This window comes from Thalassophryne amazonica, chromosome 16 (genome assembly GCF_902500255.1).
Source record: "Thalassophryne amazonica chromosome 16, fThaAma1.1, whole genome shotgun sequence".
NCBI classification, from domain to species: domain Eukaryota; kingdom Metazoa; phylum Chordata; class Actinopteri; order Batrachoidiformes; family Batrachoididae; genus Thalassophryne; species Thalassophryne amazonica.
In genome coordinates this window covers 34890826-35004792 of record NC_047118.1, presented here as the reverse complement: position 1 = coordinate 35004792, position 113967 = coordinate 34890826, and the positions used below count along the sequence as shown (strand labels likewise).

The window sequence follows — 113967 nt, the reverse complement described above, 5'->3', positions numbered from 1 at the left end:
TAGAAGGGGAATAGAAAATACCCGGCCGGCACACAGCCCTCACACAATAGCAAACACATTTTGGCTGTTTGGGTGGATGTTTAAAAGGATATTAGACATGACAGATCGAGACAGATTCCTGTTTTTATTAGCAGCTCGATGGCAGCAGATGAATGATGTGTCCCCTCATGCAGCAGTGTTTGCTCCATAACTCTACATTTAAAGTGAAAAAACAAACCGTTCTGTTTTAAGGTGTGTCTTGAGCAATTCATTACTGAAACAAGACTGTGGATACATTGAATGTATACACAAATGTGTGTGTGTGTGTGTGTACATCTATGCTCATAAAAGATTTATTTTCCTTGAATTTTGTTCAGATTTGTTAACAATCTGTGATAGCGAGGTCATCACATTTGCTGAGATGATCGATCCACTGGCAGGTGTTAAACAGCATGATTATTGTACGAATATGCTTTAAACTGGTCACTGGTCTCTAAAATGTGCAGTTTTATCAGTCAAGACAATACTACAGATGTCACACATTTTGAGGACACGTAGTAATTGGCATGCTGAGTACAGGAACGTCCACCAGAGCTGTCTCCAATATAATTTCCAACCTGCAGATCACATGCCAACATTGGACCACCACATCCACTTTATTCACCTAATAAAGATCTTTTTTCAGGATCAACTGAATATATTTGAATTTGATATGCACCAGCCAGATGGATGGAATTTCTTGGCAAAAATGAAGTCCTTATTAACATGAATTTTAATAAGTCTGTGAACAAATTTCTTGCAAAAGATGTCTGTGTGTTGCATTTAAATTTTTGTTGAGTATAGTTTTTGTTCTGTTTTTAGGGCTTAGACCTGACAACTTTCTCATAAATGAGGATTTCCTGTCGCTGTATAAAAAGTCGTACAAAGCTGCTGCAATCTGTTACGTTTTTAGATGTTGTTGTGTGCTGGCAGGACTCTTATGGGCTTAGCCGTGTGTGCAGTCTGTGCAGGTCTTTTTCCTGTCAGAATTAAAGCAGTTTGCCAACACCTCTTTGAAGCTGCATCTAATTACTGTCTGTATCAAAAATTAGATGGACATAATTCCTGGACAGATTTGATGCATTCTCACATTACAGCACTGCTCTGTGATAACATCTGCTGTTGTTCTCCCTCAGTGTGTCTTTGTTGACTGTTCTCTCTCCCCCGCTGTGCTCTGGCTAACTAAAAATGAATTATACAACAAAGCTGCTGTCATTTTTGTCTGGGCCCTTCCTTCTGTCCCCGTGTATCTTTTGGTCTCGCTACAGATAAGTCAATATTGTGCAAAGAAGCTGACATCCGTCAATGTTAGTCACACTGTCCTCAGCGAAGGATGCCCAATCCCAAGACACCTAAAATCCAGACTACACAACTAGGTGTCCATAAGGTCACATGTGTCTTATTATCACTGATTTACCAAATTAGGGATTTGTTGCACTTTACATATTGGTGCAAAGTTTTGCCCTGCTACAGAATACATCATGACACCTGTCTTGATGTTCTGACCCCTTGACCCTGGATTTGTGGTTCTGGCATGTGTGTGTGTCTATGTTTGTGTTGGCATGGAGTTCAGCCATGTGTTTGTGTGCCAATCCTCTTATGTGTCCATTTGTTGAGAGCAGTCGGGTGTGATGTGGTGCCGAACAGGGTTTAAGAGCATCCTGCTGGGTTGCACCTTTGGCCTCATGGATTCAGGCGCCATCACCACCAGGATTACCCACAATGCCTGGTGAATCCTTCAAATCAATCTGTAGGTGTGTATAATTAAAGATGTGGACACACAGATGGGAAAGAGAGGTTGAAAAAGTGATGCAAAAAGGACTAAAGAATGAAACAGAAAAAGTGGATCCACTTATTTTCTAGTTTTGTGTCAGGGAGAAGAAAGATGACAAATGAGGTCAAACGGACACGCCTTCACAAGTGTTCAAATGCTAAACAATCCTCCCAAATCCTACATGATTTTGTTCTGAAGCAGTGTATATAATACTTATCAAGTCTTTAGGTCCGATTCATTAGTTATTAACACAGAGAGTACATATTAACAATGTGTCGGCAAGTAGTTAGTCAGTAACAACATAAAACACATAATACTTTTTTATGCAAAACTTTGGATTTTGGTACAAGTTTTACAGCAGGTGCCCTTTGCAGTTCCTCCTGTTCCTAACTGGCCTCCCTGCTAAGTACTAAACAGGAACTACTTTGCTTAACCTCTGAGATGTGACAGGTGTGCACAGAGCACCATGGACGCTAACCTCTTAGCTGTCTGTAATAAAATATAATAATGTCTAAGCTGTATCTTGTTTCTGTATTTCATACTGACAATTGTAAATTTGTTTGGTTTATCTTGTTTTTGTCTGTTTTGTGGTTATTAAATATGTAAATATAATTTTTCACAAATTTATAAGTCTTTTCATTTTAATTCCATCATCACACTGTTTCATTTTCTCTTTTTGATGTTTTTTCTTCTTGTAGTGATTCAGTGATTTCTTTCTTTTTTGTTTTTGCAGTGGAAAGCAAATAATGCTAGACAGTCTGCCATGTTTCTCCGTAAGCTATAATACAACCCCAATTCCAATGACGCTGGGATGTTGAGTGAAATGTAAATAAAAACAGAATACAATGATTTGCAAATCCTCTTCAACCTATATTCAATTGAATACACCACAAACACAAAATATAACTGATAGACTTTTTTGTTTTTGTGCAAATATTTGCTCATTTTGAAATGGATGCCTGCAACACATTTCAAAAAAGCTGGGACAGTGGCAACAAAAGACTGGGAAAGATGATGAATGCTCAAAGAACACCTGTTTGGAACATTCCACAGGTGAACAGGTTAATTGGAAACAGGTGAGTGTCATGATTGGGTATAAAAGCAGCATCCCCAAAAGGCTCAGCCATTCACAAGCAAAGAGGATCGAGGATCACCACTTTGTGAACAACTGCGTGAAAAAATAGTCCAAAAGTTTAAGAACAATGTTTCTCAATGTTCAATTGCAAGGAATGTAGGGATTCCATCATCTACAGTCCATAATACAATCAGAAAATTCTGAGAATTTGGAGAACTTTCTACACGTAAGTGGCAAGGCTGAAAACCAACACTGAATACCAGTGACCTTCGATCCCTCAGGCGGCACTGCATTAAAAAAAGGACATCATTGTGTAAAGGATCTTACCACGTGGGCTCAGGAACACTTCAGAAAACCACTGAAAAACACAGTTCATCGCTACATCTACAAATGCAAGTTGAAACTCTAGCATGCAAAGTGAAAACCATACATCAACAACATCCAGAAACGCCGCCGCCTTCTCTGGGCTCGAGCTCATTTGAAATGGACAGACACAAAGTGGAAAAGTGTGCTGTGGTATGATGAGTCCACATTTCAAATTGTTTTTAGAAATCATGGACGTTGTGTCCTCTGGACAAAAGAGGAAAAAACCATCCAGATTGTTACCAGTGCAAAGTTCAAAAACCAGCATCTGTGATGGTATGGGGGTGTGTTAGTGCCCATGGCATGGGCAACTTACACATCTGTGATGGCACCATCAATGCTGAAAGGTACATCCAGGTTTTGGAGCAACACATGCTGCCATCCAAGCAACATCTTTTTCAGAGATATCCCTGCTTATTTCAGCAAGACAATGCCAAGACACATTCTGCAAATGTTTCAACAGCGTGGCTTTGTTGTAAAAGAGTGCAGGTGCTAGACCCGTCGCCCATTGAAAATGTGTGGCGCAATATGAAGTGCAAAATATGACAATGGAGACCCCGGACTGTTGAACAACTGAAATCGTACATCAAGCAAGAATGTGAAAGAATTCCACCTACAAAGCTTCAACAATTAGTGTCCTCAGTTCCCAAATGCTTATTGAGTGTTGTTAGAAGCAGTGGTGGGCACACTTCCGATAACATAATTATCGAAGATAATGTTTTCATTATCGGATTATCTTTTAAGATAAATTTAAGAACCATCATCGGACTAATTATCTTCCGATGAATTACCTTCTGATAACTTTTAGACCGATAATGTACTAAACTAAGCTGAACAGTGAAAAACATTTTCAAAACTGTTACAGCAGTCGAGACCTACCTGTTAAAAGTTTCCTAATAGGCATGTTGTTTTACTCTCTGTAACCAGAAACCATTCTATCATCTGTAAGCAAAAAAAGAACTGGTGACCAAAAAAAGTCATTTCCTTTAACACTATACTAACATAATCGCAATATCACTAAGTCATCCAGAGGCATACATGTTTAACTTATGGTTCAAATTTTAACCACTCATTTTAGACAAGTTATTTAAAATTATTGTCATGTCTGAAGTTTATAAAGTGAAAATATCAGATATATGTTTTCGTTTTAAAGTAATGTGCTAATTTTTAAGGTTTTGTGAGCACATGCTGTGCCAGGCAGCAATGCATTATGGGTAGCATAAGGTAATCTCAGACGTTCATGACAGGACAAATGCATTTCAGACCCTCTGTTGAGGGTCCACAGATAACAGCATTAAACTCTAGTGCCTAAAACTCTCGTGAATATATTCTCTGGGTTTATAGACGTTAGTGTATTTGCGTTTGTTAAATTCCACGCATCTTAAATGTAGCAGACACAGATTATCTGGAATTTTGTTTGACATTTTTTCAAGGCCGCTACTGCCATCTACTGGCCAGGAGTGTTCATGGCAGTATTAAACGTCTGGGTACCTAGCTGCTCTCAAAGTGTTGATATTGTCCATTGTCCAGGCGCTTTTTGTGTGCATATATTTGTTAACTTTGTATTCTAAAACTACGGTTAGAAGTAATTCCGACTCCTTATCGGTCCACACGAACGAGGTTGGCGCCATGTTTTTAGTTTTTGTGGAAGTGACGACAAGAATAAGGCTCCTGATTGGATAGAATTTTAATCAGTACCGCCACCCAAAGGTTTGGCAGACTAATTACAACACATTTATACGGTTTGATGTGGATGGATTTTTTTTTTAAACGACGTAGTGTGGATGAAGTTTTTTCCCCAAACTGAAAGGGTAAGATATTCGGTTTTACAAATACCCGACAACGTGTGTACATGGCCTTATGTCTGTGAAAGGCACTATATAAATAAATTTACTTACTTACTGATATTGAGTGCACATTTTACAACATCATAAAAGTTTTAAAACATGCAACTGCGATGACACTTCCAGGGCTCTGTAAAAATCCCCGTTTTTACAAATAAAAATGGAATATTTTGCAAAAGCACATTTATCTTTAAACCAACACATGACACATCACATTAATGTGTTGGTTTACATAATGGATTACTGAACCAATCACTGTTTAGCACTTTTACCCAGAATGCTTTGCGGTCGTTGTTTGTTACAAAACCTCAGAATTAGTGCCTTATTCAACATTAAAAGATATATGTTATATTTTAACTTTGTACAAATGACAGAATTGACATTAATGGAGTTATTCTCTCAGTATTTTCAAAAAACCATAAGTTAGTATGACTGACCGGAGTTTTAAAATTGATAGGGAGTGGGATTTATGGCTGCTTTTGGTGTGCCTCCGGTGGGAGCGTTGTTGAAAATAAGAACTTCCAGCAGGGGCAGAATGTTGAAAGAGAAATGATTATGATTAGTAAATAGTTGACTTTGTGGGTGCTTTCAGGATTTGTCTGTGCTGTTTTCTACAAGGGGCAGTATGTTCAAATATTCTTGGTTATTCTTTAGGTCTTTAACTGCTTTTGATGCTTTCAAAAGCAATCATGTTAAAAATCAATTTCAGCTCTTTAGTAACTGCAAATGTCCCATACACAACACCGGAATTTATCGATTATCTGTAACTTCCGATACATTTTTGGGTGGTTTATCTTTATCAAAGATAACTTTTGAGTTATCTGTTATTGGTTAATTTTTTGGTTATCTGTGCCCACCACTGGTTAGAAGGAAAGGTGATGTAACACAGTGGTAAACATACCACTGTCCCAGCTTTTTTGAAACGAGTTGTAGGCATCCATTTAAAATGAGCAAATATTTGCATAAAAACAATAAAGTTTATCAGCTTGAACATTAAATATCTTGTTTATGCTTTCTCAAGATATCATAAGGATGATATCTTTGTAGCTCTTTTGGTCATTTTTTTTAAATAATGTTTTTGTGTGTGTGTGTGTGTGTGTGTGTGTGTGTGTGTGTGTGTGTGTGTGTGTGTGTGTGTGTGTGTGTGTGTGTGTGTGTGTGTGTGTGTGTGTGTGTGTGTGTGTGTGTGTGTGATTCCAAGAAATTTAAACTCATAGTAACTGTGTATGGAACAGGGTGTGGTTTTTTCGATGGGGGGGTATTGTTACATTTAGCTGCAGACATTTTTTTTTTTAACTCAAGCAAGTTGATTGTGGTTGTTAATATTTTGTCAGACAAACAAGCACGTATGTTCATGGTCAGACTTATGATTTTAAATAAATTAATTGAGGTTCATGAAGAAAAAACAGCAGTTAAAATCCAATCAAATATTTCTTTGACTTTGGTTTTTACAGTTCTATGAACACCTTGTGTTTTATGTGTCCAAAATAAAGTAAAATCAATCCAATTTGTTCAACGTTAACGTGCAAATGTAAAAATAAACATGCTGTTAATGTTGCACTCATTAAATAGTGCTTTTTTCAGAGTGGCCCCATTATTAGCCGTCATTTTAAACTGAAGCTGATTAATGAATACAACATTTAAGGTATTTTTAAAATACTATTTATTTATTTATTTTTACTTTAAACCGCTGTTTTTGTAAAATATTTTGCAGTGGTTGTCTTGCTACCTGTCACCACCAGATTCAACTTAAGTTTTAGTTTGTAGAAATGTTAGAGCAACTCTGGTACCGCATTTAAGGTTTTATTTTCCCAAATAAATGAAACTAAATAATAAATAAGAATACCAGTTAAAAAAAACCCCAAATAAAACCAAAAGAACACACAGAGTGTAAGAAAAAAGAAGTCAGCAGCAGTAAGCCTCTAGAGGTCTCTCTGAGCTAACACATCCTTTTTGTGTGTGTGTGTGTGTGTGTGTGTGTGTGTGTGTGTGTGTGTGTGTGTGTGTGTGTGTGTGTGTGTGTGTGTGTGTGTGTGTGTGTGTGTGTGTGTGTGTGTGTGTGTGTGTGTGTGTGTGTGTGTGTGTGTGTGTGTAGGAAAATACAGCAAGGCTTGCTTTGTACTGTTGTGTTGGTGAAAGTGGTTGGTGCAGGGAGCAAACTGCTGAATAAACACATCATTCATCACCACTTTGCTGCACGATATGGCAGCTGATAACCATCTCAGACCTGATGCTTTTTCCACTGTATGGACTAAACCATTGTGCCAATGTGACTTGCCCAATTCAATTAATTGGATTTTTTTTAATGTATTATTATTCATATCACTTGTAAACATGTATATAAGCATGGAAGCCCCATTTATTTATAGTAAAGTTGAATGTAGTTAAGTGGGAACACATTGTGATTCACTATCATGCAATAACTGCAATGGGTGCATGTGCGTGTGCACGTGGATTCATGTGCACACACATGCATTTCAGCTGTTTTGCTGTCAGGAGGCTAACACTAGTCCACATGGGGGATGCACTCGTATTCATGTGCACACACATGCATTTCAGCTTAATTTGTGTCCAAAGTGTAACATTAGTCCATGTAAGTGTCTATGTGTATTGATGTGCACACTACACACACATGCATTTCAGCTGTTTTTGTATCAGGATTGTAACTTGTCCATGCAGTAAATTGCCACACACAGAACATGTTCCAATTCTGATATAAAAACAGCTCAGTTGTTTCACTGATACTATATGACACAGACTGCTGATGTAGCTGTGTGTAGATGTACAGCCACCAGATATTTCAGCTGAAAAATAAATTATAGAGTTTGTTAAAATGAAGTTTTTTTGAAAACAATATTTCAGTTGTTATGACCCAGGCCTCTAGTCTGCCTGATCCATCCCCTGCATACGTCTTCTGTGACATCATCACAGGCAAAATTCATTGCAGCTGGTCATGATTTATGGTCTGTACTCATATGTTTCAATTTTTTTCTATTTCAATTTATTTTCATTTATATAGCGCCAAATCACAACAGAGTTGCCTCAAGGCACTTCACACAAGTAAGGTCTAACCTTACTAACCGCCAGAGCAGCAGTGGTAAGGAAAAACTTCCACTGAGGAAGAAACCTCAAGCAGACCAGACTCAAAGGGGTGACCCTCTGCTTGGGCCATGCTACAAACAAAAATTACAGAACAATTCACAAAACGAATATACAGGAAATGCTGTTGGTGCACAGGACAGGAGGCTCTCCAGCACAAATACCACACCCATCTCTGGATTTAGCTGCACCTTAAACAGAGAGAAAAAACAGAATCAGGCATCAGAAAGACAAGAAATACAGTATAATTTGTCAGCATTAGACAACAAGAAAAAACAGGAAATACTAAGGTGATCTTCAGCCACTAGCCCTAAGCTTCACTAAAAGACCCAGAATTTAGGTAAAGTTGAGGCCGCGGCACGCTCCATTTCCTAATAAAATGAATTAAAAGAGTAAAAAGTGTAGAACTATACTATGCCAGTATGCTAGCCATACAAAAGAGAAAATAAGTGCATCTTAAGTCTGGACTTGAAAGTCTTCACAGAATCTGACTCAAGGGCGTAGGTTTGGTCTCAGCTTTGGTAGGGACAATACCACCCCCCCGCCCCCCTGCCCACCACCATCACCCCCTAACCCACTCATACCATTAGACGCACAAGTACAGCATAATACATAACATATGACGACATAATGCTGAATAATTTAACACTTTATTTACAATATTAAGTGTGTAGGCAAACAAACAAATAGCTTAAATAACAAAATTGCACCCAAAATCACGAATCTATTCTATAGGCCTACACCTGAGAGAACAAGACAACAAAAAAATACTTGTGGAGCTAACAAAAAAAAAAGTTTTTGCAACCAAGATGTATAATCTATTCTCTTCATCAATAATGCAGTTGTAGGTATCTGGCAACCTAATTTGCCAACAAAAAAAAGGGCTTTACAATGATATATAGGGTGTATTACGGTAAACGTAAGCCTGTGATGTCATAACGCAGAGGAAAAACACGGAAGTTTCACACTAGTGCGCCGCTGATTCTCATTACCGTAAGTTCTCATGTAAGCCCTCACGCTGAAAAATTTCAACACTGACAGCAAGCCAAGAACCCGTGCTTTCCAACAGTATGCTATATGTTGCATATATTACGGTAAAGTGCGTTCGGTGACTTTTGAAACGAGGGAAAAGTATGAAAAAGAGCGCAAAAGTGACAGAAAAGTACAGACAGCAAACATAAATGTAGTAATTTTTGAGGAAAAGGCAGGGTGTTAGTGTCATTTGTGAAGGTGTGCGTGCGTGTTTGTGTGGGTGTGCAGTTTATTTAAAGTGTGGCGCACAGCATTGTTCGCAACCCCTCCCCCCCGCCCTTCTTGTTTTTCTGCACCGGAGCAGTGTTGCCAGATATGAAATATGAAACTATCGTACCAAAACGTCAAAACTATCGTATTTTGGGAGAAATTATCGTACACAAACAAAACGCATACAACGTAGGTATTTTAGCGTTTTTTTTTAATTTACAAAGAATTTTACGTCACATTTTTAAACAGTAATTATAGTAATGGGGAAACTATGGCACAAAAAGAACGCAAATGCACTACCAGACTAGAAAGATTTTTTTTTTCTGTGAAGGGACACAAACGTGTTAATTACCAGACTAGAAAGAGTCGAATTCAACCTCGAGGTCGCTGTCGTCATCCGATGCCACCTGTGCAGATTTTGTTGAACACAGAAAAAAATGTTGACACCTCCATAAGGAACTTTTTTTTTTTATTCTTCTTGTATATCTCTTTGCGCTTGTGTTTTGTTCGTTTGTTATTGCATTTGTTGAAATAAAGTTTCGAGAAAAAAAAAGATGTTGGTTGGGGAATCTTCCTGTCACGGCACAGATTGGATGGGAACTCATTACTTTGTATGGAGAGGGGGCGGGCTTTCAAATGACTGTCCCGGTCGCCCAAAGCCAGCATTTGATGCCGCCCAGGGGCGTAGGTTTGCATATGGACCATAGGGACAAGTCACAACCAATATTTTGGGATGGCAAAATAGTCCCTACCAATATTTAGCATTTTTGTTTATATAACAAAATCATTCACTATTTTTTTGCGAACTCGATACTATAATTTTAGTCGTCACGTTTTGTGTTTTCGACGTTGCCAGAGTGACAGTGTTACCCATGTTGCAATTTCATTGGCTCACGTTCTTCTCACATGGACGTAAACAAAGCGCATCTCGTGGCAGGCAGTGCTTCATTTGTAAAGTGGGAGGTCCCGGAGCGCAGAGGATGGGTGGCTCCGGTGCAGTGTTGCCAGATGTACGATAATTATCGTATTTGTACGATAGTTTTGCCCTCTGTACGATGTACGATCAATAATGGGAAAAAACCCAAATATGTACGATAATTTCAGTTGGTTGCCCAAACACGCATCTCTCTCTGACAACCAAGAATCATTTTGCAGGCGTTGCACTCAGGCGGCATCAAAGACACAACACACACACTGTGTGACACAGGGCTGCTGCAGGCTTTGGGCTGCCGGGACAGTCATTTGAAAGCCCGCCCCCTCCCCATACAAAGTAATGAGTTCCATCCAATCTCTGCAGGACAGGACAGGAAGATTCCCCAACCAACATCTTTTTTTTTTTTTCGAAACTGTATTTCAACAAATGCAATAACAAACGAACAAAACACAAGAGCAAAGAGATATACAAGAAAAATAAAAAAAAGTTCAAGTTCCTTATGGAGGTGTCAAGTGGCATCGGATGACGACAGCGACCTCGAGGTTGAATTCGACTCTTTCTAGTCTGGTAATTAACACATGTTTGTGTTACTTCACAGTCTGGTAGTGCATTTGCTTGTGCATTTGCGTTCTTTTTGTGCCAGAGTTTCCCCATTAATATAATTACTGTTTAAAAATGTGACATAAAATTCTTTGTAAATTTAAAAAAAAAACGCTAAAATAGCTACGTTGTATGCGTTTTGTTTGTGTACGATAATTTCTCCCAAAATACGATAATTTTGAGGTTTTGGTACGATAGTTTCATATTTCATATCTGGCAACACTGCTCCGGTGCAGAAAAACAAGAAGGGCGGGGGGGAGGGGTTGCGAACAATGCTGTGCGCCACACTTTAAATAAACTGCACACCCACACAAACACGCACGCACACCTTCACAAATGACACTAACATCCTGCCTTTTCCTCAAAAAATACTACATTTATGTTTGCTGTCTGTCTATGTACTTTTCTGTCACTTTTGCGCTCTTTTTCATACTTTTCCCTCGTTTCAAAAGTCACCGAACGCACTTTACTGTAATATATGCAACATATAGCACACTGTTGGAAAGCACGGGTTCTTGGCTTGCTGTCAGTGTTGAAATTTTTCAGAGTGAGGGCTTACATGAGAACTTACGGTAATGAGAATCAGCGGCGCACTAGTGTGAAACTTCCGTGTTTTTCCTCTGCGTTATGACATCACAGGCTTACGTTTACCGTAATACACCATATATATCATTGGAAATCCCTTTTTTTTTGGCAAATTAGGTTGCCAGATACCTACAACTGCATTATTGATGAAGAGAATAGATTATACATCTTGTTTGCAAAAACTTTTTTTTTTTTTTTTGTTAGCTCCACAAGTATTTTTTTTGTTGTCTTGTTCTCTCAGGTGTAGGCCTATAGAATAGATTCGTGATTTTGGGTGCAATTTTGTTATTTAAGCTATTTGTTTGTTTGCCTACACACTTAATATTGTAAATAAAGTGTTAAATTATTCAGCATTATGTCGTCATATGTTATGTATTATGCTGTACTTGTGCGTCTAATGGTATGAGTGGGTTAGGGGGTGATGGTGGTGAGCAGGGGGGCCGGGTGGGGTGTGTGGTATTGTCCCTACCAAAGCTGAGACCAAACCTACGCCCTTGATGCCGCCTGAGTGCAACACCTGCAAAATGATTCTTGGGTGTCAGAGAGAGATGCATGTTTGGGCAACCAACTGAAATTATCGTACATATTGGATTTTTTCCCATTATTGATCGTACATTTTTTGATCGTACATCGTACAGAGGGCAAAACTATCGTACAAATACGATAATTATCGTACATCTGGCAACACTGCACTGGAGCCACCCATCCTCTGCGCTCTGGGACCTCCCACTTTACAAATTAAGCACTGCCTGCCACGAGATGCGCTTTGTTTACGTCCATGTGAGAAGAACGTGAGCTAATGAAATTGCAACATGGGTAACCCTGTCACTCTGACACGTCAAAAACACAAAACGTGACGACTAAAATTATAGTATCGAGTTCGCAAAAAAATAGTGAATGATTTTGTTATATAAAAAAAAATTCTAAATATTGGTAGGGACTATTTTGCCATCCCAAAATATTGGTTGTGACTTGTCCCTATGGTCCATATGCAAACCTACGCCCCTGATCTGACTGTTTTATTGATGCAGGGAGATCATCGCACAGAACAGGGGCACGATAAGAGAATGCTCTATGACCTGCAGACTTTTTATTCACCCTTGGACACAAAGTAGTCCTGCACCCTGAGAATGCAAAGCCTGGACCGTTACATAAGGTTTAATTAGGCCAGCTAGGTAGGGAGGTGCCAGTCCATGAACAATTTTATAGGCTAGTAGCAGAACCTTAAAATCTGATCTCACTGGGACAGGAAGCCAGTGAAGAAATGCCAAAATGAGTGTAATGTGGTCGAACTGTCTGCTTTGTGTCAAAACTCTGGCTGCAGCATTTTGAACCAGCTGGAGAGCCTTAATGCTGGACTGTGGTAAACCGGAAAATAGAACATTGCAGTAGTCCAATCTTGAAGAAATAAACGCATAGATGGGCTGATGCTGAGACCCTGATCTATGCGTTTGGATGGGACAGGATGGGACAAATCTTCGCTATATTTCGCAGGTGGAAGAAAGCAGTCCTCTTAATATTTCTAATGTGGAGGTCAAAGTGTTGTGTGGGCCGCCAGAAGAGGAGGTACTGCTGGCCCACCACCAGAGGGCGCCTTGCCTGAAGTGCGGGCTTCAGGCAGGAGAGGGCGCTGCCACCAAGGACACAGCCGGGGGTGACAGCTGTCACTCATTATCTCTTGACAGCTGTCACCCATCTACACTTCATCATACTACTCCATAAAACCCGGACGTCATCTCCACCTCGTTGCTGAGATATCATCGACCTGTAAAGGTAAACTCTCAGCCGTTCTGTTCGGTACCAAACGCACTTATAGTTGTGCTCTGAGTGTTTGCAGGAGTTTCTGTAGCTACTTTCAGCTGGGCGCTCTTCACCCCTCACGCCAAAACGGATAAGTAGCTCTCAGGCTCTGCACAAATGTGTTACTGTGTTTGAGGTGGAGGTGGAATCCCCACCATTGTTGTTACTGGGTGTACACACACCCACATCTTATTGTTTCTGCTCCTCGCCAGCAGTACCAGATCCGACATTCGGAGACGGTGGCCACCTGGGGACTCGGGACTTGGCGGCTCCAGGTATTCTCCGGGTTCGGTGGCGGAGGAAATCGTGTGGTTCCGGTTCTTCTCAGGACAGACGTCTTCTATCCTCGAGCCTGCCCACACGTCACCTTTGTGGATTGACTGTTTGCAAAATTCTGTATTCCTCTGTATTGTAGTTGTGCTCATTCACAACAGTAAAGCGTTCATATTCGACTCTTTCATTGTCCGTTCATTTACGCCCCCTGTTGTGGGTCCGTGTCACTACACTTTCCCAACACAAAGGACACATTCAAGTATGTGTTCCATCTGCTAGCAGGAAACCATTATTTGATGTGATTCAAGAACAGAGAGTTTGGTGACAGCATCTCACTCAGCTTCCTAGACCGTACCATCAAAACGATGAAAATTGACGCGATACCACACAATGACAAATTCAAGTTTTATGTGATAACTGATTTACCACTTTAACAGATTTTAAAGATTTTTGCCACTGGAAATGAAGTGTAAGCATTAAGTTCTATCAGGAGACTCACAAAGCAGTGTCTTTCAGATTCAACAAATTGTATCCAGCTGCACACCTTAATCCTAAGCAGATGTTACTAATTATCATCACCTCAGTACAATGCAGGCTTGTCCTTTAAAAGCTCACTGGCTTCCTCGCCTCTCCTGTTTTGCGGTGTGCCGCTTGACGCTCCCTCCACCACCCCACTGCCACCAGGCTGTCTCCTTCATTGGCAGGATCCGAGATAGCCTCTGCTCATCCCACTGTTGAGCTGGGGACTGAGGCCAAAACTAATTCAGTACTCTGTAGCTATGTAATACCTATGTAATAAACTTTTCTTCTCCAACCCACAAAGTCTCCTGGTAGAATTTAAAACACACATTGATTTGAAAAATTTCCTTTGCATTTTAGAATTGAGCCAAAACAACTGAGAAAAAAACCTGTAACAACTGTAGCTGTAGGGTGGGCATTGTTTAGCTAATCAGCTAATGGCAAATTAGTGAAGCTAACTTTCCTGTTAACAAATTAGATTTTTGGCAAACATTTAAAACAACTGCAAACTAGTTAGCTTCCACTAAATTTACTTTGATAACTTTAAGTCAGCTCACATTTTTTGATTCAGGTTTAGCAGTCAAAAACATCTGTAGACATTAAATCCTAAAACACTAAAAGTTTACGCACTATTACAATTAACAATATTGATGGCGCGCAAAGGCAGCAAGCATCACCTCAAAGAGATGGTGGAGCAAGAGGTCAAGACAGAATAAATGCATTAATTAGATTATTAAAAAAATTTCCATGAACTCTTTATTCCTTAATATGTCTTATTCTTTTAATACTTTCTGTACTGTGAATGAGCCGAATGTTGAATGTAAGCTCCAGTTTAATTTCATTTGTTCACTGAATTATTCATGTTCACCTTAATCATCATTTGATCTGCCCATCTTTTGTGGGAACCTCCATGTTTAAGCAATAACATATTAAAATTTCAGCTCTTTAGGTCTGTTTTTCAGATTTTAGAGCCAAAAAAAAAGAATAAATGAAGTATATCTGTGAACTGTATTACATGAATTTTAATAAACATGACACAGTAACTTATTGAGCATGCAATTTTTTAAGGAATGCCAACAAGAGGCATTTGTTCATAGTTAATGCCTATTATTGCATTAACTGTTAAGTAACATTCATTGCTGTATTAAGTAATGTTTAATAGTAAATAATAAACTATCAAATAATACAGTAGCTAATGTGAATGCCATTAAATTATTACAGGGCATATGATTTAGCTTTTAATTAATGTTTATGCTAATTACTGACTTATGCTGTCAGTATTTTTTTAATTAAGTACAAATTAATAGTTTGGTTATTGTGAGCACTGTTAATAAATTATTAATAAACATGTTATTTAACCATTAATTAACTGTTAGTTAATGTATAATTAATATACCTCACTGGAAAGTGTTACCCATACACTAAAATTAGTAATCAGCCGTGTCTTGAGCTAAATGTTTCAACAGTTTCCAGTTTAACTTTATCACAGTTAACTTTTTAATTAGCAGATTTGCGGTTACTGAGGTTAACTTATAGGTTAGCTGTGCCCACCACTAGTAACAATACAAACACTACTAGAGACTTTGAAATAACCTTTGATTAAGAATTCCAACAGAATCAGTAAATGTAATTTAAGCCTTTAAAAATGTAATTAATATAGATATAAGCTGTCAGCATGGAAACATCATACTACTTAATTACAACTGCTGCAACAACATTCTGACACTATTCTTAATTAATGCGGCTTCAAACTATCAGTCAGTTTCGTGTTTTTGTCAAATCACGTCACGCTGAGGATTAGCAGCTATACAAATGTTCTTCGGTGATGCTGCAGCTGGATGGAAAAGGAGGCCATGATCCAGAAAGCATCACTCCGCTCCCATCTGTGCCTCCACATCTCACATTCTGTGCTTGTGAGATGTGTGTGTATCCCCATGGATACAATCACACTGATCACAGTTACATCTCATCAGGTGGCATTGTTTCAACACTCACTCACTCACGCTCTCCCTCATATACATGTGTTATTGATGTAGGAATTATCCTGTGGTAGTACAGTCTGTGCACTGTCACATGTAACATCTTGTATTCTCCTCGTGTCAACAACAGCCCAACTTGTGTGGGCTTTGTTTGAATATGATTAGGGTGGTTTGCATTTGAGTTTTGCAGTGATAATTCTTGTTCCAAATCAAAGAGGACAGCTGCCATGCTGCAAGCTCAAAGGGATCGATATGTAAGAGGATTTGAAAGTAACGCTGCTTTCTGGGGCCGAGGTCCAGCAGTTAATTCTGCAGTGACTACAATGACAACACTACGAAACTCAGTGGAGCTCATCTCCTCAGCCAGACATCCACCTCTTCGTGGCTTCTCACACTCAATAGGCTGTATGTGCCAACTTCTTCCAATGCAGTATTCAAGACTTTCTCAGATGCAAGTGGAGTGTGTGTGTGTGTGTGTGTGGGGGGGGGGGGGTTCCAGCAAGACTGGGGTGTCTCCGATTCTACTTTGCAATTTCACGGCATGTAATTGGAGTGCAAAGTAAGGAGCAGGGCTGAAAGAAATTGTATTAATTCTCTTAATCATGATGGCTTTTGGGAATAATAGGAAATTAACCAATCAGCGTGTCACCTGTCATTACATTTAAGAGTAGTGTGCACTTGAACCTGGGACATCGTTTAACTCAGAGGTTTTCTGGCAAGGAAAAGAATCTGCTCAAAAAGTATCTACATGCGTGAATGTATTTATGAGAGCAGGTAGCTCAGTGGGAGAAGGAACTGGGCTACCAATATGTAGATGTGGGTTTGATTCCTGGGCATGCTACCTGTCTGTGTTCTTGGACAAGACACTTCATCTGGTTTTTCCACTGCATTCAGCTGTAAATGTGTACCAGCCTTGGCTGGGGACATTATCTGTGTTGGAGTGGCGTCCAGTCCAGGGAAGACACACGTCTGCTTTGCTTCAAAGTATTTTGGTATAAGCATAGGCACCAAAGGGCATTGGGACCTACACTCTTATTATTATTATTATTATTATTATTATTATTATTATTATTATTCATGGATTGGTTTTGGGCACAATATGAATTAAACCAATCAGTGTCATCTAACACTACCTTTAACAGTGGTGTGCAAATGAACCGTGAGCATTGCTTAAGTGAGAGGTTTTCTGGCAGGGAAATGACTCTGTGCAAAAAGTGTCATAGTGCATGACAGGATCATTTACAGGAGAAGCCACCAAAGCTCCCTGAGATGAAGCAATGGAATTCCTCCATCCACACAATTGCCTTCATCCAGTCAGGTAGAGATGGACCCCCCAGCTGCACCTGGACCATGCCATGGCCAGGTGCATCTCTTTTTGTCCCTTTACTTTTCAACTTTTGTTTTCAGTTCAGTTTTGTTGTTATTTGTTGCTCAAATGCAGTGATTCTCCAAGTGTTGGAACTAGTCCCCTGGTGGGCCATGAGGGCATTGCAGGTAGGTCATGAAAGGTCATTAAAGATAAATTTTAAGTTTTTTTATTTTTAGTTTTGTAACAAAATTTTAAATTACCTAAAATATGAGTAATGAGAAGAGTGAAAATAAAAGAAGAAGAAGAAGAAGAAGAAGAAGCTATAAAACAAAGCCATAGAATTTAAATGTGTTATTCTCCATATATCTGAATCAGTTTAACTTCATGTATATTTACAAAATACTTCATCTTAATCTTGTGTTGATTAAAATTGCGATTAAAGGTTTGGGTGGGCCTTAGATGATTTTCAGATTTCAAAGCGGGCCCTGGCATTCTTAAGTTTAGGAATGGCGACACCCATGCGTACCAGCAGTGTACCTGGTGGTCTGTGGCACAATCAGTTTCTGCTGCTAATAAATGCCCATCTCATTTTAAGACCAGCAAGCGCAGCCATGTTGGAAACTAGCAATCAAACTATCATAGCACTGTGCGCTGCTTTGTCATGAGTGTAAGATAGGGCCCTTTGTGTTCATGAAAAGATGGCGTTGTGAGAGGGGTTTCCCCTGTGTGCCAGAGTTTACACTGGATACACACAAAACAACAAAGCACCAGTATCAGCACTGAGACTCACTGCCTCTCTGCCAGCCAGACAACTGTGACAGCTCCAATTAATTTAACAAATAACAACCTGCTTACTGAAGCTGTTTCTGACTCAATTTGTGCATCTTTGAACACATTCTGCCACAGCAGTGGAACCAATTTCAACATTTTCTATTTTGCTAAATAAGAAATTTGTTGTGTCAAGTTTGTTGACTGCATGTAGACTTGTAAATATCCATTTAAAAGTCACAGTTTTCTCTGTCAGTTCAGCTTTTATTCCTTTGCTCCATCAAAGCTTTTCATTTCCAAGTTGACCAAAAGCATCCTGGCAGCCTTTCTGCCCATTTCCTTTCTGACGGGTCAGTGTGGGCCGCGTTTGGAGGCTGTGCTGTTGATTCCATGCTGCGTCTGGCACTGATGAGGTCATGACAGTGTGGACAGCTTTGACCGTATGTTACATAAAAACCGTGTGGGTGTAGTTATCCTCAACTCTGCACAAGGGCTACTCACCTGTCAGCAACACAAGAAACAGTCAAGTCCATAAGCATTTGGACAGTGATACAGTTTTAGTCATTTTGCCTCTGTACACCACCACAATGGAACTGAAACAAAACAATCATGATGCGCTTGTAGTGATGTTTACCTTTAAATCAATTAAATCAATTAAAATATCATATTAACTAGCATGACAACTTCTGTATGTATCGTCCCTCCATTTTCAGAGCGCATAGGTATTAACAATGCTGTTAATGCACTCTGAAAATGCAAATTATTGCTTTAATTAATTGCCAAGTTATCACTTTTACGCCAACGTTTCTTTACACAAGCCAGAAGATGGATACATGAACATTTCTAAGTCACTGAATATGTCTTTGACTTTATTACAAACAAGTGAGGGAAGCCAAAAGGACACCCATGACACGTCTGAAGGAGTTAAACCCATCTCTAATAGCAGATTTTTGATCCTCAGTTGTCTATGATTTCAGCAAAATAAAACAAACAAACAAACCAAAACCAGATACCCAATGGGGACCTGAGATCAAATGGAATCTGTGGTAAAAGTAGCATTGCACAAAAACAGTTGGGAAAGTGTAAAGCTTATTTAAAAGATTAGCAATGTTGGGATAAATGATGATCCAAAAAAGTGGATAATCAGATTTTAACATAGAACTCTCCCATTGAGCCAATGAACATTGTTTCCTGAACAGGGTTTGAAGGTGGTTTTTAGATGACTGCATGATGTTAAAGAAAATAAGCCTCATCTATGTCGCAAAAGTTTGGGGTAACTCCTCCAGGGGGCTACCCAGGTAACACACAACATAAATGCAACGTTGCTGCAGCGTTGTCAGCAAAGTTGTGTTGCAACGTTGTAGCAACGTGAATTTGTAGACTCCCCACAACATTGCTGACAATGTTGTAGCAACATTGTGCGGAGTCTACAAATTCACGTTGCTACAACGTTGCAACACAACTTTGCTGACAACGCTGCAGCAACATTGTGCGGAGTCTACAAATTCACGTTGCTACAATGTCAATGAAACTTCTGTGCAACGTTCCGGCAATGTCAAATTGTTAGCTGGGTAAATCCAAGATGGCTGCCGTGAAATCAATATTTGGCTTATTTTTGACTGTATAAATATAGTTTTTTTTATTATTATTATTATTTAGGAAATTCATTCAAGACAATAAAATAATAATTTTTTTTTTATTTTTTTTTTTACCAAAATCCAACATGGCCAACACAACAACAAAGAGCTCTCATATCTTGGCCTTTATTATAGCTATTTGTGTAATCTTGGTATCTAAATGTAGATTTTTGGGGTCATGGAATACAATTAAAACCACCGATTAAATCAATTATTCAATTATTTCAATCATAGAATATTCTCCATGGTCGACGTAATCTAAAATGTGAAAGAAGTGGAAAATCAGGTGTAATATGAAATATCAGGATATCTGAGCAGAAGCCTCCTGAGCTTCTTCTTCAGTATGAAGTCTATGAAAAGACGAGGAGGAAGAAGAAGAAGAAGAAGAAGAATGACATTTTTTTTTAGATTTAAAAAGACAAATTTCAGCTTTTTGGTGTGTGTGTGGAGTGTGAGACAAATGCACACACTGTTGCATGCACAAGAAAAATTTGTATTATAGAAATTGTATATAATCAGGTGTAATCGGCAATAATTGGTTACACAGCAAAATCACCAGTGTAAAATTAACACTGACTGCTAAATTAACACTGCCAGTGTTGATATTTTCCTCACTGACCCAGTGTGGACCCATATACGTAGACGCTGTCAGTGTTAATTTAACACTGGTGATTTTGCTGTGTACAATCATATGCAATCAGTTATAAAATATATAATAGTAAGAACTAGGATTACATGTGAATTTTGGCAATGACTTTTAAAAAATTGACCCTGATTTCCAAATTTATGAAATCAGAATGGAAATTATGGCCAAAAATCAGTAATGGAGGATGGCGCCACAGGTGTCTGAATCTGTGATTGAAGAAACTGCTACATCACTAGTAACACAGCTTTGTTGTGGGGTGGAATAAAGGATTTCTTGAAAACAAAACATGAAATTTCAGTGTTGACCAGAAGCCACAGCAGATTTGTCTGGTTTCTTGCATGAAAATCCTGTTGTGAAATTGTGACTGGTGGAGCAACAGACAAAAGCTGCATGATTCACAGTTTCTCCAAACACAATTGTCTATAACTCCTTCTGAGCTGTCACGGATGTTTTGGTGGCTTCCCTCACCAGTCTCCTTCTTGCATAGTCAGTATTTGACTACTACTAACTACTTTGTTCAGACAAATTTACTTCACAGTAACATACTGTTTGTATTGCTTAACGATTAATGCCATTAAAATCCAAGTGACTTGGAAATGTTCATGCTCCCATCACCAGATTTGTCAAAAGAAAACCAGCTGTAAAAGTGATGATTTGCTGTCCAAAAAAAAGGAAAGCTACTTTGACCAAATATTTATGGCCCCTGAAAAAGGAGGAGCTATCCATACAAATGGCTGTGGGTCCTTAAAATGGAACATATTTTTTCTTTGTTGTTCTTCTTCTTTGTCTTTCGGCTGTTCCCGTTAGGGGTTGCCACAGCAGAGCTCACCCTGTCCTCTGTATCTTCCTCTGTCACACCAACCACCTCCATGTCCTCCCTCAGCACATCTATAAACCTCCTCTTTGGCCTTCCTCTTCTCCTTGCCTGGTGGCTCCATCCTCAGCATCCTTCTCCCTATATACCCTGGGTCCATCCTCTGCACATGTCAAAACTATCTCAAACTCGCCTCTCTGACTTTGTCTCCAAACCGTCCCACCTGAGCTGACCCTCTGATATGTTCATTCCTAATCTTGTCCATTCTTGCCACTCCCAAAGAGAATTAAAGTTGAAATCACCTTTTCAAACACTGGGTGAAACCATGTCGCTGTCTCTGGTGCTGAAAGACGCTCCGCGCAAACATTTGCATTTATGTTTTCACCTGAACGGTTTTGTGCGCCCATGACATGATGAGTTTAAATTAGATACACAACCAAATGCATGCCGAAAATTTAATGTTTCAATTCATTAATTCATTCATTCATCAACTCCTCGTGGGAGGAGGAGGGGTGAACGGGTTCACAAATATCGCGTTGCTGCAGTTTGAAACCACATTAAAAGGGAGTGAAGGTGGAAGAGCAGCGAGCGTGCGGACGGAACACGTTAAGGATCCGTGACAGCGGGCACGCGCGTCCGCGGTACATCAGCGCACGTTACATGGCTGCTTTCTCCGTGTGTCCTCTGACATTGTGTCCTCTGGAGCCGAGAAGCTTCACATTCCTCGGCTGTGAGCAGTAAGAACTTGGGCTGAGTGTCGGATGGACGTTGTGTTTGCAGGCCTCCAGTCGATCAGCTGGACAGCATCAAAGCGCACGAACCGTTTGCGGAATGTCGGAGATGGTCCGATCGCAGAGGACACAAGTGACTCAAACGTAATGGACCTGTTTGACATGTGTGCGTCTCCGAGCGCTTCGACGTGACAGCGGACTGTCTGTGCGTCAGGACGCCGCGTCTGTGCAGATCTTTGGTTGCGAACAGGAGCGCAGCCGGATGCCGCAGTCCTGTTGGATCCAAAGAGATTAGTGAAGGGTGGAGAGACTGTTTAGAGAGGGGAAGTCCTCCTCAGCAGCAGCAGCAGCAGGAGCGGCGGTGATCATCAGGCCATGGATGACTCTGGGATAATAAGGCGCCGGAGGCTGCAGGTGAACCAGCACTAAAGACAAACTTCACTTAGGGCTTCATACACTCAATCTAAAGTTTATAACACGCGCGCGTGCACACACACTCACAGCTGAATTAACATTTATAAATTTTGGGTGTAAACACTTTTGCTAAAAAAAAAAAGTACAGTACAGTAATTCCATAATTTGCAGTGTATTTCATGCATAATTCCACCCATCTATTTTTGATTTGCTCTTGTCTTTTTGAAACTAAGATTTAGATCACATTTCATCATTGCAGTTTAACTTACGTATGCACCAGCATTTAAACATTTCTTATAGCCAACAATTATTAATATTATTACTAATATATCTGTTGAGTATTTTCTTGATTATTCAATTAGTTGTTCGGTTCATAAAAATCAGAAAATGGTGAAAAATGGGTTGAGACAACTTGTCTCAACTCAGAATTATTCATTATACTGTGAATGTTTATTAAAGAAAATAATATATAATAATAATAATAATAATAATAATATATACTGTAAACCAAAAATGTCAACAATGAAGAAGCTGAAATCAGTGAATTAGGCCTTTAAAAAAAGTCTCAAAATGATTAATCAATTATGAAAATAGATGGCAGTTAATTTAGTGCACTCTAAAAAATGAACTGTTGTCTCAACAACAAAAATTGATGCAACAATTTGCATAGAATTTTTGTAAGTTACTTCAACTTATTTATTTCAACTTTCAACTGAGTTCATGCCACAAGAATTCTCTAGTTAAGTTGAAATAACTTTAGTTAAGTTGAATTAACTAAAGAAAATCTTACCAAACTGTTACATCACTTTTTCTCATTGAAACATCGGTTCATTTTTTTAAGAGTGCAATCAGTCATTTGATTAATGTTTGAAGCTCTTGCGTGAATGATGACCTGACTTATGACCTTGGCCAAAAAGGTGACCTGGTTTGTTTAGTTTGATTTGTCTCACAAAAATATGATTTAATTTTAGTTAAACTTGCTGCAAGTACCTTGGAGTTAAGGAAGAAATAATAGGGTCTCGAGGAAGATGGAAGGACCACAATATTTTTTATGAATATATTTGCAATATTTTGAAGTGATTTCCATTTTATTTGTGCTGTACATTGGAGAAACAGTGCTCCCATGGACACCAGCTTGGTTAAAAGTTAGTCTTGTCAGTAAATTAATGTAGGTCATCAGGTGTTTTGAAATGAGTTTGTGGCAAAAAAGAAGCATTTAGAAAACTTTTCTTTTCTTACGGGTTTCTGAACTACTCTTTTCTGTCCCTGTCCCTTTAAATGGAAAGAAGCTGCTGCTCAGCACACCCCCTGCTGCTCTCGCACAAATCCATTATGTTCTCACACAATGTGTGTCTTTCAAAGAGGAAAGAGGACTCCAGAATTGGACCACAATGAGATGAATCAAGCCCAGGTCCCATTTTAAAATTCTGTAGGATTTTGAGGGGGTTTAATGTGAAAATCCAACAATATTTAACTATAAAATGTCCATAAACTCTTTTGCACAATACCACTCCTTAGGGATAAATAAGCAGGTTTTTTTGTACCCTGGCAGAGGCATTAAAGTTCTAATGCCATGTGCATGTCATAGGTTTTGAGCCTTTATTTCATAACTGGTTCATCTAGCCTATTTGAGGTCACACTGCTTGAAAAATAATGAACTGTCACTCATGCATACTGATAGTGACATGTTCAAATTACAGTGCTCATCATGTGTGAAGCAGCCTGTGTATCCAGGGGTCATCCAGCACCTCCCGTCATCTTTGTGCGTGTGAGTGAAGTGAGCAGAGACGAGGCTGCAGACGAGCAAAGCTGGCTCCTTTAGGCCTTCCTCTCTGTCAGTTTGTCTTTATTATGAGAGCTTATAGCTGCTCAAAAGAAGGATTTTGTGCAAATGCTATGAATTGCACCTCAGAAAAGCTCAAATTGGCAAAATGACCCCTATTACTGTGAAAAGGATCAGTAGAACTGAGAGGAAGATGAAGAGAGTGAGAGAATAAAGGAATGGAGGGAGGATTAGCAGTGAGGTACGCTGGTGGTTTCATGTCTCGTCATCCTCAGCGCTCAGCTTACTGCTGCTGTGACGTGCTGTATGACTTGAGCTGCGAGGAAATTAATCATCACACAGTCAGACTCACAAAGTCGTGCCATTGTAATGGTACAGACAGTCTGGGAGAATATTTTATCTCGAAATATTAATGCACGTGTTCTACGAAGAATGTGAGCACATCTGCATTATAATTAGCAGTGTCTGCAAAATTCTATATTGCTGTGGACGGCACTTGGCCCCGCTGCCTTTTCACTCCCTCGGGTGTCATTGTCTATTTCTCTCAAAGGAACAGGTTCAGTTGAGAGTGTGGATTTCCGATTTAAACTCCTCAGAAACATTCAACACAGTGATGGTATAAAAGGTTTTTCCAAAACGTTGTACTAATTGAAGCAACTGTCTAATTCACAATCAAAATGGTGACTGAAACATTTGCTTCAGAAATGATTCCCATTTCACACTATCAAAACAGTAAGGGAAAGATTGGGCCCCCCAAAAAAAACAAAAACAAAACACAGGCAGTGACCAACAGGAGTAGAAAGAAAATAGAATATTTACTGTAGTACCAGATGAGTTTAGAACACGAAACACACTGAGTCCAAACATGGGGAACAGTACAAATGATCAAAAACACAGGAGGAGAATTGTCAAGGAAAGAAGTGCAAAGACAGAACTAACTACTATCAACAGGAGCAGAATAACCCAAAAAAACTGAAGGCAGAACAGTGACAAACTTATACAGTGACATGTAGCAAGCTGACAATGGACATTGTGATGAAAACCAGCTGACAGGACTACGAGGTCTGTTAGAAGAGTATCCGACCTTTTTATTTTTTTCAAAAACCATATGGATTTGAATCATGTGTGATTGCATCAGACAAGCTTGAACCTTCGTGCGCATGCGTGAGTTTTTTACGCCTGTCGGTTGCGTCATTCGCCTGTGAGCAGGCTTTGTGTGAGCACTGGTCCACCCCTCTTGTCGTTTTTTTATTGCAAATAAATGTCTGAACGATTTGGAGCTTTGCTGCATCAATTTTTTTCCAGAAACTGTGAGAGACCTCCAGGTGGACACCGTTCGGAAAATTAATATGGCTTTCAGGGATGATTTTATGGGGATTATACAGATTAAGGAGTGTTATTGTTGTGTGGGCCGCCAGAAGAGGAGGTACTGCTGGCCCACCACCAGAGGGCGCCCTGCCTGAAGTGCGGGCTTCAGGCACAAGAGGGCGCTGCCGCCTCAGGAACAAGCCGTGGTGACAGCTGTCACCCATCATCCGTGACAGCTGTCACTAATCAACCAACCCACATCTGGAATAAAAGCAGGAAGACACCTCCACCACACTGCCCAGATATCATCTTCATCTAGAGGTAATATCCTCAGCCTTTGTGGTAATATTGAAAATCTGTTTATTGTGAGTGTTTGCAGGAGTACCGGTCCTTTTGTGGAGGCTGTGCAATACTGCACTCTTTTTCCTCTGAGGACGCGCTGCAAGTATTGAGTGAGAGGTGGAGGTGGAATTCCCACCAGGATTGTTGCTGGGTGTTCTCACACCCACATTTGACTGTCTTTGCTTTCTGCCAGCAGTACCAGATCCGACACGCTGAGACGGTGGCCACCTGGGGACTTTGCGATTTGGCGGCTCCAGTATTCCTCAGGTTCGGTGGTAGTGGAAATCGTGTGGTTCCGGTTCGTTTCCAGACGGGCGTCTCCTATCGTCGAGCCTGCCCACACGACACCTTTATTGATTGACTTTTGCACATTCTGTAATCTGCTGTGTTTGGTTGTGTCATTCACAACAGTAAAGTGTTATAATTTGACTCCTTCCATTGTCCGTTCATTTACACCCCCTGTTGTGGGTCCGTGTCACTACACTTTCCCAACAGTTACTGCCGCTTTAAGGACGGCCCACAACTGCTGAGAGCGCGGTGCGCTCGCAGCACTGATCGACATGCTCAGACCCCGCTGAAACAACCAGATCATTTCCAACGTGAAGGCTTTGTTGATCCGGGACCTCGTCTGACTTTCACAAAAAGACAGAAGTCGTGGACATCAGCACTTTTTCCACCACATTCCACTGTTACAGAAGTTTTTTTCATGGAAAGAAAAGCGGAAGGACGCGCCACGGAGCCATTCATTACGTGGGACAAAACCACCTCTGTGTTGGTCTCACAGGACAGCTTTCAGGTGGATTTCAGATGGATTCCGGTTGCTTTTCAGTCGTGTGATTATCCGATTGTGATTGTGCATGAGCTGGACCTGCCCCAACATGTCCCGGAAGGCTTCGTCACGGCGTTGCTTTGCGCCATGCGGCTCCACCACAACGCGCGGAACTCCTCGGCACGTCTGTCTTAATGTGCTGAAAAAGTGCTGATGTCCACGTCTTTTCACAATTCCTGTGCTAGACAGATGACATACCGGATCAAGACAGCGTCCAGTTTAGAAATGAACGGCACATTCCACTGTTATAGGAGTTTTTGTCATAGAAAGAGGAGCGGAATTACAAATTTTCCGAACGGTGTCCACCTGGATGTCTCTCACAGTTTCTGGAAAAAAATTGATGCAGCAAAGCTCCAAATTATTCAGACATTTATTCGCAATAAAAAAACGACGAGAGGGGTGGACCAGTGCTCACACAAAGCCTGCTCACAGGCGAATGATGCAACCGACAGGCGTGAAAAAACTCACGCATGCGCACGAAGGTTCAAGCTTGTCTGATGCAATCACACGTGATTCAAATCCATATGGTTTTTGAAAAAAATAAAAAGGTCAGATACTTTTCTAACAGACCTCGTACACCCCCAAACACACACAGGGACCGACAGAGACAGAGTGAAACATCAAACCACAAAGAACCCTGGGGGGAGTAGCACCTAAAACATACCATAAATGATTATGAAACTAAAGGGGAACCAAAAATTGTCAAAGAACAAAACCAAGGAACAAGGCTGAAAACTAAAGAAAGGCTTAAGTTTGAAATAAAAGAAAAAACAAAGTAACAAACATGACCTCAGATGAAGTCATGACCTCCATAGTGAGGTCATTTTGTACCTGGCAGGTGTCCTGATGGGAGTTATGGGTTGTCAAAAATTTTGTGTACCTTGCAAAGTAATATATCTGCTCTCACTCATCTTCAACTGCAATCATCCAGGATTGGGTCACGGCTCTTCAACCGCTTATCCAAGTTTGGGTCGTGGGTGGCTGGAGCCTATCCCAGCAGTCATAGCGCGTGAGGAGGGGTACACACTGGGCAGGACATCAGTCTGTCGCAGGGCCACATATAGACAAACAAACACATTCACACCTACAAACAATTTAAAATTTCCAATCCACCGAACCTGCATGTCTTTGGATGTGGGAGGAAGGAACCTTCACAAACACAGGGAGAACATGCAAACTCAACACTGAAAGACCACAGGTGGGAATCAAACCCGTGACCTTCTTGCTGTGAAGCACCAGTGCTAACCACTAAGCTGCTGTGCTGCTCTATATATCCAATAATGAGCAAATACATCTTTTTGCATTCACTGACTACATGGCCTAATTAACATGCAAATACTGCCACTGTTGCTATGGTGATCACTCACTTAACGGGATCTACCCATGTGCCAAGTTTGGTAAGTTTGGGCCAAGCAGCCTTGGTGATACAGTGACATATGTTCATACAGGCGTTCAGTGCTGTTGAGTGCCTGAGTGCCCCTTGAGGTGTTTTTGTGTTGCCAGTATTTTTTTTAATTGAATTTCAGTAATGCTGCAATTAATTTTAAATTTGATAAAAGACCCTATAAAATAATTTGCTTTCGATTAACTTTTAATAATCTTGAGGTAAATATGTAGTTTAAATATGTGGTTCACTGCATGCTGTCTCTCTCACCTTCACACGGTGCGGAGCTTCCCTCAGACTGAGATTTTATGCTCACTGAACAGACCTCAGTGACACTGACACGCTGAAAGACTGCAGCAAAAAAAACCTTTATCTACCTTGATGCTATTTTTATTTTTGAATAAACATCACTGATCTGAATATGAGAGTGTTGCAGCATTCGTGTTTAATTCATGATTTCACTAGAAACCCAGTCATTATTACATCTGACAAGAATGTAATATTATAATCTGCGTTTATTTATTTATTTGTCTGTCTGTTAACAGAATTACGTCAAAACTACTGCAAGGATTTTGATGAAATTTTCATCACAGACACATATTAGGCCATGGAAGACTGCATTAGATTGTGGAGATGATCTGGATTTTGGATCAAGATTTCACTTTATATAGACTTTGAAGGATTACGTCAAAACTACATCATGGATTCTCACCAAATTTGCACCACAGATAGATATTAGGGCATTGAAGACTCCACTGAATTTTGGAGGTGATCCAGATCTGGATCTGAATTGTGGATCAAGATTTCACTTTATATAGCCTTTGAAGGATTACATCAATACTACATCAAGACTACATCACTGATTATCACCAAATTTGCACCACAGATAGCTATTAGGGCCTGGAAGACTCTACTGAATTTTGGAGATAATCCAGATCTGGATCCAGATCTGGATCAAGATTTCACTTTATATAGCCTTTGAAGGATTACGTCAATATTACATCAAGACTACGTACATCACTGATTATCACCAAATTTGCACCACAGATAGATATTAGGGCCTGGACGACTCCACTGAATTTTGGAAGTGATCCAGTTCTGGATCCGAATTCTGGATCAAGATTTCTCTTTATATAGCCTTTGAAGGATTACATCAATACTACATCACTGATTATCACCAAATTTGCACCACAGATAGTTATTAGGGCCTGGAAGACTCCACTGAATTTTGGAGATGATCTGGATTGGTGGATGTCAGAAATCTCAGATTGCTCTTGTTAAACTTTATTTCCATGTTGCCCCAGTGGAAAGTCATGGTTTGATGCCTCGTCCCCTCCACCACGTGTGACCATGTCTGATCGCAGCTGCTGCAGTCCATTTGTCTTTGCATTGTGTTCAAAAAATGATCATGCTGTGCAGACCTGTAACCCGGCTAATGCCATTAGGGCATGTGCAAGTGCACGGAAGATGTCTTCAAGGACACAGCAGTGAGACTTTTTTTGGGAAAGATGTTTTGCATATGTTTGGAATGAACAGAATTGGCTGACCCTATGAGTTTTTGTCATAATTTACTGCCTGTCTCAAATCATTTTGTTCCCCAGCCTTTTAGATGTCAAACTAAATGGATGGACTGGTGGACTGACAGAGAGATGGATGAAAGGATGATGGCTGACTCATTTGTCTGCACACTAGCTGAGTGATTTCATGGCTGCGTTACTGATTTGTGCAGAAAATAACTTACCGTGAGTGCTTTGTTGTTGTTGTTGATCTCCACTGAAATGTCGCTGTCACAACATGAGGGAATTATTAGTTTATTTTTATTTTTTCCCCACTGAAGCAAGAAGACAAAGTAAATATTTTCCATTATCATTATGGCTCGAAATAACTTGAATTTCCTAACTTTTCCTAACTTTTTCCTAACTACTGATTCTATACACAATTTTCTCTGTCAGAAATGAAAAGGCTTTTTTTCTTCTCTTACATTAATTAAAGTGGCTCTTTTGTGCAAAGCCAGTTTCTATGTACATTTTACAGTTACATATGGCTTAGATTCTATGTTAAACTTTCTGAAGTCCCACAGTTGTACAATCGTGTGTGTTGAAATTCTCCTGCTCGAAGTTCAGTTTTGCCCTCAAACATCACAGTCCATATTTTGGTTCCTGTGACACATGTCTATAAGGTACCAGGTTGTGTGGATACATCACACCCACATGGTCTGTGAGAGAGATGGTCTCATTGTGATGGGAGAGTGGGTGTGACAAGCAGCATCTGTTTTGCTTTTAAAGCAACAGACACGTAAAGACCTTATTTCTGAAAGAACATGTTTAATTTTACACTTGTGTACAGTATTAACCCATGAAATGTTTCTTTTTTTGGTCCTGTATTGAAGAGCATTGTTCTCATTTGTATAAAATTAGGTGGTATTTTGAGGGTCAGCCATGTACAAAAGGGATTTTCTTTCAAGAAAATTGGTTAAAAGTCAAGGTCACAGGCCAAGGTCAACATTTTGGCCCAGGACATTTCCTGTAGAACAGCTCTTTTAAGGTATTACTTATTATTATGATGTCATAAATTATCTTTCTATTGGTCATATGACCTTTGATCTCAGGTAGCCTTGAAAGGCCACTTTCTTTTAGAATGGCAACTTACAGTACAGATGGCTATTAATAAACACTAATATGAAGTCGTACCACCTTTCTATTGGTCACATGACCTTTGATCTCAGGTAACCTGACCTTTTTATGTTGACTTTGAAATATCAAAGTTAAGGTCATAACTATTTAAGTCAAACAGTTTGGAACAGCTATAGATTAAACTTGGTGGAAGACTTGTGTTAATTCCGAATAAAATGATTTTGTTTTGGACAAAACTGACCAAATGTCAAGACTACACAGAAGCAGATATTACAGTAATGCTGATGATAATTTGCATGAATCTGTGTCAATATGTAAGTAGCAGTTGCTGCACACTCTAAATGTTCCTTCTTGTTTAAAAAAAAACGATTACCTCAGTGTTTTTTAGGTATTTCTGGCTGCAAACTTTAATATATCTACATTGCATTTATGAAAAGGTGTGTAAAATAGCTCCTTTAAAAAAAAGCTACGGCAACAATAGCATTAATTTAAATGTGAACGCAAACATTTGGACGTATGTATAAGCAAGGTTGGGTAGGATTATTTTGAAATGTAATCCAAAAGTAATCAGATTACAAGTAATCCAAATGTATGTACATACATGCATGTAATCCACATGTATTCTTTCAAAGTAATCCTACCCAACCTTGTGTATAAGCTCCCACATGCGTGTGCTGCAGTTAAAACGTGTTTACATTAGTGCTGCAGCTGAGCAATGAATGTCATTTGCAATGGTGTCAAAGAGAACATTATGACTGTAACAGACAAATGATCTTCATATTTCAGCACAACTACAAACAGGAAACAAGTCAAGTCAAATCAGGGATAAATGTTTGTATATGACAGATATTCTAAGATGTGGCACACTCACCCTGCAGATAAAATTCAGTTTTTTTTATACATCTTCATGCTGTCTCCCCCCCCACCCCCTTGTCAACAGTATCCTGTCATTGCCTTAAGTGGATTGGACAGTGTTTTATAAACTCGAACTTGCCCCAGTGGATAAAGCTGGATTAAAACAGAGCATCATTTCCTGTGATAAAGCAGAACTGTAATCAGCAGGCACGTCCACGGCCATTGCTTGCCAAAAGGCAAGGCAGGCAACTGCTTGGGGCTCCAGGCCACAAAGGGGCCCTGATGCTTGGCAAATTTTAAACCAGCCACAACCACCTATCACTTAGACAGTGCTGGGCACAGTTCAGATAATCTGATAGCAGATAATTATCGAAGCTAATGTTTTTGCTTTTCAGATAAGTTTTAAAACCATCATCGGACCAATTATCTTCCGATAAATTTAGTTTTCAGTCCGATAACATTTTCTTTGCTGGTAAAGTTTAACGGTCTAAAACATTAGTAAACCCTAAAATCAAACATTTTAGTCCGTTTGTTGTGTGTTTGTAGCCACTGAGCAGAGTGGCTGGCTGTTGCTTGCTGATGATGTCATCATTAAGTGCAAAATGTGATTGGCCAGTCGTCGCAGGGAGCATTGTGGGTAGTGTAGTTCATGTTCACTTTGGACGTTACAGTGACTTGTCCACTTGACACAAATACAAAACAAAGTAATTTTAACATTATTTAATTTAATTTCTTTGTGGCTGTAATTTGATCGCCAAGACTCAGTGGGGGAGAGGAGCTCTCATGGCGCAGTATGTACAAAGGGAGGGACTTTTGTTCATGTTTAGACACTGTTTTGGATTTTAAAAAAGGACGCTTTATGTTGATTATGTTGTGTGGGCCGCCTGAAGAGGAGGTACTGCTGGCCCACCACCAGAGGGCGCCCTACCTGAAGTGCGGGCTTCAGGCACGAGAGGGCGCCGCTGCCACGGACACAGCCGGGGGTGACAGCTGTCACTCATTATCTCTTGACAGCTGTCACCCATCTACTCTACATCATCTCACTCCATAAAGACCGGACATCATCTCCTGTGAAGGTAATATCCTCAGCCAGAAACTAACTGTGTCCTAGTCTGAATTCATTTTGCAGCTGCTTTCCTGTGGAGTGCCTTATCAGTGAGGTTGGCGTAATCCGCGACGGCTTCGCTTCACACCCCAACCAGATAAGTGTTTGACAGGAGCTGCACGAGTGTGTGTTAGAGGTGGAGGTGACCTTCCACCTTCTGACTGTTTTTGTTACTGGGTGTGCACACACCCACGTCTCATTGTTTGTGCTCCTCGCCAGCAGTACCAGATCCGACAGTCGGGGACGGTGATCACCTGGGAATGCAGTTCTAAGCTATCAGCTTTCAGGCTCCTCTCCTCTGGAACCAGCTCCCAATTCAGATCAGAGAGACAGACACCCTCTCTACTTTTAAGATTAGGCTTAAAACTTTCCTTTTTGCTAAAGCTTATAGTTAGGGGTGGATCAGGTGACCCTGAACCATCCCTTAGTTATGCTGCTATAGACTTAGACTGCTGGGGGGTTCCCATGATGCACTGTTTCTTTCTCTTTTTGCTCTGTATGCACCACTCTGTATTTAATCATTAGTGATTGATCTCTGCTCCCCTCCACAGCATGTCTTTTTCCTGGTTCTCTCCCTCAGCCCCAACCAGTCCCAGCAGAAGACTGCCCCTCCCTGAGCCTGGTTCTGCTGGAGGTTTCTTCCTGTTAAAAGGGAGTTTTTCCTTCCCACTGTAGCCAAGTGCTTGCTCACAGGGGGTCGTTTTGACCGTTGGGGTTTTACATAATTATTGTATGGCCTTGCCTTACAATATAAAGCGCCTTGGGGCAACTGTTTGTTGTGATTTGGCGCAATATAAAAAAAATTGATTGATTGATTGATTGATTGGTTATCCTGTGGTGTTCTGCCTTATCTGTGGGATTGGCGTTTGGTGTGACAGCGACGGCTTCGCCTCACACCCCAAACCAGATAAGTGGTTTAAACAGGAGCTGCACGAGTGTGTGATTGGAGGTGGAGGTGCTCCCTCCTAACTGAGTGCAGACTGTGGATTACTGAGTGTGCGGATTCACACTCATTCATCTTGTCTTTGCTGTCTGCCAGCAGTACCAGGGTCGACAGCCGAAGACAGAGGCCACCTGGGGACTCGACACTTGGCGGCTCCGGTGTTCTTCAGACCGTTGGTGGTGGAAGCCGTGTGGGACGCGGCTCCTCTCTCGTCGGGGGTCTTCTATCTTCGAGCCTCCCCACACGTCACCTGGTGTTAATTGACTTTACAAATTTTGTGTGTTTAGTTGTGTGTTGTCACAACATTAAATTGTTACTTTTTGGCTTATTCATTGTCCGTTCTTTTGCGCCCCCTGTTGTGGGTCCATGCTACGACACCTTCCCAACATCTCTGACCTTTTTCTACAAATTAGCAGCAGGAAAATGAGGCTTGTGTGGAAAATTTTGGTCTGTGCTATCTGACGGTAATTATGAAGAAATATCACATGCAAGTGACATCAGACATCTTTAATAGATTTTTTGTCATTGTTAATAAAGGGCATGTCACTTGAGGATTTAATAAATAAGTCATTGCACAGCTCTTACAACACTGACGATTAGTCACAGTTTGGAGTCTCAGCTTTTCTTGTTTAAAGTGCTTAAGCTCAGGCCACATAATATCACAAAAAACAGGTTCTTATTAGGTTTTATTATAGGATGATACAAGCTTATTTTTTCATATACAGTGTAAATAAGCTTGTCAGCATCATGTGAGCATTAGAATGTGCAACAATTTTATATTATATGTAGTAATATCCAAAATAAGTGATAAATGAAAAATTAAAAAAATGCTACACGTATCAAAAATAATGTGGTTGCCCACATTTGTTACCTTTCTTCCTTTGCAGTGTCAGGCATGGCACTGGGTGGACACAAATGCAAACTCTCACAGCGAATGCAGTTAGAATTTGGTTTAATAGGAAAAGCAAGCAGGGATTCGGTACAGCAGCGAAGCAAAGGTACAGACAAGCGGGAGACTGAGGCTGGAAAGTGAATAACATTCAACAATCTGGCGAGGGACTGTATAACTGCGAGGGCTTAAATAATGGCAGGCTAATCAGGACTTGAAATGAGGAACAGGTGTGAGGAAGGTTCTGGAAGGGGCCGGACCGCAAAAGACAAGGGCAGGTGCAAGAGGGTGCAGTGAGACAAAAAGCAACGCAAACTGGAGCAAGATAAATAAGTGACAGAAAAACCAATGGTGAAAAACATGACATGCCCAAAGACCTACAATAAGTGATGTGAACAAAACAAAGGGAGCAACCAAGGAAATAACATGACCAGCCTAAAAAGAAACATAAGCAAATAAAAGACTATGACCCAAAACCAAAACAGAACTGATACTGACTAAAGAATAAATACAGAACAAACCCAGTGATCAGAATTACCCAAGACGAGATGAACAAAACCAAACTTAAGACTTAAGTGACCTGAGTGAAAACAAAGGTCATTCAATAAATGAAGACAACATGACACAACAAACTACTAAGACAGAACTACACACATGGCTAAAGTATCAATGTAAGTACAATGAAGGACAACACAATACAAACCCAATTCTAATGAAGTTGGGACATTGTGTAAAGTGTAAATAAAACAGAATACAATGTTTTGCAAATCCTCTTTAACCTATATTCAATTGAATACGAGGTCTGTGAGAAAACTATCCGACCTTTTTATTTTTTTCAAAAACTATATGGATTTGAATCATGTGCGCTTGCATCAGACAAGCTTGAACCTTCGTGTACATGCCCCTGTCGGTTGCATCATTCGCCTGTGGGCAGGCTTTGAGTGAGCACTGGTCCACCCCCCTCATCAGATTTTTATTGTTTAGGAATGGCGGAGCGACTGCCGCTTTGTTCCATGAAAATTTTTTTCAGAAACTCTGCCAGACAGCCAGATGGAAACCATTTGGAAGATTCAGATGGCTTTCGGTGAAGATTCTATCAGTATCACGTGGATTAAGGACTATTAAAACTGGATTAAAAACAGCCCACGGCGGCGGAGGGAGCACCGCGCCCTGAGCGGCCATCGACAGGCTGGAACGAGCAGATCATTTCCAAATTTAAGGCTCTGTTGATGCAGGACATCGTGTGACTAGCAGAGAAGTTTCAGAAGAGGTAGGGATCAGCACTTTATCGGCACATTCCACTGTTAAAGGAGATTTTGTAATGAAAGACGTGCGGACGGATTCGCGCGACGCAGCCGCTCATGGCGTGGGACAAACAACACCTCCTTGTTGGAAACCATTCGTAAGATTCAGATGGCTTTCGGTGGCTTTTCAGTCGAGTGAGTATCCGAGAAATTGTTTAACAGCTGGGCATGTTCCAACTTGTCCTGTGAGACTTCCAACACGGAGGTGTTGTTTGTCCCGCACCATGAGCAGCTGCGTCGTGACGCGCGAATCCGTCCGCACGTCTTTGCATTGTCTTGCTGAAATAAGCAGGGACATCCCTGAAAAAGACGTTGCTTGGATGGCAGCATGTGTTGCTCCAAAACCTGGATGTACCTTTCAGCATTGATGGTGCCATCACAGATGTGTAAGTTGTCCATGCCATGGGCACTAATACACCCCCATACCATCACAGATGCTGGCTTTTGAACTTTGTGCTGGTAACAATCTGGTTGGTCTTTTTCCTGTTTTGTCCGGAGGACATGACGTCCATGATTTCCAAAAACAATTTGAAATGTGGACTCATCAGACCACAGCACACTTTTCCATGTTGCGTCTGTCCATTTTAAATGAGCTTGGGCCCAGAGAAGGCGATGGTGTTTCTGGATGTTGTTGATGTATGGCATTCACTTTGCATGGTAGAGTTTTAACTTGCACTTGTAGATGTAGCGATGAACTGTGTTAACTGACAATGGTTTTCTGAAGTGTTCCTGAGCCCACGCAATAAGATCCTTTACAGAATAATGACAGTTTTAACACAGTGCCGCCTGAGGGATTGAAGGTAACAGGCATTCAATGTTGGTTTTCAACCTTGCCGCTTACGTGTAGAAAGTTCTCCCAATTCTCTGAATCTTCTGATTATATTATGGACTGTAGATGATGGAATCCCTAAGTTCCTTGCAATTGAACTTTGAGAAACATTGTTCTTAAACTGTTGGACTATTTTTTCACGCAGTTGTTCACAAAGTGGTGATCCTCGCCCCATCTCTGCTTGTGAACGGCTGAACCTTTTGGGGATACTTCTTTTATGCCATTATGTGCCATTATTACGGTAAACAAGTAATAATTGTGGATTAATTGCTGTATCTTGTCTGTGGTATTTGGAGTGTGGACGCAATTTCGTTGTTGTTGCACTCGTGTAATGACAATGACAATGAATCAAATCTCAATCTCTCTCAATCTCAATGTTTTATACCCAATCATGAGTGTCCTCAGTTCCCAAATGCTTATTGAGTGTTATTAGAAGGAAAGGTGATGTATACCCAAATGAGCAAATATTTGCACAAAAACAAAAAAACTATCAGTTTGAACATTATATATCTTGTCTTTGTGGTGTATTCAGTTGAATATAGGTTGAAGAGGATTTGCAAATCATTGTATTCTGTTTTTATTTGCATTTCGCGCAATGTCCCGACTTCATTGGAATTGGGGTTGTAAATTATAAACAGACAATGCAATAACTAACTAAAGGAACATAATTGTTGTGTGGGCCGCTGAAGAGGAGGTACTGCTGGCCCACCACCACCAGAGGGCGCCCTGCCTGGAGTGCGGGCTCCAGGCACCAGAGGGCGCTGCCGCCTCACAGGAGCAGCCAAGGTGACAGCTGTCACCTATCAACCGAGACAGCTGACATCCATCAGCAGAGGGGTATATCAGCTGGACAGCATCTCCACCTCATTGCCGAGATATCGCTCTACCAAGGAGGTAACGTATCCAGTCCAACAAATTGTCTTCTGACTATTGAATACTTTTGCCTTTGCACAGAAAGAGAGAAGAACAGCAGGAGACTGTATTTTGGGATAAGTACTCGCATTCCTGCACTACAGTGTTGTTGGTGATTAGAGGTGGAGGTGGTGTTTCCACCCTACGTGTTGCTGGGTGCAGCTGCACCCACATCTGACTGTTTCTGTTCCTCGCCAGCAGTACCGGATCCGACGAGCGGAGGCAGTGGCCACCTGGGAGTTCGGGACTTGGCGGCTCCAGTATTCCCGGGGTTCGGTGGCGGAGGAAATCGGGTGGTTCCGGTTCGACTCGGACAGACGTCTCCTATCGTCGAGCCTGCCCACACGACACCATTGGAATTGGTTATAACCACAATTGTAATCTGTTGTGTTTGTTGTGCGTATTCACAACAGTAAAGCTTTGTTATTTGACTTTCTCCATTGTCCGTTCATTTGCGCCCCCCTGTTGTGGGTCCGTGTTCCTACACTTTCACAACAATAATCTGATTACAACATACAGAAGGTAAATGAAACAAAACCAGAAACTACAAACTCACTAACAGAAAAAAATAACTGAATGATGAACAGAAACAAAACCAATGATAACATGAGCATGACCAGAATAAATACAGAAGCAAGGAAGCATATAACAGTACAAGTTATGACAGGACCCCCCCCCCCAAATGGCAGAATCATGACATGTAGGAGTATTAAACAAAAATTAAGTGTATTGTGTAATTTTATTCTATGTTACATTTTTAAAAAATAATGTATTACCACAGAGTCAGTCTCAGTGGGGTACCTATTATGACTGGACTAATGGCCCCAGAGCAGAGAACAATAATGGTGTTTGGTAAAAGCTGATTTTATTTTGCACAGAAGGTATTGGAATGGTTAGTACATCTAACAGAGGGCGCCCGTACAGCAAAATTATCCAGGTGGAAGCAGGCAAGGGTGATAGTTAAAGACATACATGAGAGACTGGTACACAGGAAGACAGTCCATCCAGCAACCATGTCCATGAGGGAAGCAGCAACTGAGTAATCCAGTTAAGAGTCAGAGGGTCAATATATGGCTAGCAATAGTACCACTATGATATATCAGGAAATGGCAGGCTAAATTCAGGTAACACATAGAGGTAGTGAGGTCAGCATCTGTGGGTCAAACACAAGGAAGGCACACAAGAGAGTAGACATGGGAGCAAGACAACCTGGTGCTGCGGTGGAGGTCTGTGGACAACATAAAATTTTTATGTATAGTGTCTGATTCTATTAACAAGGAAGTAGGAGTGCTTGTGAAACTGGAAGCCATAATGATAGTAAGTAAAGACAATGGAAATAAGAGCACAAGCAATCAGTTCACTAGGGGAGCACACTGCAAACCCGAACAAGTTAGCAGAACTCAAAATTACTGAGGCAATCAATTGCCACAAAGTTTTTGAGTTCATAAATTAAAAAGTCAGTTGTTCCCATAACTTAAGAGTTTCAATTATATGCTACTTGTTCCTCATGATTATAATTAAATTAAAGTGTTCATTAAATCCCTTCAGCTGCTCCCTTGTTTTTCCATTCGTTGTCAACACAGCAGATCTGCATGTTGATTTGGCACACAAGTTTTACACCGGATATTCTTCCTGTCAAAACTACACATTACATGGAAAAATGGGGCAGGGGTGGAGTTTGAACTGGGAGCCTTCTGTGCCAATACCAAGTACACTAACTACCCGGTCACCACCCCTGCTAAAGTATTCATTAAGTCAACCAGTCAAATAGGCCTGAACATATAACCGCACTATACGAGTGAATATGAAACAGAACCAGAATTTTTGCTGTGTGTGTGTGTGTGTGTGTGTGTGTGTGTGTGTGTGTGTGTGTGTGTGTGTGTGTGTGTGTGTGTGTGTGTGTGTGTGTGTGTGTGTGTGTGTGTGTGTGTGTGTGTGTGTGTGTGTGTGTGTGCATGAAACATGTTTTTAATGCCGTTGTGCTTACTGGACTGAATTCCCGTAGTGGTGACTGGCAGGTGTGTTTGAATACTTAAACCACTCTGCCATCAAGTATTCTCTCTTTGTGCCTCTTGATAACGTTATCTTCTCTCAGCCTCTGTACCCTCTGGATCAATTCGTCTGATCAATGAAGGACATGTGAGGAGAGATCAAATGGTTGACTGTTTAGCTGTCATTCTAATGTCAGCTTTGCCTTTTGTGGACATCTAAACACACGTGACGGCCAGCTCGTGGATAGTTGATTATCCTGCAGTGAGGAAAGAACAGCCTCTCGGGTACTTTATTGTTTTGTTTTATTGTGACGCTCTTCTGCTCAGTCTGACCTTGCAGTGTTGAAAAGCCACAATACGACTCATACTATGTGTTTAAAAGGAGATTAGCAGCAGTTGTTCCACTCCACACTCACACAAAATCATTATCTGAAGGTTAATCTAATAATTACATTGACTGTGGTTGCCAGGAGCTGGATGTGATGTTAACAGCACGTGAACAACCTGAAGGTGTTTCTCAGAGGATTAGGTGTGAAGCAGCTCAGGCATTAACTACATTTGCAAGTACATACATACCGTTAAACAGCTCACACTGCACACACTCATTATCATCTCAGCACATGCAGCTTGAAGCCAGAAGGCTCAACAATAACTCTCTCTCTGTCTCTCTCTCTGTGTCTCTGCTCCACCCTTACTGCTTCTCATTTGTCCCTCTGTATCTCAGCAGGCAGGGCTTTAAAATCAAGGATGTGCTGGCATAAGATTTGGCAACACTCATGTTGTTTTCACTCTGTGCTGCAAGTGTCTGCTGCTGTTTCAACCCAGTGTTCTCCATCCATCTGGACTCAGCAGGTGGGGATGGTGCAAGGATGAAGAGAGTGAGAGAGAAAGAGAGAAAACAGTGGTAGAAAGCTTTGAAAGCTACAAACTAGAAACAGTTACATATATTACCATCAAAGCAAACCAGGATACACTTATGTTATAGTTTTACCTTGTTAAAGCTACAATGTGTAGGATTTAGTGTCCTCTAGTGGTGGGGTAACAGAATGCAGATCACCATTTCTCTTCATGTTTTTTTCCTTCTTTTGTGATGGAGATTCATACTCTTTTGCCTTTTTTCATTAATTCATCCATTCATTTTCAACACCCACTTACTCCAGTTAAGGGTCACTGGGTTGCTGGAGCACCACAACAATCACTGGGCAACAGGTGCAGTACACCCTGGACAGGACGCCAGTCTAACATGGGGCCATTGCCTTTCTGTGATAAACAATATGTTTGATCCTCTATTTCACACAAAATGAGGGTTTTCAAGCTCATTAGCCTGTGCTAACAGATCTTCTACCTCCAGCTGAGTGAAGAAAAAGTCCAGAGTAGGGCAGAAGAAACGCTACAAGAACCTCCTGAAGCACAACTGGACCTCCTAAAGCTGCTCCATCAACTGGAAGACCTGGAAAGAAAAAGCGAAGGACTGAGCTAGCTGGCGAGCAATGATCCACACGAGAGTGGTAGTGTTTGAAAAAATGCTTACAGACAACACAGAGGAGAAAGAGAAAGGAAAGAGAGCAAGATTCAAGCTTCTTATAGCAACCACGTGCAGTGTTCGCCAGAAACAGTGCACATGAAGACTGCGCCTGTTCAGTCATTTCTGTGTCCACCACCCCATCCAGGAATTGATCAAGAGACCATCTTCCTCAGCACCAAGGATTGCAATGAGCATGTACTAGCAACCAGCAATGTCTAGGGGAGCAACCACCAATTCCTCTGGTTTGTCTTCAGTGTTCCAGTTACACTGCAAAATACAAAAGACAGAGTAATTTTGTCCCTTTTGAGCTTCTGTATCAGCATGGCCATGCAACATGGCAGCCATGATGAGGGGGCCCACTCCCATGTAAACCTTATATTCAGTTGATGAAAACACATCAGTTAACTGTTGCAGGTATTTATTCACTAATGAACAGATTGTTACGCTGTATTCCATTTCTCCTAGGAAACACCCCTAAATCCTACACACTATGGCTTTAATGTTAAAGGAGCCATTGTAGACAAGCAGCAGTGACCTCTTAGTTTCCAATAGGAACCTGTGATTACCAATAAAACTTCTCAAACAACTTGATAGACCTGTCTGCCTTTCTTTTATTGTGCATGTGCTCAAAATATGAGGTTCACAAGTTGTCACTTGTGTCTGTCAGAACCTATAAACGGTAAATGGACTGCATTTATATTGTGCTTTTTCATGTGCATCAGGCACTCAGAGCGCTTTACAATAATGCCTCGCATTCACGCTGATGTGAGGGTGCTGCCATAGTACTCACTACACACCAGGAGCAACAAGGGGATTAAGGACCTTTCCCAAGGGCCCTTAGTGATTTTCCAGTCAGACTGGGATTTGAACTGAGGATCCTCTGGTCTCAAGCCCAACGCTTAACCACTAGACCATCACCTCCCCGAAGAAGCTAAAATTTCAGAGCTGAATATGCAGTATGTTTTAAGGGGTTACTTACGTAAATTAAAGTTTGTAGTCAAAACTACCCTATAGACACAAAGGTGATACCTGCATTTCCAACTTTTTGAAGCCAAAGTGGGCATGCTTCCATCTTTCTCGTACATCTAGTGTTGATGACATGCAGACTGCAGGCTAAAGTAATGGGCATGCCTCACACCACTAGCAGGAGTTCAAATATGGACTTCTGTGATTTAAGTCACAGAAATCTAAAATCAGTTACTTCCATCCTCATTTTTGCTTATATTGGATGTGTGTGTGTGTGTGGGGGGGGGGGGGGGGGGGGGTTGCATGCGCAGACTTAGAATTATGGGACTTTGATGGCACTTCCCATGAAATCTCAACCACATTTAAATATAAAAGTTGGATAAACTTTGATTTTACTCAAAATGACCCACTATCTTTTGCAGCAGTGGCTCCCAACCCCTTTTTCTTTGGAGCCCCCTACTTATCAAGGCTAGTAAGTGTGGGGCTTGGACCTCAGGTTGGGAACCAGGGCTTTACAGTATGTTTATCACCAGACACTAATAAAACCCCACCAAGTGAATCAAAGGCAGATATATATGCCCATGCTGCCCATAAATGTAAAATATAACACAATGCTAAAATACCAGTGGCGGTGCCAGGAAATTTTTGTTGGGGGGGCTGAGGGGGAGCTGGGGTAAACGTTGGAGAGCTCTACAAAATGTCATTGAAATGAACACTATATAGTAAATTGCTTTATAAATACCAAGGTATATGTTTTAGTCACCCGTGCTCCTCTAAAATGTGGTATCAATGCACACACACATCATTTAGAATGAGTGCAAGTTCAGTAAACTTGCACATAGGTATAAATAAAGATAAGTGAAGTTTTAAGCGTGGCTGTAATAAATATTTAGGAAACCTAAAATTTTGGAGTATGGAGTTAAATTTGTCTCATTAATACTTACAAATGCACAGAGGGTGATTTACAAATATCCTTTGATTTGTACACGTGCTTTGTGATCCACAACCACAAATTTCTGATTTGTAACTTGTGTGTGGGTTTTTACAAATAAATGTTTATTTGCAAAACTGAAAATTCTGTGAAGGGTGATTCAGCATTGGTGGATCACCGAATACACACATTCATCACTTTGCTCAGTTACGCAATATTGAGACATTCTCAGCATAAAACTGCAGTTGAGATCCACAAATATGTCACTATTCACATCATTGGCAGAATTATTGGGGGGGCTGAGGGGGAGCTTGGCTCATTATTGGGTGGGCTTAAGCCCCCAAGCCCCCCCCCCTGGCGCCGCCACTGTAAAATACCCTCGGCCATATGAGCATAATAACATGAAACAGAATATGAACTTCTGACCTCTTAAAATAGGCCAAGGTTAGCCACCTTTGAACTTCTGCAAGGTCTGTGTCTCAATGTAAATTTGAAGACCTTGGCCGTAATACAACCGGACTTATGCTGAGCACAGACAGACTGGTGGACAGACAGATGGATGCAAAGCCTTTGCAATACCCGATGGTGAAAATTTTGGCCTCGGGTAAAAATCAGATTGAGAATAGCTATTCACTTTCAAAGAAATTGGTCTACACTTACTAGAAATACTCTAAAACATTCATCATTCATTTCATTGTCTTTATGACTCATCCAACATCACATTTGAATGTTCATGTGCCTGATCTCTTCTTCTTGTCTCTCTCGCTTTCTCTCTCTCCCCTGTTCTCTCTATTTCTTTGTGTTCCTTCCAGAAGGATTTGCCATTGCCTCGCAAGAACAGCAGGTGAGCACCATATTCCATCATTCCCCATTCCTCTTTTATGTCTTTTTTTCTCTCCCTCTTGTTCTTTCTTCTACATAACATCTTTGTTAAAAACATGCACAAGTACACACACACACACACACACACACACACACACACACACACACACACACACACACACACACACACACACACACACACACACACACACACACACACACACACACACACACACAGAAGCTGCAGGATTCTCCTTCATTCCTCCATGAGGGCTTTTGTCCTGAGCTCACAGATCAGATTAGGAGGCTTTCTGGGATTTGCACGTTGTGCATGTTTGAAAGCTCTGAGGATCCTTCAGTGGTGCTTTTGGTTTTGAGTGCTTCTGTGAATGATGAGGCGGCTGGAAAGGATGCTGGTAGTCTGTCTGAGACTGATTAATGTTGGCTGGGAGCTTTGGATGCTCTCCATGGTGCTGAAAGTGTCTCTTCTCTTCTCTTCTCTTCTCTTCTCTTCTCTTCTCTTCTCTTCTCTTCTCTTGCCTGTTCCTCCTCCACTTCTTATTCTGTACTGTTTTTTGCTTCATTTTTTCTGTCTTTCACTCACTTCTTGTTTTCATGTCTGTTATCAGTATGCTAACAATTCAACAGTGACTCCCGTTCATCAGTTCCTCACTTGTTCAGCTTGTCCTCCCTGATTTATAGTATTTCTGAATTCTACCATATAGCATACCTATGAACCACCAGAGGGGGCGCACTATTATTTTTGCCTTATTTTACTGAGATTTGCAGTCAGCTGTATTTCCGGTTGCATTGTAATTAGTCAGTCAGGTCTGGGAGCATGCTCCGGCGCTGTGCTTCACCACATCCATGAGACCACAGAACTGCCTTGGGTCCTGGATGACAACCACCCAGGCACACAGCCAGCCCATTCCCTTATATCTAAAATAACCATCTATCTGCCAAACCCAGGTGAAACCTGGGTCCCCTTTTGCCTTCTCCAGCTTCCTCAACACTCAGGTACCTGTCCTCTGGATCATCCACAGAGAAACATGCCACATGGCCAAAATGTTGAAGCTGGCGCCTCCTCACAATGCAAGTGGTGCACTTCATCTGAGTCTCCCTCAGTAACCACTCATTTGACACAAAGTCATTCCAGAGGTACACAAAGACCCTCCAAAGAGACCTTGTCCCAAAGACATGTCTTTAGGCCACTGGTTAGCATCCAAGTCTCACAACCGTACAACAAGACGGGCAGCACCAACAAAACTATCAGAAATGCCAAAAGCCTCTGTCCAGTGACCTCATGACTCCATAAGTAGGGAGGGGTGTTATTTCAAAAAAATTGGAAATCTATCAATGTTTGCATGGAATATGGAAATATACATGGAATAAACCATAGCAGGATAAATTTTGGGTCATTTGGTTCCAAAAACCCATATGGATGGAGCCAGTGAAGATATCGGGTTCAAAAATCACCAAAAATATAGACGAAAATGTCATATCTTGAGAACTGCTGCACCTAGAGACTTGAAATTTGGCTCCAAATGTTGCTTGGCCCCAAGTTTATATTCAGCTTCTATAGTAACAATAAGCCTATCTGGTGTTGTTTAAGAGTAATTGACAAAAAACCTAATTTCAGTACATATCTTACGATCAACTGTAACAAAAAAATCGATGTAATTTTTATTTTAGGAACATCAGTTGTGTATAATCATCACATGTAAAGAATGACATGGCCACAATGAACTAATTATAAGCAAAAGAGTGGTTTTCTATGTCAACAGCACATATATGACACATGCGTTACTTGAAATTTTCAAACGCTCCGTCCATATGGGTTTTTGGAACCAAATGACCCAAAATTTATCCTATTATGGTTTATTCCAGGTATATGTCCATATTCCATGCAAACATTTATAGATTTCCAATTTTTTTGAAATAACACTCCTCCCTACCATAAGCTTTCCCCAGGCATCTCTCAGTCTCAAAAGCTGTGGGCCCAGAGATGAGTATGTCACTGCCAACATAAGTGAATGTCTCTCCAAGATCAACACTTTCACCACATATACAGATACACTTCTAATGGCTGAATTCAGGAAGTCATTCCAAGCCTAGATGTTAGTCCAGCACAATCGTAAACCCAGACACTGTGATACTTGCAACTGGTGCAGTGTTGATAACATGAGTGCAAAAAAAAAAAAAAAAAAAAAAATCAAATAAGTGTAAACCAGACTGGACAAACTAAGTAATAAATAAATGTTACAACACAACCACACCCTGCTGATTTTACATCTTTTCAAGCAGTACACAACTCCCATGGAGAATGTCCTGCTGTCCGACATTGTTTCGGGCTTCACAGGGCTTCATATGCTTTGATACTGCAAATTTGCACAAATGCCACATGACGGTCATCAAACAAGTGATAGCCATCATCACGTGTTTAATTTTAATTTTTCATTTGTCTAACTGCAGTCAGTAATCAGGTAAGCATAGCATAGCATAGAATTACTAACTGTTAGCCATCCCTTTGAGCTGCATTAGGAACCTTAAACTATGGTGACCCAATGTGGCTTCGTCTCCAATTCCCAAAGACCTGTGTAGAAATAAGACAGAATTGCAAAGGCAGTGCAAAGTGAAACTATTAACTATGTGAGAGCGATCAAAACTGTGGCTGACTGTGAAAAAATTAATTTACACTGAATGTTGGTGATGCAGTGCATTCTCTGTCAGTTTTTGCCTATATGCAGTAGGCAGAATTGCCAAAACACTAAACTCCATTTTCATATAAAACTGCCAACTGTCCAAACAAATTTATCAAGTCAGTCACACAGCTGGCAAAATGTATACACTATTCATGTGGTTAGATACAATTTGCAAATCTGAATCACTCACTTTACAAAACTCTAAATACATTCTCATTCATCAAACACATGTAGAAGTGGCATCGCTAACACACCACCACTCAAAAATCATCACACTTGTTGCGAATGATGTGATGGAAGCCACATAAGCCTGTTCTGTGTGTGCAGGTTGTTTAAGGTAGACAATGAATCAAAACAACAGGAGGACATGGAGGAAGAGTCAAAGGAGAGACTGGGACATAACTGGCCTATGGGCTTTTGTTGATGTAGTTGGCCACTATGGTTGTAATGTGACCCTGTGTGCTGCCATAAGCAGTCGTAGGGTTCTCGGCATGCTACCTTCTTGAGGCACTTCTCAGTGCTCTTTAGAATGTCTTGCCCATGCAATAAGCAACAGATTCATGAACAAGCTACACTTTCTGTCTGTGTCGCACTTTGAGATGTCAGTTTTCACTGTGTTGTCCTGATATGTGAGTGGTTCAGCATCAACGAGCATTCTACCAACAGTTGCTAGACCCTGTGGGTTTTAGCTTCATTTTTTTACCCTCCCATGCCAGGGACTGTGAGATTGAGCTCAGTGTGGGTAAAGCAAGCCAGATTACTTTGATGACCAGTGACGTTTGGGGAGGGGGGAGGGGGTGGCTGGCCAGCAGGTGGTGCTATGCAGTGAAATAAAGCCTCACTCCCCAATGTACTTTGTAAAAAACTTTAGAGTGCAATGTATTCTTTTTTTTTTTTTTTTTTTTTTTAAACCAAAGTAGTGCAGAATATAGTGCTGGTTCCTTTTGTAGTACATTCATTTTTACTGGGGGCAAGTGCTGAATCCAGCAAGTTACACATATTTTCTTTTAGAAAACTGTACTACAAACAATAAACACTTTTTATGACGATAAGTGTGCTGAACATTGTGTTTTCGATGGGGTGGCACAGTTAAAACTGTTTCAAGGCAATTGGTAGATTTTGCCAGGAGTGTCGGCAGTTTGTGAATGCCGTTTGAAAATGTGGTTTTGTATTTGGCCAACCCTATTCACACGGCGGCCACGTTCACAACTCTCATTTCACTATTCGCACAGCAAGACTCTGGTAGCACTTGGAACTACTTGTATAAACAAACATACTGCATTCAAGATGTCATAACTCCTTTAATATTTGTCCGATTTTGATCTTTTTTTTTTTTTTTGAAGCCAAAGATGTCTTCTGTACAGTACACTAATCAATTTCATCATACATACAACAAAAAGTGTGTGGCAAAGCATCAAAGCGAAAAAAAATGTCTCATACTTCTTGCCGGGTGAATAGTGGAATGAGAGTTATTCGTACCGCTGCCGAAAAATTTGCTGTGTCAGCACCTTCATAGTTCCCGACTTCGCCACCAGGGTCTTGCTGTGCGAATAGTGGAATGAGAGTTATTCGCACAGCCGCCGTGCAAATAGCCATTTGCTTTGTATTTATAGTTTTGAGGAAAAAGTGGCGACAGCTTCAACAAATGTGTTTAGGAAATTGTTAAAACCTGTAAAAAAAAGGCTTAAAGCTTGTTAAAGGACCTCTAAAGTTGCCTCATTCTTTTATGTCAGCTACACTGAGTGTGTGTGTGTGTGTGTGTGTGTGTGTGTGTGTGTGTGTGTGTGTGTGTGTGTGTGTGTGTGTGTGTGTGTGTGTGTGTGTGTGTGTGTGTGTGTGTGTGTGTGTGTGTGTGTGCATTATGGGGAAGTAGTTCTGCTCCACCCTCTTGAAAACAAAACCCCACAACTATGAGGTTTTCTCCTGTCAGTCTCACTTTTGTCTTTAAGTGTTTCACCCGAATTCTCACTTTTACCATCATGCACCTCTCCCGTGAGACAGCTCCCCGTTGGACTTGTTCAGTCTTATCCTCCTTACCATCATCCCACATCTCTCATCCATTATAGATGAGTTCAGCGGCGCTGGCTTCACATTTAATCTGCCGAGTGCACCCATTTAGGAGTGTGAGCGCGGCTTTGTGCATGCAGCAGCATCATCAGTGATGCTTTTCTGATCTTTGCTTACAACCGACATGTGTGCAACTCTTACATAACACACTCACAGATCCACATGACCTTTGCCCCCATTCCTTCACTCTGTGCTGAGGTTAATACACTTTCCTTCACATTCTTCTTCACTGTGTCCACAGTCTGTAGTAGAAGCTCTTAATGCTCCATCAGCTTCTTTTGGCGTGCAGACATGGAGAAACACACAAACGCGCACCAAATGGTCACAACTTACCACTTCATTATACTCTGTACTCTTGCCTCTTAGCCTTGAGAAAAAGACTCACAATTCCCTGCTGCCTTTTTGTTGTTGCTCTTTAAAAAGCAAACCAGCTCTGCCTCCCTCCCTCCCTCCCTCTCTCTCTCTCTCTCTCTCTCTCTCTGTGTCCTTCTGTGTGTGCACACTGCCGCCCAGACACCACAGAGGAGCTAAAGGTTGTGCGAGCTCCGCTTTGCATTAAGATGACATTTTCCCAGAGACCTGCAGCTTTCTGAGTCCTCATCGCTCCGTGTTGCTACTGCTGCTGCTCAGAGTTGCATCCAGATACTCAACAGGCAAAATGTTCCGACGTACTAAAAGGTACGAGAGATGGAGAGCAGTGACGAATGAGGTGTGCCAAGCTGGAGTTGTGGTCGATTTTGTTTTTCTTGGATTCTTGTCTTTGTTTTCAGTGTCTCGGATGTTCTGTTCGTCTTCTGTTTTAGATCTATACGTATACATTACAAAGCTCGCTATGGGTCATGTGAGGTCATGGATCCAGCTTGGTTTTCGATTTCTCCTGAGTGGCTTAGGGGTTTTTCTCAAAGACTGATTTACAGCAGGCAGTAATCGTCACCTTTAAGAGTGATGTCATGCAAAAGAAACTTCTGATTGCTGATGTTCTTATGAATATACAAATGGTTATAAATGGTGTGCACGTCATTTTAACCTAGTGGCTGATGCCTCAAAGCAACTGATTTCAGTGATCTGCTTCATAATCATTGTGAGGTTGACCGTGTCTTTTAAAATCCAGGTCTAACAGGCAGTTGACTTTCTTATGTAATAGTTCAAAAAGAACAAACTGTGCAGTTGTTTTGTGATCAGTCATATAAATACATAATTCATTCATTCATTTTCTATATCTGCTTATTCCAATTAAATGTCACTGCGGTGTTGGGGCCTATCACAGTGGTTATTGGGTGAGTGCTGCGACATGTTTCATGTGAGATGATATGAAATGTTAAGCTTGATATTTTGTGTATATTTGTGGGAATATGAACCACATTTTGGTTAGGGTTAGGAACAGGGTTCTTAGGATTTGGGTGAAAATAACAATAAGTTAAGGGCGTCTCACCACATTCCTCACAAAAATATATATGAATGTGTTTGAATTTTTGTGTATTTCTTTTTTTGTAAGTTCTGTGAATTTTGTGTTTTTAAATACAGTAGGCTGGGTTGTGAGTCTTAGACACTAACAGGTGACCTAATGCATTGACTGTCTTTGGTGCCAGGTCTGTTTGGAGGATACTGGGTCACTGGAATGACTAAGCAGTTACTTAGGGAGATCCCAATGAAGAATATTGATTGAATTGTGAGGAAACGTCAGCTGTGACATTTTAGCCATGTAGTGTTTCTCTGTGCATGATCCAGCACATAGGTGTCTGAGTGCTCAGGATCCCACCGACTGGAGAAGACCAATGAGATACCCATGACTGCCAAAGACAGATATTGGTTCTGCAAAGTGGTGGGTGTGGCGCTGTGTGGTACTAGTGAATGCTCCCAGATGTCACTACATTTCCTGTGTTCTAATATGTGTTGTTATAAAGGACAATTTTTTTTTTAATATAATGTCCAAAATACAGTAAAATGGCATTTATTTATGCTTTTATTTGGGGAACTCTACTGATCACCTAATTTTTAAAAAAGAAATAAACTACCAAATATCAAAGGGGGGGGGGGGGAGGGGGCCATGTCATAGGTTTAATTCGATTTATTTTTATTTTATTTATATAGCACCAAATCACAACAAAACTGCCTCAAGGCACTTCACAGGAGTAAGGTCTAACCTTACCAACTCCTAGAGCAAGCACACAGGTGGCAGTGGTAAGGAAAAACTCCCTCTGATGATATTGAGGAAGAAACCTCAAGCAGACCAAACTCAGAGAGGTGACCCACTGCTTAGGTCATTCTAACAGTTACAAGGTTTTTCAAAGTTTTTACCAAGCTGAAGAAACAGGAAACGGAAAAACCAGAATTGCATCAAAACCAAGTGCATTACTTAGATGAGCATGCAGGTGCCACAGGCAGGGCTTTGTGAGATAAGTCCAGTGCCCTGGGGTGCAGGACCAGCGTCCATCCATCACATCATCAGTGGGCCACAGCATGAGCTGTCCTCATTGAAGAGTACATTCCAAAAGCAGACTGCAGACTCTTTAACCTATATTCAATTGAATACACCACAAAGACAAGATATTTAATGTTCAAACTGAGAAACTTTATTGTTTTTGTGCAAATATTTGCTCATTTTGAAATGGATGCCTGCAACCCATTTCAAAAAAGTTGGGACGGGACAACAAAAGACAGGGAAAGTTGATGAATGCTCAAAGAACACCTAACTGGAAATTGGTGAATGTCATGATTGGGTATAAAAGGAGTATCCTCAAAAGGTTCAGCCATTCACAAGCAAAGATGGAGTGAGGATCACCACTTTGTGAACAACTGCGTTAAAAAATAGTACAACAGTTTAAGAACAATGTTTCTCAACATTCAGTTGTATGGAATTTAGGGATTCCATCATCTACAGTCCATAATATAACCAGAAGATTCAGAGAATCTGGAGAACTTTCTACACGTAAGCGGCAAGGCCGAAAACCGAGATTGAATGCCCGTGACCTTCGATCCCTCAGGCGGCACTGTGTTAAAAACTGTCATTATTATGTAAAGGATCTTACTGCATGGACTCAGGAACACTTCAGAAAACCATTGTCAGTTAACACAGTTTGTCGCTACATCCACAAGTGCAAGTTAAAACTCTACCATGCAAAGTGAAAGCCATATATCAACATACAGAAGCCCCACCGCCTTCTCTGGGCCCGAGCTCATTTGAAATGGACAGACGCAAAGTGGAAAAGTGTGCTGTGGTCTGATGAGTCCACATTTCAAATTGTTTTTGGAAATCATGGATGTTGTGTCCTCCGGACAAAAGAGGAAAAAGACCATCCAGATTGTTACCAGCGCAAAGTTCAAAAACCAGCATGTGTGATGGTATGGGGGTGTGTTAGTGCCCATGGCATGGACAACTTACACATCTGTGATGGCATCATCAGTACTGAAAGGTACATCCAGGTTTTGAAGCAACACTTGCTGCCATCCAAGCAACGTCTTTTTCAGGGACGTCCCTGCTTATTTCAGCAAGACAATGCCAAGCCACATTCTGCATGTGTTACAACAGCGTGGCTTCGTAGTAAAAGAGTGCGGGTACTAGACTGGTCTACCTGCAGTCCAGACATGTTGCCCATTAAAAATACGAGGCGCATTATGAAGTGCAAAATACGACAATGGAGACCCTGAACTGTTGAACAACTGAAGTCGTACATCAAGCAAAAATGAGAAAGAATTCCACATACGAAGCTTCAACAATTATGTCCTCAGTTCCCAAATGCTTTTTGAGTGTTGTTAGAAGGAAAGGTGATGTAACACAGTGGTAAACATACGAGGGCTGTCAATAAAGTAACGGTCCTTTTTATTTTTTTCAAAAACTATATGGATTTCATTCATATGTTTTTACGTCAGACATGCTTGAACCCTCGTGCACATGCGTGAGTTTTTCCACGCCTGTCGGTGACGTCATTCGCCTGTGAGCACTCCTTGTGGGAGGAGTCGTCCAGCCCCTCGTCGGAATTCCTTTGTCTGAGAAGTTGCTGAGAGACTGGCGCGTTGTTTGATCAAATTTTTTCTAAACCTGTGAGACACATCGAAGTGGACACGGTTCGAAAAATTAAGCTGGTTTTCAGTGAAAATTTTAACAGCTGATGAGAGATTTTGAGGTGATTCTGTCGCTTTAAGGACTTTTCACGGTGCGAGACGTCGCGCAGCGCTCTCAGGCGGCGTCATCAGCCTGTTCAAGCTGAAAACCTCCACATTTCAGGCTCTATTGATCCAGGACGTCGTGAGAGAACAGAGAAGTTTCAGAAGAAGTCGGTTTCAGCATTTTATCCGGATATTCCACTGTTAAAGGAGATTTTTTTAATGAAAGACGTGCGGACGGATCCGCGCGTCGGGACGCAGCCGACGTGGTGCGGCGGCACAGGAAAAACGCCTCCGTGTTGATAACCATTTGTAAAATCCAGGCAGCTTTTGATGGCTTTCAGTGGAGTGAGTATATGAGAAATTGTTTAACAGGCAGGACATGTTCCAACTTGTCCTTAAGGCTTTCAACAGAGGTGTTTTTCCTGTGGCGGAGCGTCGCGGCGGCTGCGTCCCAACGCGCGGACCCATCCGCACGTCTTTCATTAAAAAAATCTTCTTTAACAGTGGAATATCCGGATAAAATGCTGAAACCGACTTCTTCTGAAACTTCTCTGTTCTCTCACGACGTCCTGGATCAATAGAGCCTGAAATGTGGAGGTTTTCAGCTTGAACAGGCTGATGACGCCGCCTGAGAGCGCTGCGTGACGTCTTGCACCGTGAAAAGTCCTTAAAGCGACAGTCTCACCTCAAAATCTCTCATCAGCCGTTAAAATGTTCACTGAAAACCAGCTTAATTTTTCGAACCGTGTCCACTTCGATGTGTCTCACAGGTTTAGAAAAAATTTTGATCAAACAAAGCGCCAGTCTCTCAGCAACTTCTCAGACAAAGGAATTCCGACGAGGGGCTGGATGACTCCTCCCACAAGGAGTGCTCACAGGCGAATGACGTCACCGACAGGCGTGGAAAAACTCACGCATGCGCACGAGGGTTCAAGCATGCCTGACGTAAAAACATATGAATGAAATCCATATAGTTTTTGAAAAAAATAAAAAGGACCGTAACTTTATTGACAGCCCTCGTACATGTCCCAGCTTTTTTAAAACGTGTTGCAGGCATCCATTTCAAAATGAGCAAATATTTGCACGAAAACAATAAAGTTGATCAGTTTGAACATTAAATATCTTGGTCTTTGTGGTGTATTCAATTGAACATAGGTTGAAGAGGATTTGGAAATCATTGTATTCTGTTTTATTTACATTTTACACAACGTCCCAACTTCATTGGAATTGGGGTTGTAAATTCTAAGATTGTTCATCAGCCACATTGTTTTCAGACTTTGGGAGGATGCTGAAGTGTCTCCATGGAGACCTAATCGTGATAGAAACCGAGCTGACATGCGAGTTTCAAATCTATATTCTACTGGCTGTGAGACAGCGGCACTGTACAACACATTATACTTAATACTTAAAAACTGCTTGTTGTCTTTTCTTAATCATTGATGGACCCAACTAACACTCCTAAAGAGTTAACTTAACACTCTTTGCAAGTATTATTTGAATTTGCTTTCAACCCTTAGACAGAGCTTGTAAGGGAATTAACGTACCCTTACCAGTGTTAATTGTGAGCCTGAGGGTGTTAAATTTGCCATTTCAGATGAGGAGTGAATGAAATTTACATCATGGTTGTGTCTCCCTGATATAATATCATTAATTTTGGCCTTCAAAATAAAATGTTATGTCACATATTGTAAAAAATATTTAATCCTATTTAATCAAATTGATGTTATGTGAAGAAGGTGAGCAGGAATTCAGGCACTAGGGGTTTCCTCTCTAGCTGCAGTAGTATTGGATGTCACGCTGGGTGTCTCACTGACTCTATTCTCCCCCGCTGTTCACGGATTTAATTCCACTGCATTACAGCAGATTTCTGCCATAACACACCTGAGCCAAAGCAGGCAGATGGCTGCATACAGTAATTACACACAGTCACGCTCACAGACATTATACACATTTATATACGGTAAGAATGAATGCAGACTAAACATTTCATCCAAAAGCACTCAAAAGCACTTTGCACTTACGGTAATTACATTTCACATATTTCCATCTGGAAGCTGAGAAGCTTCTTTTTCAGTAGTAAGCTCAATTTGTATGGTTTCCTAACTGCAACTATCAATATGGACAAGGTTGCAAATATAAAAGACATGAGATGAAGCAGAGTCAGGGTGTAGACAGTGCAAAGAACAATAGAATAAGTGGTGAAAATGAAAGCAAGAATGAGTGGGTGAGAGCAGGAGAGGTTGTGCAAGAGGTGAAAGAATGAAAGTGAGACAGAGTGCACCACCCTGAGGTGATCTCTGTCTCTGCTCTTCCATTAGGGACCTGCTCTCTGAGGCTACATGAGCATGAACAACATACACACAGGCTTTATCACATTCTGTTTTCCTGCTGCCTCCTTTCATTTAGTCTGTTTCCAGCTAAGCCAGACATTAATATTCATTTAATCGTGATGTTGTGTAGACGGGTACAGCCGGTCTTCTTACTTAAAGTCTGCAAGTGAGTGCACGCTCATTGTTCGGATGCTGAAGGCGAATATGTGTTAAATACAGATGCAAAGAGTGGCAACACAAACTGTTGTCAAGCTAAAAGGAGGAAAGGAGGATAAAGATCGCTGACAAATTGTGGGCGTGCACACCTCTGGTGCTGTAACTCGGGTGCATTGTGCCATGAGGAAGACAACACACACACACACACACACACACAAAAATGCAACTATTCTGCGACACAGTGGTCCAGACAACACTGCAGGAAAGATATACAGGTTGTAATTAAAATTCAAAGGTGTTAAACAGATATGTTGTATTGTGCTAACAAAAAAAAAATTAAATGGTTGCATTCATGCACTTAAAAATCAATCAATCAATTCAATCAATTTTATTTATATAGCGCCAAATCACAACAAATAGTTGCCCCAAGGCGCTTTATATTGTAAGGCAAGGCCATACAATAATTACGTAAAACCCCAACGGTCAAGCACTTGGCGACAGGGGGAAGGAAAAACTCCCTTTTAACAGGAAGAAACCTCCAGCAGAACCAGGCTCAGGGAGGGGCAGTCTTCTGCTGGGACTGGTTGGGGCTGAGGGAGAGAACTAGGAAAAAGACATGCTGTGGAGGGGAGCAGAGATCAATCACTAATGATTAAATGCAGAGTGGTGCATACAGAGCAAAAAGAGAAAGAAACATTCAGTGCATCATGGGAACCCCCCAGCAGTCTAAGTCTATAGCAGCATAACTAAGGGATGGTCACCTGATCCAGCCCTAACTATAAGCTTTAGCAAAAAGGAAAGTTTTAAGCCTAATCTTAAAAGTAGAGAGGGTGTCTGTCTCTCTGATCTGAATTGGGAGCTGGTTCCAGAGGAGAGGAGCCTAAAAGCTGAAGGCTCTGCCTCCCATTCTACTCTTATAAACCCTAGGAACTACAAGTAAGCCTGCAGTCTGAGAGCAAAGCGCTCTATTGGGGTGATATGGTACTACGAGGTCCCTAAGATAAGATGGGACCTGATTATTCATAACCTTATAAACTTTCCTTTTTGCTAAAGCTTATAGTTAGGGCTGGATCAGGTGACCCTGAACCATCCCTTAGTTATGCTGCTATAGACGTAGACTGCTGGGGGGTTCCCATGATGCACTGTTTCTTTCTCTTTTTGCTCTGTATGCACCACTCTGCATTTAATCATTAGTGATCGATCTCTGCTCCCCTCCACAGCATGTCTTTTTCCTGGTTCTCTCCCTCAGCCCAAACCAGTCCCAGCAGAAGACTGCCCCTCCCTGAGCCTGGTTCTGCTGGAGGTTTCTTCCTGTTAAAAGGGAGTTTTTCCTTCCCACTGTAGCCAAGTGCTTGCTCACAGGGGGTCGTTATTGTATGGCCTTGCCTTACAATATAAAGCGCCTTGGGGCAACTGTTTGTTGTGATTTGGCGCTATATAAAAAAAAATAGATTGATTGATTGATTGCTTCAGACACACCCTCATTTTACGACATGGAAGCCGGAAAGACGGCAATGAAAAAGAACTCCACCAATCACAACGCGTGCCAGTGGGGCGTCAAAAGTGGCTGTCGTATCAATTGTTTTGTAGTATATAATCAATAAAGTGTTACAGTGGTCCCTCATTAATCGCTGGAGTTACGTACTAAAAAATAGCCCGTAATACGCAAAACCGTGACGTAGTCAGCGTTATTTTTTACAATTATTATAGACGTTTCAAAGCTGTAAAACCCCTCACTACACAGTTTATACACTTTCTCAATCAGGCATGAACATTTTCTCACTTTTCTCTCGTGTGTAAACACTCTCAAAGTTCAAACCTTAGTAGGAAAATAATGCCAAACTGTTTTCAGGCTCAAACATTTGTTTGAGAAATAAAAATAGAATGTTTTCCTATAAATAATTATGATGGCTTATAGAACTAACGAATTAATTTTAACGATCAACGAACGAGGTTGGACACATAAGAAAGTAGTAATAGTGACTCACCAGTATTTCACAGATCGGGCCTCTGCGTCCTGACGCCGTGCCTTTTCCCACTCACACCTGGCTGCAGCAGGTGTTTGTTTCCGTGTGACAAACACAGTTATGAGTAGTTGTTGGCGCTCTTTTCTCTTCTGGGCAACAAGATTCTTATAAACAGATACGCAGAACACAGAACACTGTAAAAAAAAGGCATGCAAATTTGGACTAAATACTCCGCGAGACTCCGAGGCCAGGACAGGTGAACGGCGTTATAGCGAGGGACCACTGTATTCTCTTTTCACATGTCAGTAATTCTTGACATGTGGATATTTGCTCGCTCAATTAATAAGACACACCTAATCTGTCAGATTTCTTTATTTTTTAAATGTATTTCTGTATTTATTTTATTGTGACAACCGAATGGAGACGACAAAACCTGGCTGCAGTACGGGCGAATTAAGGTAATGGCGAAACTACAGTTGTTATTATCAATTTCATTGTCTAAAACGATCACACCACATGAAGTTAAGCTCAGCGCTGCTCTGGCTCCAGGCTCGAAGTCTGGAGAAAAAGGCGAGCAGCGCTTTCTTTGCAGTCAGCGCTGTGGCCACGGATCGTGCTCCATAACAATCCCGCAAAGGCGGGATTTGTATTGATTATTATGTAGTATAATCAGGAAAGTGTTATTTATTTAACATATGCATTGATTTGTATAATGGCACTGTTTATCATGTTGATCATCTTCATTTTTATGTGGATTCCAGCGCTGGTTCATTTTGGTGTATAATTTACGCCACCTCTCGACCTGGTGTATATTTTCAGCGCAGCGTACGCCAACGACCACATTGATAAATGCCAAGTAGCGCAGCCGTTTTGGCGTACACCCCATATACGTTCAAATATCGCCGTACGCAACGTTGATACATGAGGCCCAATGTGTGCGCTTATAAATGTTCCTCCTCTGTAACTAAATAAGCCATTACACTTCACTTAACCAATTATATCAAACAAGAGGAGGTCACCAGGAGGCCACGGCACCTGAGTGAGACTGTAGAGTCTCTCCTGAGTGCTGCAGCATTTCTCAAGAGGAGACAAATATACAATAGTGTCTATAAAAGCAGCAGATTATTGATGCCGCAACTCCCATTAGCTCCTCTCATCGCTGAGGCCGCCTGCTCTCTTTTATGCCTTCACCGTCTCCTCCTCAGGGCGTCTCTTACAGGAAACACGGTTTCTCAGCTGCACTAAATTTACCAGCTCGTGATCGATATTGCTGGTGTTGGCGACGGTGTAGCTCTTCAGAAGATCTGAGGTGAAGAAAACACTGTATTTCCTCTGAGCTGAAGGGCTTTGAAGTACTAACGGGAACGAGAGCAGAGGGAAGGACTGATGTGTCGTCTTTATTCCCCCACACCCCCACCCCGCCCGTTGCGTATTAAAGCAGGCGATGATTTTGACATTTAACACAATGGTTGGCGCAGCTGAGTGGAAATCTGAGCGAGGGCAACATTTTGATTCAGGCCTTCGATGTGACCATTTTAGCTTCTGTCCTTGTCTTTTTACTGATGCGCAAGTGAAAGAGTGGACAATATTATGTTTACTCGGAGAGATCCTGGCTGCACAGAGTTTACACTGAAGAACAGCACTGTGAAAATGTTTTAATGCACCGTAGAATTATGATAGAAGTGTGGAGTTGATCAGGGAAAGCACTGTTCCACAAGACCGTTGTCACAGACTGAACGGTCCCCCCTAAAAATCTGTCTGTCTTTTACATATGCACATGCGCACAACAGTGGTGACACGTATTGTTTATTTTCAGTAAAGTTAGTTCCCCCAGGGTTTCTCCCTTTGCCACTGAAGGAGGCGATTAAGCTGTACTTGAAGGATTTCATTTACCCCGCTGGTTTTACCAAAATCCAGAAGAGGGTGGTGAGGAAGGCTTTGGGGAAAGGACAATACAAGCTAGAAGGTAAGTTTTTGCTTGTTTTTTTATTTTTCTAACAATTTATCGTTCCACCTTCATGCAAGTAGGAGCGGCAGAGGAGGCTTGAAAAAAAAAGTGCCGTGGTGCGGCGTGGTATTACGTCACATTTAAAAATGATAGGCGTAATAGATCCTTTGAATTTATTTACAGTATATTATGATACTGCCAGATTGTCGCATTTAAAAATGATGAGCGTAATGGATTGTTGTAATTTAATTTAAATAAACAATACGCGTCACCACTGTTACACGCATGTGCATATGTAAAAAGGTGGACCGATTTTTAAAGGCCTTGCTCAAGGGCCCTTAGTGATTTTCCAGTCAGGCGGGGATTTGAACCCATGATCTTCTGGACTCAAGCCCAACACCTTAACCACTAGACCATCACCTCCCCTAAGTTAAGTTCTTATCCAATTATATTAATTGGATAAGGACTTTTTTTGCCAAGGACTTTTTGTTGTTCTTATTTCTCATTTGCTTGTTTGTCATTTGCTTGTTTGTATGATGTGTCAAAAATTGATTAAAAGAAATTTCTTTTGGTGGTTAAATTTTTCCAGTAATTGTTTAGCACTATAACGTGCTTAGAAAATTGTAACACCAAGGTGACTGAGATGATGAGAAACCAGTGACAAACAAACCATTTTGTCGTACTGTGCATCCGGAAAGTATTCACAGCACTTCACTATATCAAAATTTTTACCCACAATACCCCATAATGACAATGTGATAAAGGTTTTGTTTTTTTTTGTTTTTTTTAGATTTTTGCAAATTTATTAAAAAAAAATTAAGGAATCATGTGTACATAAGTATTCACAGCCTTTGCCATGAAGGTCAAAATTGAGCTCAGATGCAACCTGTTTCCGCTGATCATCATTGAGATGTTTCTACAGCTTAATTGGAGTCCACCTGGGGTAAATTCAGTTGATTGGACATAATTTGGCACGCACCAGTCTACATATAAGGTCCCCCAGTTGACGGTGGATGTCAGAGCACAAACCAAGCATGATGTCAAAGGAATTATCTGTAGACCTCCAAGACAGGATTGTCTCAAGGCATAAATCTGGGGAAGGGCACAGAAACATTTCTGCTGCTTTGAAGGTCCCAATGAGCACAGTGGGCTCCATCATCAGCAAATGGAAGAAGTTCAGATCCACCAGGACTCTTCCTAGAGCTGGCCACCCGTCTAAACCGATGGATCAGGAGAGAAGAGTCTTAGTCAGGGAGGTGACCAAGAACCTGATGGTCAACCTGTCAGAGCTCCAGCATTCCTCTGTGAAGAGAGGAGAACCTTCCAGTAGAACAACCATCTTTGCAGCAATCCACCAATCAGGCCTGTATGGTAGAGTGGCCAGACAGAAGCCACTCCTTAGTAAAAGGCACCTGGCAGCCCACTTGGAGTTTGCCAAAAGTCACCTGAAGAACTCTCAGACCATGAGAAACAAAGTTCTCTGGTTCGATGAGACAAAGATTGAACTCTTTGTTGTGAATGCCAGGCGTCATGTTTGGAGGAAACCAGGCACCATCCCTACGGTGAAGCATGGTGGTGGCAGCATCATGATGTGGGGATGTCTTTCTCTGGCAGGAACTGGGAGACTAGTCAGGATTGAGTGAAAGATGAATGCAGCAATGTGCAGTGACATCCTGGATGAAAACCTGCTCCAGAGCGCTCTTGACCTCAGACTGGGGCGGCGGTTCATCTTTCAGCAGGATAATAACCTTAAGCATACAGCCAAGATATCAAAGGAGTGGCTTCAGAACAACTCTGTGAATGTCCTTGAGTGTCCCAGCCAGAGCCCAGACCTGAATCTGATTGAACATCTCTGGAGAGATCTGAAAATGGCTGTGCAGCAACACTCCCCATCCAACCTGATGATGCTAGATGTACATGGAGAGTGAGAATGGGTGGCCTCGACACAGGAATAAGCTTAACGCGAATTAATTTGTTTTGAAACTCAAGTAGTAAGAAAAAAAAATTCTATAAAATAAAAATAAAGGTGTCATGGTCTTATGACTTTGGTGAAACAGCGCCCCCATTTGCACTTAGTTGAAAACAACCACATAGAGGGTTGTTTGCAAAGTATGCGCTCTCTGTATGCTTTCTAATTTCTTTTAAAATTTATTTAAGTATTTATTAATTATTTAAATTTAGCCTTTTCCTTTTTGTTTCATTATGTATTAGTACACAGTATATTAAATCTCAACAACATCACACAAATGTACATAGAAAGGTGTTTTTACATCACAATTCTTCATACAAATAAATGTGAACATGCGTCTCTCAAACCAGGTTTGTGTTTTTGTTTGTTTATTTGGGTTGTTTTTTTTTAATAGATGATCTTTTGGAATTGTAATGTGCATCTTCATGCAGCTGTCATGTTATTGCCCTAAGTCTTGTCCAGGCTCACAAGCCATGATGGCAACAAGGTTTCCTGTAAGGTAGGATTGCATGAGGGGGTTTGAGGGGGAAATGATGAAGAAGATAGTGTGGTGCAGAGATTAAAAAAGAATGTTTGAACCATTTTATGATAACTTATTGCACAGATGGTACGTAATATTTTACTGACTGAACGTGACCCTGCCAAGGTCAAATGGGTCCACAATGCAGTTTTTTTACTTTTATCCTTTTACTCTTCCATTCATTTTTAAATGAAGGAAGACATTTTATATCTTTGAAAATGGTTTATTGTGTGTCTTGCCCTCTTTTCCGTCTCTGTCTCCCCTCCCTGAATTTGAGTCACTTCTGAGCAGTGTATCCCCCCCACTCGTGGTCCCTGGTCGGTGTTATCACAGCCTCCCTGCCACTTGCTGCGTAGCAACAAACCATCATGTGTCTCTACAAGCTCCCTCCCTCCCTCCTCCTCGTTTCTACCCTCCAGGGTTAAGCGCCAACTTAATTTCCTCTGGTTTTCATTTCCAAAAGCCAAAGTCCAACAGTATTTTAAAGCTGATAAAGATTTTTTTTATGACAGACGTGTGCAATGATCAGCAACTTCCAGTAAAAACAAATGTGGCTGAAGCACATTGTGCAGTTGCTGTTTTTGTTGCAAAAGCAAATTGGGGGAAATGGAAATGTTTCAACGGGGGGGGGACCCTCCAAAAAACCTACCTTTCCCCCTGTATATCTTAACAACAAAGAAGCCTAGATGGCTCGTTATGCTTTGGAATAGTTTCATAAAAGGTCAAAATGTCAAGTAAAACATGATGAAACACATTTTATTTATTTGTTGTATTCTTCAGCAACCAGGAAGCCTAAATGGATTATCTAAAGCATGTATTGATCAGGAAATAATTTTTGATTGATAGATATGAATGACGGCAGCACGGTGGCTTAGTGGTTAGCACTGTTGCCTCACAGCGAGAAGGTCATGGGTTCAATTCCCACCTGTGGCTTTTCTGTGTGGAGTTTGCATGTTCTCCCTGTGTTTGCGTGGGTTTCCTCCGGGTGCTGCGGTTTCCTCCCACATCCAAAGACATGCGGGTTAGGTGGCTTGGAATCTTTAAATTGTCCGGAGGTGTGCGAGTGGGTGTGAATGTGGTTGTTTGTCTGTTTGTGGCCCTGTGTCAGACTGGCATCCTGTCCAGGATGTACCCCGCCTCGCACTTTATGACTGCTGGGATAGGCCCCCCGTGACGCTTAATTGGACTAAGCGGTTGAAGATGAGTGTGTGTGTGTGTGTGTGTGTGTGTGTGTGTGTGTGTGTGTGTGTGTGTGTGTGTGTGTGTGTGTGTGTGTGTGTGTGTGTGTGTGTGTGTGTGTGTGTGAGGTATGAATGACAAGTCACACAGAAGTCATATGTTGAACTCACATAGTCAGAAAAGCAGCATTACAGAAATATGTAGATTTACTTGCACATTCATATCGAGGTGTGCAGAGTGTGCATCAGCCCTCTGATGACTTTTATTACCGCAGTATTGCACATAACCCTTACCCACCTCTGTTTTCTTCATCTTAAAAAACATTTCCTCATTTTTCTCTTTCACACTCATTTTTACATCTCGCATACACTTCCTCAGGGTTTGTTTTGTCGGCTGCTCATGCCGTGCAGTTGAACGAATCTTTGCTTTCATTGCTTTTCCTCCTTTTCTTGCTTCCACCTCGCACTTTTTCTGTTGCTTTGACTTTCCTGTGGTCACTTTTCTCTGCAAAAGAAAAGGTTTCATTAACACGCAGATGTCCTTTGTGGCTTTGTTCATGCATGTTTTCTCTTCTCTTTTGTTTGTGTGTTTTTATTTGTTCAGTCACATTCCTGCAGTTTAACTATAAATTTGTGTATTAGTGGAAAAATCTGGCTCATATTTACTTTGCTTTTGTGTGATAAATACCACTGTGGTTGCTTTCAACCTTTTTTGCATCTCTAGCTGTTGTTTATTTTCCACAATTTGCTATTGGACTCATTTGATTGTCCAAGTTGCATTCTCTTTTTATGAATTTGTAATTTTCTTAGATTGAAAAAAAATTTTATTTTCACCTCTCTCACATCCCATGTTCTCTTTGCTTGCTTATGCCATCACTTATCCTTGAACTTTACTGACCATCAAGCAAGGAACGAGCCCAAGGCACTGCTCTGAAATTTGAACTTTCAGTGCTGGAAAAAACAGCTGATGCAGTTGTTAGTACCTTCAGGTCTGGTCCAAGTGCAGAATAAAGTAACTGTTGCTGTATATTTGCACACTACATTAGAATAATTGTGGATGATTTTTTAGTTTTCCCACCAATTTTCATTGATCCTGCAGAATAGAGAACACATTGCACAGTCACGATACTCAGATGATCTTTGTTGAATTCTCTTTGTTGCTTCCCCTCCATCTTTCTCTCTCTCCCACCCACAGCCTTTTCTTCCCTTTAGTTTCTCTTTATCCGAATGAGCAATTATCTCAAGTGATGAAAGCCAGTTTAACTACACTGATACCTAAACACAAAGGCGTGTGCGTGCACACACTCAAACGATTGGAATCATATCATTTGGTTCAGAGTGTGCGCTGAAGACAGACTACTGAGGCTTTTAGTAAAGCACACCACACAGAAAATGGTCTAATGGTGATCAGCTTAGTGGATTTTGAATGGATATGATTGATCCCATTTTTAAATAGTGTTGAGCTTCATGAACCACCCATCATATCAGCATACATACAGTATATAGCATCCAGCATATAATCAGTATTCATAATCCAGTGACAGATAATCCCCCAAATTACAGAGGAAGAAGAGTTTATGGAACAGAAACATGATAATATGGAATGACAACCTGAGAATATTGAAATGAAATCTTAGAACAGGGTTGGGCTACCCAGTGTCACAGCAGGTCGTGGGACTGGGGAACGAAAAGTACATTAATCTATCGGTTCGTGGCGCGGTTACGACAATGGGGCACTTTTCATAACGGGGGCTCAAATTCATTTCGTGACGGGGGCCACAAAATGTGGAGTGAAAGGGGGGGGTCTGGGGGGGTTACGGGAGGGGAGACAATTACGCTATGGTTATGGTTAGAGTTAGGAGGAGGGGAAGATTCTAAATATCAAAATATAAAAAAGGCCACAAAACGCGGGCGCTAAATGTGACGGGGGCACGAAAAAAAATGTGAGACTGGTCTGGGGTTGAGACAACCAATAAAAATCATTAGTCGACTAGTTGGGTACCATTAGACATTGACTAGTCAGTGACTAAATTAGACATTGAAAGAATTAAGCCAATTTTGAATCTTCATAGTGAAAATTAAATGTGACATTTACTTTAACAAATATAAGCAGAAAATCACAAATACAAAAAACAGAGTTAGCATGAAGACAATACATGCATTCATTTACTAGGTATAAATGATCTGTTTGAGCTGACAGATTTATCTGCCAAGGTTCATACACTTTTTCACTGAGTGAATGGAGCTATGGCAGGTCCAGCAGTTCTATTCTTGTAAATTAGCTTAATAAAAAGCTTTCGACTAATCGACTTATAAAAAAAATAGTCGACTAGTCAGATGTTAGAATAGAATAGAGCCTTTATTGTCATTGCACATATATATACATACACAGTGAAATTTGTCCTTTGCATTTAACCCATCCTAATTACACTTAGACACAATCCATCCACTAGGAGCAGTGGGCAGCCACAGTCCAGCACCCGGGGACCAACTCCAGATGTAGAGACCCTGCCTTGGTCCGGGGCAGAGAGAGGAGCAGACCCTAAATAACTATACGAGGGCTGTCAATAAAGTTACGGTCCTTTTTATTTTTTTCAAAAACTATATGGATTTCATTCATATGTTTTTACGTCAGATATGCTTGAACCCTCGTGCGCATGCGTGAGTTTTTCCACGCCTGTCGGTGACGTCATTCGCCTGTGAGCACTCCTTGTGGGAGGAGTCGTCCAGCCCCTCGTCGGAATTCCTTTGTCTGAGAAGTTGCTGAGAGACTGGCGCGTTGTTTGATCAGAATTTTTTCTAAACCTGTGAGACACATCGAAGTGGACACGGTTCGAAAAATTAAGCTGGTTTTCAGTGAAAATTTTAACAGCTGATGAGAGATTTTGAGGTGATTCTGTCGCTTTAAGGACTTTTCACGGTGCGAGACGTCGCTCAGCGCTCTCAGCCGCCGTCATCAGCCTGTTTCAAGCCGAAAACCTCCACATTTCAGGCTCTGTTGATCCAGGACGTCGTGAGAGAACAGAGAAGTTTCAGAAGAAGTCGGTTTCAGCATTTTATCCGGATATTCCACTGTTAAAGGAGATTTTTTTAATGAAAGACGTGCGGGCGGGTCCGCGCGTCGGGACGCAGCCGACGCGGTGCGGCGGCACAGGAAAAACACCTCCGTGTTGATAACCATTTGTAAAATCCAGGCGGCTTTTGATGGCTTTCAGTGGAGTGAGTATATGAGAAATTGTTTAACAGGCAGGACATGTTCCAACTTGTCCTTAAGGCTTTCAACAGAGGTGTTTTTCCTGTGGCGGAGCGTCGCGGCGGCTGCGTCCCGACGCGCGGACCCGCCCGCACGTCTTTCATTAAAAAAATCTCCTTTAACAGTGGAATATCCGGATAAAATGCTGAAACCGACTTCTTCTGAAACTTCTCTGTTCTCTCACGACGTCCTGGATCAATAGAGCCTGAAATGTGGATGTTTTCAGCTTGAACAGGCTGACGACGCCGCCTGAGAGCGCAGCGCGACGTCTCGCACCGTGAAAAGTCCTTAAAGCGACAGAATCACCTCAAAATCTCTCATCAGCCGTTAAAATTTTCACTGAAAACCAGCTTAATTTTTCGAACCGTGTCCACTTCGATGTGTCTCACAGGTTTAGAAAAAATTTTGATCAAACAACGCGCCAGTCTCTCAGCAACTTCTCAGACAAAGGAATTCCGACGAGGGGCTGGACGACTCCTCCCACAAGGAGTGCTCACAGGCGAATGACGTCACCGACAGGCGTGGAAAAACTCACGCACGCGCACGAGGGTTCAAGCATGTCTGACGTAAAAACATATGAATGAAATCCATATAGTTTTTGAAAAAAATAAAAAGGACCGTAACTTTATTGACAGCCCTCGTATGTAGTTGGAAATTGCGAGTAGTCGTCCCATCCATACATTAGGACATGGAATGCACCTTGAGTGTGTGTGTGTGTGTGTGTGTGTGTGTGTGTGTGTGTGTGTGTGTGTGTGTGTGTGTGTGTGTGTTTTCAACACAAAATGTTGAATGGTAACCTGAGAATATGGAATGAACCTTGGGAATATTGAATGGAAATACTGACTGCAAGCAATAAGTAGCAACAGTTTGTCGAAATTTGCTTATATATATATATATATATATATATATATATAAAGAGAGAGAGAGAAGCAGCAGCAGTGCAGAGAGCCAAACAGACAGAGAGGAATCACGAGCAGCCTTCTGCTGACTGTCTTCTTTAAAAAAGGAATAAGAAAGACAAGAGGAGAATAAACAAGCAGGAAAACAATCCAGACGGCTCATCCTTTTCTCCACAAAGAGCTTTCTGAGTGAGAAGTCAGTGTCTTGGTTTGATCCAGACTTTCACTGATTTCCTGGACTCAGCCATCAGACGTGTGCCTGCGATGAAAGTGTTGAACTTTAAGATATTAAAGATACTCCCTTATCTTGGAAGTGACGTTCATGTCCCTGAGTCCTCAGCCTTAGAGATTGAGAGATGCCTGTGAACACCTTATGGAGTAATGAGGTCACTGGACAGAGATGTTTAATGATATTAATTTTTTTTTTTTTTTTTGCAGGAGAATGAAGGTCCAAGTCCTTAGAGGTCCTGGTGCTTCCTGTCGCACTGTTTGGTTGTGAGATTTGAACAATAACCAGTATTAGGACTCTTCAAAGGCTCCTTGGGTACCACTTGCCCTGCAAGGGAATTTCAGCTATAACATTTTAGCCATGTGTTGAGGGCCCCAGTGGCTGGAGAAGACTAAGGAGATGCCCATGTTTCACCTGGCTATGGCAGATGGATGGTTACTTTCAAGAGGTGGAGATGAACCAGATGTGTGCTTGGGTGGTTGCCATCCAGGACCTGGTGTGGTGGATGTGGTGACACATGGCACCAGCACATGCTCCCAGATCCAGTCTGATCTGTTCTCGTATTCACTAAGAGCTTGTTGTGTTTCTAAATTGTGCAGTAATGATTCACTGATCTGCAGTGACTCAGTGTTTTTGTGTCTGGTGTTAAAGAGCCTAAATGTAATTATGTGAGATTGGAGGGGACAGTTCTGATGGAAAAGCCCTCAATTCTGATCGGGATGGATGACTGAGCAAACTGAGTTCTCTTTATCGTACCGCTGCTCCTGCAGTGAGCGATATATATGCATACGTCTGTGTCTCCTACAGCTTCACCTTTTCATATATACACTCAACTATGTACATCTTTAGGAAGAATGCACAGATGCACAAATATGACAGGACAGGAGTAACATCCTCTGGATCCATCTATCAATCAATCAATCAATCAATTTTTTTATATAGCGCCAAATCACAACAAACAGTTGCCCCAAGGCGCTTTATATTGTAAGGCAAGGCCATACAATAATTATGTAAAACCCCAACGGTCAAAACGACCCCCTGTGAGCAAGCACTTGGCTACAGTGGGAAGGAAAAACTCCCTTTTAACAGGAAGAAACCTCCAGCAGAACCAGGCTCAGGGAGGGGCAGTCTTCTGCTGGGACTGGTTGGGGCTGAGGGAGAGAACCAGGAAAAAGACATGCTGTGGAGGGGAGCAGAGATCGATCACTAATGATTAAATGCAGAGTGGTGCATACAGAGCAAAAAGAGAAAGAAACAGTGCATCATGGGAACCCCCCAGCAGTCTACGTCTATAGCAGCATAACTAAGGGATGGTTCAGAGTCACCTGATCCAGCCCTAACTATAAGCTTTAGCAAAAAGGAAAGTTTTAAGCCTAATCTTAAAAGTAGAGAGGGTGTCTGTCTCCCTGATCTGAATTGGAAGCTGGTTCCACAGGAGAGGAGCCTGAAAGCTGAAGGCTCTGCCTCCCATTCTACTCTTACAAACCCTAGGAACTACAAGTAAGCCTGCAGTCTGAGAGCAAAGCGCTCTATTGGGGTGATATGGTACTACGAGGTCCCTAAGATAAGATGGGACCTGATTATTCAAATCCTTATAAGTAAGAAGAAGAATTTTAAATTCTATTCTAGAATTAACAGGAAGCCAATGAAGAGAGGCCAATATGGGTGAGATATGCTCTCTCCTTCTAGTCCCCGTCAGTACTCTAGCTGCAGCATTTTGAATTAACTGAAGGCTTTTTAGGGAACTTTTAGGACAACCTGATAATAATGAATTACAATAGTCCAGCCTAGAAGAAATAAATGCATGAATTAGTTTTTCAGCATCACTCTGAGACCTTTCTGATTTTAGAGATATTACGTAAATGCAAAAAAGCAGTCCTACATATTTGTTTAATATGCGCTTTGAATGACATATCCTGATCAAAAATGACTCCAAGATTTCTCACAGTATTACTAGAGGTCAGGGTAATGCCATCCACAGTAAGGATCTGGTTAGACACCATGTTTCTAAGATTTGTGGGGCCAAGTACAATAACTTCAGTTTTATCTGAGTTTAAAAGCAGGAAATTAGAGGTCATCCATGTCTTTATGTCTGTAAAACAATCCTGCAGTTTAGCTAATTGGTGTGTGTCCTCTGGCTTCATGGATAGATAAAGCTGGGTATCATCTGCGTAACAATGAAAATTTAAGCAATACCGTCTAATAATACTGCCTAAGGGAAGCATGTATAAAGTGAATAAAATTGGTCCTAGCACAGAACCTTGTGGAACTCCATAATTAACTTTAGTCTGTGAAGAAGATTCCCCATTTACATGAACAAATTGTAATCTATTAGACAAATATGATTCAAACCACCGCAGCGCAGTGCCTTTAATACCTATGGCATGCTCTAATCTCTGTAATAAAATTTTATGGTCAACAGTATCAAAAGCAGCACTGAGGTCTAACAGAACAAGCACAGAGATGAGCCCACTGTCCGAGGCCATAAGAAGATCATTTGTAACCTTCACTAATGCTGTTTCTGTACTATGATGAATTCTAAAACCTGACTGAAACTCTTCAAATAGACCATTCCTCTGCAGATGATCAGTTAGCTGTTTTACAACTACCCTTTCAAGAATTTTTGAGAGAAAAGGAAGGTTGGAGATTGGCCTATAATTAGCTAAGATAGCTGGGTCAAGTGATGGCTTTTTAAGTAATGGTTTAATTACTGCCACCTTAAAAGCCTGTGGTACATAGCCAACTAACAAAGATAGATTGATCATATTTAAGATCGAAGCATTAAATAATGGTAGGGCTTCCTTGAGCAGCCTGGTAGGAATGGGGTCTAATAAACATGTTGATGGTTTGGATGAAGTAACTAATGAAAATAACACAGACAGAACAATCGGAGAGAAAGAGTCTAACCAAATACCGGCATCACTGAAAGCAGCCAAAGATAACGATATGTCTTTAGGATGGTTATGAGTAATTTTTTCTCTAATAGTTAAAATTTTGTTAGCAAAGAAAGTCATGAAGTCATTACTAGTTAAAGTTAATGGAATACTCAGCTCAATAGAGCTCTGACTCTTTGTCAGCCTGGCTACAGTGCTAAAAAGAAACCTGGGGTTGTTCTTATTTTCTTCAATTAGTGATGAGTAGAAAGATGTCCTAGCTTTATGGAGGGCTTTTTTATAGAGCAACAGACTCTTTTTCCAGGCTAAGTGAAGATCTTCTAAGTTAGTGAGACGCCATTTCCTCTCCAACTTACGGGTTATCTGCTTTAAGCTACGAGTTTGTGAGTTATACCACGGAGTCAGGCACTTCTGATTTAAAGCTCTCTTTTTTAGAGGAGCTACAGCATCCAAAGTTGTCTTCAATGAGGATGTAAAACTATTGACGAGATACTCTATCTCACTTACAGAGTTTAGGTAGCTACTCTGCACTGTGTTGGTATATGGCATTAGAGAACATAAAGAAGGAATCATATCCTTAAACCTAGTTACAGCGCTTTCTGAAAGACTTCTAGTGTAATGAAACTTATTCCCCACTGCTGGGTAGTCCATCAGAGTAAATGTAAATGTTATTAAGAAATGATCAGACAGAAGGGAGTTTTCAGGGAATACTGTTAAGTCTTCTATTTCCATACCATAAGTCAGAACAAGATCTAAGATATGATTAAAGTGGTGGGTGGACTCATTTACTTTTTGAGCAAAGCCAATAGAGTCTAATAATAGATTAAATGCAGTGTTGAGGCTGTCATTCTCAGCATCTGTGTGGATGTTAAAATCGCCCACTATAATTATCTTATCTGAGCTAAGCACTAAGTCAGACAAAAGGTCTGAAAATTCACAGAGAAACTCACAGTAACGACCAGGTGGACGATAGATAATAACAAATAAAACTGGTTTTTGGGACTTCCAATTTGGATGGACAAGACTAAGAGTCAAGCTTTCAAATGAATTAATGCTCTGTCTGAGTTTTTGATTAATTAATAAGCTGGAATGGAAGATTGCTGCTAATCCTCCGCCCCGGCCCGTGCTACGAGCATTCTGACAGTTAGTGTGACTCGGGGGTGTTGACTCATTTAAACTAACATATTCATCCTGCTGTAACCAGGTTTCTGTAAGGCAGAATAAATTAATATGTTGATCAATTATTATATCATTTACCAACAGGGACTTAGAAGAGAGAGACCTAATGTTTAATAGACCACATTTAACTGTTTTAGTCTGTGGTGCAGTTGAAGGTGCTATATTATTTTTTCTTTTTGAATTTTTATGCTTAAATAGATTTTTGCTGGTTATTGGTAGTCTGGGAGCAGGCACCGTCTCTACGGGGATGGGGTAATGAGGGGATGGCAGGGGGAGAGAAGCTGCAGAGAGGTGTGTAAGACTACAACTCTGCTTCCTGGTCCCAACCCTGGATAGTCACGGTTTGGAGGATTTAAGAAAATTGGCCAGATTTCTAGAAATGAGAGCTGCTCCATCCAAAGTGGGATGGATGCCGTCTCTCCTAACAAGACCAGGTTTTCCCCAGAAGCTTTGCCAATTATCTATGAAGCCCCACCTCATTTTTTGGACACCACTCAGACAGCCAGCAATTCAAGGAGAACATGCGGCTAAACATGTCACTCCCGGTCTGATTGGGGAGGGGCCCAGAGAAAACTACAGAGTCCGACATTGTTTTTGCAAAGTTACACACCGATTCAATGTTAATTTTAGTGACCTCCGATTGGCGTAACCGGGTGTCATTACTGCCGACGTGAATTACAATCTTACCAAATTTACGCTTAGCCTTAGCCAGCAGTTTCAAATTTCCTTCAATGTCGCCTGCTCTGGCCCCCGGAAGACAATTGACTATGGTTGCTGGTGTCGCTAACTTCACATTCGCAAAACAGAGTCGCCAATAACCAGAGTTTGATCCTCGGCGGGTGTGTCGTCGAGTGGGGAAAAACGGTTAGAGATGTGAACGGGTTGGCGGTGTACACAGGGCTTCTGTTTAGGGCTACGCTTCCTCCTCACAGTCACCCAGTCGGCCTGCTTTCCCGGCTGCTCGGGATCTGCCAGGGGGGAACTAACGGCGGCTAAGCTACCTTGGTCCGCACCGACTACAGGGGCCTGGCTAGCTGTAGAATTTTCCACGGTGCGGAGCCGAGTCTCCAATTCGCCCAGCCTGGCCTCCAAAGCTACGAATAAGCTACACTTATTACAAATACCGTTACTGCTAAAGGAGGCCGAGGAATAACTAAACATTTCACACCCAGAGCAGAAAAGTGCAGGAGAGACAGGAGAAGCCGCCATGCTAAACCGGCTAAGAGCTAGTAGCTACGCTAAGCTAGCGGATTCCTAAAAACACGTAAGTGAATAATGTGTAAATAATTTAGAGGTGATCCAGCAGAAGGAGTGCTTTAGTTAAGGCACGTAAAGATTACACTGGGAAACAAATCGTAATCTAGATAACTAGATCAATCTAACTGCGCAGATTAAACAGCTAACAGATACAGAAAAACACCGCTGTGCTCCGGAACAGGAAGTGATACAATACCGCAGTGAGAGCCAACCACCAGTGTTTACATTCTTGTTTTAACTCTTTCTCTTTCTTTTTTCTCTCTCTCCCTAGCTGTCGTACAAGCAACAGGAAAAGTTTGATCCTGACCACCACCTCACCCACTCTTCCTCGACCACACTCCCCTCTGCCCCTCCCTGGACATCTCGGTATGCGTACGACACTCATCAGTGTAAATCTTAAAATACAGTACTGTGCAAATTAGGCATATGAATGTAAATCTTGCATTCTGTGATTGGCAATGTTTAAAAAAAAAAGTTGAGAGAACATAAAAACTCAAGGCAAACTGTACAAACATATAAGATAACATCCCAACACTGTTTAAGTTGAGTCAACTCAAACATCTGTGCAGTAATTTGTATTTTTTTTTCATGTATGTCTGCATTGGTTTACTTATTTATATCCATCCATCCATCCATTCATTTTCTTCCGCTTTATCCGGAGTCGGGTTGTGGGGGCAGCAACTCAAGCAAAGCCGCCCAGACCTCCTGATCCACACACACCTCCCCCAGCTCCTCCGGGGGAACCCCAAGGCATTCCCAAGCCAGCCGAGAGACGTAGTCCCTCCAGCGTGTCCTGGGTCTTCCCCAGGGCCTCCTCGATGGGACGTGTCCAGAACACCTCTCCAGCGAGGCGTCCAGCGGGCATCCGAAAAAGATGCCCAAGCCACCTCAACTGACTCCTTTCGACGTGGAGGATCAGCGGCTCGACTCCGAGCTCCTCCCAAGTGACCGAGCTCCTCACCCTATCTCTAAGAGAGCGGCCAGCCACCCTGCGGAGGAAACTCATCTCGGCCGCTTGTACTCACGATCTCGTTCTTTCGGTCATGAGCCAAATCTCATGACCATAGGTGAGGATCGGAACATAGATCGATCGGTAAATCGAGAGCTTTACCCCCCTACTCAGCTCTCTCTTCACCACGTTGGTCCAATACAGCGACCGCATCACTGCAGATGCTGCACCGATTCGTCTGTTGATCTCACACTCCATCAGTCCCTCACTCGTGAACAACACCCTGAGATACTTAAACTCCTCCACTTGAGGCAAGTTTCTTTTTCAACATTTATGTATTCATTGCTACATTCATTCATTTTTTATTTCTAAATGTATTTGTTTGTTTATTTCTACATCTATTTATTTATTATTTTACATTTATTTAGTTATTTTTGCATTTTTCTATATTTCTGTATTTATACACACACACACACACACACACACACACACACACTTAAACTTAAACACACTTAAACACACCGGTTTAAACTTTATTTTATGTTTTGCATATTTGCTGACCCAGAAAGAAGACTTTGAGTTGGATGTTGGTGTGTATTGTGTTTTGTATTTTTGTCATACAGTTGATAAAACCCTTCCTTTCAGATTTATTTGTTCATGTCGAGTTGGCCTGGTGCGTCTGCAGCTTTGCTCTCAGTTTCTGTGCAATCCATTGCCCTCATCCCAAACCACAAAAACTGAAAACGAAGAGCTTGTATCAGTTATAAAAGATCTTTACTTCAGTTGCTCCCTTCTGTTGTGATCTAACAGAAACCAAATTAAACTGACTCTCACTCAGGCATCAAATATCTTATTTTGATCCTCATCACTGCATTCTTAAAGAATAAAGAATCTCCCTAAATGTAGCTTCAGTCAACATGAAAAGGAACAAATCCTAGTCAGAAGTCTTGATCATTTGAAAGAATTCCACCTCAGTCATCTTTTTCTCAGCTGTCTTTAGTCTCTCCTTCTATTCTGTCTCACTCTCCAGCAGGAAGCAGCCCTCTGGACAGCCCGCGAAACGTCTCTCCCAGCAACCCAGCGCACTTCTCGTTCACCTCCTCCAGAAGGTCCCTGCTTCATTCACTGCATGAGTGTGAATGCACGAGGTTACTTTGGCTGGTTTGTGTTTGAGGATTAAGACAGAAACGCTGTCAGTGCCAGACGTGAGGGGAGGAGACACGTTCCCCTCAGAGGACGGCTACTGTGCACAATCTCCACGAACCTTTGTTTGTTTGATTTGCCTTGGTATGATGGGGCAGAATTATTTATGGGAGTGGTAAAAGAATTTGTAGTAAATATGTGACAACAAATACAGTCAGACCCGTAAGTAGTGAGATAGTAATACAATTTTTTTTTATTCTGTCATTTTGCCTCAACATCACCACTGTGGAGATGAAATTAAATTCATAATGTAAACTTTAATTCAGGGTGTTTCAAAAAATATTGCATTAACCATTTAGAAATCACAGCCATTTTTACACACATTTCCTCCATTTTCAGAGATTATAAGTAATTGGGTAAACTAAATATAAACATTAGTGATGATGCTCATATAAAATAATAGTAATAATAATAATAATAAAAACAACACAGACATTTTCTTTGGATGTTTTTTTTTTATCTGTACGTTTTCATCATTAACTTTGTAAAAACTACTTCATATGACAGAAATTTTGGATTCTGACAGACAGATGAAGACCAGTGAACTTCCTATTTTGGGTCATGCTGCCATCTTTCAGCATAATAATTTCCATTTATTCTTTAATATATTTGTTTAAATAAATGGCACATGTTTGGCATTGTTCAGACAGGAACATGTAGGGTAGGTCATTTGTTTACATACAATTCATGAAACTAAACTTGGGGGGCCTGGTGGCCAATAAGACCTCTAATGCTTGTTGGCATGGTGGTGGTGTACACACACAAAATTATAAAAAAAATAAACATAACATGAATAAACAAAAAAGTGTCACTGCCCAACTACTTAAGGACCTGACACTCTGCTTTTTGAAATAAAGTTGCCTAATACAGACATGTTATTAATTCACACATGCCATACAGAACATTTATAGTTTTAGAACAAAAATCATCCTTTTAACAGGATAGAATTGCAAATGTACTATAGAAAGCAATAGAAAAACAATCAGAATAGAAACTGCTCTCCTTTAGGTAGTGCTATACACTCTCAATTTTTATACGTTTGACTGTTGTGCTTGCATTTCTCAATTTTGCTAGTTTCTGGTTCATGAGCAGAACAGTTTGACAAAGAAATAATTCATTTTTAATTATGCTAGAACAAATGGAATAATGGGATATATATATCTTGTGTAATGTGAGTGGTGTGAACTTGCTCAGATGATGTCAGTGCAGAAACAATATTTCATGGGTGCTATGGAAATGGGGGAACTATATATAGGACCAAATCGTTCATATATTGTGAGAAACTGACTCTGAAATGTAGCAATTTGAATGGAAAATACTCACTTTCTGTTAGGGATGTTGAGGGGCTACTGATAATTTTCAGGTGGCTCCACACCCATCACTCCCAACCTTCACCCCCAGAGCCACCAGGCTGATATAAAAACAACCAAACCTTTCCAATCTGTTAATCTATGATGTTGGTTGATCTAGTTATAAGGCAAAGTCTTCAATGTCATTCATTCTATAAATAGAAATTATGTGCAGAGACCCATTTATTGTCTGGTTCACTTCCCTCCCTACATGTCACATCTCCTCATTCGCACTCATGTTGAGTGGAAAGTCCGGGAGCCCTGGAGCTCCTGTGAATCCTCTGTCCTCATTTATCAAATCCATCTACCTGTCTGTCACTGTGAAGGAGTCTTCTGTGCCATCCTCATGTTCTCAGTCATTAACCTGCTGCAGGAAAGCTTATAATTACTGTTGAGTTTGTGAAAGGTTTTCAGAGTGACAGAATTCCACATAGCTATAGGCTGGGATGTCAGTCCAAGAAATTATTGTCTATGTAACATGTCATTTAATAGCAAAATGCATTTACAAAAGACTTTTCTCCACAGACCGGACGGGCGACGATGGTCGTTAGCTTCCCTGCCCTCCTCTGGATACGGCACTAACACCCCCAGCTCCACGGTGAATATTTTTACTGTTTCTCCTCACGTTCAACCACACTGTGGTAATCTGACTTTCCTTTTGCCAGTTTTGCTTTTTATGCTCCAGGAAACTCAAACTTCGGTCCATTTAAAAGCTTTAACTTGTGACACACACACACACTGCCCCATGTCTTTGGCCTGTTTGTTGCGTAACAGTGACATCACAGGCTCCTGGTCTCCATCTGGCAGTGGATGGATGGAGGGATGGATGGAAGAGGAAGAGGAGCGCATGGTCGGTGGGATGAGAGGAACATGAGAAATTATACGTTGAGAGGAAAAGCTGTTCCATCATTTACCATGAGCTAAATATATCTGGATGCTATTGCTGGAAACAAAAAGAGATATTTAATTCAAAGTAAAGCTCAGACATTTAGGAATCAGACTGTTCTGCTCCTCTCTGAATCAAGAATAAATTTTTCTTTTTTATGTCCTAATGTAACACACATGCATCACTGTTTGTGTTAAACAATATTTATGAGGTACTTCAAAATTTGATCTTTGATATTTTGAGACATAAGCAAAACACAGATATTATATACAATAAATGCACATCCTATTTTCATTTCTTAAATATTTACAAATATACAAACCAGATGAAGCAGAACAGCTCAAAATGACTGCCATTTCCAGAAATTCTGGTGTAAAGGATTCCTAGCGTGCACATTTTCACCAAGCTAATAAACCGCTTTCCATTTGTCTTTTTTAACCCATGATGCATCTTGCAAAGCCATTCTGTTGTGCAAGCCGCTGTAAAACCAAAACGGGAATGCTCAGAATGTCTTTTAAAAACGCTGTAAACGCCTCTGTTCCATTTCGATAAACCCTGGAGTTCTTGATACCGAGATTCTTTGTCTGAAGCGACACTTTGTTCACTGCAATGAGAAGCTGAAGCCGATTGATGACATCGATCCTTATGAGGCAGAAGCTGGTCTCGATGGTCATAGAAATAGCAAAACAAAAATCAACAATCAAGCTAAATTTCACAGTATCTCTAAAGCTATTTGAACACACTAAATCATTTGTGCAAATATTTCTGCTGATCGCAGTTGGGTGAAAATAAACCAATCAGGGTCCTCAAAATGCAATGATAAATGAAGGGTCAAGTGGCCAAATTTTAATGTTTTTAGAGCTCACAATCATTATAATATAACTAAGGCAAAGCCTTGGACCGATCATCAACGTAGGTTGATGTAAATATATCATGTCGATTGCATGTGATACACCATAGTTCAAAATTGCTTGGGTGTGTGAAAGGCTTGAGATGAAGGTACTTTAAATAGACTGACACAATTTGTTAATGATATTATTGTAGGATTTAATTGTACATACATATGGGTTTATTAGCGGTATTCATGAAAATATCATTGCTAAGTACAATATCAAGAACAGAAACTTCTGTATTCTCCAGGTTGAGAGATGTATGATCAATGTAATTTACAACAACATTAAATAATATGTTTATGTCGTCGACATTAATAAGCAAAGCTCCTCCTCACCATCTCACCATGTCATTTAGGTCTTGTAGGCTTTTTTTTTCAGTAAAATAGTTCTGGGGAGCATTAGCATGGCTAAAACCCTTCAGCTTCTGGGGGGCTTTGTTTCAATTTGAACATTTTTATGTCTGAATGTTTTTTAGACTCTTCATTAAATTTCCAGGCAGATAACATCTTTGGAATAAATACAAGTACTGGCTCATGTCACAGTGCAGATGTAGGTTTTGTGTGTGTGTGTGTGTGTGTGTGTGTGTGTGTGTGTGTGTGTGTGTGTGTGTGTGTGTGTGTGTGTGTGTGTGTGTGTGTGTGTGTGTGTGTGTGTGTGTGACTGGATATTACAGTAAGTGGATTATGTTTTTTCTCCTTTTGATGGAAAATAAAATACAAAAGTCAGTAAATAGAGGAATGTGTGTAGTTAGAACACAACACAACTCTTTAACCATCTGTTTCAGTGTAAAAAAAAAAAAAAGAAAAATTGTCAGTCACCTGTGATTGATCACTGATCAGTCAGTAGTGGATTGCAGGGTGTCACTGCTTTAATAAAAAAAAATAAATGCTGTGTATATTGGTCTTCCTGATTAATGAACCAGATCACTTGTCAGTGAAATATAATATCATGCATGAGGTCAATATATGAGGAAGGTGGTTGTTTTCTATGATTATTTGAACATCTGTTGCTGGAGTAAGACAAATTATGTAATGCATCAGCTTCTTGTTTCCTGTGTCCCCTCCTCTCCCCTTTCTCCAATAATTGTTCCTCTGCCCTCGGCCGCTTCCTCGTCCTTCTGCCCCTCTCCTGCCCTCCTCTTCCTCACCCACTAGTCATCCAGCTCCTCTCAGGAGCGGCTGCACCAGCTGCCCTTCCAGCCCACCATGGATGAGCTGCACTTCTTATCCAAGCACTTTGGCAGCACTGAGAGCATCACAGATGATGATGGGGGGCGCTGTTCTCCACACATGCGCCCACGGTCCCGCAGTTTGAGGTCAGAGAAGCTTTATTTTATTTAATTTGCCACCCCCCCACTCCCTTTTTTGTTTCTGTTTTCATTAAATTTCTAAGAAAAACAAACAGAAAAAAACCTCTTAGGGATATTTCATGAATGTTCATCACACAATTCAATCAAAAATTAAACTTTTACTTCTGCATAATCTTTTTTTTGGGGGGGGGGGGGGGGGGGGGGGACTTTGTTTTCTTACTTCCAGCCCTGGACGCTCATCTTCCAGCCATGATCATGAGATAGTCATGATGAACCATGTATACAAAGACCGTTTTCCAAAAGTGAGTATGTGTGGGCTCACACATGCACAGCACCATGTTCTACAATAAATACAGCCCAGGGATCAAATCCTCAAGCATCCACAGTATTAAAATCATCTTTCTTTGTATAAAAGCTGAGCCTAATCCCAAAAAGTCAGAACACAACTATGAGTAATGGGACGAGATTCAGGAATGAATGTGTTCCAGATTTGCAGCTTTGATCATGTGGATCAAAACACATCCAGGGGGGTTGTTAAACTGTTGCAAACAGGATTACGCAACACCACTGCACCCTCAACATGGACAACTGTGGACAGAATATTAAACTCATCGGGCTTAGAAAAAAATACTACAGCTAGGAACAGTTAAGTAAGGCACACTTATTTACAAAGATGCATAAATGAAATTCAGTTTGCTTTACAGAAATTCACACATCATATTAAAGTCACCGTGCAATAAAATACAGCACGAATATCATATGGAACAACTTTTAAATTAATTGAAATTAAGTGAAAAGAACAACAAGAAGCAAAAATAAAATGTCTTGTAAAATAAAATAAAAAAACAAAACAGAAAAAGTCAAAGTGCAGCAAAAAAACAAAATCTTTATCAAGCAGAAAGGTTTGAAGTCTCTGTTTGAAAGAGGTAATGATTTCAATCGACTTCAGATCTTCAGAAAATGTGTTCCATCCTTAAGACACTTACATATATAACATATTGATTTTGAACAATTTGTGCATTGTAGACTGTTACTGGCCTTAAAATCAATTGTGTGACATACAGGAAGCCAGTGTTTAATGTACATGAGTCCTACCCTGTGAAACTATTGTCCCTCACCCATTTTATGGAGAGAGTGGAGGAGGTGTGGCCGAGGAGGGAAGCTTTGTTTATGTCCTGAAGCCTGGTGCAAGTGTGACATCTAGTGGCAAAAGATTCATTAATAGAAACTTTAAGAAAGTGGGCATTGTAGTTCGGAGGGACAGTTGACATGAGGCGGCGGGTTGGGGGGGGGGTATTTTTTAGAGGACAATTTAAATGAAGAGTCTGGGTCAGAAGTTACATTTTTTTTTATGAAAAGTCAGATATTTCAAGGAGGATGGATCTTTATTCGACAGCTCGTTACGGTCACTTTTTCATTCTCCATACTTTCTCTCTTATGCGCTCGGTCGCTGTTGTCCTTCAGGCCACAGCACAGATGGAAGGGAGGCTGGCAGTGTTCATCCAGGCTTACTCTCCTGAAAACGTTCTTCCATTGGCCGATGGAGTCCTCAGCTTCATTCACCATCAGATTGCTGAGCTGTCCAGAGACTGCCTGGCCAAAGCCCAAGAGGGCGTCATCACATCCGTTTACTTCTTTGAGCTGCAGGAGAAACTGGAGAAGCTTCTTCATGATGTGAGTTTAAAAGGGCAAATAAAACCAGAGGAGCAAAGACCCAGGATGAGCCACATCAACTATTAATAATTTCACTGTTGCAGTACTTTTGTAAAATAAAACGGGTCATATGTACCTCATCACATGTCTGTTTATGTATCATGCCCTGTATCATGCCCCGATGTGTCTGTATCAGCCCAAGTCCAAAGATATTTATCACATATTACAACAAAAGTAAAGTAAAGTAATTATCATCAAGCCCTATCTCAAGCTGTAGAATTCTCCCGAGTGGCTAAAACTCTCTTGCCTTGATCATACATCTTGGTTGAATGAAATGATCTTGATCCTGTATCAGGATCCTGCACTTGTCACCAGGGTAACACAAAATGGGGGTGTGTTATTGGTGGGGCTGAGAAATAGGGGCTCTTGATTGGATGAAAAGCAGAGTGATACAAAGCCTGGTATTTTCAATGTCTTTTTTTGTATCGCTCTGTTTTAAGATTTGTATCACCCTGATTTTATTGCCACAGTTTCCAGGGCAGTAAAATTGGTAGGAAAAGTGTATGATTTATCAGCCCTATTTTTCCTTGTACCTCATGAGAGCTGGTTTACAAGTATAGGGCAGATTTTTATTGTAATATGTGATAACATGGCAATATGATAGCTCCAGTGACAAAAAAGAAAAAAAAATCTCACACAATTTTTTGTTTACATTTTATTTGTTTTATTTCATATTTTATTTTAATCAGGCTTCTTTTTTTCTATCTATCGATCTATCTATCTATCTATTTATCTATCTATATATCTATCTATCTATCTATCTATCTAAATTTTAAACATTTTGTTTCAACGAACTTGAGTTTTTTATTTTATTATATATATATATATATATATATATATATATGTGTGTGTGTGTGTGTGTGTGTGTGCGTGTGTGTGTGTGTGTGTGTGTGTGTGTCAGAAAAACACCACTCACTCACTCACTCACTCATTCATCTTCAACCGCTTATCCGGGAACAGGTCACGGGGCGCAACAGCTCTAGCAGGGGACCACAAACTTTCCTTTCCCGTGCCACATTGACCACTTCTGACTGGGGGATCCCAAGGTGTTCCCAGGCCAGTGTGGAGATATAATCTCTCCACCTAGTCCTGGGTCTTCCCCGGCATCTCCTCCCAGATGGTTGTGCCTGGAACACCTCCCTAGGGAGGCGCCCAGGGGACATCCTTACCAGATGCCCGACCCACCTCAGCTGGCTCCTTTCAACATGAAGGAGCAGTGGCTCTACTCTGAGCTCCCCACGGATGACAGAGCTTCTCACCCTATCTTTAAGGGAGACACCAGCCACCTTCCTGAGGAAGCCCATTTTGGTGGCTTGTACCCGCAATCTAGTTCTTTTGGTCATGACCCAACCTTCATGAACATAGGTGAGAGTAGGAATGAAGATTGACCAGTAGATCCCTTTTCATCAAAACAGTACGGCGGAGCAAATGCAATACCGTCCCTACTGCACAGATTTTCCATCCATTCTCACACTCCATTGTCCCCTCACTTGTGAACAAGTCCCTGATGTACTTGAACTCCTTCACTGGGGCAAGACCTCATTCCCTACCCGAAGTAGACAATCCACTGGTTTCCTGCTGAGAACCATGGCCTCAGAGTTAGAGGTGCTGATCCTCATCCCAGCCGCTACACACCTGGCTGCGAACCAATCCAGTGAGTGTTGGAGGTCACAGGCTTATGAAGCCAACAGGACCACAACATCTGCACAAAGCAGCAATGAGAACCTGAGCCCACCAAACGAAACCCTCCAGTTTGGTGGGCTCAGGGTCAAAGACCAAACATGCAAAATTCCGAGTGGATGAAGTGTTTTATGCCCTGTGAATCAGACACAGGCCCAAATACACCATCATCTGATGTGGCGCTTGCGAATTTATGAAAGGACAGATTATTGTCAACCTTTCTAATTTAATTTAAAGAGAAATAAGAATCAAACTGTTGCAGTAAATGTAGGCAAATGACAGTCAGTGAAATTAGACCGCTTAATTACAACATTCTGATTATTCTGGGTCACCTGGCTTTGTCTTAATAGTTTCTCTTCTGCTTTCATGATCAGGATTTTTTAATCACACCTATTTGAGCTACAAATCTTTGATGTTTTCAACTTTGCTTTAACTGACAGAATTTCTGAGGGAGTCTGTGCTGCCATGTGTTTATCTCTCTCTGCCTGGAGGATTTTGTAAAAGTGAAGGTGTTTTCTGTTTCTCTGTCCGTTTGTGTGTTAGGCCTTTGAGCGTTCGGAGAGCGCTGAGGTCGCCTTTGTCACGGAGTTGGTGAAGAAGCTTCTCATCATCATCTCTCGACCTGCCAGGCTTCTGGAGTGTCTGGTGAGAGACTCTTTGTCCACTGTGATAAAACTCTTTTGTAGGCTTCAAAATTAGTCATACCCAACACAGAACATTTCTCAATCTGCTGTTTGTGGCTCGTGACAAACTGATTTTTTTAAATAAACATGAGTGTAGATATCTATTTGTTAAAAATTTAAACCCTATTGTGTTACACAGCTGGGGTATCAAATCACAAAAAGCATTCTGTAAACACAGACAGACGAGCTCCGGTCTGTCTGTCGAGAGATGATATTTGCATTTAGATGAAAATTCCATTTGCCTCGCCACGGTACAACTAATAGAAGGCAGCTATGCTATGCTTCAAATTATGTGATGTCCTTTCTCTATATGTAACATTATTGATTGATAACTAGGTATCATAAGTTAGTTATGCCACTGTCAGCATCTTAATTTGAATTCAGCCAGCAAAATGTTTCAAGTCAAAGCTTCAAAGCATGCTTTAAGATTCCAAACAGTGCTTCATACTGATGTTTGCTTTGAATTCTGTGATGTGGATTGATTACAAAAGCACACAGACGAAATAAGAAAAAATTACACGGAAGTTGAATTTTGAGCACAACGGCTGTGGCAGTCGTTGGAGTACCAATAATTTTTTCAGACCTTTACAGCCAGAGTGACAGCTGAGTTTATCTAATAGAATTAGATTTTAAAAAAATGGAAAAACAATGCCAGTTTTGGTCCAGGACACACAGAGCCATGTCCCTGAGGGCACACAAATGATGCTCAAGTGATGCTCAAATTAAAACTCCACTTCACTTCACATGACTATGTAAAGTTTATGACTTTCCATAGACTTTCATAAGACCAGCAAATCAACCAGGAGAGGCACATTGACACTTGCACAAATTTGACCCATGCAATTTCACCCAATCTTGTGTGCCAGCGTGCAAAGAAAAGTTTGAACTGTTCAAAATTTCTGGAACGCGTTAATTTCATGCAACTTGCGTGAACTAGTCATAAACATTGTGCACCCTATTTGAAAACACTGCGTGTCAATGCCTATCATTGTGCACATGGCATCCGAATGTAATGTTACATATATAATAAACATAACTGAAGATACATTGATACAATGAAAATGCAACTGTTTTACCAAGCCGTTACAATATATAATATATATAATTGCCTTTGAGACAAGATCCCAAATGTGTTCCCCACCGCACAACGTGCAGGAGCCAAGCTGCAGCTGTAGATAATTTTTCTGTGATCCCCGGAGAGATGATAGAATGGTTTCATCAGCCAAGTTCTGAGAGCAATGCGTCATCGGCTAATGAAATGATTACTTTATATGGAGTGACATCAAGTGGGACAAAGTGGGTCGCATTGTCACTACAAATTGCGCTGCAGTGCAGGGATCACATTCATGCAAGTGTCAAGGTGCCTGAAGTGGGCCACTAAGCCACCGTGCTGCCCCAAAGGAGGTGATTAAAAATATATTCTAAAAACTTATTGATTTTCTATTTTGTAATCAAGTTTCAAAGTACCTAAAAATGTATTATTTTTTCAATATTAATCAGAAATAATAAAACAATTTCAATTTATTTTCATTTATATAGCTCCAAATCACAACAGAGTTGCCTCAAGGAGCTTCATACAAGTAAGGTCTAACCTTGCCAACCCCCAGAGCAGCAGTGATAAGGAAAAACTCCCTCTGAGGAAGAAACATCAAGCAGATCAGACTCAAAGGGGTGACCCTCTGCTTGGGCCATGCCGCAGACATAAATTACAGAACATTTCTTTTCTAACAAATTTATGGGATTTAAATTCTGTTATTCTTCAATGTCCTAACCTAGATTAACATATGGAGCATATGGTCACTCAAAAGTGTGATTGAAGGCTTGGGTGGGCCCCAGATAATTGTCAGATTTCAAAGTTGGCCCCCAGCATTGTTAATTTTGGGAATGCTCATCTGGAGTCTAATTTAATGTCATTAATTTCGACCAGTTCCAAAAATCATCATCTCAGCTCAGGTTTTGACACTCTGGTTTGCAGGAGTTTAACCCTGAGGAGTTCTACCATCTGCTGGAAGCAGCGGAGGATCATGCAAAAGAAGGACATTTGATGAAGACAGACATTCCTCGTTACATCATCAGCCAGTTGGGACTAACCAGGGACCCAATAGAACGTGAGTTACAGAAAATCCAGAATTTATACAGCATACACATTTATCTTATATGTAGAATACATCTGACTTTTGATTTACGTAAATGAACGCTTTGTCTTCAGAGATGGTAAACTTGGACAGTTACGACAGTGAGGGACCTCTCACCCCTGAAACAGATGACTCAACGGAGGTAAAGTTCAGTCATCTCTCCGTCTTCAGTCTTGAATGCATCTCCATACAGCAACCTTTTTCTTTCCTTCCAAGGGTAATATCATGATGGTTGGCATGCCAAGTTCTTTACTGAATAATGCCATCTGCTAAAGACTTGGCATGTATGCTTTCATCCATCTCATTTAGCTAATGTAAGTTTAAGAAGAAATACAGGGCATGTGTGTGTGTGTGTCTGAATCTCTGGGACATCCCTCTACCATTAGGCATGACTCCAACTGATAAAATTAAATTAAGTAGATGCAACTAATATTGATGTACAATAAAATTCAGCCGTTACAGTGACATTGTTTGCACAGATAAATCTCAGAGTTCTTGTCTGCTTAAATATGAACCACTGGACAGAGAAAAATAGCATTTTTGATGATCTGTGATCTTTGTTCTTCAGGGTAAAATTAAAGCAATTAAACCTCCAGGAGAAGCTGATTTCCAGACCATCAAGTTGATCAGTAACGGAGCATATGGGTGAGTAGAGGATGTCCTCGCTCAGGTAGCCAGAGTGCAGATAACTCAATACAAACCCCCACAGATGGATGCCAAACTAACATCTGTCTCATCAGTGCTGTGTACCTGGTCCGTCATCTGGAGACACGGCAGCGTTTTGCCATGAAGATGATTAACAAGCAGAACCTGATTCTGAGGAATCAGGTTCAACAGGCCTTTGTGGAGAGAGATATCCTCACCTTTGCAGAGAATCCCTTCGTAGTGTCCATGTTCTGCTCCTTTGAAACCCGTCGGCACCTCTGCATGGTCATGGAGTATGTAGAAGGTGAGAAAGTCTCACTGGATGCAGAGGGGTATCATTTATGCAAGTGTGGCTAGAGGTAGGAAATCAAGCCTTCATATCAGATCTGTGGGGCCACAGCTGCACATCATCTGCCATCTCGTCTTGGTTATACTACATGCAAGATGACTCAAAGTACATGTTTTTCATGAAAGCAATGAAATTGTGAATTTTTCTGGCAGGTGGAGACTGTGCCATGCTGCTGAAGAACATTGGAGCACTGCCTGTGGAAATGGCGCGCATGTACTTTGCAGAAACTGTACTAGCACTGGAGTACTTGCACAACTATGGCATCGTCCATCGTGACCTTAAACCTGACAAGTAAGTCAGTTATTTTTCATCAGCCGTGGTTCACTGATTGTCACCTCGTTTCTGTTTAAAACTGCACTCCAGTCATCATCTATCTCAGCGACAGATATCTGAAGCTTTTGTACAACCTTGTCATATGATGGTTAATAATCCCATTAATCCATTTGATCGCTTTGGGTGAAGAGACTCCATCTCACAGGAGTTGCTGTGGTTGTAAATGATGCTTGCGCAGTGGAGGCAGGGCAGGCCAATTTTTAGAGGGGGACCGTTCAGTCTTTGACAATGGTAGAGCTGATTTCACTCTATAATAGAGTGAATTTTACTCTATTTAGACTGGGACCAAATGTTATGTCGGCAGAGTATATTTTACTCAGCAAAATTTACTGTGTACTGTTAAATTTCACTGTCTGTACACTATCCAAAACAAGTCTTGAATTCACTGACCACTGTAAGAAACTTCAGTCTCACCAATCTTCCATCCACTTTCTAAAGAATTTGCTCAGTTTTAACCAGTTAAGGTCATGGGTAAATCTCACCAAATGCTCTAAATATTAATGAATACTTATAATATAAATCCTTTTTTATTGCATTTTTCAGCCTCCTGATTACCTCAATGGGCCACATCAAACTGACAGACTTTGGCCTGTCCAAGATGGGCCTGATGAGTTTGACCACCAACTTGTATGAAGGACACATCGAGAAGGACACCCGTGAATTCTTGGATAAACAGGTACGATGAAAGAAGGAATTTATTTTATGCAGTATATTTAAAAATAGTAGTAATAATAATAATTTGAATTCTCTGAATTTGAAAAGTGAGTGGAAACCATCAGAAATGCAATCTTACAAGATTCTTTGAACTTGTAAACGCACAGGGTTTGAACAACAAAAATACAGATGATTGAACGAGTGAGTTAGTCTAGCCCATCCAGGTAATGCAGACAATAACTCATAATCAATAATTGCTATCATTTTATAACTCACCATATTAAAAGAATGTATCATGAAGACAAATTCCACTGCATCTGGTGAATTTTGATGGACCAGCTCATCCAAAAGAGCAACATTGTTTTGCCTATGTAACATCCCATCCTGTCACCTGCTGGATGGTTAGTGGAGGTGCCTGACTTCACAAGCATCACTTAACAAATTATGAATGGTTAATTGATGCTCGGTAAATTCTCAAAAATTACAAAAACCTGTGGATAAATCTCATGTATTTTGTCTGCCTCCTGAACACTGGGCGCACTGTGTCACTCCACTTCGTCCTTAACCAGTTAGCAACCACAGGGTGGAACATGATGCCTGCCACCTGAGCTAATTCTAGACTAAATATACAAAAGAATGGGAAACCAAAACTGGAATTACCCTGTAGATAGAACGTGCCTAGAGATTGTGACAAAACCTTTCCTCTGTTCTACAAATTAGTGATGTTAATGCAAAATACCACTCTGGAGTGGTTTGAAACATATTTTTATCTTTGTTCTACCATCTGTATCCAAAGGAAGACATCACTACGTGACATTTTTGTCTATCCTACAAATTAGTGACGCCATCTCAGAACACTGCTCTGGAGTATTTTGAAGCATGTTGTGAACATTGTTCTGCAGTCCATATCAATAGGAAGACATCTTAAGCTGTGCTAAATGGGGCCTCAGTATGTCCCCAACTAATTCAAAACATATGCTTCAAAATGCTCCAGTTGATATGGTGTTGAAACACAAGTGAATGAACTCAGATTGTACTGTTTTGAAGTTCATATTTAAAGTCTACAGTCAGTGCCGGGTTTGTACATGCCCTGCATGTGTTATTGCGTTAAATGTCTTTATTTCAATCCTAATGAACACTGAAGATTTAATAATTCCACAGTTAAAAGTGGGCAGAAAATAGATCACTTCGTATGGGATTGTAATAATTTCTTTTGGAGGAAAATATTTGTTTTATACCAAAAGTTTCATTTAGTTGTGTGCCTTGAATTTTAGCCTCATTATTTTTGAATATGCAAAAACCACAGCCAAAAATCAGTTTGCATTCAGTGCATATCATCTGCGCATGAAGCAGAGAAACGCTTTCTTCCCGTCTTGGCATTACTACAGTGACGGACTTTGTGAAGCAGAATTATGCGTGCGTCTGACACGTCAGTGTGTCATTTGATGTCGCAAGCTTCCATTTTGCATCTTTATTTAATAAGTACAAATAATTAAAGCTAATGTGTAGGATTTAGGGGTGTTTATTACAGATACAAATTCGCTGTCATGATAAGAGGTACAATGAAAGGTAAGGTGCAAGCCTTTCAGTGCAAATATAAACCTGAGTAAACCACGTGCTGACTTGAAAGGTCTGGAGAAGAAAATAAAATAAACATAAAATTTAACAGAATGAAAAAGGTGTGTCCAGAGCACAAAATAGCAAAAGAAAAAAATTCTAAGTACATAGTAGCAAAAAAAAGAGAGAGATTACATATAAAAAAGACAAAAGTAAGTACAGAACTGGCATGTGACCTGGCAATTTGTTTCCAGTGACATTCATAACTCTAACAGCAGTTGGGTAGAAACTTTTTCAATCAATTTGTACTTGCTTTAATGACCCTGTACCATCTGCCTGATGGCAGTAGCTCAGACAGAGAGTAGCCAGGGTGGGATGAGTCCTTTAGGATGGTGTTGGCTCTCCTAAGACAGTAAGAGCCATGAAGGTCCCCCAGTGAGGGCAGAGGGCAGCATTCGTATTAAATCTGTAACCATTCATTAGTGTACAACAACCGGCAGCAATGAATTGATATGTTTTCATAAGCTGAGATCAAGCCCTTCATATCTACAGTGGAGTGGACCCACTCATGGAGGATACCATGTTGCAGTAAAGTAACCCAAAAAGGACATACTTACTCCATCTTTTGCATTTTGTTTGTTTGGTTAAAAATTGCAATCATAAAGTTTGACTGATCTGAAGGCTCATTACAGGTTACAAAGGCTATCGGTAGAACACTAAAATATACATACAGTCACTGTAAATAGTGAAGAGTTGTCTTCCACTTTTAGTCTGAAGGGCTTGAAATCACCAACATCTAATGAACAAATGTGAAAATGACCAAAAAAAAAAAAGGAATTCAAATCAAAGGTCTTTCTTTTAGGTCTGCGGAACACCAGAGTATATTGCCCCAGAGGTCATCCTCCGTCAAGCGTACGGGAAGCCAGTGGACTGGTGGGCGATGGGCATCATCCTGTATGAGTTCCTGGTGGGCTGTGTGCCTTTCTTTGGAGACACTCCAGAGGAACTATTTGGGCAGGTCATCACAGGTGGGAGAGCTTTTTTTTTTTCTTCTTTTTAGGAAGGCCGGCTTACATGATTATTTCAATAACAAGCAAGATACTCACATGAATCACATATCTGCTTAAAGCTTGGAATGTTCTCTATCAGGCAGTGTTATTACATATACATAAAAACATATGTCGCTTTGTGACGGGCAGCAGCGAGCGAGTGCACAGGGTGCACATTGACAGGCTGTCCCAGGTGAAACGGATCATCAGATCATGCGAACACGCAGCGGGCGATCTGAATGTTACATCACCTACATGAGCTCTGTTCCACATGTATGTCCTGCAGCGCGCTGCTCACAGGGCACGCATGTCAGGCCAGACACATGCGCGGGGCCGACTGGACACGCCAGACCAGCAGATGTGGACATGATAAGAGTGCACTGCTTCATTCATGTCATGTCATGACTGTACGTCTCTGACCATGGGTCATCTATAGAGGAACAGACGGTTGTATTGTCCACTCAATGAGAAGGATTCAGTAAATTGTGGTGTTTTTTATGGTGTGTAGGCTTTTTTTGTTTTGTTTTTTCTTCACAGCAGAGGCACGATGTGGTGCAACATGTTCCACCTATTTTTTTTTTCCTCCACAACAGCAGCATGATGTGTGGTGCAACACGTTCCCGCTGTGTTCGTGCACGCGTGTGCATGAAATCGTCGCCGGTGTATCGTGCATGCCTATCCGACCGTGCATCCCTCCCGACAGCAGGTGGAATGGAACACAGTGCAAACCACTGTAGCTGTTCGCACTGTGTTCTATGGGACGAGGTGCACCACATCGCACCACAGATGTGGAGGAAAATAAAGTAAAAACCAGCTGTATAATTACTGAATATCACTGGGTTGACATAAATAATACATAAAAGGGGACACAATACAGAAGCCCACAGTTAAATAACCCTGGTTAAATAAAAAGAAAAAAATGCCATGGGATTCAAACCCACACGCTCTGATTACTAGACAGAAACTTTACCACTGCACTACAATCACTGTCTTGTAACAGGAGCGTGAAATACTCAAATCAATAAGCAGATAAAACATATTTTCTAAAAAAGAAAAAAAAAAAGCTGTGATAACTGACCAAACAGCGTTTGGTACAGTATATTTCTACTGATACGTGACTGAAAGTGGCGTATTTGTCATACTGTTGGCTTGTCCTGGTCGTGCGGCACGCCGCTCACAGCCCTCACGGCCTGACACGCGTGTCCTCTCAGACGTGACATTCAGATTGCCTGCTGCGTGCCCAAAAGGACTGATGGTCCGTTTCTCCTTCCATCGCAAAAATGATATATGTTTTTATGTATTTCCACACAAGCACATACATGTCCGTGTCTGTCAAAACACGGTACATGTGCTGCAGCTGTGATGTCCATGACCGGAGATGTCTCAACAGCTGTGGGCAGCCAGCCATGCCCCCTGTCCTGTCAGCGCACAGACCAAGGTGTCACTCTGTGATCAGATGAGAGATGCCTCACCTGTGGGGTGTAGTGAGCCACATGCACAAATGTAAATGTATGAGAGCGCACAAAACACATGCACACGTGTTGTGGGGGAGCTGACACTCTGGCACATCACATGTACACTTGGCAATTTCACAGTCGTGGTGCACTTAGACAAATTTCACATCCAGCTTGACAGTGATTGTCTGCTGACTGTTTCCGTGATGATAGTACAAATGGCCACACATTTTCTAAGGGCCATGCGAGCGATGTTAGATGTTTGTGTGTGTCAGTTGGAATTTGACCGACACCTGCTGTGAGAGGGTTTGATGGGCTCTCACAGTGCACATTCTGTCTTTCAGCTGCTGGTGTGTGCAAATAATTGTAGCAACAGGTGTACGAGGCATTAGAAGCAGCTACAATTCTACACGTTTTGCATACGATTCCTGCTTCATGTGCACTTTATGCACAAATCGACCAAATTCGCACTATGTGTGAAGGGGCCCATAGTGACGTCATGATGACATCACAGAAACATCCTGATCAGCGTGACAAAATTGTTATTACAAGATATGCAGCCTTGCTGCATCCATATACATTCTGCAGCCCTGACATTCTGTGAAAAATCTGTGCTAAATCCACATGCTGATCTGTACTGGATCCACGGTGGTGGCTTTGACCAACCAAGGACAACAGAAAGACTAAACACTGTCATTCATTGTATAAGTGATGTCATGGTGACATCGCTGAAGTGTGATTAAAAATGATGTCACTATGCTCCAGGAAATTAAAAAAAAAAAACTCATTTTCTAAATATCTACAACTAGGAGGGATATAATTACAAATCAGAATGAGTAGATGATAGAGAGTCCGGAAAAACACTGATTCTGCATTTACTTTGATTTCTGTTTCATTGCCGACACTATCAACCCAGGATATTTCATGTTTTGTCTGGTGAACTTAATTTGTTAATGTGCATGCATTCCTGCATTTAAGGCCACATTTGCGCTCACTATTACCAGACGTCTTATATTTTTAAATGATTATCCTATTTTTACTACACATCATTATGTGCATGTGTAGGCTGTGCAGCTGATGCCTTTTTATTATTATTATAATTAGCAGCAGCAGTAGTAGTAGTAGCATATTACTTTGCAAGAAGAGTTATTTTGAGCCTTGGCAAACTTATGCACTCTAATTAATGCACAAATAACAGAGCAAGTGATTACATTAATAAATTATAATAAGGGTTTTCAACACTTAAGGGCTTGGACCCCTACTGACCCTTACATCTATGTGACGTCTTATGATTGCGCTGTGCTACGTCATAAGAGGGATTTCACATCTCTTTGTCCTCTTGTTCTATGCAATTTCTTTGACATTTATTCGTCATGTCTTCATCATGTTTTCACCCTCGTGTCATCCTCCTGACTCTGCTATATCTCAAAGATGACATCCTGTGGCCAGATGCTGATGAGGCCCTGCCTGTTGACGCTCAAAACCTGATCTCCGCTCTGTTGCACAGAAATCCACTGGTTCGACTGGGCACAGGTCGGTCAGCATGCTTGCAGCCGAACAGTTTCAGCATGTCCACTTTGCCCCAATATGTCAACATCGCTGAGACTGACAATTCTTACTGCTGATTTTACTATAGTGCAGCAGATAACTGAAACAATCCTTCACTTTGTGATACAAGCATCAGATTTGGGATGAATGTTCTTCATAAATCAGTGTCTGAGAAAAAAGTGCTGTGCCACTTGAAAATCCAACATGGCGGGCAGATAGGGGTCAATGAAGAATTACACAGGGGTCAAAATTTAAAAATGCTCCAATCATATTGAAAGGTATAATGCATTATTTTTCTAATCATAACTATTCCAAAAAGGTATAGTTTGGACTATCTGTGACTGAATGTTATGGAGTAAAAACAGCTGGTGACAAAGATCAGTTTCAGTCTGTACAGCGATCAAAAGAAGTTACTCCAATTTTTGTAAAATGTGATGCAAATGATTGGTTGAGTTAATAGGGTTTTAAAAAGGAATAGTTTGCATCATGTGTCATGCTTAGTTGTCACATTACAGGGTAACATATGTCACATGTCATAGTATCCAATGGACGTTGACCTTGTTTGACCTTTAATTTGCAAACCAAGGATTCAAAACGGTCAAAACTATTTCATTCTCCTCTCTGTTTGATTTATTGGCTGCAAGATTTTTGATCTTGGAGACTTGCTGTTGTACACGCAAACTGCAAGTCAGTTTAAAAGTGAGAAATCGGACATTTGGTCACCCGAGAAAAGGGGAGATTGTTTCGAAATGTAAGTGCACGGGAAGTGTGGTTTAAGTTCACCACATGAGTGCCATGAGATGAGCACTTTGACAATTTATTTTAACTTCAGCACTGCTTGATTTTACTATTTGTTTGTTTTTCTAGTTTTGATCACCTTATTTTAATAATGGTTAAAATTTAGGAAATGAAATAACATAGATTATTATTATTATTATTATTATTATTATTATTATTATTATTATTATTATTATGTGATGGAAACCAAGGTCAGTTTCATTTCAGGTACAGTACATAATCACATGAATGACTGAAGGGATGCCACTAATCGATTCAAAAACAATCGGTCTTGTGCTTTTATGTTGTAATTTAAAATAGAAAATACTACATGACAGTAATCAGTTCTGGAGAAGACCAAAGCATGAAATAGTGTTTCAGCATCTGACATACAAACATTCAGTTTTCACCATGAGACATGAAACACAAAAACAGGCAGGTCCATCTGCAGGTCATCAATCCAACAATGGAAGTTAATCTGATGGATCTGTATAGCCTCATGTGACCAACAGGAGTGTTGTTGTAAAAATGTTAAGTTTGAGCTGACAGGTAGACCAGAAATACCTCAATAATATCAGTTGTGTTCGACCAAATATAGAATGACTGCAACAAAAGCTGCACTTAGATCCAAAGAACAACAATGACACACACACACACACACACACACACACACACACACACACACACACACACACACACACACACACACACACACACACACACACACACACACACACACACAATCTTAATGAAAAATATTACATTTTACATTTATTATTTACAGTACCAACGGTCACAGTTTATCTGTATATTATATTTTCTGGTGGGAATGAACGGCTCACCTCAACTGTTCACTTCGAACACTGTTTCTCTCTCTTTAGCATTTTGGTCAGTAAATAAAAACATTCTCTGAGAGGAACAGTGAGTGTCTTGTTTCTTCTGCAGTCTTGTTCCTTCTGTCTTGTTCCTTCCCCTTACGAAAAGAAAATATATTTACCAATATATTTTCTTTAATATATTGAAATATATTTCAATACATTATTGCCTCCAATACATTATATATTGTAAATACATGTATTAATATATTGTTGATACATATATTACACACCATATTATATATTCACAAAATATATTGCAATATATTGTAAAATATACAAATGATTGCCGCTTTCCATATATTACAATATATTTAGCATGAATATATAATATATGCGTTTATATATCCCAAAATATATGTAATTTTATGTTTATAAATATCAGCCATCATGTATTGCAATTTATATGGGCAAATGTATTGGTATTTTATGTAAAAATATATTGTCACATATATGTTCAATATATGGTAAATGTATTATACATGTGTGGAAAATTATATGGAAACATACATTAAATATATGTTAATATATATACACAATATATGGTGGAATATATTGTAAATATATGTAACATTATATGGAAACACATTAAATATATGTACATTTATGTTTAATATATGGTACAATACATTTTAAATATATGTTAAATAATATGGAGAACACCCTGCACTTCTTGTATGAATACAAACATGTATACGATAATCAACACAAACTCATGGGTATCCATCAAATTCACCTTTATTTTCTTTTGAGGCACAAATCCTCAGGATGTTGAGGTAGATTTTACCAGTACAAACTTTGAACATGTTCAGAGACTCAGCTGAAACAAACTTCCACAGTGCAACATGCTGGTATTCAAAATTTAAATTAAAGCAACTTAAAACGTTCAGCAACACTTTTATGAAATTGAACAATATATATATATATACAACCTTTCACCGTGCAACACATACTGGTATAAAAATAAACTTTCAGCAACAGTTTTATATAATTGAACAAATATATATATATATATATGAGGTCTGTGAGAAAAGTATCTGACCTTACTATTTTTTTAAAAAACCATATGGATTTGAATCACGTGTGATTACATCAGCCAAGCTTGAACCCTCGTGGGCATGCAAGAGTTTTTTCACGCCTCCGTGTTGATAACCATTTGTAAAATCCAGGCGGCTTTTGGTGGCTTTCAGTTGAGTGAGTATCTGAGAAATTGTTTAACAGCAGGGCATGTTCCAACTTGTCCTTAAGGCTTCCAACGGAGGTGTTTTTCCTGTGGCGGGCATGCCGCGCCGGCTGCAAGCAGACGCACCAATCTGTCCGCACGTCTTTCATTAAAAAAATCTCCTTTAACAGTGGAATGTCGGGATAAACTGCTGATTCCGACCTCTTCTGAAAGTTCTCTGTTCTCTCACAACGTCCTGGGTCAACAGAGGCTTAAATTTGGAGGTTTTCAGCTTGAAACAGGATGACGACCTCGCCTCAGAGCACTGCGCAACGTCCCGCTCCGTGGGAAGTCCTTACAGCAATAGAAACAATCCAAAATCTCTCATCAGCCGTTAAAATTTACACTGAAAACCAGCTGAATTTCTCGAATGGTGTCCAGTCGGATGTGCCTCACAGTTCTTGAAAAAATTTTGATCAAGCACAGCTCCAGTCTCTCAGCAACTTCTCAGACAAAGGAATTCCGATGAGGGGGCTGGACCACTCCTTCCACAAGGCGTGCTCACAGGCGAATGACGTCACCGACAGGTGTGAAAAAACTCATGCATGCGCACGAGGGTTCAAGCTTGGCTGATGTAATCACATGTGATTCAAATCCATATAGTTTAAAAAAAAAACAAAAAACTGTCGGTTTCTTTTCTAATAGACCTCGTATATACACACATAACCATATATGGCACAATATATATTGCCATATATTGATGCAAATAAAGTCAGACTATTACATGTAAAAATATAGTGGCCTCTTTGGTCTTGATTGCAATATATATTTTTATATTTACCAATATATACACATATATGGTCTACGCATATATTGCAATATATTCAAAAATATAAATGCAGAATCTCATATATGGAAATATATTGATAAATGTATTGCATGATATTCTCTAATATACTGCAATATATTTTTGTTTCATAAGGGTCTGCAGTCTTGTTCTTTCTGTCTTTTTCCTTTTGCAGTCTTGTTCCGTCTGTCTTTTTCCTTCTCAAGTCTTGTTCTTTCTGTCTTTGTCCTTATGCAGTCTTGTTCTTTCTGTCTTGTTCCTTCTGCAGTCTTGTTCTTTTTTTCTTTTTCCTTCTGGAGTCTTGTTCCGTCTGTCTTTTTCCTTCTGCAGTCTTGTTCCGTCTCTTTTTCCTTTTGCAGTCTAGTTCCGTCTGTCTTTTTCCTTCTGCAGTCTTGTTCCATCTGTCTTTTTCCTTCTGCAGTCTTGTTCCATCTGTCTTTTTCCTTCTGCAGTCTTGTTCCGTCTCTTTTTCCTTCTGCAGTCTTGTTCCATCTGTGTTTTTCCTTCTGTCTTGTTCCTTCTGCAGTCTTGTTCTTTCTGTCTTTTTCCTTCTGGAGTCTTGTTCCGTCTGTCTTTTTCCTTCTGCAGTCTTGTTCCGTCTCTTTTTCCTTCTGCAGTCTTGTTCCATCTGTCTTTTTCCTTCTGCAGTCTTGTTCCGTCTGTCTTTTTCCTTCTGCAGTCTTGTTCCGTCTGTCTTTTTCCTTCTGCAGTCTTGTTCCATCTCTTTTTCCTTCTGCCGTCTTGTTCCATCTGTGTTTTTCCTTCTGCAGTCTTGTTCCTTCTGTCTTGTTCCTTCTGCAGTCTTGTTCCATCTGTCTTTTTCCTTCTGCAATCTTGTTCCATCTGTGTTTTTCTTTCTGCAGTCTTGTTCCATCTGTGTTTTTCCTTCTGCAGTCTTGTTCCGTCTGTCTTTTTCCTTCTGCAGTCTTGTTCCATCTCTTTTTCCTTCTGCAGTCTTGTTCCATCTGTGTTTTTCTTTCTGCAGTCTTGTTCCATCTGTGTTTTTCCTTCTGCAGTCTTGTTCCTTCTGTCTTGTTCCTTCTGCAGTCTTGTTCCATCTGTCTTTTTCCTTCTGCAGTCTTGTTCCTTCTGTTTTGTTCCTTCTGAAGTCTTGTTCCTTCTGTTTTATTCCTTCTGCAGTCTTGTTCCTTCTGATGAGCGTGACGTTGAGCCAAGGGTTTGTTTGGTTGGGGGGGGGGGGGGGGGGGAGTTGCCATTTTTGGTCACACGTGTTAGCATTTTTTATGAAGCATCAATGTTTCAATAATAAACCATAGAACAGTTAAAGATATCATGGAAGAAGCAAATAAAGCTTGGTTATTATATACTAACAAAACTAATAGTATGTTCTTTCATAAACCAGAATTATTGGAATGTAAGGCGCAAAATATAAGTGGTTGCCATGGCAGCCTGGGTTGCTGTCTGCCACAGTAATGAAAGAAACATGGATTTAGAAAAGTTAAAGCAATAAAAAAAAGAAAAGAAAATTATATGCATTATATTTACACACAAACATTATGTGATTAAGTGAAATTAATAATTAATTTTAAAACATTTACATCCTAATTAAAATGAAGTTTATTGAGAAATAAATTTTGGATTACTGGATTTTATGTAGATGATATTATTATAGATTTTATAATACCTTTTCTCATCCATCTCTCTGTCTCTCTCACCTCCTTTCTTTTCCCTCTTTTTCTCTCTCCGGCCCTCTAGGTGGTGCTTTTGAAGTGAAACAGCACTCATTTTTCACAGAGGTGAACTGGAACAGCCTGTTGAGACAGAAGGCAGAGTTCATCCCTCACCTGGAGTCAGAGGAAGATACTAGCTATTTTGACAGTAAGTCCACACAGAATACAGCAGGGAAATATTCCAACATGAGCATAAAAAGCTTTGGCTTTTCTGGAATTTTTTTTATCTTCTCCACCTCTATGATACCCAACAGAAAAGTAGAAATGTAATTATTGGTATCACTGATTGCATTGTTTGTGGAGTTTTTTTGGATGTTTAAGGGACCTGGTAACCTGTATCAGGTTGCAGCATAAATGTCCTATATGATCCCTCTAAGTTATGTTCACTGTCCCGTGTACCAGCCCGCTCTGACCGCTACCATCACGTGCATTCATATGATGAGGATGATACCAATGATGATGAGCCTGTGGAGATACATCACTTCTCATCATGCTCTCCTCGCTTCAGCAAGGTCAGTCACAGGGGTCTAAAAGAACCTTGTATTTCTATTCTTCCCCAGTAACAGTAAGGGCAGCTTACTGATGATTTTTGAGGTAAATCGTTCAGTTGATGATACAAAAACACAAAACTTGTCAAGATCATTCATATTAGAGTACTCTTCAAAATTAACTGATGAGCAAAGCAAAAAATAAGTGATTGATGAATAAATCAGCATTTATGTATGTAACTATAGAGCAGGTAGATGAGTGGATGAAGAACTGGACTGCCGATATGTGGACTTGGGTTCGAATCCCACTCATGTTACGTATCTGTATCATTGGACAAGACACTGACTCTGTGTTGTCTCAGTTTACCAGCTGTAAATGGGTACCGGCCTCGGCTGGAGAAGCAATCAATCAGTCCCCTGTCTGTGTGTATATATATATATATATATATATACATATACTCAACAAAAATATAAATGCAACACTTTTGGTTTTGCTCCCATTTTGTATGAGATGAACTCAAAGATCTAAAACTTTTTCCACATACACAATATCACCATTTCCCTCAAATATTGTTCACAAACCAGTCTAAATCTGTGATAGTGAGCACTTCTCCGTTGCTGAGATAATCCATCCCACCTCACAGGTGTGCCATATCAGGATGCTGATTAGACACCATGATTAGTGCACAGGTGTGCCTTAGACTGCCTACAATAAAAGGCCACTCTGAAAGGTGCAGTTTTGTTTTATTGGGGGGGGATACCAGTCAGTATCTGGTGTGACCACCATTTGCCTCATGCAGTGCAACACATCTCCTTCGCATCATCCGTGAAGAGAACACCTCTCCAACGTGCCAAACGCCAGCGAATGTGAGCATTTGCCCACTCAAGTCAGTTACGACGACGAACTGGAGTCAGGTCGAGACCCCGATGAGGACAACGAGCATGCAGATGAGCTTCCCTGAGACGGTTTCTGACAGTTTGTGCAGAAATTCTTTGGTTATGCAAACCGATTGTTTCAGCAGCTGTCCGAGTGGCTGGTCTCAGACGATCTTGGAGGTGAACATGCTGGATGTGGAGGTCCTGGGCTGGTGTGGTTACATGTGGTCTGCGGTTGTGAGGCTGGTTGGATGTACTGCCAAATTCTCTGAAACGACTTTGGAGACGGCTTATGGTAGAGACATGAACATTCAATACACGAGCAACAGCTCTGGTTGACATTCCTGCTGTCAGCATGCCAACTGCATGTTCCCTCAAATCTTGCGACATCTGTGGCATTGTGCTGTGTGATAAAACTGCACCTTTCAGAGTGGCCTTTTATTGTGGGCAGTCTAAGGCACACCTGTGCACTAATCATGGTGTCTAATCAGCATCTTGATATGGCACACCTGTGAGGTGGGATGGATTATCTCAGCAAAGGAGAAGTGCTCACTATCACAGATTTAGACTGGTTTATGAACAATATTTGAGAGAAATGGTGATATTGTGTATGTGGAAAAAGTTTTAGATCTTTGAGTTCATCTCATACAAAATGGGAGCAAAACCAAAAGTGTTGCGTTTATATTTTTGTTGAGTGAAATACAAATATGTAGGTTTATGAGTTCAGTGAAGTAAATAATTCATGAGGTGAATGATGGAATGTTCCATTCAACGAGGCACATCCGAATTAAATATTCTTTCCATTAAAAGAATGTAGAAACATTCATTATTTGTTTTATATAACAGTTAAAATAGATCCCTGTCATTTTGATATTATATTAATTTAGAAACATCAGAAAAGGGACTTACATTTTGGTGTGCGTCACTGGTGCTTTGACATCAACAGTCTAACACAAACTTTAAACAGGAGTCCAAAATTGTTCTCAGTCAACTTGGAAAAATAGATGTAGTCTGTGACACTTCCAAAAAAAAAAAAAAAAAGGCTTTGCGTACTTCCTCAGTCCAGTGAAAAATCGCATCAGAAATTTGTCCAGGTTTTCATCCTAACAGCTCTTCATGCCTCCACACAGCTTATTGCATAGTGGATGTGTGTGTGTGTGTGTGTGTGTGTGTGTGTGTGTGTGTGTGTGTGTGTGTGTGTGTGTGTGTGTGTGTGTGTGTGTGTGTGTTTTAGAAGTATTTAGCACCATCAATTAACTTGTTCAAATTGCCATCCGTCAGCAAAACAAACTTTGCCATGTTTAGCTAAACGCCACCCCCACTAGTGTTTGGATGGGCAGGGTTCGCAGTGTGCAATGGTACAAAATGTATGGAACCAAAATTGCATGATAAATGGAACCATATTTGCACGCTTAATACAATGCAACACAAATGGGATGAATAATCCATTTCATGTGACACACAAAGCACCAATCAAATGACAAGGATCCATTTAGCAGTTTTATATACATATATATAGAGAGAGTTACCTCAGTGTGAATATTCACAAGTGTCCTGCTTCTGTCATCATTTGAATGATTTTTCCATTGTTTCCTCCACTAGAAAGAGTAATTTGTTTGACTTTATATTGTTATAGTGTCTCATTGTTTGAACCTGCAGGTTTACAGCAGCATGGAACATTTGTCCCAGCTGGAGCATAAACCTCCCACTGTCACCCTACGGGAACACAAGGTCCCCAGGGAGGACCGAGGAACCAAAAGGGAAAGTCTGGGCAGCCTCACTCTCAGGGACAAGAGCTGGAGGACTGGATCACCTGAGATGTTGAGTTTTGCCTGTGAAGTTTAGTTTTTAACAGTTTCGATGTGTTGCTCACTTAAAATCCATGTTCAACCTAAATGTTGAGTTCCATCCCAATAATTTAATAGTGGTTATAATAATAATAGTACTAACTGAAAATTTCAAAGTTCACCTCTTTGCATTCATGTAACCTCCAATCTCTGTTACATTGTGAAGAACTACAAACAAAGCTGTTCCGTTGATGCTGATGAGGTTCTAACACTATTTTTTGGTGGTCTTCAGGAAGCGCCTGTCCTGCTCTGAGTCCTCTTTTAATGAGAGTGATGCCAGCCCCCCGTCAGGGGCTCGCAGACGTTTCTCCGCCCTCATGGACACACACCGCTTGGCCTCACCTCTGGAAATTGACTCTGAGCTGCTGATCCTCAGCAGGCAGTCTCCGATCAAGGCCAGGGTGGCCTCACTGGAAGGAACAATGGGCACCACCTCCAGTCAGGGCGATCTGAGATCATTTCTTAAAGATGGCAACAACATCACAGCTGGAGGTGAGAAGACCCTGAACAATGTGATAAAATCCTAAGTGTGTTCTCTTGAAAAATGTGCAACCCCAAATCAGAAGAAGTTAGGACAATATAGAAAATGCAAAAGAAGAAAAAGAAACAGTGATTCTTACAGTTACTTTACTCCTATTTCATTGCAGACAGTATGAAACCATTTTTTTTTTATTTTTTTTTGTGGCCAGCATCATTTCATTTGATAATATACATCCATTCCTGCATTTGAGGCCTGCAACACATTCCAAAATAAATACACAAAATTCCTAAATATAAGGATTAAATAATCACTTTTACAGCCAATTTTCTTGAGACAAGTCAGGGGATGGATACATGAGCATTTCCAAGTCACTGAATATGTCTTGGACTTTATTTACACCAATCATTAAAAATGACAAACAGTGTGGTACCGTGTGGTAAATCTGTCAAGTAGGCACATTGTAACCAATTTCCGTTTTAAATTACAGGACTCTACTGGCAGCTAGAGTTGCCACTAGGGTGTTGTTATTCTACAGTGTGCCTGCTGTAACGTACAACAGTATATTTTAACAATGGGACAGTACAGTTATCTTTTTACATAACAAACTGTTGTATGTGGCAGTGGGCACATTGTAGAAGAACAGTACAGTAACATGAAAATGTGTTACAGTGTAACAAATTTGTAACAAAACTATGTTACAGTATAGTTCCCAAAAATTAAGTGATCATGGTGGTTGGAGACTAGTGATGGAAGCCACCAAGACACCCAGACAACTCTGAAGAAGTTATAGGCTTCCTTGGATGTGGGCAAAGAAACTGGGAATGGTGCAGCATTTGCCTGTTGCAGCCCCCTTTAAGCTTCATATTGGAGACACAGAAAGTTTGTAAAAGAGGAAAACATATCATATACAGTGAGGAAAATAAGTATTTGAACACCCTGTGGTTTTGCAAATTCTCCCACTTAGAAATCATGGAGGGGTCTGAAATTTTCATCTTAGGTGCATGTCCACTGTAGGAGACATAATCTAAAAAAAAAAAAAAAAAAAAAAAATCCAGAAATCACAATGTATGATTTTTTAAATAATTTATTTGTATATTACTGCTGCAAATAAGTATTTCAACACCTGTGAAAATCAATGTTAATATTTGGTACAGTAGCCTTTGTTTGCAATTACAGAGGTCAAACGTTTCCTGTAGTTTTTCACCAGGTTTGCACACACTGCAGCAGGGATTTTGGTCCACTCCTCCATACAGATCTTCTCTAGATCTTTCAGGTTTGGAGTTTCAGCTCCCTCCAAAGATTTTCTATTGAGTTCAGGTCTGGAGACTGGCCAGGTCACTCCAGGACCTTGACGTGATTCTTACGGAGCCCCTCCTTAGTTGCCCTGGCTGTGTGTTTGGGGTCATTGCCATGCTGGAAGACCCAGCCATGACCCATCTTCAATGCTCTTACTGAGGGAAGGAGGTTGTTTGCCAAAATCTCTCAATACATGACCCCATCCATCCTCCCTTCAATACGATGCAGTCGTCCTGTCCCCTTTACAGAAGAGCACCCCCAGAGTATGATGTTTCCACCCCCATGCTTCAGGGTTGAGATGGTTTTCTTGGGGTTGTTCTCATCCTCTAAACATGGTAAGTGGAGTTGATTCCAAAAAGCTCTATTCTGACCTTCTCCCATGCCTCCTCTGGTTCATCCAGATGGTCACTGGTGAACTTCAAATGGGCCTGGACATGTGCTGGCTTGAGCAGGGGGACCTTGCTGCCCTGCAGGATTTTAAACCATGGCAGTATCATGTGTTACTAATGTAATCTTTGTGACTGTGGTCCCAGCTCTCTTCAGGTCATTGACCAGGTCCTCCTGTGTAGTTCTGAGCTTTCTCAGAATCATCCTTACCCCACAAAGTGAGATCTTGCATGGAATCCCAGACCGAGGGAGATTGACAGTTATCTTGTGTTTCTTCCACTTTCTAATAAATAATCATAACAGTTGTTGTCTTCTACCAAGCTTCTTGCCTGTTGTCCTGTAGTCCATCCCAGCCTTGTGCAGGTCTACAGTTTTGTCCCTGGTGTCCTTAGACAGCTCTTTGGTCTTGGCTATGGTGGACAGGTTGGAGTGTGATTGATTGAGTGTGTGAACAGGTGTCTTTTATACAGGTAACAAGTTCAAACAGGTGTAATTAATACAGGTGAAGAGTTCAGAATAAGAGGACTTCTTAAAGAAAAATTAACAGGTCTGTGAAAGCCAGAATTCTTGCTGGTTGGTAGGTGTTCAAATACTTATTTGCAGCAGTAACATACAAATAAATTATTTAAAAAAATCATACATTGTGATTTCCGGATTTTTTTTTTTTAGATTATGTCTCTCACAGTGGACATGCAGCTAAGATGAAAATTTCAGATCCCTCCATGATTTCTAAGTGGGAGAACTTGCACAACCGCAGGGTGTTCAAATACTTATTTTCCTCACTGTACCTAGGTTCAAGTTTCCTTTGTGTCTTCTGGCAAACTGCAGCTGAAATTTCGCATGTTCGTTATAGGAAAATCCTCCTCTATAGCACTTCAACATGACACTCTATAACTGGTGATTCAACAGATAAAATTTGTGCTATGCTCAGTTTCTCCAACAATAACCACAGTTCCTTCAGAAGGGGTGTCTTGGGTGTCTTGGTGGCTTCCCTCACTAGTTCACTTCCAACATGTTACCATAGTGTTTATATTTGTTAATGATTAATGTAAATTACATCAAAGATGTATTCACTGACTTGGAAATGTTCATGTTTCCAGTCTCTGAATTGCCTCAAAAACCCTGGTTGTAAAAGTAATTATTTAATCCTTAACGTTAGAATAAATTGCCTGTGTCCCAACTTTTGACATCTGCCAAGGATGTAATAAAATCATTGGCGTTTATTTATTTATTTACGTGCTAGTTACTTACTTGTTTGTCTGTCTGTTAGCAGAATTACATCAAAACTACTGCACAGATTTTGATAAAATTTTCACCACAGGTACATATTGGGCCACGGAAGACTCCATTAAATTTTGGAGGTGATCCGGATCCGGATTCTGGATCAAGATTTCACTTTATATTAGCTTTGAAGGATTACGTCAAAACTGCTTTACAGATTTTGAGGAAAGTTTCACCATTGATACATATTAGGGCATGGAAGACTCCACTGAATTCTGGAGGTTATCTGGATTCGGACTGGTGTAACATCAGAAATATCGGATTGCTCTTGTTATGGAATGTATTGCAGGCCTTAAATGCAGTAATGTATGTACAAATATACTCAACAAAAATATAAACGCAACACTTTTGGTTTTGCTCCCATTTTGTATGAGATGAACTCAAAGATCTAAAACTTTTTCCACATACACAATATCACCATTTCCCTCAAATATTGTTCACAAACCAGTCTAAATCTGTGATAGTGAGCACTTCTCCTTTGCTGAGATAATCCATCCCACCTCACAGGTGTGCCATATCAAGATGCTGATTAGACACCATGATTAGTGCACAGGTGTGCCTTAGACTGCCCACAATAAAAGGCCACTCTGAAAGGTGCAGTTTTATCACACAGCACAATGCCACAGATGTTGCAAGATTTGAGGGAGCGTGCAATTGGCATGCTGACAGCAGGAATGTCAACCAGAGCTGTTGCTCGTGTATTGAATGTTCATTTCTCTACCATAAGCCGTATACAAAGGCATTTCAGAGAATTTGGCAGTACATCCAACCAGCCTCACAACTGCAGACCACATGTAACCACACCAGCCCAGGACCTCCACATCCAGCATGTTCACCTCCAAGATCGTCTGAGACCAGCCACTCGGACAGCTGCTGAAACAATCGGTTTGCATAACCAAAGAATTTCTGCACAAACTGTCAGAAACCGTCTCAGGGAAGCTCATCTGCATGCTCGTTGTCCTCATCGGGGTCTCGACCTGACTCCAGTTCATCGTCGTAACCGACTTGAGTGGGCAAATGCTCACATTCACTGGCGTTTGGCATGTTGGAGAGGTGTTCTCTTCACGGATGAATCCCGGTTTACACTGTCCAGGGCAGATAGCAGACAGCGTGTGTGGCGTCGTGTGGGTGAGCGGTTTTCTGATGTCAATGTTGTGGATCGAGTGGCCCATGGTGGCGGTGGGATTATGGTATGGGCAGGCGTCTGTTATGGACAAAGAACACAGGTGCATTTTATTGATGGCATTTTGATTGCACAGAGATACCGTGACGAGATCCTGAGGCCCATTGTTGTGCCATTCATCCAAGAACATCACCTCATGTTGCAGCAGGATAATGCACGGCCCCATGTTGCAAGGATCTGTACACAATTCTTGGAAGCTGAAAATGTTCCAGTTCTTGCATGGCCGGCATACTCACCGGACATGTCACCCATTGAACATGTTTGGGATGCTCTGGACCGGCGTATACGACAGCATGTACCAGTTCCTGCCAATATCCAGCAACTTCGCACAGCCATTGAAGAGGAGTGGACCAACATTCCACAGGCCACAATTGACAACCTGATCAACTCTATGCGAAGGAGATGTGTTGCACTGCATGAGGCAAATGGTGGTCACACCAGATACTGACTGGTATCCCCCCCCAATAAAACAAAACTGCACCTTTCAGAGTGGCCTTTTATTGTGGGCAGTCTAAGGCACACCTGTGCACTAATCATGGTGTCTAAACAGCATCTTGATATGGCACACCTGTGAGGTGGGATGGATTATCTCAGCAAAGGAGAAGTGCTCACTATCACAGATTTAGACTGGTTTGTGAACAATATTTGAGGGAAATGGTGATATTGTGTATGTGGAAAAAGTTTTAGATCTTTGAGTTCATCTCATACAAAATGGGAGCAAAACCAAAAGTGTTGCCTTTATATTTTTGTTGAGTGATAGTATTAACAAATGAAATGAAGTTGACCACACAAAACATGAAATATCTTAAGTCCACATGGTCCACAATGAAACAGAAGTCAATGTAAATGTAAGGTAAAAGTGACCCGATATTCTACTTTTTCTGATTTGGGGGTGTATTTATGTTTGGTTTCACACATCTCTTGTGACAGACAAACTTTTGAGATCTCTTGATACATCATTGCCTCTGCCTGCGGTTCTGGGACTGCCAGACCCACTGGTGCCACACGGGGTCTCCAATGACCTCATGCTGAGGAGGGTTTGCCGCCATCAGCTGTCAGCAAAAGGAGATAAACGCAACACACACACGGGAACAAAAGTGATTAAATCTGCTTCTGCCACTGCTTTGTCCATCATCATTCCTGCAGGTCAAGACGTGTTATATTGCAACAGTGGAAAAAATATCACAAAAGTGTGTTTGAAATTGATTGCTATAATACCACTTTATTTCTGCCCCTCTTGTCTCAGTGGAACAACATGGTGCCTCCCCTTTGGCGAGCCCCATGTCTCCTCGCTCTCTCTCATCCAACCCTTCCTCACGCGATTCATCTCCTAGCAGGGATTACTTTCCCATGGTCAATATCTTACATTCTCCAATCACCATCCATCGCTCTGGGAAAAAGTATGGTTTCACCCTTCGTGCAATCAGAGTCTACATGGGAGACAGTGACGTCTACAGCGTCCATCACATGGTCTGGGTGAGAGAACACACCTTATAATATCATGTGACTGTGTGTGTTTGTTTGGATCATTGCTCCTTTGTCTACATCATTCATCATACAGATTAGCAGCTTTTCTATTTAAAGTGTTAAATTGGTCTCTTTTGGTTTTTTACCATTTGTCATGCTTTGCATTTTCTTTGGCACCAGTATAATTTTGTTTCATAGTATTCAAATAAACCATTCACAAGCTTTTAATAATCAGTAGGATCAGAATTGATTGCATCTGGATTCAGTTTAGGTTTTTTCCCCAAAATACAAAATAAAATAAATAAAAAATACAATACAATAAATACAATACAATAAAATCAAATACAGCAACACATTTTATGTGGGGACGTTATAGATGACACAAACGGTTATCCAGCCCTTGAACTGCAAATTTGGTCAGCATCAGAATTTCCAAATCCACTTACAGTGTGTAATTTTTGGGCTTCTTCAAAAAAACAAAACATTTGTTAAACAGAATCACAGGTTATGGAGTGCAGTTTTTTGGGGCTTTTTTTAATGTGCTTGACTGATTGGAAAATCGAACAAGACTTTTTCTATTTCCCCCAGTACGTTGTTTGACATAGTCATCTGCAAGCTCTGAATGAGCAAATTCACAATATTTGCCATGGAATTACATAAATAAAATTTGCTGGGATTTTGTGATATTCTACAGAAATAAAAGTATTTCATGAGAACTAAATTTGAACACTAAGTACATTTTGTAAAGTTTTGTGGAAAAATCAAAGGAGACAAGTCCTTTAATGTAATTTGTTTTAATCACAGCATGTTGAGGATGGAGGCCCTGCACAGAATGCTGGATTAAATGCTGGTGACCTCATCACTCATGTCAATGGGGAGTCAGTCCATGGCCTGGTGCACACTGAGGTGGTGGAGTTGATCTTGAGGGTGAGTGTGAACATAAAATCTGTCTGCTGCTTGGTATGTCTGTCTAATGGGAAAATACATTTTGTTTTCAGAGTGGAACCAAGGTGACTGTTACAACCACTCCCTTTGAGAACACCTCTATAAAAGTGGGCCCTGCCCGCAAGGCCAGCTATAAATCCAAGATGGCTCGACGCAGCAAGAAGACAGGAGCCAAGGAAGGGCAAGAGTGTGTTATTGCAATAAATTTGCTCTTCATTCAAAGGACATATGCTCTTTTAATTCTTCCCGGCACATGGTTATATCTATGTACATTTTTTTTTTTATGTCTTTCAGTAAAAAGCGCAGCTCCTTGTTCAGGAAAATCACCAAGCAATCCAATCTTCTGCACACCAGCCGGAGCCTGTCCTCTTTAAACCGCTCCTTATCATCTGGAGACAGCCTGCCAGGTTCTCCCACCCATAACCTCACAGCGCGCTCACCCACTCAGACTTACCGTTCCACTCTGGACTCCCCGTACCTGGGTTAGTGTAGACGTCTTAGCATTTACCTGTTCTTGCCTGACTATCATGTGGGCAACATGAGCTACAGTAATATGTTACATCTGATGCTGTGTGTGCTGTAACTGTCACAGGTTGTGGGCACACGTGTGGGTGTGCTACCTTTCTTTGTTCAGTTATTTTACATTTCATTCTCCCTCCATGTTATATTTCCTCCCTTGCAGTGAATAGGTTTCTGTAGTTATGTTATTTTGTTTCTCGTGGCACTGGTTCTTCCCTGAAATTTTGTTCAGTGTAGTGTGCTCTCTGTCTTGTTCCCCGCCACGATTATTATGTTTTTACACACAGAGCACTCTAGTAGTTTCTCCATATTTAGAGTGCCACAGCATGCAGAGCAATGTACAGGTGTCTCTCTGGTTTGCTCTTAGTTTGATGTACTTCTGTCACTTTTGTTTTATTCCCTGACTTCTATGTATTTTCCTCTGCGCCTTTTATGATCTTTCTCACATACACTCAGTGATCATAGTTTAATATTAGTCTACTCATGATTCTGACCCTTTGTTGTGGTTCATTGTCATGGTTTCCTCTTGTGCCTGTGCTTCCAGATTTTAATTCCCAGATCTCTGATGCTCACATACGTTTGCCCTTAATAGAGGAGAGCTCTTTTCAACAGCGTCTGTTTTTACGTGTCCCCTGTCAGATTGTTGTGATTCCAACCCACTTTCTCGCATTTTTCTTGTGTTCCCAGTGTTCGAGTATCATTAGTGTTCCATTGATTCCTGTGTTTTGACCTTTGCTAAGTATCCTGACTTCTTCTGGACATTGTTGCAATTTTGGACTGTTGCTATGTTAATGTCCTGCTGCTTTCTTCCTGGTTATCTCCTGCTGTGCCCTTCAAAAGATTGCTGCCTAGTATCCTGTTTTGCTGTGTGCTGAACCCTAGCCTGGACTCTTTGTTGTCCAAACGTCTGTCGGATCAGACCACTCAGCCTTTTGTTTAAACTCTGTTCCTGTGTTTTTGACCCAAGCCTACACTAAAGTATGTTTCTTACTACTCAACATTGTTGTTCACTGAAAGGGGGTCCACAGCCTGGTTCATAATGGGTAACATGCATCGGAAGCTTTGTAAGCATTGGGTATGTACAGCAAAAACCTGTCACAATCACATACAATAAGAAGACCTTGACCTTTGACGTTTTGACCCCAAACTTGTAAGGTTTTTTTTGGAGGTGGGAGGTTACCTAACTTACAAATATGCTTGGTAACAATCAGTCATGTACTGCAAGAGTGAGCATGCTCACAACATTTGATTTTGTTTTTCTTTTTTTTGAAAATTTTATTGCGTCCACAACCAACAGGCTTTCTGTTAATCGGGTGAAAACACATCCTGAAAATTGTGGGATAGGTATACAGACATTAACAACAGAATATAGAATAAAGAATATAAAAACAATACCCCTTCAGCTTTAGAGGCCTGGGGGATTAAAAAAATATGTATTTCGACACCACACAAATCTAACATTAAGACATTGTGATGAAACATCTCAAGTTTGGCTAATGTCCTCTTCTCTTCTCAGGCACCTCCTCACAGAGCAGCTCCCCAACATCCAGCACCCCAAACTCTCCAGCTGCCTCTCACCATATGAGACCCAGTTCCCTCCACGGCCTGTCTCCAAAACTTCACCGCCAGTACCGCTCAGCACGCTGCAAATCTGCAGGAAACATCCCACTGTCCCCTCTGGCCCACACTCCATCTCCAACCACCTCCTCTCCTCCATCTCTTGCTGGTCACACAGTAGGGAGCTCCAACACTACTCAAACATTCCCTGCTAAGCTCCACTCCTCACCTCCTGTTCCCAGGCCTCGGCCTAAGAGTGCTGAGCCACCCAGATCACCACTGCTTCAGCGGGTGCAGTCAGCTGAGAAACTAGGCGCACCAGTTCTACCTTTGTCCTCGTCGTCATCGTCATCACCTTCTCCTCTAACAAGCGGGGTGTCAGTGCGCAAGCATAGCCTGGAGGTGACACATGGGGATTATAAGAGGGAGTCCTTTCATTGTGACCATAGCCTACAAAGTCTGCTTGAGATGGAGGGAGAGAATGGACCTGCCCCACCTTCTCCTTCATCATCTTCTTCCCCATCTCCTCCAATGGGAGGGGACATTGGAGGGCCTAAGCCTGTGAGAAAGCTGGGAAGGCAGGAGTCCCCACTGAGCCGTGACACACTACTTCCAGTCAAAGAGAAAGATACCCAAATCCCAATGTCTGAGCTCACGTTGTCCCACAGTGAGGGCATAGTTCCAAAACCTGATTCAAAGACTAGCCCTACTGATCCTAAAGTAAGTGCAGGTGAAGTAGAGACCAAATCTGCTCCTGTACTGACCCAATCCACTACAGAGCTCAAACCCAGTTCCAAGAACAAGCCTCCCAGTGCACAAGCATCAAGTTCTGAGACAGCAGTTACAAAGAATAAACTTGGAGAGAAAACCTCATCAAAACACCTGCAACAGCAAGATACTAAGCAGCCGTCTGCACAGGCAGGTGGTGGTCCTGCAAGTAAACCTCAGGCAAAGACTGAAGAGAAAACAAAAGCTACAGACAAAGGTACTGTGCAGAAGGCATCAAATACAGATCATCCCAAGTTACGTAAAGTCACCGAGACAAGAGATAAAGGAAGCATCACTGGTGGTGATAAAGCAACTGACATGACCAAAGCCAAAGCTCCTGCACCTCCAGTTCTGGCCCAGGTTCAAAGCCCAGGTGCAACAGTATCTGTAACTGTTGCAAGATCCAAAGCGGAGAAAGTATCAGGCAGTTATCATGGAGCCAGAGAGGAGAAGGCCCACCTGGAGGTCCTGGAGGAGAATCCAATGTCACCCTCCTCCGGTGCACCCTCACCCTGTTCGAGCAAGTCACGTCCAATGTCGCCAGGAGATAAAGCCAACTTTGTCACCCAGCTCACTAGCGTGGCCAAAACTGTTCTTGGACCTATGAAAGTGGGATCACAAGACATGGCAAAGGTTAAAGATACCACAAAGACTGGTGAGGATAGGTGTGGGAACACATCAGGAAGATCGGAATCTACATCAGGCGGTGGTCGACGAGGCACCCAAACGGGTTCCTCAGCCAGCGTTGGCTCAGTCCACCCTGACAGAGGAAATGTTCGGAGCTCAAAGCACCATTCCTGATAAAGAAGCTTTGAAAAGGTTCTGACTGTCCCATGCAATGCCTTTTATGTTTGGAGAAATGCTGTACCATCATGACATATCATGAAATATCGTGAACAAGAGCAAAACCGCTGAACACTGCACCAATCAATGACGTTGACAAAAACACATGACTAAGACATATCAACTAGTGTTTAAAATGTCTGCACGTGGAATCATAATGTAGGCCCGTGTACGTACAATTCATCACAATCTGCTGTAGAAAGACAAAAAAAGATAAAATGTCTTAATGCATGTTTGACATTGTTTGTGGAAATTTAAAGAATATTTAAATAGAAGATAAAAAATATAAAACAGACCTAAAGATAGCGAACACTGTGATAACGTTTCAACACACCACAATAGGTATAGTTTTAGCTGGCAGGATTCTGTTAAAAATGGGCATTAATGAGTCAGTTTAATTGCCATTTTGATCAGCTCCAGTGCCATTATTAAGTTCAGTTTAGTTGTATAAATATGGCCAAGATTTTATGTTCTGTTATGGAAAAGGGTTCAGGCCTAAAAGGAATTTTCTTTTGCTGGAAATATTATGTTTAACCACTGACATAATTGAAACTGGACCAATACCAATATGTGGTAATGGAATTAGGGGATGAATCAGCTGATTTGTTTCTGATCTCTTCAAGGGCTGAATTCCAGTTTAGTTGAGGTATAGTAGATAAACTTGCACAGGGACATTATGCAAAGTGCGAATGATGCCACTTTTGGTGTCCCCGATTATTAGGTTTACAGTGTGCTCAAGGCAAGAGTTCAAAAAGGAAAGGCTTGCAATAAACCAAGCAAAGAGATGTAATTACAAAGAAGTCTTTGTACATTTTAGTGAAACGTGCAATTGCATAGTGTTGGGTTAAATATAAAGAAGCTTTAAGATCAGGCTTTGCAATCAAGAAGACTGCAAAGAACCACACAGAGTGCAGAAAAATAGGCTAGAAATGTTCGCTTTGTTCTATTTATGCAAACGTATAGGATAGTGTATAATGTTATGTGTGAAGGAAAGTGCCAGTGACTTTATTTATGTATATTTTTACAGTACAGTGTCTAAAAATATGCAATCCTCCAGTGCCCATTCCAGTGACCACAGTAGTAGAATTGGAGTATATATATATATATATATATATATATATATATGTAGAATTTTTTTTTTTTTTTTTTTGTGATTAGCAGGGCAAGCACAGCAAGGTACTGAGTCAGTCAATGAGTCCGGCAAAAAAAAAAAAAAAAAAAAAAAAAAAACCTTCCAAACTGCTGCATATTCAGCTGTGAAAACTTAGGTGACGTTAGATACAGCTGAGGTCTGATGAACCTCCAATTTTCATCCCTGTTAGCAACTTTCGGTGTTTGATTTGGGGGGGGCACCCCCCAAAGCCAGGCCTCTAACCAAAGGCCTTGGATAAGCAAAAGCTGATTGAACACTGTTCACTGTATTACTGCATGCAGAATTACAAAACTTCCTGTGTTACCTTCAGCATCCCCCCCCCCCACGCATACACCTGAATCTGGATCCGCCCCTGTCTTTTAACATCCACAATTACTGGAACCAAATGAAGGCAGATGGCTCTGTGAAGTTGCTTGTGAAGCCTCCTTGCTAATCACAGGACTCTGGTGGCCAGTAAGGCTGCTGTTGTTTGGGTTTTATTTTAATTTACTTTTACGGACACCAGGCTCAAACTTTCTGTTAGACTGCCACTTAATGGACAATGTCACATGACACCAAAAAGAGCGCTCTGGTGGTCCAATAATGGTCAACTCACAAATTAAATCTCTAATTACAGAAGATTTGGTAAGTTTGATGGTTTATTTTATTTCACATGATACATAATTATTTTAACTTAGATGTCTTTATTTCATCCATTGTATGCTG

At 40.9% G+C, this 113967-nt stretch overlaps 1 protein-coding gene across 7 annotated transcripts; it reads left to right on the top strand.

Moving 5' to 3' along the window:
- The first annotated feature begins 21959 nt into the window (after window positions 1-21959).
- LOC117527498 (microtubule-associated serine/threonine-protein kinase 1-like) lies at window positions 21960-113065 on the top strand. 7 transcript variants are annotated; one of them, XM_034189876.1, is made up of 27 exons: window positions 21960-22424; window positions 43769-43797; window positions 72702-72796; window positions 74410-74488; window positions 76457-76529; window positions 78865-79025; window positions 79246-79321; window positions 80484-80693; window positions 82956-83057; window positions 85071-85203; window positions 85305-85372; window positions 85799-85875; window positions 85971-86179; window positions 86377-86515; window positions 87101-87233; window positions 89631-89796; window positions 92703-92804; window positions 98197-98319; window positions 98574-98683; window positions 101195-101355; window positions 101615-101874; window positions 106941-107156; window positions 107257-107486; window positions 108282-108404; window positions 108476-108609; window positions 108717-108904; window positions 110458-113065. In XM_034189876.1, exons 1-27 carry the CDS (start codon window positions 22386-22388, stop codon window positions 112065-112067), a joined length of 5046 nt encoding a protein of 1681 aa, XP_034045767.1. In that variant the 5' UTR covers window positions 21960-22385; the 3' UTR covers window positions 112068-113065. The 7 variants fall into 7 exon arrangements, with proteins under 7 accessions (XP_034045767.1, XP_034045768.1, XP_034045770.1 ...); XM_034189877.1 differs by having other exon boundaries at window positions 43766-43797; window positions 74413-74488; XM_034189879.1 differs by having other exon boundaries at window positions 43766-43797; window positions 106986-107156.
- Window positions 113066-113967: the final 902 nt, after the last annotated feature.

What these genes read in the sequence shown, in the direction of transcription:
- LOC117527498 (XM_034189875.1), top strand. Translation starts at nt 22,386, where the DNA reads ATGGATGACTCTGGGATAATAAGGCGCCGGAGGCTGCAG. An exon ending in TAAGGCGCCGGAGGCTGCAG is followed by an intron (nt 22,425 to 43,765) that starts GTGAACCAGCAC and finishes TGTTCCTTCCAG; the next exon opens with AAGGATTTGCCATTGCCTCG. An exon ending in TGGTGGAGTTGATCTTGAGG is followed by an intron (nt 108,405 to 108,475) that starts GTGAGTGTGAAC and finishes TTTTGTTTTCAG; the next exon opens with AGTGGAACCAAGGTGACTGT.